Consider the following 137,500-nt stretch of genomic DNA (forward strand, 5'->3'; position numbering starts at 1 on the left):
TTTTAATTTTCGTACGACATAGTTTATAGTATGTCGTTTTTTTTCAATTTTTCGACGACATAGTAGAGTATGTCATTTTTTCAATATTTCGGACGACATACTATAGTATGTCGTTTTTTTAAATTTTTTCGGACGACATGTCGTTTTTTTCTATTTTTGACCACATACTATATATAGTATGTCGTTTTTTTTAAATTTTCGTACGACATAGTATATAGTATGTCGTTTTTTCAATTTTCGACCGACTAGTATAGTATGTCGTTTTTTTCAATATTCGGACGACATAGTATAGTATGGCGTTTTTTTCAATTTTTTGGACGACATGTCGTTTTTTCTCAATATTCGGACGACATAGTATAATATGTCGTTTTTTTTCCATTTTCGAACGACATAGTATAGTATGTCGTTTTTTCAATTTTTCGACGACATACTATATATGTCATTTTTTTCAATTTTTCGACCACATACTATAGTATGTCGTTTTTTTCAATTTTTCGGACGACAGTATAGTATGTCATTTTTTTCAATTTTTCGACCACATACTATAGTATGTCGTTTTTTTTCAATTTTTCGGACGACATACGTATATGTCGTTTTTTATCAATATTTCGCGACATACTTAGTATGTCGTTTTTTTCAATTTTTTGAACGACATAGTATAGTATGTTTTTTTTCAATTTTTCGGGACGACATACTTAGTATGTCGTTTTTTTCAATTTTTCGACGACATAGTATAGTATGTCGTTTTTTCAATATTTCGGACGACATAGTATAGTATGTCGTTTTTTTTCAATTTTTTTGGACGACATGTCGTTTTTTCTCAATATTTCGGACGACATAGTATAGTATGTCGTTTTTTTCAATTTTTCGGACGACATCGTTTTTTTCTATTTTTTTGACTACATACTATATATAGTATGTCGTTTTTTTAAATTTTTCGTATGACATAGTATATAGTATGTCGTTTTTTTCAATTTTTCGACGACATACTATAGTATGTCATTTTTTTTCAATTTTTCGACCACATACTATAGTATGTCGTTTTTTCAATTTTTCGGACGACATACTATGGTATGTCGTTTTTTCCATTTTTCAAACGACATAGTATAGTATGTCGTTTTTAAATTTTTTTTTCGGACGACATGTCGTTTTTTTCTATTTTTTGACCACATACTATATATAGTATGTCGTTTTTTCAATTTTTCTACGACATAGTTTATAGTATGTCGTTTTTTCAATTTTCGACAACATAGTATAGTATGTCGTTTTTTTCAATATTTCGGACGACATACTAGAGTATGTCGTTTTTTTAAATTTTTCGGACGACATGTCATTTTTTTCTATTTTGACCACATACTATATAGTATGTCGTTTTTTTAAATTTTTCGTACGACATAGTATATCGTATGTCGTTTTTTCAATTTTTTGACGACATTGTATAGTATGTCGTTTTTTTTCAATATTTCGGACGACATAGTATAGTATGTCGTTTTTTCAATTTTTTTGGACGACATGTCGTTTTTTCTCAATATTTCGAACGACATAGTATAGTATGTCATTTTTTTCAATATTTCGGACGGCATACTATAGTATGTCTTTTTTTTTAATTTTTCGGACGACATATCGTTTTTTTCTATTTTTTGACCACATACTATATATAGTATGTCGTTTTTTTAAATTTTTCGTACGACATAATATATAGTATGTCGTTTTTTTCAATTATTCGACGACATACTATAGTATGTCATTTTTTCAATTTTCGACACATACTATAGTATGTCGTTTTTTTCAATTTTTCGGACGTCATACTATAGTATTTCGCTTTTTCTCAATATTTCGGACGACATACTATAGTATGTCGTTTTTTTTCAATTTTTCGACATACTATAGTATGTCGTTTTTTTCAATTTTTCGACGACATGTTTTTTTCTATTTTTTGACCACATACTATATATAGTATGTCGTTTTTTTAAATGTTTCGTACGACATAGTATATAGTATGTCGTTTTTTTCAATTTTTCGACGACATACTATAGTATGTCATTTTTTTCAATTTTTCGACCACATACTATAGTATGTCGTTTTTTTCAATTTTTCGAACGACATACCATAGTATGTCGTTTTTTCAATTTTTCGTACGACATAGTATGTAGTATGTCGTTTTTTTCAATTTTTCGAACGACAGTATAGTATGTCATTTTTTTCAATTTTTCGACCACATACTATGTCGTTTTTTTCAATTTTTCGGACGACATACTATATAGTATGTCGTTTTTTTCAATATTTCGACGACATACAATAGTATGTCGTTTTTTTAAATTTTTCGGACGACATGTCGTATTTTTTTCTATTTTTTGACCACATACTATATATAGTATGTCGTTTTTTTCAATTTTTCGTACGACATAGTTTATAGTATGTCGTTTTTTCTCAATATTTCGACGACATACTATAGTATGTCGTTTTTTTTAAATTTTTCGACGACATAGTATAATATGTCGTTTTTTTCCATTTTTCGAACGACATACTATAGTATGTCGTTTTTTCAATTTTTTCGTACGACATAGTATATAGTATGTCGTTTTTTTTTCAAAAAATGACATACTTATGTCGCTTTTTCTCAATATTTCGGACGACATACAATAGTATGTCGTTTTTTTAAATTTTTCATACGACATACTATAGTATGTCGTTTTTTTCAAATTTTCGGACGACATATGTCGTTTTTTCAATTTTCGGACGACATACTATGGTATGTCGTTTTTTTCAATTTTTCGTACGACATAGTATGTAGTATGTTGTGTTTTTTCAATTTTTCGAACGACACTATAGTATGTCGTTTTTTTCAATTTTTCGTACGACATAGTATATAGTATGTCGTTTTTTTCAATTTTTCGAACGACATAGTATAGTATGTCGTTTTTTTCAATTTTTCGGACGACATAGTATAGTATGTCGTTTTTTCTCAATATTTCGACGACATACAATAGTATGTCGTTTTTTTCAATTTTTCGACCACATACTTAGAATGTCGTTTTTTCTCAATATTTCGGACGACATACTATAGTATGTCGTTTTTTTCAATTTTCGACGACAAACTATAGTGTCATTTTTTTCAATTTTTCGACCACAGACTATAGTATGTCGTTTTTTCTCAATATTTTGACGACATACTATAGTATGTCATTTTTTAAATTTTTTGACCACATACGTTTTTTTCAATACGACATACTATAGTATGTCGTTTTTTCAATTTTTCGGACGACATATGTCGTTTTTTTCCATTTTTCGACCACATACTATATATAGTATGTCGTTTTTTTCAATTTTTCGACGACATAGTATATAGTATGTCGTTTTTTTTCAATATTTCAGACGACATACTAGTATATCGTTTTTTCTCAATATTTTGCACGTCATAGTATATAGTATGTCGGTTTTTTAAATTTTTCGACGACATACTATAGTATGTCGTTTTTTTCAATATTTCGGACGACATAGTATAGTATGTCGTTTTTTTCAAATCATATATCCATAATACTTCAATGTTTCAATGTGACTGCTGCTTTACCATTTTAATACTCTTTTGAAAAATAAATCTAAAGTTCAGAAACACATGTTTCAGTTCAGAAATGGGGATAATCTCCCTTCAATTTCTGCTGGATTAAAAACATCTCCACCAAAAAATCTACAGCTAATTGTCTCTTTCCTCTCGTGTGTAAATATGTTTACAGAAACAGAATTCAAACCCCCAAAAACATTCAAAACATGAAAGGATGACTTTTATTAACACTTCCTCTTGGCTGTCATGTACTTTTAAAATATTGATAACTTTCCTTCCAAATCAGTGGATCCTGGACACGGAAGATGGAGCCGGTGCTGGGAAAGACGTACTCAGAAATGACTCACAAGTCGTGGGCGTCTTGGTGGAGCGTTTGAGGACCCAGGGATGGGAGACGACGCCTTCAATGGACAACCTGTGCATGGGAGTGGGCTGCAGCAGCTTGGCCAGCAAGTCTTTAGCTCCGGCACTAATGGAAGCATGTGGAGGGGAACTGTACTCCACCTACACCAATAATAAATATTAACAACATGTTAGCTGGTCCGTCTGCCTAAAAGATTTTTATTTTGGATCTCTGTGCTCCAAAAAGCTCAAATATTTGGATAAACTCCTGTGAAAATTAGGAATTGAATTATTGCATTCATCAGCATTCTTACCTTAGAAATCCTACGGTAGGTTCATCGTGACTTTTGTTTCAAATGGACGTTTTCCAACAAGACACTCATAGCAAAGGACCCCCAGACTCCACAGGTCCACCTTCTCATCCTGAGTTTGGTCGTCCAGCGATCCACACAGGGTGGACCTCCTGCATGGACAGAACAACACAATGTCAGAGCTGAATGACTACAGAGCATGCTAACATGTCAGCATGCACATACCTTAAAGATGGAATGTGAACAGAAGAACCAAAGTCAGCGATCTTCAGCTCCCCGTTTCCTCCCAGCAACAGGTTCTCTGGTTTGATGTCTCTGTAGTGGAGCGCATCTGCCAGCTCCATGATGCACTAAAACAAAAGCAAAACAGAAAGTAGCTCATCTGTGAGCTTTAACTAGACCAGAGGCAAGTTATGTTTAAAATGCTTTGTTATTTAATTTGCGTTTTACTTAGAATTACTAATCGGACTTTCTGAACCGTTTCAAATGTTTGTCGCCGTTTATCGACATGTTGAACTGAGTTGGTCAACTTGTTGCTTTCATCTGTTTTCTTTATTATTTATTAAACTACTGGGAGCTTCTGGTGGATTCAGCTGCACTGATGCTGCTTATCAGCTACATTTATAATCCACAACTTTTACACCAGTTTTCAAATCATAAAACCGTTTTAAATGATTCAGATGGTCAATACGAAACATCGGATCGCTGCATCCAGACGTTAAACTGTCTAAAATGGCCGTCGCTTCTACGTTACATATATAAATATTATATTCCTGTCTGTAAAGAGACTCTGTGTCTGTTACGAATTTCTCCTTTTGAGCTGAATGGTTGCAACATTTCTCCTGCATGTTTGCACGTCTGCATCGCATTTGATTGGATGCAGGAATGTTCTGCTGCGTTTCGGGTCCAGAGAGTCGTTTGGACCGGACCTTAGAACCGACCTGTTTCTGTAGATCTGGGTCGGAGTGGAACCGTCAGGAGCCAGGCTGATCTCCACGTCTCCTCTGCCGGAGAAAAACAAGAAAAGGCGACTCAGATTCACATTCAACCTCATGAACTGAAACTACTTTCCACAAATGTTCACACAAAGTGTCGCAGCTTTCAGCTCAGGAATATCTGAGGAATCTTAACTAAACTGAAATATTTCCTGGTTCAGGATTTCTCTTCTGCACGTCACAATTACACCCAGTGAAAACCTTTTCCAGTGAAAACCTTTTCCAGTGAAAACCTTTTCCAGTGAACTGACACATCAACACCAGCAGCAGGTTTTCGTTTCTCTCACTCTGCCAGTACTGATTTAGGACTTTTCTTCAACATCCTGGAAACAGAACTGCAGTGAAGAACAGAAACAAATGATTCATCAGAGCAGTAGATGGCTGTTCAAGAAGTCCAAATGGAAACCTGGACCTGGTCGTCCGCTTCCTGCTGGGTCTGTCGCTACAGACCAATCAGAGACTCGTACACACAGACAGGAAGCAGCTCAGACCAATGAGGAGACAGTTCAGTACATAAAGAAGAACATCAGCGACAATCTGCCTGTAGAGAAGATCATCAACCTTTTCCACTGTCTGAATGAACTGAACCATCGTTCTCTAGTGGAGGAGATCCAACAGTCTCTGAGTTCAGGACGTCTGTCCTCTGGTAAACTGTCTCCTGCTCGGTGGTCGGCTCTGGTCTTCATCTTACCGTCATCAGAAAAAGATCTGGATGAGTTTGATCTGGAAAAGGATTCTCCTTCAGAGGAGACTCTTCTCAGACTGAGAGGTCAAAGCTGCTAACAAAGTCATACAAGTACAAACAGAGCCAGATACATCTGGTTCATCAGGCTCAGCTTGCTTTATTTGTTCAATCATTTGTTTTTGGGGCGATTTCAGTTCTTAGATTCTTTATACTTTAGTTTTGAAGTCGTTCTTTAAACTTGAACATGAGTATTTGAGGCTGGAAGCTCTCAGCCCTGAACTCCATCACCTTACAGAGCTACAACCATCTGGGAGGCGGGAATGAAGACGCTCTCCTTTGGGAGAGACGGTGAAAATGGCAGACTGGAAACTGAAAATGATTTAAATATAGTTATTCCAAGAGAAACTCTGAGCTTTAAGTCCAACAGACCTAAAGCTGTTTGGCCTGAACAGCAAAGTGCCAAAGTTTGAACCGATTCTGTTTTTACTGGATGCTGCAGCAAGTATGAAGTCAATCGACATCCTGAGGAGTTGAGGACACATGAAATCACTTCCTGTCTCCTCCGGTGGGTTTCAGGTGAGGTACCGCTCACCTGAACAGCGCCCTCTGCTGCACTGGTGCTGCTTCTCTTCTGGCTGTTGCATCCAGTGGAGACCACAGCTCACCTGGAAAGAGATGAACAAGTCATTATTGATAATTATATATGGCAGATGAAATGCAGCAATACTGTGAAAAGTTTTACTAAATAACTAAAAACTCCAGAGTTTCTCCTCCTGCATCTTATGAATCGTAGCTTCAGAACCTTGAGCTGCTTTTAGCCTCTATTTAGCTCAGAGTTTTGAGCGAGGCTCCAGAAATCAGGTCATTGTCGTGTTACTTCATGTCTCTGTTAGGAAGGACTCAGTTTTTCTAAAACTTGTTGAATTCCAGCGTGTAAATGAGTCTTTGTCTGTGAAATGTTTGCTACCTTCAGGGTGAGTCCTTTGCAGCAGCCATCTTGGGATTCTGCTAAAGAAGAGGCCCGCCTCAAACACAGCTCTTTAATAGAACCGGCTGCACTTTGATTGGCCGGGCAAATTGAGAGGCGGGCTTCACTGGTTAATTGATGGACTGCTGGATGTAAGGGCCCATTTTGAAAGCTGCTTTGGTGCAAATGACTCAATAAATAAACTTTGTTGGCAGAACAGCAAAAGTTTGACTGGATTCTTCTTTCCACACCTTTTAGTGTAAAAGTCACATTCTTTAATAAATTATCACAAACTCTTGTCTCATAATTCAAACTGTTGACCTTTGTTATTCCAACTGTAATTTTGTTTTATCTCCAGAGAATCTCTAAAAGTTGAGACTTAGAGAGAATCTAAAATCTCTCTAATTTATATTAGAGAGATTTAATCTTTAATTTTTAGATTAAATCTAAAAACATCGACATGACGGCACCAGGTCCAGTTCTGGTTCTGCCTCTGACCTCTTGGCCTCCTCCGGCCTGTAGGTAGAGATAGGCCAGGTTCTGGAGCCACAGTGATGCTGATCGATGATACGAACTGGATTCTGATCCGAATCCTGAGACGGATTCAAGCTGCAGCTTCAACATCAGAACCAGATGAAGTTTCTTCTTCACTAAAGAACATTTCAGTTTGAGTCTCTGAATGAAGGAACTGATTTCATGAACGCAAGAGAGAGTCAGAGGAAACCGGGTCAGAGAGAACCGGGTCAGAGAGGGAACCGGGTCAGAGAGAGAACCGGGTCAGAGAGGGAACCGGGTCAGAGATGGAACCGGGTCAGAGAGGGAACCGGGTCAGAGATGGGGCTGCTCTTAATGTTATTAAAATACTTTTATGAATTGATAATCATTTCAGTTTGAGGTGAGTAAAATTTATTTGCTGCTTTTGAATAACAGTTTATTGTTTCAGAGAGAAAAACAACAGAAGTAAAAATGTCTTATTTCAAATGAAAGCTAACAAAGGAACTCGTTTCTATGGCTCTTAATGTGAAAGTACTCACCGGAAGTGAATGTAGTTCGTAAACATTCTAACTTTATCAAGTAGGTGTAATTATCATCTGTGTCCGCTAGAGGGCAGAAACCGCCCTGCTCTGATATTAATAGTTCAGTTCGCGGCTCGGCAGCTAAAATATCAACATTATTCTGACTGTTTGCAGGATAATTTAACTTTTCATAAATATTTTCCTACCTTCAGACCGGAAGCTCAGCATCTTATCGCCTAAACCAGAGTTTGTTTCAGCTCTGTTGGAGCTGAAGCTCCAGTTTTAAGAACCACAGCTCCTCTGAAGCCGCTGCTAGTCTGTTAGCATCGTTAGCTCCGCTCAGAGTCTCTGCGGGATGTTTTCGTCTCTGTGGAGATGCTTCTAGTTCACACTGACAGATAAAACACTGATTTCCAAACCAGCTGCAGCTCTTCAAACTCACCTCTATATTCAGAGCGGGGTATTTACGCCCTCTGGTGGCCTTAGTGGGAACTACAGCCCTGATAATGCCGCATTATTTATGTTTAATATCCATTAATGTGGAGTTTAGAGAAAAACTAAAAGACATCCTGAGTCATTATCACAGATTTCTGACTCGTATATTATTCAGACATATTTTGATTCACTGTTTGGAGTTAACTTTGATCTGACGTTATAAAATTTTACATTAAAACAAACATCCGGTTTAACAATTTATACGAATAATGTCTGTAGTTATGATAGTTCACCACCAGAGGAGTAAGAACTCAATCAACCATCATAAAATTAATACTTTAACCTTTTCACTAGTTTCTAATAACAGCTATATTAACTTAATCCTGTGAATGATAATTTATATATTTCATACATGTATGTTATTAGAGATGGAGATTAATTATTAGAATAATTTAGACACAAAGTGAACAACTACTTATAAAGTAATATTTTATTTTACAATAGATGGAAATTTAGTTTGAAAAAATCCTACATTTTATTGTGTAACAATCCCAGAAATATTAACTGTTGTTAATTTTGAGAATGAAAGTGTGAAAAAGCTTCAAATATCAAGAAAAAACAACCAGCTGACATAAGAACAACTGTTCTTTATTATTTTAAAAACTGTTTAAAATGATAAAATAAAGCTGCTGTATTAAACTCTTTACAAGACGTTTTATTTCTAATCAGACTGAATAAAATCCTGCAGTGACTCTTATTTAACAACAGTAATGTAAACTGACTTGATCTGACTTTATAACAGTGAAAATTAAAACAAAGAGAAACATCTGGTTGAACAATTTCTATTGATGATGTAAATAATGAATAAATCCAGAACGACGGCAGGATGACCCGATGGAGAATGTCCTGATATGTGAGGAAAATTAACTGTTTCATCTCATGAACATATAAACTTTTATCCAAGCATCATCAGAGGTGGAGTCGCTCGTCCCGTCTGTATCAGCGCTGAATTTTCCTGCGTACCTGAACACATCTTCAGTAAAACCAGCCTCACTGAAGCCAATAGACCAGAGCTACGTTGCAGGAAAACTCTGAAGCTTCTTGCTGGTTTGGCCTCTAAACTGAGACGCGCTCTCATAAGAAGTGAAATGTTGCACTAGGTGCAGGAGATGACCTTTAACCCCTGGTCCCAGGTTTTAGGCGGTGTTGAGGTGAAGAGCGAGGCTCCTGATCTGCTGTGAGTGACGTGACGCTCGGTGGAAGTTCTGCATCCTGTTGCAGCTTCATGTTGGAGACGTGAGGTTTTGCTTCTCCTGTCAGGGATTTGATGGGAAACGAGTCACAACATTCAGATGATTTCGTCACTTTGACGATGCAAACTCTGCTTCCTCAGGTTTGGTCTGTCAGAACGCTGGCTCAGGTTTCTCCTCTAGTTTTTCTTTAAACTTGTTCCACTTTAAATCCACAAATAAACCACAGAAAGTTATTTTCTCATCTTCTGATGCAAATTTGCATCCATCAACAAAAGCAGGAAAATAAAACTGTTCTCCTTGAACAACAGCTGTGCAAACTGATCCCATCACATCTGTGAGCAACATGGAGTCGATCTCTGGTTCACCTTGACCTTTTCTTCCTTCTTGTTGCATCAGAAACTTAAAGTGAATAAAGACGTTTGAGTGAAACCAGGTTTCAGGTGGACTGAAGTCGTCTTCACTGTGAACTTCATCAACTTTCTGCTTCACAACAAAACCTTTCAAATCCAAACACACATCCAAGCAGCCGAGTCCAAATGATCCACGTTCAAATATTGTTTCTTTTCTCTGCAGGATCTGGTCAGGACGTCTGGATCTCAAGTGGATTTAATGCCACAGATCCAGAGGAAGTTTTACTGTTTGGCTCTGAATCTATAGAGCTGCTATCATGTCTGATTTTAGATCAACTTTTTCACCTCAACAGAATAAAATGACATTTTGTCCCATAACAAACTCTTTAAAGCTTTTTAATGAAATTTATGCTTCATGTTTTTGCTCAATTCAACTTTTCTAACAAACTCAGAGTATTTTTCTCTCTTTTGTTTCTGCAGATCATCAAACAGATCAGATGAAAAATAAAACTGAAAAGCTTCAACAATCGACGTCTGGAAATATTTGAAATAGAAAATGTTCTGAGGTCAAAGGTCATCATCTTGATCCAGAGTCTCTTTAGACTCAAACTGCTGCAGCTTCAACCTGTGAGGATCAGCAGGACACAGAGACGTTCTCTACTTTACAGAGATCAGAACCTGCAGAGAGAAGAAGGAAGGAGAGCAGATCAGTGAGTGTTTCCAGTAGCAGTCAGTGACGCAGCACATCCAGTAGATGGTTTCCAGTCAGACTGATCTCAGAGCTGTGACCAAGATGAACCTGATCAGTTGTTTCCTGTTGAACTGAGAGAACAAGCAGGTCTGAGATCAGATCTGCTGCTGTTTGATGAATGAGGACCACTGTCTCTAGACATGTTGGACGCTGGAGTCCAGCTGGACGTCCTGGAGACATGGACACAGCAACAACACAGCAAGCTGCTACTCCTCTGATTGGCTGATTGCTGTGTCCAATCAGGAAGCCTGAACCATTCTCCTCCCACTGAGAAGCTGCAGCTTTACTGGGAACACTGGATCTTTGCTTTGATGCTGACTGACTCACTGCAAACATTTACTTACTCTAAAGTCTCTACAAGATCCTTCAGCTGCTGAACATCTGATTCCTTCAGGTTGTTTCCTGTCAGGTCCAGTTCTGTCAGCGGGTCGGGTTGGACTTCAGAGCTGAGACCAAATAATCACAGCTGATCTTTGACAAACTGCAGAGATTCAACCTGAATAAAGAATAAAAGATGTGAACTAACAGGATGCAGGTTAACCAGTCCAACAGAACCAGTTAAAGATTCTCATGAATATTAATGCCAACAAGCTGCTGCTCCAATAAAGACCTGCTGACTTCAGAACCAGAACCAGAACCAGAACCTGGTACTGGGTCATGATGTCTTGGAGGATTTTAGTCAGTAAAATCATTCCAGGTTCTGATCAAAGTGTTGAAGCATCAATCATTGATTATTGATTTGTTCCTGTCAGATTCCAGGAATTCACTTTTCTAGACTGGATGACCTTTGACCTGCTTGACCTGAGGGGATTTCTACACACTGGGGTCCGAATGCTGTCCTGTCTGACCTCAGATCAGCAGGTCCAACTCAGTTACACAGAGAAACTAAATTAAACTCTGGATCCAGGAACAAACTCAGAAAATATTGATTAGATCAGAAGAAATGAACTTTGATTGATGATCAATTATATAGAATTATTCACAGAAATATCAATAATTATATCATTAAAATACCCCAATGTCTCCAGTCTGCAGCCTTCAGTCTGTAGAAAACCACAGAGATCCTTCAGTCCAAATCTTCCAGGTTGGTTCTGATCAGGTCCAGTTCTGTCAGACGGGTCGGGTTGGACTTCAGAGCTGAGAACAGAGACGTCCAGCTGGTCTCTGATAAACTGCAGCCACCCAATCTGAATAAAGAATAAAAGATGTGAACCAACAGGATGCAGTTAAAACTGAAATATGAACAAATAAATAATAAAATGTATAAATTAATTTCCCTGAATGTAAAAGAAACATGATGAAGTGATTTCTAACATCTGATCCAGTCAAACTGGTTTAAAGAGTCCAAACCAGCAGAACCAGAACATTTGATCAACAAAGAAACTCAAAGTTTGTCTCAAAGTTTCTGAGGATCTTAAACTCAGTGGATGTTTTTCTCTCCATGTTTCCTTCCAGGCTCTGGATTCTCCGACTGCTCTGTCCATCATTGATCTGCTGATATTTTATGGCTCCAGTTTTTCTTCATTAATCTATTAATGATGTTTTTCTTGCTGCTTGTATTTGAACTGCAGCTCATTGCTCAGTATGACAGATGGAAACGGGTTGATTTCAATCCTTTTATAATATCATCACATTCTGAAAGTTGATCATTTTGTGCTGATTCAGTTTCTGAACCATCAACTAGAAAATATTGATCCTTTTCTCTGTGAGGTCATTGTGGGTCATTTGGTTCTGGTTCTGAATCGTTCATCAGAGTCGCTGCAGAAATGGGAACATTGATCAGGATATCAGCATCTTTAATCTGGTCTAGTTTAAAGCACTGCAACACCTGGACTCTGTAAACCTGGACTGGATCATCATCAACTAATAGCAGGAGATTTAAAGCTAATGTGGGATTTATGGATCTTCAATAAAGGGACATTTCATGTTGACCTTTGACCTGCTTGACCTGAGGGGGATTTCTACACACTGGGTCCGAATGCTGTCCTGTTCTGACCTCAGATCAGCAGGTCCAACTCAGTTACACAGAGAAACTAAATTAAACTCTGGATCCAGGAACAAACTCAGAAAATATTGATTAGATCAGAAGAAATGAACTTTGATTGATGATCAATTATATTGAATTATTCACAGAAATATCAATAATTATATCATTAAAATACATCAATGTCTCCAGTCTGCAGCCTTCAGTCTGTAGAAAACCACAGAGATCCTTCAGTCCAGAATCTTCCAGGTTGGTGCTGAACAGGTCCAGTTCTGTCAGATGGGTCGGGTTGGACTTCAGAGCTGAGAACAGAGACGTCCAGCTGGTCTCTGATAAGCTGCAGCCAATCAATCTGAATAAAGAATAAAAGATGTGAACCAACAGGATGCAGTTAAAACTGAAATATGAACAAATAAATAATAAAATGTATAAATTAATTTCCCTGAATGTAAAAGAAACAAGATGAACTGATTCTAACATCTGATCCAGTCAAACTGGTTTAAAGAGTCCAAACCAGCAGAACCAGAACATTTGATCAACAAAGAAACTCAAAGTTTTCTATCAGCCTGGATGAGTTGAGCTATTTCTGCTGGTTCCTGATCATCAGACCCGACTTGGTAACTGGATCAGAACCAGTCAGGTTCTTCATTAATGGCCTTTGGGTTCCTATTAAAGCTGCTGAAAGCCAATGGAGGCCATTATTTCCTCAGGAGACGGTTCCTCTCTGACCCGGCCCAACAGAACCACAGCCTCAGGACAAAGCTGAGGAACCTGCTGCTGCTGCAAACCTCACTTTCATTCATTGCATCTAGATTTGCTTTTCTACAATCAGTGGTTTCTTAGACGTTCATTAATGAGGATTTGAACTCGTCAGTGTTTGTGGCTCTGGAGGATCAACATTTCATTCTGATGTAAAGAATCAGAAATAAAAGCATCTGAATCTTTACCAAACTGAAACATCTCCATCATTCATTCACAGCATTTCAATTATTTTACTCATTTTGTTCATCAAAAACATTTTAAAGAGAAAAACTGAAAAACAAAGTTCAATAATCTCAAAGTCTGAAATAAGAAATAATTAATAAGGTCAAAAGTTTTAGAGATTTTATTCTCATGATTAAACAAGTTGTTTTAAAATAATATATATTAACATTAAATTGATTAACTATTGATTAAAGTATCAATAAATGATTTTATTGCATAAATAGAGAAAACAAACCTCAGTTTCTTCACTTTACTGACTGAATTCTCCAGGATCTCAACCAGATGATTCATATCAGATTCTCCAGCTTTTCTATGTCGATCTGATTTATTACCAGTTCAGTCAGATCTGGGTTGGACTTCAGAGCCGAGGCCAAAACTTCATTCAGCCTTTAGGAGCGAACCAAGTCTGTGATTAGAGAAATAAATTCAGTTCTGATGAAATCAATCTGGATCATAAACAGACTAATATGATAACAGTGATGTCATCATCTGATCATCATCTGATCAATATCTACTGAGTTTGACCCCACAGAGAATCTGTGCAGCAGTTCCTGGTTCTGGTCCAGGTTCTGGTTCTGGTCCAGGTTCTGGTCTGGTTCTGGTCCAGGTTCTGGTTCTGGTTCTGGTCCAGGTTCTGGTTCTGGTTCTGGTCCAGGTTCTGGTTCTGGTCCAGGTTCTGGTTCTGGTTCTGGTCCAGGTTCTGGTTCTGGTTCTGGTCCAGGCTTCATGTCCTCAGACCTTCAGCTGCAGTCAGATGTTGAAGATCTTCTATCATCAGTGAAGGAAAGTTCAGTTTCTCTGCAGCAGCTGATGAAGAGGCTGACTGAGCTGAATGAAGGAAACGACTGGAGATGATGGAGAGGAGGAACTGCTCACAGCTCTGACTTGGACTAGACCGTTTAGGTCTTCCACCAAGCAGGAAGTGAGTTATAAATGAAGTGAGCAGAACAGGAAGTCCAGCTGCTGTGGACCTCTGGCATCTCTGGGTTTGTTGAGCCACTATCTGCTGCATCATCATGAATAATAGTAATATATTGTATAGAAACATGTTTCCCAGCAGCAGGTTATTAAATGCTGCCACAGAGGAAACTGGGAGCAGAACAAACACATGATGCTCCAGTTCTGTCTCCGTTCATCTGCTGGATTTGATGCTTTAACAAAGTAGAAAGTGGACAGTCGTCAACCTGCTGCAGCTAAAAGCTTCACGTTGTTCTGGTCGTCCTGCAGAGCAGCAGCAGAACCGGTCCTGCTGCTCCTTCCGGTCTGAACCGTCTGGACTGGGTCAGAACCGGGTCCAGGTGACCCAGGATCTGCAGATGATCCTCATTAATATGTCTGCACACATTGAGATGAGACAGACTGATAAACTCTCAGTCCATCAGTCTGATCTACTATAGTGATGATATGGATCATGGTGGACAGAACCAGAACCAGAGTGTTTGGGTCCATTTTTCATGATGAAGCAGTGAATTTCTCCAGTAACTAGAAGATGTTGGGATCCATTTTCTGCTGCATGGATCATAGAGAATCTCCTGATTCAATGTGTTGACAGTAAGTAATGATTATTAGGAACATTTTGGACTCAAAGTATCAGATATTGATATGAAACTGGAACTTTCACTAAAATCATTTTCTGGTCTCCAGCAAAATTAAACGTCTCAGACAGCAGAGGCGGAGACAGAGGGGTGGCAGGGATTGCATTTGCCACCCCCAACAGAGGCCTTGCCACCCCTACTGCCACCCCACTGGAAATGGTCATTTTAAAATATACTTATGAGATCGGCAAAGACCAGGGCCGGACCCGGGCCGGACCAGCGCCGGACCAGCGCAAGACCAGGGACAGACCCGGGCCAGGAAAGGGCCGGATCCGGGCCAGACCAGGGCCTGGAAAGGGCCGGATCCAGGCCGGACCAGCGCCGGACCAGCGCCGGACCAGGGCCGGACCAGGGCCGGACCAGGGCCAGCCCAGGGCCAGATCCGGGCCGGACAAGCGCAAGACCAGGGATAGACCCTGGCCAGGAAAGGGCCAGACTCGGGCCGGACTCGGGCCGAACCTGGGCCGGATCCGGGCCGGACCAGGGCCGGGCCACGGCAAAACCAGGGCCAGGAAAGGGCCGGATCCGGCCGGACCCGGGCCAGACCAGCGCAAGACCAGGGACAGACCCGGGCCAGGAAAGGGCCGGATCCGGGCCAGACCAGGGCCTGGAAAGGGCCGGATCCGGGCCGGACCCGGGCCAGACCAGCGCAAGACCAGGGACAGACCCGGGCCAGGAAAGGGCCGGATCCGGGCCAGACCAGGGCCTGGAAAGGGCTGGATCCGGGCCGGACCCGGGCCAGACCAGGTCCGGACCCGGGCCAGACCAGGGCCAGATCCGGGCCGGACCAGCGCAAGACCAGGGATAGACCCGGGGCAGGAAAGGGCCGGACTCGGGCCGAACCTGGGCCGGATCCGGGCCGGACCAGGGCCGGGCCACGGCAAAACCAGGGCCAGGAAAGGGCCGGATCCGGGCCGGACCCGGGCCAGACCAGCGCAAGACCAGGGCCAGACCAGGGCCGGACCCGGGCCGGATCAGGGCCGGACCAGGGCCAGGCCACGGCCAGACCAGGACCGGACCCGGCCAGACCAGGGCCGGACCAGGGCCAGGCCAGGGCCAGATCCGGGCCGGACCAGCGCAAGACCAGGGATAGACCCGGGCCAGGAAAGGGCCGGACTCGGGCCGAACCTGGGCGGGATCCGGGCCGGACCAGGCCGGGCCACGGCAAAACCAGGGCCAGGAAAGGGCCGGATCCGGGCCGGACCCGAGTCAGACCAGCGCAAGACCAGGGACAGACCCGGGCCAGAAAAGGGCCGGATCCGGGCCAGACCAGGGCCTGGAAAGGGCTGGATCTGGGCCGGACCCGGGCCGGACCAGCGCCGGACCAGCGCCAGACCAGGACCGGACCCGGGCCAGACCAGGGCCGGACCAGGGCCAGCCCAGGGCCAGATCCGGGCCGGACCAGCGCAAGACCAGGGATAGACCCAGGCCAGGAAAGGGCCGGACTCGGGCCGAACCTGGGCCGGATCCGGGCCGGACCAGGGCCGGGCCACGGCAAAACCAGGGCCAGGAAAGGGCCGGATCCTGGCCGGACCCGAGCCAGACCAGCGCAAGACCAGGGACAGACCCGGGCCAGGAAAGGGCCGGATCCGGGCCAGACCAGCGCAAGACCAGGGCCAGCCCAGGGCCAGATCCGGGCCGGACCAGGGCCAGCCCAGGGCCAGATCCGGGCCGGACAAGCGCAAGACCAGGGATAGACCCAGGCCAGGAAAGGGCCGGATCCGGGCCAGACCAGCGCAAGACCAGGGCCACCCAGGGCCAGATCCGGGCCGGACAAGCGCAAGACCAGGGATAGACCCAGGCCAGGAAAGGGCCAGACCCTTTTGGGTCATGAACCAAAGAAACCCTGTGGAGAATCAACAATAATTATAGTTTATTAATGACACTAAATTTAACAGATTTCAGGAAAAACGACTCAAAGATGATTTGAACCAGAACAACACAGAGGATTTTTCTCCCTGGATTTTATGGGACGAAGCAAAAACTTTAATTATCTGGTTCTCTAACGAGAAAGAGAGAAATGTTTAAAAGATTAGAAAACTAAAATCTCTACAAATACAACGTATGGAAAATAATAATAATAACAAATCAGAGAAACAAGGAGAAACTGTTTCTATGAAACCAGATGGAGGAAAAGGATAAATTTATTCAACTCAACTATTATGGAAATAGATCAAAGCAAAGAAACTGATAGCAAACTAATAGATTTATCAATAAATGAAAATCCAACAGATAAAGACACCGATCTCTAAAACACATGAGAATCTGTTGAATGATCCTCCACTCAGTTCTGCTCTCAGCCTCATGCAGTTTTTGCTGCTGCTCTGGATTCACCATCGATAGGAACAGATCAAAATCATCCACTAACAACTAATCACTGATCAATAAAGTCATTAAAGACTGAAAGGGAATCAGACGGCAGGTGAGGAGGCGACCCGGCAGAGCGGCTGCTGAAGGATTGATTAGATCAGAACTTTGTGGAGGGGAAACACCGCCATCTTGGATCAGAGCAGAGATGTCAGTGATTCCTAAACCTGGTAAAGATGAAACTGGATGTGGTTCATAAACCAACATCAGTTTGAAACATTGATTACAGGATCACTGCAGCAACACTGGATAAATATTATAATCCCAGGAATTACAGACACAGATCAGATTTAATCTGGTTTTATCATCAACATTCAAACCCATGACAACGTGGGCTCCTGACCTCACAGGTCAAAGGTTAAACAGAATCAATAAAGTCATTTAGATGCTGAAAAGGCTTTTGATTCAATGTGTTGGAAATATCTTTATTGAGCTCTGGACAGATTTGGCTTTAATAATCAGATTATAGGTTGTTTCAGTCTGTATGAATCACATTCTGCCAGGATTAAGATTAATGTGGATTATCAGATTCAGGAAAGGGTCTGTGGCCGAGGCTGAACCCTCATCGCCACGTTGCTGCTTTTATTGATCCATCAGAGAACAACAACATTATGGGAGGAACTATTAAGGAACAAGACCAGACGATGAGCTGCTAACGCTAACTGCTAACGCTAACTGCTAACGCTAACTGACCCGGAGTTAGCCGACCTGATAGCACAGGATGCTACGTCAACGATGGATTATAGTCAGAATGATTGATTTCTGGTCCATAATCAATGATCAATCAGCAAACAATCATCCAATTCTAGTCAGAACCAAAGTTGAAAATGTGTCAACGAATCATTTGAGGTTGAAATTGATGAATCAAACGCCGATAACTGATCAATATCTGTTATCGGCAGATATTGATCGAGTCAATATCTGATCTATATTAAATCAATAAATGCTTTCCCAACTCCCTCTTCAGTACTTTGGTTCTTGGTTTGGTGAAACTGAACTGGATCTTTATCAGCATTTGGACATTTTTAATGAATTTAATCAACTTATTTTTCAGTGTTTGTGGTTAATGGAGGATTGAACCAGTTATTGATGAACTTTAACCCCTGTATATATTGTCAATAATTGTTCCAACTGCAGTTCAAATCACCTTTTGCTCTATTTTTCTGTCTCTGGTGTCAAATCAATCCTGATTTGATCTTTAGGTTTTCTGATAAACACTTTATTTTAAAAAATTGACTCATTTTTACCACGAGCTGCAGCATCATAAGTGCTGCAGCATAGTGCAGCATCATAAATGCTGCACTATGCTGCAGCATTTATGATGCTGCACTATGCTGCAGCATTTATGATGCTGCAGCATAGTGCAGCATCATAAATGCTGCAGCTTGATATCTAAATGTAACTGTATGTGTCGACTAGCATAAGATAAATATTCATGAATATTCCTCATTAACTTAGCAGTGAGTGTACATCAATCAATCAGATTGACTGATTGATTGATTGATTGATTGATTGATTGATTGATTGATTGATTGATTGATTGATTGACTGATTGATTGATTGATTGATTGATTGAGTGTACATGGGAACCGAACGCTTTGTGTTTGTTCTCAGACCTGTAACCAGTTCCCTACTTAATATTCTGCTTGTTACAAAACGTCTCTCTTGCTCTGCAGAACCTGGTTTCTTTAGCAGAATGCTCTCAGAGTCAAGATAAGCAACCAGCAGCTTCTGCATGCTGAGTTTTTAAATTAACACCACAAAGGAGCAGCAGACACGAACAGACAGTCAGTTTGACACAAACTTATTTTAATCTCATCAGAGAACATGTGAAATTTCCTCCCCAGAATGTTTTAATGTTTTCCTGGGCGAATAACATGCAACACTGATGATGATGATGATGATGATCATCAGAACATTCACATTAGACTGGAAGGAAATAATTAAGGAAATTCATCCAGTGGAGAGACTGACTGTCATGAAGACTTTCTGCTGATCAATAAAAATATTGGAAGAGAAGAAACCTGAACCTGGAACCAACTGGAGGATCAATGTAATCATCTAGTTTATTGTGAAAGTTCTCACTTTGGGTTTTATTGTTTTATTATTTAATTGTCTTTGTTCAACAAGATACTTTGCAGCTTTTGTTAGTGGAGGTTTGAATGTTCAAAGTATTTATATTTCTGAAACTGTAAAAAACAAAATATAAAGTTTATGAAAAATAATCCAGAGGATGAAGGAAGTAGATAAAGAGCAAAAACATCCAGAATCAACTTGAAGACAGAAGAAGAAACAGGAGGACAATAGAGCTGAATCAGCATCACACAATGAAAACATCTGGACTCACCGAGCCTTTCTGCAGTTCCTCACAGCTGGAAGCAGTCTCAGTCGTCCTGATTCTGATGTGTTGTACTTCTTCAGGTCCAACTCATCCAGAACCTCTGACATCTGCAGCATGAAGGCCAGAGCTGAACAGTCAGACTCTGAGAGCTCCTGCCCTGAATCCAGCAGCCGTTGGATCTCCTGATAAAATGAGACGTCGTTCATCTCCACCAGACAGTAGAAGATGTTGATGCTTCTGGCAGGAGAGATTCTATCAGCGTTCATCTCCTTCAGGTTGGTGATGATTCTCTGGATGGTTTCTGGACTGGTCTCTGTCTGACCCAGCAGATCTTCTAAGACTCTCTGGTTGGACTCCACAGTGAGACCATGAAGGAAGCGGACAAACAGGTCCAGGTGGCCATTTTTACTGCTGAGGGATTTCTCCATGACTTTCTTCATGAACTCATCTAGAGATGTTTCTCTGTATTCGTCTCCCAGGAACGTCTTGATCTCCTCTGACTTCCTGCTGGTGAAGCAGTGGAGCATGTAGACTGCAGCCAGAAACTCCTGGATGCTCAGATGAACAAAGGAGTAGACGGAGACGTCGCGTGTCCCTCTCTCTCTTTTAAACATCTCAGTGAAAACTCCTGAGAACAACGCAGCATCTTGGATGTTGATGCCGCACCGTTTGAGCTCTTTGTCATAGAAGATCAGGTTTCCCTTCAGCAGCTGATCAAAAGCCAGTTTTCCTAGAGACTCAATCAGCTTCCTGTTCTCTGGACTCCAGATAGATTTGCTCTTTTTTCCTCCATCAAACTTTTCCTCCTTGATGTTGAGTAGAACCAGCAGGAACTCTATGTACATCTCAGTCAGAGTGTTGGGTAGTTTCTCTCTCTCTCTGGTCTTCATCACATCCTCCAGAACTTTAGCAGTGATCCAGCAGAAGACGGGGATGTGACACATGATGTGGAGACTTTTGGATTTCTGGATGTGGGAGATGATCCTGCTGGGCCTTCTCTTCATCATCTCTGAATCTCTTCCTGAAGTATTCCTCCTTCTGGGTCAGTGAACCCTCTGACCTCTGTCACCATGTCAACACACTGAGCAGGGATCTGATTGGCTGCTGCAGGTCGTGTGGTTATCCAGAGGAGAGCAGAGGGAAGCAGTTCCTTCCTGATGAGGTTTGTCAGCAGAACATCCACTGAGCTGGACTCTGTAACATCAGTCAGGATCAGATTGTTCTTGAAATCCAGATTAAATCGACTTTCATCCAGACCATCAAAGATGAACAGAACCTGGAACGATTCAAAGTTTCTGATTCCTTTGGTTTTAGTGAATCGTTCATGAATCAGTTCTAATAAGCTGAACTTTTTCTCTCTCAGTAAATTCAGTTCTTTGAAGGTGAGTAGAAATATGAAATCAATGTTCTGGTTGGTTTTGCCTTCAGCCCAGTCCAGAGTGAACTTCTGTGTTAACAGTGTTTTCCCAATGCCAGCCACGCCCATGGTCATCACTGTTCTGATTGGTTGATCTCCTCCAGGTGGGACTTTAAAGATGTCTTCTCTTCTGACTGTTTCTTGTTTCCTGGATGCTGTTTCAATCTGTCTGACCTCATTCCTGGTTGACCTCTCTAGTGACCCCTCTGTGATGTAGAGCTCAGTGTAGATCTGGTTCAGACCGGTTTTATTTCCAAGTTCAGCGACGCCTTCAGAGAGACTCTGGATCTTCATCTTCAGATGGTTTTTAAGCTCCTGTTGACACCGAACATCAAAATCTAAAAAAATAAATAAACGAGAGCAGACACTTCAGCTAAACATAATGAAAATAGTTATTTTGATATTCTCAAAGGACATTAATATATTTAACTTTTTCTCTGTGGTGAAAAATTTTGAAATCAGGAACTATTAGAAGAGATCAGATTTATTTATCATTTATAGTTTAATCAAAACCAGTAGAGGTTGTAATAGCAGCTTTAATGAACTTTGTGTCTCACCTGGACCAAAGGAGGCAGAGGACAAACCCAGCTGGTTGGACAGAGTTGGATCCATGTGATGAAGATGTTTGATCATCAACCTGCAGGCTCTCTGTCCTTCTTTCTCACAGCATCTATGGTGTCGCGGGCCTTGTCTGCTCTGGTTTGGTTCATCTGCAGTATACCCTCATCCTCCAAATCACCAAACACCTCATCTGATAGAAGCTCATCAAGGAGCCTTTTCAGGATTTCCACAGAAACTCTCTTCACAAACTCAGAGCGAACCTTGAAAAGTTTTTCCTCTGCAGGCAGAAACAGAAACAGGATTAATTTACATCTGAGAGACAAACCTGATGAAGATCAACTCTTCCTGTTGCTCCATCCAGAGATTCTCCTCAGAGTCTGTTGATCAGCTCCTCAGGTCTGAACCTGCTGTTGTGTTTCTGCCTCATATCTGAGAGACGACCACTGATTCTGTCTACATGAGAACAAATGAAGCTTCTGTTCATCATTTGTTTCCTCACTGCAGGAAGAACAAAAAACAAACACCTTCTAAATACAGAGCTGAACTATTTCAGGAAAACAGGAAACTCTGATGTTATTGATGAAAATATCGACTGATTAACATTTTCATCATTTTTCTGTCTTTTACTTTCAACAAATTTTTAATCTCCATCTCTAAGCTTCAGCATCTCTGTCACCAAATGTTGGGATAAAAGACAGAGACAGTCTTTGATAATAAATTAGTAATAAATGATGTGATTATTGGATAAATTAATTAGTGAATATAGTAAATATTCCTGAAGATCTTTTTCACTTTGGTTCCTTTTAGTTCTGTTTCCATCTGAGTCCAGTTTTTATCTTCAGGTTTCACAGAAACTCAGTTTCCAGCAGAGCTTCACTGAACAGGAAGCATGAAAACAATAAATACTCTGAGGCTGAGGTTCATCACATGGCAGCAACACGGGCTGTGATTGGTCCGTTTGTTCCTTCATGAAGGTTCATTTCTGCTTCTGATCACTTACCAAAATCCACTTCCTGCTGGACTTCCTGCTGGACTTCCTGCTGCTGCGCCATCTTTTATCTGGAAAACATGAAGGATTTATTATGTTTCAGACTTTGTCTCATAAATAATTTACTGTGGTATAAATGATAAACTACATGGAAAAATACCAGATTAGAGATGAAAATACTCATTTAAATCACACAATAACACACCACTGAAAAACACAATTTCTTTAATCCTTAAAACTAAAATTTGTCTTTTGAAAACTGACTTGATTCTTCCAGAACATCTGAAATCAACACTATTGAACCAAATGTTTGTATTTAAGGATGGAAAGCGACTGTGAGTCATTCTAGGATCAGATTTCCTTCAGACTGAAATGAAAACATCTTTAAATCCTGTTTGTTGCCATTGAACAGTAATGTGTTGCTGCCATCACCAGCTGATTAAATGTCCTCCAGAAATGCGTCTGGCCTCCTGCTCAGGCGTTTAGTTTTCAGGTGACCAGTTGTCCTCACCGTCTCTGCCGTCTTCCTCTGAGTGATGATGAGAAGCAGCAGAAATAAAGACACAGAGGGATGAGAGGGACGAATCTGGACTGACAGAGTTTCATCCTGTTGAAACAACCAAGTTCTGACTGGTTCTGCTGAAGCTGCTGACTGGGACCAAACTGGAGAACTTAGTGGAATTAAAACCTCTACAACCCTAAAGGCGACCCAATCAAAACGACTCACTGTAGATATTTGAAACTTGCTACACAAAGCCTTCAACACAGGAAATAAACTATTGGAGGGAGGGTCAAAGGTCATTTTTGACATGTCACATGATGAATTTAGTCCAAGGAATTTAGATGTATTGGCTTCTTACAGCAGGTATTGTTGTTGCGCAACCTCTGCCCCCCTCCTTCACTCTCTCCTCTCTCAGTCACTACTTCCTCTTCAGAGAGGGGAGATGTGCTACCAGCTCTCTGTCTAACAGGTGAATTGAGTTTCCTAAATCTGTCCAGAACTGAAGTAAACTCTGTTTTAGCTGCATCCAGAAAGGATTCGCCTGGTTACTGACGGCCTCCATCCAGATGTCTCGTCCTTCTTCCCCCTGTGAATCAGCCAGACTGAGCAGCCAACTGGTTCCACAGAGCACATCTGTTAATGGTCGCTCCTTCTCTTTGTTACAACTTGCACTTGTTACTGAATCAGGTTGGTTTTAGTGACTCTGGCGAGTCCCAAGGATGTAGTTTTAGATTTGGGCTAAAGCAACCTATAAAACATGACCTAGTTTTTCTTCCCCAGAATCAAACATCACAGCTATTTTACTACCATCAAAGAACTTTGAGGTGACTCATTAATTGAATGTCCACAACATCTTTTACATTTTCTTATGCTAAATATTTTATTAGTAAAGCAATTTTGCAAGAGTCAGTACAGCTTAATGAAGTAGCAGAAATAATCAAATAAGTAAAATCAATCATCTAGTTTGTCTTTCCCTAACGCTGATACTAAGAACTAAAAAGGGAATCTGTTGTGGACAGGCGTAGAGGGGATCACGTGATGTCGTTAGTGATTATAGATCAGCTGTTGCTCACCTGGGTGAAGTAGTGAGTGGGTGATGGAGGAAGGTTTACTTTTTGCTGACCGCTTCAATTTAGCACATTTTGTCTTTATTCACTGTTTTTTCTACGGATCCGTTTTTTTATTTTTTTAAACTTTATTTTTATTTATTTTTAACAACACATGTCCACAGTTGCATTCGTCTGTCTCTTACTGACATATATCTTCTGCATTATAACTTGACAAAAGATGAGACATCAAATGATCTAACATAGGCAATAAGGAATACATACCAGTACAAACATCACACAAGAACAACAAAATAAAATAAAAATAATACAAACACAAAATACCACACAATCCCCTCTGACATAAGATGGTCCTCACATTCTTAAACACCATGGTATTCTAACTGACCCATGGGTACATACAGGTACCAACAAGCAATCCTGTAAGGGCGTCATTGAATTAGTAACGGTAAGACCGGGCTCCACCTTATATCAAAAACTGTTTTTTGAAGCCTTAAGGAATATGTGATTCCTTCCATCAGATAAATGTCCCAGATTTTTGTATCCATGTGTTATATGTAGGAGGCCCTGGTTTCAGCCACCTGATAGTTATACATTTCAAGGCTGCTGTGAGCAAGATACTTAGAAGATATCTATCACCCTTCCTGTCCATTCCATCGGGTATTACTCCCAGAACTGCCACCAAGGGAGTTTTTGGAACATTTCTCCTGAAAATAACACTGAGAGCTTCAAAAGTGTCCTTCCAGAAATCACTTAGTTTAGGACAAGACCAGAAGCTACGGATCCGTTTTTATGCTGTGTGGACACTGACGCTTTGGATATTGGCAAAATAAATCAACTTAAATGCAACTTGGATTGCGTTTTTGATCAGCTGGCGCGTCAACAAAGATTCCCCTATTCAGCCGCTCAGCGACCTGGTTTGACAGTCGCTAATAGAACCTCTGAGAGAGATGGACGATCACACAAGTGACCTCTCAGGTTCTGGTTCCCCAGAACCAGAACCAACAGAGGAGAAGCAGCTTTCAGCATCTATGCACCACAAATCTGGAACAAACTTCCAGAAAACTGTAAAATAGCTGAAACCCTGACATCCTTTAAATCTCAACTAAAAACTCACCTGTTTAGAATTGAATTTGAAATGTAATCAATACTCACTGATTATTGGCTGAAAGTGCTGCAAGTGTATCCAATACTGACTGCATTGTCTGCATAAAGTAGGTTCATGTTTATTAACAGAGATTTTGAAGGGCCCAATAGATCAAAGTCCATTGGCTGAGTTAAATATTATAAAATGTTTTATTTGCATTGTTATGGCATTGACTTAATGTAGTTTTTGATTATTGATTCTATGTTGCATCACTTTGTGTTTTTTGTGTTTATTATGTCAGGAAAATCTGAGATCATCCCACTTCCCCATGCTGGAGATTTCAGTTAATAGTAATGTTATGTTCTTTGGGCACTCTCTAATTATTTTTATTTTCTTAAATAATCTTGTATTGATTTAAGTTGAGTGGTTTTGTGTTTAATATATTTTTAGTGTAGTGATTCTTTTTGTAATTAGTTTGGCTTTAATTGGTGGGCGAGGACGGCCTATATATAGGCTGGGTTGTAATGGTTGGCCGCCCAGCCGCTCTCTCTCGCTCGCTCATCCACCTCCATCTCCTCCTCCAAGAGGGATGCGCCCAGAGGAGGCTCCTCCAACTTTGTCGGCCTTTGGACCCTTGTGATGCCTCCTGCCTGCCATGGGGATTTTTTGGGTTGTTTTTTGGTCTGTTTTGGCCTGGTGAGTCCGGTTGTCCTGTTTTCGGTCATTTTGTGTTAATAGCTTATATTATTTTTCCCTATTTTCTTTAGTCTGGTACTAGCAGGGGCTTCGACGGCCCTGTATAGGGTTGGCCCCCTGCTGTACCTTTTTGTTTCTTTGGACCGGCTCACCAGGTCCACCTTTCTGTTGAACTTTTTTCTCTTACTTTTTTGTTACGTTTTGGGACACGGGAAGAGGGGTTCTTTCCTTCCTTTACAGAAAAAAACAAGTAGAAAAGGACAAGGAAGTCTAAAAGAAAAGAAAAAAAATGAATAAAGGAATATTTTTCTTGGAATCCTTTTGTCTACGTGTCCTTTTAAATATGGCGTCCTGGCGGACGTAACAAGTAACAACAAATAAAGTTACCTTTAAAATCAGTCACACAAGCGACATCTGGACCCAACAGTAGAGCCAGACTGCAATAAAATAAATCTGGTTGTGTGTGTTGTTTTTGTCTCCTGCAAACTTTGCTTTAATTATAATTATCTTTTTTATCTAATCTTAAGAAATCATAGAGAGAGATGAGACAGGAAGAGCAGGTTTCCTGGAAACTGAGGAAGGAAGTTTCCAGCCTGCAGATTTATAAAAATATCTGAGATTATTCCTTATTAAAAAGCATAAAAGTTTGAAAGGATGAAATGTAAACATTTTGAGTAATTAGATAAGATTTAAAGTAAAGTACTTATATTAATATTGGTTTCCTTATAACAATACTTACTGACACTTGTGGAAAAACGTACAAGTAAGACAAGTAACTGTAACTTTGGTATTAAATAATTACAATAATAGATTATTCTTGGTTTCTTTTCAGAACATGTGTAATAACTCACATTATAATTATAATAAGAGTAATAAGCTGTGATTATCATAAAATTATAAATTAATGCTAAATTAAAGGAACTAAAAGGTTATGAAAGTGATTTTAACATTGAAATGGTGTAAAATGTGTAACTGCTATTAAAGATCACTGATGATGTGTTGGAGGTAGATAGAAGGTGAAAGGTCAAGGGTCAAAGAGGACTAACAGGAGAGCAGAGATGACCAACGCCTCATTTGAAGATAGATGATTGAACAACTTAAACGTCTCAGAGACATGGGAGCATCGTTGAGCAACCCTGAGACATTAGCCAAGACATCAGGACAAAATGTCTCCAAGACAGTGATGGATATGAGGTCATCTGTCCATCAGCCAATGAAACAAGCACAGCAACAGTGTTAGCCAATGCTAATGCACCAAAATGGTGAATAAACCCAATAAAGGGTGAGAGCAAAAGAGGAACCTTTGGTTGGATCAGGGTTGCTCAACTTATTACTCTTGTTATTATAATGTGAGTTATTACAGAAGTTACAGTTACTTGTCTTACTTGTACGTTTTTCCACAAGTGTCAGTAAGTATTGTTATAAGTAAACCAATATTAATATAAGTACTTTACTTTAAATCTTATCTAATTACTCAAAATGTTTACATTTCATCCTTTCAAACTTTTATGCTTTTTAATAAGGAATAATCTCAGATATTTTTATAAATCTGCAGGCTGGAAACTTCCTCAGTTTCCAGGAAACCTGCTCTTCCTGTCTCATCTCTCTCTATGATTTCTTAAGATTAGATAAAAAAGATAATTATAATTAAAACAACACACACAACCAGATTTATTTTATTGCAGTCTGGGTCTACTGTTGGGTCTAGATGTCGCTTGTGTGACTGATTTTAAAGGTAACTTTATTTATTGTTACTGTTAAATTAAACTCTCCAGCATGGGGAAGTGGGATGATCTCAGATTTTCTTGACAGTATTCTTGTAAACCTTGGAGAATTAAAAGTTATCAAAATGTTAAATGTTTTGATCCAGGCCTCAAACTTTGATGTTTCACCAATAAAATTATGTCAGAGTCAAACAGTTTGACTTTAACTTGATTGTGCAGGAGGAATTAAGACTTCAGGTTGTTTTTCCCCATAAACAGAGACGTAGACCAGAACTCATTTCTTCAGAGGAACCAACTTCACACGGATCTGAATGATTGGTAGAAGAAAGAGCAAACTGAAGCTCTGCATATCTGAATCCTGAGACAAGATCAGACATGCAGGTAATCAACGTCTTCAGTTTCTCACTCTGGAGAATCACAGATGGATTAAAGTGAGATGCTGAAACCTGCTGAGGCTTGAAATATTCCTCCACTCCTCAGTGGAACAAGAAGAGCTTCATAAAAACAGAAAACAAACCGTCTCTGGAGTCTGACAATAATGAGAGGATTAATATGTGAACATCTGCTGTACAGAGATGATAGATGATTGTAATAAGATCAATATTCATTCAACAAACACCATCATGTAATCTGAGATTATTTGGTTTGGTTGGGACAGATTGAGATTCCTGATAATTAGTTCATCTCTCAGGATGATTCATCTCAGAACACAAACATTCAAAGTCAATGATTCTCATGTTTAGGTTCTGATTATAATCACTTAAATAAGTTTCAACAAACTCTGCTTCTGTAAACTCTGAGTTAACTTAGCCTGAAACTGAGATCCTGGTTCTAAAACTTTTTACCTAAAGATCAACAAACTGCACTAATAAACAAACCACAGGAAGTGGATTTGTGATGTCACCAGGTTCAGATGTCATTAGACTGTTGTTCCTCTGGAGGGCGCTGTTGATTCTTTACAGCTTGATCAGCTTTCAACTGAACCACCTGCAGCCTGGACTGAAATGATTGATCAATAATTTGGTTGAAAATCTGAAAACCGTTCATCAGATTTTATCTAATTAAGCAACAACTTAAATAATATCATTAATATTAAACTTTGTTTTGGTTTCACATGAATATCAGGAAACTGGGAAATGAAAATATGATGATGTTTAAAGGGTGTAAAACTTTCAGATGGTTTTGGATTTAAAGTCAGACTTTAATCCCAGTTTCTGCTTTAAAAGTTTAGATAAATTATCCAATCTTATTAAAGCAACTATAAAACTTTAATTGTGATTGTTTCACTGATAAACAGTGAACGATCTCCTGATCTTATGATTCCTGACTCACCTCAGGCTCCGCCCCTTCTCACTACTGGACAATAAAAAACTGTGGAAAGATGTTGATCGTGTTGGAGTCACTCTAGGTGGCGCCGTTTTGTCTCTTTTCACAATCAAGTTTGCTACATTTTTACAGAGAAGGGAAACAACTGAACCACTAGGGTCAAAGGTCAAAATCCTGCCACCAGACTCAGTTCATTGATATGAAATAGAAAAATCCAAACATTTAACAATGAATCAAAAACAGAGTAAAATAAAACTCTAAAGATTCACAGATAGCCAAACTTCTGTAAATTTCTCTCATTCACCAAAATTTAAAACTATTTAAAACTTTGTTAAAAACAACAAAATTATTTAATATCACTGTCATTGAATGTATGAAGTGACTGAAATATAAAATACATTAACAGGTTTTCTTTTAAGTGTTTAACAGTGATATAGATTATTAGAAATCGCTGTGATTCAACCAATAGTTTAGCAGATTTGTGATTTAATATCAATCAATCATTTAAAAATGATTGATTGAGAGAAAATGAATGACGATCAGAGTGGAGGACAGTTTTCTTCTGCTTAAACCTCTGAGCTCTCCAGGACAAATCTGACATTTTTTATTTGTTTTACATTAAAAAACAACAAACAAGACATTTGATCCAAAATGGCCGACTTCCTGCTGGGTGTGTAAACGGGTCCAATAGTAATTTTTATTGGTTCTGATGGTTTGATGTTTTAACTCAGTTCAGGTCTAAATAACAGCAGTGGATGTTTTTAAATACTCTAGGGGCGCTGTGTTGATATTTCACCATAATCACTTCTTACTGATCAATAATTGATTGAAATGTGATCAGCTGTCCTCTGGCTCCTCTCTGATCAATAAATTATTGACTTCATATCGAAATATTTTCATCCACCAACCAGGAACCAGATATCTCAGCTGAACCAGAACCAGAACCAAACCAGCAGCTCAGAGAGAGAAACCAGTCAGGACTGGAAACCAGAAGAAAGTGGAGTTAAAACTCACCTGATCAGATCTTTGCTTCTCCTTCTGTTCACACAAACCCAGTGGAGCGAACTGGAGAACCGGACCGATTCTCCAGAACTTTAATGGACCCACCTGAGGCTCCGCCCCCTGACAGCAGAGGTGTGTTCACCTGTTGAATAACAAGAAACCAGGAAATAAATGTTAAACAACAAGTTCACGTTTAGGTTTAAAGCTTCTTTAAGTTTGAAACATATTCAGGATTTTAATCAATATTTGATTAAAATAATGGAGATTTTCAGTTTCATCTATAAAGAAATTTAACAAATAAAACTAATAATAGTTGCTGCTTGTTATGATCTGAGCCAACAGAACCAAGAACCTTGAAATGTTGATGTTTCTCCATCTGACATGTTCATATTAAATACAGATTTTATTCATTTATTTAATCTTGTTTAATGTTGATATGAAGGAAACTTTCCATGATGATTCTCACCCTGATCCTCCTTCATTCGTGAACATAAAGTTCTTTAACCTTTGTCTCTTTTAGCCTGGAGGCTTTAAGTTGTTCAACTAGTTTGTCTCAAACGTTTCCAACGAAAATTAAAAACCTGCAGAGTTACAAACAGGTTTTAACTTGCTGCAGCCGTTCACTGGAAGATCAGTTTCTGTCTCTGCTGTGCAGGAATGTTTCCTCCTTCCTCAGTTTGGGTCGAGGTTCATCTGTCACACAGACGGCCTCACTTTTAACTCTACAATATTTTAATTTTATGTCTTTCCTGCATTTTTAACAAATTGCTTCTGATAAAGCTTAAATATGACATTTTAGGGATTGATTTGCTCTCTATTGGTGCCTGGTTCTGGTTCTGATTTCTGATCAGAAGATCTGGACAGATTGATGGTTTTCCAGCCTGTCGGCTCTGCAGCCTCCAGTTCTTCATCCACCAGTTCAACCAGTTTGAACATTTATAACCTGAGCAGCAAAGACAGGAACCATTTTCATGACTGCAGATTAAAGGTAAAAATAATCGTGTGGCAACACGAGTATATGAATCGACTCCTCTGTCCCTTCAAACCAGGGTGACCAACAGGTGTCAACGCCACGTTGGGAGTTGCACCCAAGAACTTGGTCAGTAAGGCACTTAAGGTTCGTAAACAACGAGAACAAAACTTTATTCCACCATAATATAGTTAATATCATTGATCCATGTTTTAAAAACAAAAATTAAAGAACCACAATGGGAAGAGATTTGCATCGTACTGAGGTTTACCAGCCCAAATGTGGGGTCCTGGTTCCTAAAACAAAATAAATCACCGAGCTCTTGTGAACAGACACTTGATCGTGAAGAAATCCCAACACTGGTCACTTGCACATCACACAGGTCCAGGCCCCTGGATGCCCCCCCACCACCCTTACTGCCTTCAGCCTGGAGACAAGAGGATGGGGTCAAACAAAGCAAATTTAATCAAAAATGATAAACCCAGAAACCAAACCAATAGTTGAAAACAAAGCAGGATATAAAAAACAAACAAAGCAAAACAAAGCAGCAGGGCCTCCAGTGAGCTGCAGCAGCTTTATGTCTGAAATGAAGTTAGATTAATAGGAGAGATTTAGAAAAATGGCAGGAGGAAGAGGAAGCCATTGTCACCTAGCAGAGCTGGATGACTCCACCCCGACCAGAGCCTTCCAGCCAAATGGCAGGAGGATCCGATTACCAGTATGTTTTAATATAGAAATAATTGTCATTTCATGTTATTGAACTGCATGAGTACAATATAAAACTACTGAGCCGTTTTCTGTTGCCAAGCTGAACTGGGAGGGTAAATTACAGCCACACCCCCATCAAACAGGAGACTTCAGGCAGCTTCTAGATTTAAACTATTTGAATTATCCAGCTCAAGTTACAGGCCTTATACAGAAGGAGAAACATTACTTACTGATTTCAGAGTTTCGACCACTGCAAGTCAACCAGGTGACCTTCCCACTGAAGAGAGTCTCCTTTATGCTCACACTGATTATGAGGCAATAGGTGCCACATGTCCTCAATCCTGAGGGCAGGCTTCATTCTGCTACAATAATAATGAAAGACAACATCTAAAAATGAAACATTACTGTGTAAAAGTTTTAAAGTCGTCAGTTTGATTCAATCTTGGTGTAAAAACGTCTTTTGACTGTGATCAGCTTTACAGGAACATTATTATCTCCTCTGCATCTCCACTGTATTGATCCAGATATTAATCAATGATCTGGGCAGAAGAAAAAGACCCAGAAAGGAGAAAATAGTTTTTCATCCAGTAACTTGTGGATGTTTGTTGTTAAAGTTTCAGTCAGTCGGATCCATCCAGTCGTCTTTCACTACATGACCGACTTCAGTTCCTGATCCTGTTTAAAATAGTTTTTGTTTACTTTTCTAAATAAAAAAACAAACATTTCAGAATAATTCAAGAACCCTGGCAGGAAGGTCAAAGGTCACCATAGACATTAATTAGCATTAGCATTAGCTAACATCATTCAACTGCTACACATTTAATTATCTTTTTAGCTCTGATGCTAAATTTTGGCCAGAAAGTTCATTTAAAAGTCAAATAATAATAATAATAATAATAATAATAATAATAATAATAATAATAATAATAATAATAATAATAATAATATAAAGAATCTGAAACATAGTTCACAACATTTTTAAAGTTTAACATTTTCCTAAATGGCAAAAATTTCACAACTTTTCAGTTTCTAATCTTTTTTATTTTTCATTTTATCTTTGGTCTTTCCATGATGATTCTCACCTGATCCTCCTTCACTACTGAACATAAACTTCTTTAATCTTTGGCCTCTCTTAGATGGAGGCTTTAAGTTGTTCAACTAGTTTGTCTCAAACGTTTCCAACGAAAATTAAAAACCTGCAGAGTTACAAACAGGTTTTAAGTTGCTGCAGCCGTTCACTGGAAGATGTTTACCAGTTTTCTGTCTCTGCTGTGCAGGAATGTTTCCTCGTTGCCAACATGCCTGAAAAAAAAAGGTTCAACCTCCAAACATTAAGATCCGTCCAGCAGGAACCTTTTCTGATGTGTCATAAATGGAAGGTGAAGGTTTCAGATCAATGTTAATCAAACTAGTAAATATCATTTAACACAAAATTCCTGATGCAGGAATTTCCTGGGAACACTTCAGGGTGGGGTCATAAGGTCGTCCATCAGCGGCCCGCTGCGTTTTTGGGTTAAAAATATTACAAAGTTTTGAGTGTCATAATTCAGAGGAGGGTTGTGAAGCCCTCCTCTGATTGTTTTACTGATAAAAAGTGAATAATCTGTTTCTCCTGATCTTATTGTTCCTGACTCACCTCAGGCTCCGCCCCTTCTCACTACAGTACAACAGTATCAGCCCGGCAGGCTGATGAAGCAGAGGAAACCCTGACTTCTAGTTCTAGTTGGTCTCTTGCTGCTCTTGTTCTGGTCCCTCACTAGGAGCCAGTGACTAATAACTTTAGCAAAACACATGAGCTTTTCAGTCAATTATTTCTTAATATTGATGAATCATGCAGATTATTTCACTGATAACATTTATAACATTTACCCAAATTATGAGTGAAACAATCTTCCAATTAAATAAGTAACTAATTCTCCTGGCAAAATTGAATAAATTATAGGTAATCTTTATTATTGCAAACCTTCATTCTGTCCACCAGGAGGCAGAAATGAGTAACAGATGTTTATTTAAGACTCATTAATCATCAGATAAAAGCTTTACATTTAATAACATTCTAAAAACAGCAGAAATTCTCAGGAAAACATAAAAAACAACAAAAGTTAATAAAAATGAGTCATAGGAGACAAGAAATATGATTAAAAACAGCAGAATAACAATTAAATGATCATAATGTCCATCATATTAATGTTAACCTAAATATCTATTTTCATTTGATTTTATCTCTGATTTGACTAAATGTGTTTAAATTGTCCTTCTTGTGTTTCCATCCAGTTCAAACTGACTTCAGGTTCTTCAGACTTCACACAGTCAGACATTAGAAGCAGAAACTATTGAGCAGGTTTCCTGTTTCTCATCCTCATACAAAATTTACACAACAGTGAAACTTCTCGGCATCGAATGCTAATTAATGAGTGGAATTATTGATTTCCCTTTAAACTAATCAAAACTATTGATCACATTGATGAGCTCTAAATAAAAAACTGTCATATTTCAGAATTTTAAAGCTCCAAATCTGGTGGAAAAAGCCTTAAATTCCCAGATGTTGAGGAGCCGTCGGGTCCAATCAGAGTAAAACTTGGTGCTGATCTGCAGGATTCTTCAGAACCGACCCGGTTAGCGGGCCGGAAGCGGCTGCATCTGCAGGGAGTCGTAGGTGTCTCTGGTGACCGAGCTCAGACCCTGAAAGCAGCCCATCAGTTAATCAATCAGCTGATCAGAGCAGATGTTGGACGGGTCGGTCCGGTCCGGTCCGGTCCGGTCGGTACTCACCTGGTAAACCTGCTCGTTCTTCCGCTGACGCTGCAAAAACAAGAGTTTTAATGCAACCGGTTCCAGAACCTGACAGAACCTCATCGTGTTCAGACGCTCACCTCTCTCCTCACAGGAAGCTCTTTATACGTCGGTTCTGATCGTTTCTGCAGGCCCTGAAACCCAACCAGAACCAGTTAGATAAACATCCAGAGGTCACTGCGGTTCTGGTCTGGACGGTTCGTCTGGTACCGTGTAGGTGGAGTCATCCGGCGCTCGGCGGTTCTGAGAGACACAACGAGAAGAAACAAGATGAAGCATCTGAACAGAACCAGAACCTTCAGAACCGGACATCTGGACTCACCCGTCCTCGCTCCGGGTCGGTCATCAGCGGCTCGTAGGTGTCGCCCGTCGCTCTGCTGAGAGACTGAACACAAAAACACATGAAGACGAATTCAAGAAAAATCTGAGCTGCGACACGACGAGACGACGGGACTCACAGCGTAGGTTCCATCGTCTGAGCCCTTCGCTTTGGTTCTGAAGAACTGGAACACAGAAGGTCCAGAATAAGTTCTGAAAACTCACAAACCGTCTGAAAGAACGAATTTATAAAAATATGTTTGTGATGACAGTTTGTTATGAAGCTGATCGACTGTGAAAATATCGACCTGCAGCAAAAACCACCAATCAGAGCCAGGAGGAGGGGCTTAGTGCTGTCAATCATCCTCATGTATTCGCTGCTGAATGTGTTAAAGGCAGAAAAATGACTTTATGTTTCAGGAAAACTGTTTATTGTTTTCCTTTTTCTACCAAACAAACAAGATTTAATCTCAACCAGCTTTTTATTGAAGGATAGTTTTGATATTTTATTTCACTTGTTTTATTGATTTTAGATATTTAAAATGTTTTCCAGTTCTAGAGCTAAATGGTCATTAAAATGTAAAGTTTACTGATCTGTCTTCTTGATTATGATAATCTTGGTCTTAAATAATAATGTGTTCCTGGTTTGACCCGTCATGGAAACATGTTCTGCCTGGTTCTGTTGGGTTTGGACCCACCTTCTCCTTGATGAACATGCCGGTCATGATGAGGCCGTAGAGACCCAGAAACCCGTCCAGGTCTGGCTGCAGCTGCTAGAATATGTGTGTGTGTGTGTGTGTGTGTGTGTGTGTGTGTGTGTGTGTGTGTGTGTGTGTGTGTGTGTGTGTGTGTGTGTGTAGAGGGGATGTGATTTAATGCTTAGGAACATTTTCCATCAGCAACAAACTCAGCAAGATTTAAAGAACAATGGCTACAGAGGAGGAGGAGGAGTCTCTGTGGTTACTAACCAACAGCGGATGAGGAAGAGTGAGGATGGGGACACAATGCAGACTCAGCAGATTGTAACGTTTTCCACGTACCGTTCCTCCAGCGGTTCAGTTCAGCCTCCAGCCTCTGGATGGCGCTCTTCAGGCTCTTGTTCTTCTCCTTCTCGTATTTCTTCTTCCACTCCTCTGCGGTCAGCTCCAGGTTCACACACACCGTGTTCTTGATGGTCTTCGCCCTGAACCAGACAAGATGGCCACCATCAGTCCATCACAACATCTGCACATCAGGAGGGTTCAAATGTATTTGGGACAAAATAACTGCAAGCCAAAAAAATGACATTTTTAACAAATAAATCACAAAAATTGTTGTGATTCTTTTAATATTCTCAACAATAAACAAAGCATAAATATTAAAATTAAAAAGTAAAATTACTCAGAGAATTTTTTGTAAATTGAAAAAAACTGAAAAAGTATTTATCTACTCTTGCTAATAAAAATAAAATGTCCTGGAAGCTTGAATCCAGCAACTAAAAGCAGATTTTAGTTCATAGATGTGAAGTTTTGAGTAAAGACAATGAGTGCATGTTCTAGATACCATGACAATAGAAGGGAACCAAAAGCTAGAAACAGATGATCACTGTGTGATGCATCTAACATGATTTTCATTTAAAAGTTGTAGTTTTGTCCTGATTTATTTTCTTTTAGTGCTTTGAGTCCCGCACTAAATCAGTCCTCGGGCCGTAAATGGCCGCGTCCCTCACTTTGAACACCTGAGTTAGTTTGCAGAACTGACATCAACTTTCACCTGCACACGACCCAAAGATCTGAAACACTGCAGGCGAACATACATGACATCTGACACGCATGGTGGTGGCAGTATCATGATGTGGAGCTGATTACACTCTCAATTCATTGCAGAGAGAGGACACAATAAAAAAAGGGAGCATCACTTTTAAATTCCCCAACTTTACTTCAAATCAACATCTACAGATGGGGTGTCCAAACTGCGGCCTGAGGGCCATTTGAGGCCCCTGAAATGATATTTGTCGGCCTCCAGACAACAAGTCAAGAAGAGCCTCCAGCACAAGCAACAAGAATGCAGCGAATGGTTTCTGGATGGTAAGACAACCACAAAACACTTGTCTTTTCCAGCAGCCATTGTATCAAACATACTGAAGCTCAGCTTGGGTTGCTAGGTAACTGTTTGCTAATTTGTGACGTTACATTCTGGAGGTTTTTAGTAAACAAAGAAAACAACAACAAAATAACATTAACATTTAGTTTTTCGCAGCGTTTGGACTGTTCCTAGAAGCAGCCGAGATCCAAAACCTGAATGTGTTTCCTTTAGCTGTCGCTCCAGAGAAGAAGCCAGGAGTACCTCTGTCCAAACATGAGCGTGGACTTGGTCTCGGCCTCGTTGTAGACGGACGGCGAGCAGCAGATGATGATGGTGGTGCGGCAGTTTCCTCCCAGGGAGTCCTGCAGGATCCGGGTCATCTTGCTGTCTCTGTACGGCACGTGGGTTTTCTGGGGGAACCGGGATCAGATCAACCATCTCCAACTCGCTCCATCAGAACCTCAGGGAGAACCAACTCACCGTTCCCTCAGCCAGAGCCGAGATGACGTTCCCCAACGCCGACAGAGATTTGTTGATGCACCGCCCCCTCTGCTCCGGTCTTGCTGACCTGTCAAACAATCGGACTTTATGAATCTCACAGCTCAGCAGAGGAATGCGACCTCATTAATCTCAGACTGACCTTCTCGCTGCCGGCCAGATCCACCAGGTAAAGCTTCCCTGACAGTTTCTTCTCTCGTTTCCACGTTTTCCTGCTTGATGTTGATCAGAAAGATGCTGTGGCTGCGAGAGCTGTGCTCATTCATGTCTGCAGCAGAAAACAGAAAAATCATTCATTAAAAAAAATATATATCAGTCATAAATCATCTTCTGCTCATTGTATGTAAAGAAAGTCCCTTTTAAATAAGCCAACGCCACATAGGCAATGATGACAGAAGATAAAAAGTCAATTAAAAGATTGTTTTAATCGATTTTCTGCAGCAGTTGCACATATAATCATTTTACCAGATTGTGTTTTTTGGTGAGAAAAACTTGATTTCCCAAGAGATCGTCTGATTTTACTCCATCCAACAACATAATAAAGATATTTAGTAGGAAAAATAAACCCTAACAGGAAATATTTACCAGCAAAAATATGTTTTTGAACAAGATTTTTGATATCTTTATGGAAATATAATTTTTTAACCAAATATTTTTCTGCAAATGCATTTTAAATGCTCTCGGGCTTACTGCACCCTACTGGCCAAAAGTAGGTAGTTCAGGGTTATTTTTGTACTTTTTGATGTGAAATTTCATTTTGCCACAGAAAATCCACAGTATAGCAGCTGAAACTGAGAGAAAATGTGTTATTTGTCTAAATGATATCAATAAAGGCATGCAGCAACAAAACACAGATCAAAAATTTCATGATTGCAGAATTAACTTCAGTATAAAACAAAAAATGGTAAATCTGCAGCAGGCACAAAACATGTCTTAGACTTGTTCTACATATTTTCTGTTTTTGTGAAAAGTTATAATTGAATAAATGTGATAAATAAATATGTTTACGTACTTGTCACTGCCACGTGCCGATTGGCCTTTCCCTCGTCGATGACGTCCATCACTTCCTCAGGACTGGACACGAAGCGCTCAGTGCAGCCCTGAAACAGAGAGCAGGCCGTTACAGCTGGAACAACATCATTTACAGATAAAAACATCGAAAATATGTTTGTGTCAAACCAGATCTAACCCTCATTGAAGAAGTTGAAACTCGTCTTACTGACCTTCACATAGGGCACTCTGTTCTTGTCTTCATGCAGCGAGGTTCGTCTTCGACACTGAAAGCAAGACAAAGATCTCAAAACTCAGCTGGTGCTAGAATTGAGAAAGATCCTCAGTAAAATGTGGATTCCTGAAGGTCAGAACGTGGAAGTGGGAGAACAGACTCACCGTCCAGCAGGTCTCTGATTTTACCCAGGTAGATTTCAAAATAAGAAACCTGCAGAGAGAACACACAAATTTAGAGTCTGGTCACTGCTTACTGAGAATTTAAACATTTTGTATTTATTATTACTCTAATCATAAATGTAAGGTCTACTAACCTGGTAGTCACGTACGACAAGGGAATCAGTGACTATAAATCTTTATGATCAATTAGCGTATCAGAAACTAGGTTCATCTCAGGAGGAAAAAGTGAAACAAAGAGTTGAACAAAACACATATTTATTACACATTTTGGCAATAACACGAACAGAACAAAATAGTCAATGTTTTCCTCTAGGAGTCCTAAGTCAAGTCAGTCAAGTTCAGGGGTTTCTTTTCCTTTGATTCGGTTTCAGTTCAGTTTTCAGATCTGAATGTCATGTTGTAGCTAACCCTAACCCAATCCCACCCATCTAGTGGAACAGAAGGTTCTTCTTTGGCATCGTAGTGGACACAATGTGAATCTGATCTTGTGGATCCTGGCTCGCTGTTTTTCATCTGTTGTTCCTCAACACAAAAAAACCAACAACCTGCATGTAGCATAAATATCTTTCACTTTAGTGTTATTATGCAACTCTAAGTCACCTCAGTGAAATTTTATCTCCTCTCCGTGTAGATAAAATTATTTGTACTTGTGATAAATAACTTTTGTCTTTTAACTCAACAAACATCACAAAAATAATATTCACTGAATTTACATCAATATCTTATTTTTTAGCACTCTTAAATTCCTTACAGCGAAATAAATTAAATACCTCATCAGTATCACCATTTCAAAAGAAAAGGTGCAATATTAGCAGAATAGCCTTTGAGTTAGCTAGAAACATTTCTAATTCACTTACAAACATCATGTAGAAAACATGCATTCTGACCCATAAACAAGTATCGCCGATTGTTTTGTTTTTTCCTTTCAACTTTAAACTATAAAATTTCATGACAATCCAACCTTTAATACAAAACAGCAAAACATTTAGCTTGTGGCTAATCGATAGCTAACGAGCTAATTGTAGCACAGAACTCACCGGAGATTCGCAGCAAGAAAAAGAAATAAATTAAATCTCAAAATCTAATTCTACATTAGAGAGATTTAATCTAAAAAATTCTTTAATTTTTAGATTAAATCTAAAAAACATCGACATGACGGCACCAGGTCCAGTTGTGGTTCTGCCCTCTGACCTCTTGGCCTCCTCCGGCCTGTAGGTAGAGATAGGCCAGGTTCTGGAGCCACAGTGATGCTGATCGGTGATACGAACTGGATTCTGATCCGAATCCTGAGACGGATTCAAGCTGCAGCTTCAACATCAGAACCAGATGAAGTTTCTTCTAAAGAACATTTCAGTTTGAGTCTCTGAATGTAGGAACTGATTTCATAAACACAAGAGAGTCAAAGAGAACCGGGTCAGAGAGAACCGGGTCAGAGATAGAACAGGGTCAGAGATAGAACCGGGTCAGAGATGGAACCGGGTCAGAGATGGAACCGGGTCAGAGATTAGATGTTAATGTTATTTAAATACTTTTATGAATTGATAATCATTTCAGTTTGAGATGAGTAAAATTTAATTTGCTGCTTTTGAATAAACGTTTATTGTTCAAAGAGAAAAACAACAGAAGTAAAATGTATTATTTCAAATGAAAGCTAACAAAGGAACTCGTTTCTATGGCTCTTAATGTGAAAGTACTCACCGGAAAAGAATGTAGTTTGTAAACGCTCTAACTTTATCAAGTAGGTGTAGTTATCATCTGGGTCCGCTAGAGGGCAGAAACCGCCCTGCTCTGATATTAATAGTTCAGTTCGCGGCTCTGCAGCTAAAACATCAACATTATTCTGACTGTTTGCAGAATAATTTAACTTTTCATAAATATTTTCCTACCTTCAGACCGGAAGCTCAGCATCTTATCGCCTCAACCAGAGTTTGTTTCAGCTCTGTTGGAGCTGAAGCTCCAGTTTTAAGAACCACAGCTCCTCTGAAGCCGCTGCTGGTCTGTTAGCATCTTAGCTCCGCTCAGAGTCTCTGCGGGATGTTTTCAACTCTGTGGAGATGCTTCTAGTTCACACTGACAGATAAAACTCTGATTTCATGTTAAAATATGAAGAAGATTTAAGAAATAACAGAAACACCAAGAGAGCAACAAGGGCTTCATTAGCGGGAATCTAGCTAACTGCTAACTTAGCCTTCTGGCCCCCTAGTGGACACTAGGGGCCCAGACTGTCCAACGTCTTCAACTACAACAAGAGTAAAGCCAGAGAGCATTTATGTGAATAGCACTTCCTTTGGATTCTTTCAAAAATAAAACAATGACCTAAATTCTCCCGTAAGTACATTTTAGCTTGTTTGTTTATTATTCTATCAGAAAGCATAAGTGGGTAATTTACTTAGGAGATATAGATGAGTTATCAATATGTTAATAACACATCTATATATCAGTCAATTAGACCGACTATAATAATATTAATAATAATATTAATATTTATAATGAAAATGACATAAATGTGATCAACTTAACAAACGTCTGAAACCAGCTGCAGCTCTACAAACTCACCTCTATATTGAGAGCGGGGAATTTCCGCCCTCTCGTGTCCATAGTGGGAACTACAGTACTGATAATGCTGCATTTACTTTTAATATCAATTAATGTGGAATTTAGAGAGAAACTAACAGTTTTCCTGAGACATATCCGCAGTTTTCTGACTCATATATTATACTGACACATTTTACTTCACTGGTTGGAGTTATATATGAAATGAAAATAGATGTAAATCATAAAATAAAGCTGCTGTTTTAAACGTTTTTTCTAATAAGATTTTTTTTCTAATAAAATCTTGCAGTGACTTTTATTTAACAGTAATGTAAATCTGACTTGATCTGACTTCATAAACTAAAACTTAAAACAAAAATAAACATCAAAATGACTGTAGTTATGATAGTTCACCACCAGAGGCAGTAAGAACTCAATCAACCATCATAAAACTGATAAACTTTAAACTTTTCACTAAATTGTTTCTAATGACAACAGCTTTATTAACTCAATCCTATGAATAATAATCTATATATTTTATACTTGTATGTTATTAGAGATGGAGATAAATTGTTAAAATCATTTAGACACAAAGTGAACAACAACTACTCAGAAAGTAATCATTTTTATTACTCTTGATAAAAATGTAGCTGAAAAAACATTACATTTCATTCTGTAAAAAAATATATATATATTAACTGTGGCTAATTTTGAGAATCAAAGTGTCAAAAAGCTACAAATATTAACAAAAACATATTTATTAGTGATAAGCTTCAACCAGCTGAGATCAGAGCATCAAGCTGGATAAAATCATCGAAAGGACAATTAATAAAATGGAAAAGCCAATAAATGTTTTGATAAATAAATAAAAAATATCCGCGCACTGTAGCAGATTAACTTTTAATTTTATTTTCTGGAAGAGACTCGTTTTCTACCGCCCTCTTGTGGTCACACATTGTAACTACACACTAAAATCATTTACGCTACTTTAATAATAAATCTATGAGCGATTATTAATTTCCTTAATCCTTTATACAAGTTTAATAATACATTAGTGAGTGATTATCAGTGAACTGAAGTACACTCGCTGCTGTTCAGCATCAGAGTTTAAATCTGCAGCTGCTGATAATCAGTTTTTTGTGTAAAACAAGATGCTGCTAGTCAGTTAGCATCGTTAGCTCCGCTCAGAGTCTCTGCGGGATGTTTCATCTCTGTGGAGCTGCTTCTAGTTCACACTGACAGATAAAACACTGATTTCATGTTACAACAGGAAGAAGATTTGAGAAATAACAACAGAAACACCAAGAGAGCAACAAGGGCCTCATTAGCCGATCGGCAGCGGGAAACCAGCTAACTGCTAACTTAGCCTTCTGCCCCCTAGTGGACACAGTATGTAACGACAAACAGAGTAAAGTTAGAGAACTAATATGTGATTAGCACTTCCTTTGGATTCTTTCAAAGTAAAACACAAGGAACTAAATTCCCCCGTAAGTACATTTTAGCTTATTAGTTTATGAATGTATCAGAAAGCATAAGTATGTCATTTTCTTCCGATATGGTATAAATTACATTATTGGGCTTTGAAGCCAAATTATCGTAATTATTCTGTTTTCCAGAAAAAATAAATATTTCAAAAATATTCTCCTGACAAAACAGAAAACAAAGCATCTTGGCGAAAAAACCCGTGAATTATTTAATCAGGAAACATTAATATGTAATTTACTTGATATATAGATGAGTTATCAATATGTAAATAACACATCTATATGTCAAATCAACTATCAGTTCGTTAGACAGACCATAATATTAATATTTATAATGACAACTCGCCTCTATATTCAGGGCGGGTATTTCCGCCCTCTGGTGGCCATAGTGGGAACTACAGTCCTGATAATGCTGCAGTAGTTACGTTTAATATCCACTTAATGTGGAGTTTTGAGAAAAACTAACAGTATTCCTGAGTCCTATCCACAGTTTACTAACTCAAATATTATTCTGACATATTTAAATTCGGTGTTTGGAATCTCTGCGGGATGTTTTCATCTTTCTGCTTCTAGTTCACACTGAAAATCCAAACATTAAACATGAAAAAACCTTACGGGGAATAATTAAATGTGAAAAATTGATACAGTTTAAAATATTACGAGTGGTTGGATTCAATGAAAATTTGTTGCCGAGTCTGCAATTAATTTTTCGCAATCAATCAGAAAACCATGACTGAGTTAATCTGTGAATTGATGTATCACACACATTAATGTTATTTAAATACTTTATCTGTCTGAAGAAATAAGAAAATTACATGTGGAAAAAACCTCAGCGGAGTTTAATTTGCTGCTTTTGTGTATGGTTTTGTTGTTTAATAAAAGTTAAATATATTATTTCAAATAAAAGCAAACAGTAAAATGACCCGTTTCTATCGATCTTAATGTGAAAGAACACGCCGGAAGTGAATGTGCAACGTTAACTCTCTAACTTTATGACGTGGCTGTAGTTACTATCTAGATCCACTAGAGGGCAAATACCGCCCTAAAATGATATTAATAGTTTAGGAGCCACAGCTCCTCTGAAGCTCCTGCTGGTCTGGTAGCATCGTTAGCTCCTCTCAAAGTCTGCGATCTGGTTCATCTCTGTGAAGCTGCTTCTTCTTCACAAACAAAACATTGATTTTATTTAAAATATGAAACAGATTTAAGAAATAACAGTAGAAACACCAAGAGAGCAACAAGAGATTCATTAGCTGATCAGGAGCGGGAAAGTAGCTAACTACTAACTTAGCCTTTTGCCCCCTAGTGGACACAGTGTGTAACGACAGCAAGAGTAAAGCTAGAGAGCAGATATGTGAAAAGCACTTCCTCTGTGTTCTTTCAAAGTAAAACACAAGGAACTATATTCTCCTGAAAGTACATTTTAGCTTGGAAGTTTATTATATAAGAAAGCTTAATTGTGCAATTTTCTTACGATATTATTATTATATATAATTGGGCCAAATTATAGTAATTATTCTGTTTTCCAGAAATAATTATTTCTTAAAAATTCTCCTGACTAAACCAGAAACTCAGCATCTTGGCAAACAAACCTGTTATTGTATTAATATGTACCTTATTTGGTAGATATAGAGTTATTTGTATGTAAATAACACATCTACATATTAAAGTCCATTAGACAGACCACAATATCAATATTTATATGAGAAAGATAAACGTGATCAACTTAACAAAGTCAGAAACAGCTGCAGCTCTACAAACTCACCTCTATATTCAGAGCGGGTATTCCGACCTCTGGTGCCATCGTGGGAACTACAGTCTTGATAATGCTGCATTATTTACATTTAATGTGGAGTTTAGATAAAGACGAAGTTTTCCTCAGTCATATTGACAGTTTACTAACTCAAATATATTCTGATATATTATAATTCATTGTTTGGAGTTATATAATGAAGACAGATTTAAAAAGAACTAAAGCTGTGTTTTAAACTCTTTACCAGAGTTTAGGACAAAGAATTTGATCATTTCAGAAAACGGCCACATGACCATGATAGCGATTGAGTATGCAGATCAATCAAAACCCAAATTAACGAAAGGTTTTCATCACGGGAAAATTGGACAGATAAAGTTCTCTGAGCCACAAAGAAATCCCACAAAACAATGTGGCACATCCAGTTCACTTCAGAACAATACGCTTATTGCTTGTTGTGTTGAGCTTTCTTGCAGATTCGTGATTTTTCTGATCAGACTGAATAAAATCCTGCTCTTTAAAGCTTTTTAATGAAATTTATGATTCATGTTTTTGCTCAATTCAACTTTTCTAACAAACTCAGAGTATTTTTCTCTCTTTTGTTTCTGCAGATCATCAAACAGATCAGATGAAAAATAAAACTGAAAATCTTCAACAATCGACGTCTGGAGAATATTTGAATAGAAAATGTTCTGAGGTCGGTGAGCGCCTCGTCCGTCGGCCTGTTGCTGCACCTGCACATGTAACCAGCGGAAACGCTGTCACCATGGAAACGACACCTTGGTCCAGACCCGGAGGAGGCAGCATCATGCTGAGGGGAAGCTGGTCCCAGTGGATGCTTTTCAAGTTCATAGTGAATGTAAAAAGCTTCAGCATATAAAACATTATTTTATTAAGATAAATATAGCCTTCTCAAAAATAAAAAGACTTTTTACTCTGAAGAATTTTAAAGAAGCAATAAATGATAATTAGTTTCATTAGAATGAAAAACTATTTTGGATAAAAATCTAATTAAAACTAATATTTTTCATGATGACGACTAAAAAGAATCTGAATTTGTAATAAAAACTTTTCCTATCAAAATAAAACCCAATAAAAAGAGAAAAGTGTTTTGAAGCCATACAGTAGAAAGATAAATAAAGCGTACTTCTAGAGGAGGAGTCGGTCCATGGTGACCTTCAGCGTCTCCTTGACCTCTTTGAGCCGAGACGGCGAGGCGGTCGGCGTCTCCGTCTCTGGAGACTCACTGGGACGTCCTCCTGTCCCTCTGCCTGGTGGAGAACAGCAGATGCTCCAGGACAGCAGGACGCCGCCTTCCTTCTAATGCAGGAAACACAGAGAACCCGCAGCATGACGCTGCCACCGCCGGGCCCCCAGGGGCCGCTGGAGTCTGGCTGCTGCAGCAGCAGCACAACAAGCTGCGGCGATGAAGGCCTGGAGGCGTCTTCATCACTCTCTGTCAGCAGATCTCAGTCCGTTTTCTGCTGATGTGAAGAAAAACAACAATTGACTGAAGCAACGTTTCCATGAAATGAAAATCAGGTAAATAATTTAGATAAGTCATTAATATTCATGGCAGACACGATGAAAACAGTTTCTGAATAAACTTTATTCCCAATAAAGAAAATACAGCAGCAGGCAGTAATATGCTGGAGATGCTGAGGGAACAAATCCACAGTTTACAAATCAAATTCAGGTTAGAAGTTTCATAGCTTTAGAGTCGATGCACATCTTTAAAGAGTCCATAAAACATCTTAGAGAAACTGTAAAAACTCTGAAGTTGGTTTGTTTTCAGCTCATTTACAGCATGTAGAGAAACTTGGCCAACAGGATCACAACGTTTACAATATTTTCTTTCCAACCAGATTATTATTGGAAATACCAAAGCAAACATGTTGAACAGCAAAGGAATAAATATATTACATTTCCAACTAAAGACAATATTGAAGACACAGAAAAACGTTTTCGAAAATTCCCAAAAAAGGGTGAAAGTTTCTGGTTCCAAGTTCCTCTTTGGCCGAAAGGCAGCAAATATTCACCAGGATGATGATAATAATCATATTATTGATTCTCTGCTAGCTTTATCTTGTGGTTGTGTCCCACAGAGGGATCACAGCAAACATTAAGTGCCTCAAACAAAACCAACCAACAATGAAAAGTTGTTGGCCCCGCCCTCACAGCTATTACTAAAGACAAACAATCAGAACAAAGGAAAACAAAACTCTAAAAGACAGCAAGCGGCACTGCAACCACTGTAAAAACATAAAACGACTGATACTTATTCAATCATTTTAATCAAGTCAATCTAAACACACATTAAAACGCTGCCTGCCTGCATGGCACAAATCACCATCAGCTCAAATCTGGTGGATCCACCAAATAAGAACAAAACATAAAAACATGCAATTCATCTTTAATAAAACAACAGTATAAAACGTACCTACAGCGTCGAGCACCAACACCCAGGTAACGTGACTCCCGACCATCAACCAACAACGTGTGACCCAACCACACCTGAATCAACAGGAAATCAACACCTGACCTCCAGTTTCCCCTTGATGGAGCCTCAGGCTGCGGGGAGAGCGACACCTAGTGGCGCCACCTGTTAATGACAAAAGGAGCAAAGAGGATCGATATTTGGAAAATATTTTATTCAGTTCTGAATTTACAATATTTAAAACCTGCAGAAAACTTTGACGCCTCCCGTACTTTATTATAGACACAAAACACTTTCTTGGCAATAACCATGTTTGTTCCCAATCAATATCTGAATAAAGATTGTTCCAATAAAAGATTGAAGCAGCTTTGCTAATATTATTCATCTGAATTATTTCTCTAATATGTTGATTTCTGGTTTCATACTAAAGAACGGCTCTGAATGACCAATAAATGACTCTGGAAATCTGGAATATTGGATCTGGTCTCAACTTGAGGTTGATATGAGAAACTTGATAGAAAACAACAGAAAATTCTGCAGGGAAAATTATATTTCCTAATAATTAACCATCATTAAACAACTGTTTACAGATAGAACATCATTCCCACATAGTTCTAAAGAAATAGGGATTTATGCTTGAAGCTAATGTTTGGTTTTTCCCAATAAAACAGTTATGAGGGGAAAGTTATGCTTATGATAATGTCCAGGATAAAAGTTGTTGTTTATGGAAGCTGTATAAATGAACTGGGAGCTTTTCTATTTTCTTGATAAAAAGTCTTTAAACCAAAGATTTAAAGACTCTGTAGGAAGATTAGAGTCTAATGAACAAAACACAAAGTTTATAAAACCTGATGATCATTAAACTGTTTGAATCCAAATGTTTCCATCATCAACATCGATGCTCTGAGCTGCAGCTTCAAATACAAACATTATTTTCACATCATTTATGTGAAACTTTTGCTAAAATCATTCCGGCCTCAGAACCAACTCGGTACCGGTACTGTTATCGGTACCGGTCCATTCTCCGAGAGAAAGGATAATAATGGAACCATCAGTTTCTAGCAGGTGTGTATATTATCGCTCGGTACCAGAGTTACAGAGACAGAACCGGGTCCCGGACGGAACCGGGTCGGTCGGTACCAGAGAGCAGGCCGATGAGCAGCATTACCACCCATCCGGACCAGGCGTCCAGGAGGCTCTTGATCAGCTCCCAGATGGACTCTTTGCTCTTGCTGGTGATCTGCGGGACAAACACGCACACGGTGAGCGGGTCGGCATCGCCCCACGCTCCGAACCCAGCCCTCCAGAACCTTTCGGTGCCGGTCCGTGTCCCTGGACTTCTCCCTCAGCCAGTCGATGGTGTGAAAGTCCTCGTAGGTCCCACGTCGGGGAACGGCTCGTCCAGGAAGTCCATGAGCGACCCGGCCCGTTCATGTCCTCCGTGGGAGTGGGGAGGGGACACCTGTCCACGGAGGACATCAGCAAGCTGCGCTCGTACCGTGATGCCATGACAACGGGCCTTACCTTCTGCCGCCGCCGCCATGTTGTCCTCTTGGACGCGTGGACTAATCCCGGCAGAACATCACGCAGGACATTTACACAACAAACCCACGAAGAGACCAGCAGCGACACAGACTGAGGCACCAGCCCGCAGCTCTCGCGTTACCTACCAGATCTCGCGTTACTTCACAGCAAAGCTCGTTCAGCAGTGAAATGAGCGATAAATACCGGAAGCAGGTTTTAATAAATTGATGGGTCACAAATTAATATTTTATTCTCTACAATAAATATTACATCAGATTATTTATGTTTGACTTAAACATTAGAAACGAAAACAGCAAAATAAAACCAGGAGTTATTCTGACATCTAGTGGTCAAAATCTGAAACTACATCATCATTAATGGCCACAAATATTTTAGTTAAACTGAATTAAAATATCAAAATATGGAGATATAAATTATTCTTGGAGTATTTGTGATTAAAACTTGTTATAATTTCCATATTTGTATAGTATTTATATTCAGCCTGCATTAGAAATTCCTCCAAAGAGAATTATTACACTGATGATATTTTAATATATGTCTTTATTTTGAAAAGCAACAGCGCCGCTCAGCCACTGACGTTTTATTAGAGCAGCTGATTAAAGTTCACTGCTTAGAGGCGAATCAAACGGATGAACTGAACGTTCACTTGTTATTCTCATTTATTTCACACAAACATATTTTTCATAGAAATTATTTATAAAGTTTGATTAGTTCTTACTGCCATCTGGTGGAGATCTGTGGTAACTACAGATATCCTTTATCGATCATTTATTGATATGTTGTAATTTTCATTTTGATCAAGTCATAAAAATGAGCTTCTAATAATGTTGTTAAATAAGAGTCACTATAAGTGAAAAGAAAACTAAACTAAAAATCCTCCCTGAAAATTGAACTGGTTGAGAATTAAAGGCTGAAAAAATATAATCATTAAAAATATATTTACGTTCAAATCCAAACATTAAACATTTAGCAGGATGAAAACTACTGGAGAAAAATTAAATATGAAAAATTAATACAGTTTAAAATATTACGAGTGGTTGGATTTAATTAAATTTTGTTAATTGAAAATTTGTTAATCTCATAATTAATAAAAAAAAACATGACTGAGTTTAATCTCTGAATTAAGGTATCACACATTAATGTTATTTAATACTTTTATCTGAAGAAATAAAAAAATTACATGTGGGTGGAAAAAACCTCAGCAGCGTTTAATTTGCTGCTTTTGTGTATAATGTTTTTGTTTCATAAAAGTTAAATATATTATTTGAAACAAAAGCAAACAGTAAAACACCCCGTTTCTATCGGTCTTAATGTGAAAGTACTCACCGGAAGTGTATGTGTAATGTAAACTTTCTAACTTTATGAGCAGCTGTAGTTACCATCTGGGTCCACTAGAGGGCAAATGCCGCCCTAATATGAAATAGTTTAGGAGCCAAAGCTCCTCTGAAGCTGCTGCTAGTCTGTTAGCATATTCTAACAGACTAGCAGGACTCTGAGACTCCGCTAGCTCCGCTCAGAGTCTCTGCGGTCTGGTTCATCTCTGTGGAGCCGCTTCTAGTTCACATTGACAGATAAAACATTTATTTCATGTTAAGATAGGAAGAAGATTTAAGAAATAACACAGAAACACCAAGAGAGCAACAAGAAAGCCGATCAAGAGCTGGAAACTAGCTATCTGCTAACATAGCCGTCTGCCCCCTAGTGGACACAGTGTGTAAATACAAGAGTAAAGTTAGAGAGCTGATATATGAAAAGCACTTCCTTTGGATTCTTTCAAAATAACACAATGACCTAAATTCTCTGTGTTTTATTGAGAATTTAATAAAACACTTAAGTACATTTTAGCTTAATGTACTTAAGCTAAAAGTACATTAGCTTAAGTACATTAAGCTAACTTAATGTACAGTAAGTACATTAAGCTAACTTAATGTACAGTAAGTACATTAAGTTCATTAGCTTTATGTACTTAATGTAACTATCAGAAAGCATAACTATCAGAACTTATGCTTTCTGATAGTTTATTATCTTATCAGAAAGCAAAAGTATGTAATTTTCTTACGATTTGATGTAAATTATATTATTGGGCTCTGAAGCCAAATTATCGTAATTATTTTTGTTTTACAGAAAAAAGAATTATTTAAAACATATTCTAACTAAACAGGAAACTCAGCATCTTGGCGAACAAACCTGTTAAAGTATTTCATCAGGGAATATTAATATGTAATTTATTTAGGAAATATAGATGAGTTATCTGTATGTAAATAACATCTATATATTAAATCAACTGTCAGTCCTTTAGACAGACCATAATAATATGAATATTTATCATGAAAATGATATAAACATAATCAACTAAACAAACGTCTGAAATCAGCCGCAGCTCTGCAAACTCACCTCTATGTTGAGAGCGGGATATTTCCGCCCTCTGGTGCCATAGTGAGAACTACAGTCTTGATAATGCTGCATTATTTACATTTAATGTGGAGTTTAGAGAAAACTAACAGTCTTCCTGAGTCATATTCACAGTTTACTGACTCAATTATCCTGATATATTTTTATTCAATGTTTGGATTTATATGTCATAAAACTGTTTTAGATCATAAAATAAAGCTGCTGTAATAAACTCTTTACAAGACGTTTTATTTCTAATCAAACTGAATAAAATCCTGCAGTGACTCTTATTTAACAACAGTAATGTAAGCTGACTTGATCTGACTTTATAACAGTGAAAATTAAAACAGAGAGAAACATCTGGTTGAACAATTTCTATTGATGATGTAAATAATGAATAAATCCAGAACGACGGCAGGATGACCGATGGAGAATGTCCTGATTGTGAGGAAAATTAACTGTTTCATCTCATGAACATATAAACTTTTATCCAAGCATTAGAGGTGGAGTCGCTCGTCCATCTGTATCAGCGCTGAATTTTCCTGCGTACCTGAACACATCTTCAGTAAAACCAGCCTCACTGAAGCCAACAGACCAGAGCTACGTTGCAGGAAAACTCTGAAGCTTCTTGCTGGTTTTGGCCTCTAACTGAGACGCGCTCTCATAAGGATGAAATGTTGCACTAGGTGCAGGAGATGACCTTTAACCCCTGGTCCAGGTTTTAGGCGGGTGTTGAGGTGAAGAGCGAGGCTCCTGATCTGCTGTGAGTGACGTGACACTCGGTGGAAGTTCTGCATCCTGTTGCAGCTTCATGTTGGAGACGTGAGGTTTTGCTTCCTGTCAGGGATTTGATGGGAAACGAGTCACAACATTCAGATGATTTCGTCACTTTGACGATGCAAACTCTGGTTCCTCAGTGTTTGGTCTGTCAGAACGCTGGCTCAGGTTTCTCCTCTAGTTCTTTAAACTTGTTCCACTTTAAATCCACACAAATAAACCACAGAAAGTTATTTTCTCATCTTCTGATGCAAATTTGCATCCATCAACAAAAGCAGGAAATAAAAACTGTTCTCCTTGAACAACAGCTGTGCAAACTGATCCCATCACATCTGTGAGCAACATGGAGTCGATCTCTGGTTCACCTTTGACCTTTCTTCCTTCTTGTTGCATCAGAAACTTAAAGTGAATAAAGACGTTTGAGTGAAACCAGGTTTCAGGTGGACTGAAGTCGTCTTCACTGTGAACTTCATCAAACTTTCTGCTTCACAACAAAACTTTCAAATCCAAACACACATCCAAGCAGCCGAGTCCAAATGATCCACGTTCAAATATTGTTTCTTTCTCTGCAGGATCTGGTCAGGACGTCCTGGATCTCAAGTGGATTTAATGCCACAGATCCAGAGGAAGTTTTACTGTTTGGCTCTGAATCTATAGAGCTGCTATCATGTCTGATTTTAGATCAACTTTTTCACCTCAACAGAATAAAATGACATTTTGTCCATTAACAAACTCTTTAAAGCTTTTTAATGAAATTTATGCTTCATGTTTTTGCTCAATTCAACTTTCTAAAACTCAGAGTATTTTTCTCTCTTTTTGTTCCTGCAGATCATCAAACAGATCAGATGAAAAATTAAACTGAAAATCTTCAACAATCGACGTCTGGAAAATATTTGAAATAGAAAATGTTCTGAGGTCAAAGGTCATCATCTTGATCCAGAGTCTCTTTAGACTCAAACTGCTGCAGCTTCAACCTGTGAGGATCAGCAGGACACAGAGACGTTCTCTACTTTACAGAGATCATCAGATCTTCCACCTGCAGAGAGAAGAAGGAAGGAGAGCAGATCAGTGAGTGTTTCCAGTAGCAGTCAGTGACGCAGCACATCCAGTAGATGGTTTCCAGTCAGACTGATCTCAGAGCTGACCAAGATGAACCTGATCAGTTGTTCCTGTTGAACTGAGAGAACAAGCAGGTCTGAGATCAGATCTGCTGCTGTTTGATGAATGAGGACCACTGTCTCTAGACATGTTGGACGCTGGAGTCCAGCTGGACGTCCTGGAGACATGGACACAGCAACAACACAGCAAGCTGCTGCTCCTCTGATTGGCTGATTGCTGTGTCCAATCAGGAAGCCTGAACCATCTCCTCCCACTGAGAAGCTGCAGCTTTACTGGGACTGGATCTTTGCTTTGATGCTGACTGGGTTTAGTTCAATGCTGACAGCAGCTGGACTCACTGCAAACATTTACTTACTCTAAAGTCTCTACAAGATCCTTCAGCTGCTGAACATCTGATTTCTCCAGGTTGTTTCCTGTCAGGTCCAGTTCTGTCAGACGGGTCGGGTTGGACTTCAGAGCTGAGACCAAATAATCACAGCTGATCTTTGACAAACTGCAGCTCCTCAACCTGAATAAAGAATAAAAGATGTGAACCACAGGATGCAGGTTAACCAGTCCAACAGAACCAGTTAAAGATTCTCTGAATATTAATGCCAACAAGCTGCTGCTCCAATAAAGACCTGCTGACTTCAGAACCAGAACCAGAACCAGAACCTGGTACTGGGTCATGATGTGTTGGAGGATTTTAGTCAGTAAAATCATTCCAGGTTCTGATCAAAGTGTTGAAGCATCTATCATTGATTATTGATTTGTTCCTGTCAGATTCCAGGAATTCACTTTTCTAGACTGGATGACCTTTGACCTGCTTGACCTGAGGGGGATTTCTACACACTGGGGTCCGAATGCTGTCCTGTTCTGACCTCAGATCAGCAGGTCCAACTCAGTTACACAGAGAAACTAAATTAAACTCTGGATCCAGGAACAAACTCAGAAAATATTGATTAGATCAGAAGAAATGAACTTTGATTGATGATCAATTATATAGAATTATTCACAGAAATATCAATAATTATATCATTAAAATACATCAATGTCTCCAGTCTGCAGCCTTCAGTCTGTAGAAAACCACAGAGATCCTTCAGTCCAGAATCTTCCAGGTAGGTTCTGCTCAGGTCCAGTTCTGTCAGACGGGTCGGGTTGGACTTCAGAGCTGAGAACAGAGACGTCCAGCTGGTCTCTGATAAACTGCAGAACCTCAATCTGAATAAAGAATAAAAGATGTGAACCAACAGGATGCAGTTAAAACTGAAATATGAACAAATCAATAATAAAATGTATAAATTAATTTCCCTGAATGTAAAAGAAACATGATGAACTGATTCTAACATCTGATCCAGTCAAACTGGTTTAAAGAGTCCAAACCAGCAGAACCAGAACATTTGATCAACAAAGAAAGTCAAAGTTTGTCTCAAAGTTTCTGAGGATCTTAAACTCAGTGGATGTTTTTCTCTCCATGTTTCCTTCCAGGCTCTGGATTCTCCGACTGCTCTGTCCATCATTGATCTGCTGATATTTTATGGCTCCAGTTTTTCTTCATTAATCTATTAATGATGTTTTTCTTGCTGCTTGTATTTGAACTGCAGCTCATTGCTCAGTATGACAGATGGAAACGGGTTTGATTTCAATCCTTTTATAATATCATCACATTCTGAAAGTTGATCATTTTGTGCTGATTCAGTTTCTGAACCATCAACTAGAAAATATTGATCCTTTTCTCTGTGAGGTCATTGTGGTCATTTGGTTCTGGTTCTGAATCGTTCATCAGAGACGCTGCAGAAATGGGAATATTGATCAGGATATCAGCATCTTTAATCTGGTCTAGTTAAAGCACTGCAACACCTGGACTCTGTGAACCTGGACTGGATCATCATCAACTAATAGCAGGAGATTTAAAACTAATGTGGGATTTATGGATCTTAATAAAGGGACATTTCATGTTGACCTTTGACCTGCTTGACCTGAGGGGGATTTCTACACACTGGGGTCCGAATGCTGTCCTGTTCTGACCTCAGATCAGCAGGTCCAACTCAGTTACACAGAGAAACTAAATTAAACTCTGGATCCAGGAACAAACTCAGAAAATATTGATTAGATCAGAAGAAATGAACTTTGATTTATGATCAATTATATAGAATTATTCACAGAAGTATCAATAATTATATCATTAAAATACCTCAATGTCTCCAGTCTGCAGCCTTCAGTCTGTAGAAAACCACAGAGATCCTTCAGTCCAGAACCTTCCAGGTAGGTTCCGCTCAGGTCCAGTCCTGTCAGACGGGTCGGGTTGGACTTCAGAGCTGAGAACAGAGACGTCCAGCTGGTCTCTGATAACCTGCAGCCAAACAATCTGAATAAAGAATAAAAGATGTGAACCAACAGGATGCAGTTAAAACTGAAATATGAAGAAATCAATAATAAAATGTATAAATTAATTTCCCTGAATGTAAAAGAAACATGATGAACTGATTCTAACATCTGATCCAGTCAAACTGGTTTAAAGAGTCCAAACCAGCAGAACCAGAACATTTGATCAACAAAGAAAGTCAAAAGTTTGTCTCAAAGTTTCTGAGGATCTTAAACTCAGTGGATGTTTTTCTCTCCATGTTTCCTTCCAGGCTCTGGATTCTCCGACTGCTCTGTCCATCATTGATCTGCTGATATTTTATGGCTCCAGTTTTTCTTCATAATCTATTAATGATGTTTTTTGCTGCTTGTATTTGAACTGCAGCTCATGCTCAGTATGACAGATGGAAACGGGTTGATTTCAATCCTTTATCATATCATCACATTCTGAAAGTTGATCATTTTGTGCTGATTCAGTTTCTGAACCATCAACTAGAAAATATTGATCCTTTTCTCTGTGAGGTCATTGTGGGTCATTTGGTTCTGGTTCTGAATCGTTCATCAGAGACGCTGCAGAAATGGGAATATTGATCAGGATATCAGCTTCTTTAATCTGGTCTAGTTAAAGCACTGCAACACCTGGACTCTGTAAACCTGGACTGGATCATCATCAACTAATAGCAGGAGATTTAAAGCTAATGTGGGATTTATGGATCTTCAATAAAGGGACATTTCATGTTGACCTTGACCTGCTTGACCTGAGGGGGATTTCTACACACTGGGGTCCGAATGCTGTCCTGTTCTGACTCAGATCAGCAGGTCCAACTCAGTTACACAGAGAAACTAAATTAAACTCTGGATCCAGGAACAAACTGAGAAATATTGATTAGATCAGAAGAAATGAACTTTGATTGATGATCAATTATATAGAATTATTCACAGAAATATCAATAATTATATCATTAAAATACCCCAATATCTCCAGTCTGCAGCCTTCAGTCTGTAGAAAACCACAGAGATCCTTCAGTCCAGAACCTTCCAGGTTGGTTCTGCTCAGGTCCAGATATGTCAGATGGGTCGGGTTGGACTTCAGAGCTGAGAACAGAGACGTCCAGCTGGTCTCTGAGAAACTGCATCCACCCAATCTGAATAAAGAATAAAAGATGTGAACCAACAGGATGCAGTTAAAACTGAAATATGAAGAAATAAATAATAAAATGTATAAATTAATTTCCCTGAATGTAAAAGAAACATGATGAACTGATTCTAACATCTGATCCAGTCAAACTGGTTTAAAGAGTCAAACCAGCAGAACCAGAACATTGATCAACAAAGAAACTCAAAGTTTTCTATCAGTCTGGATGAGTTGAGCTATTTCTGCTGGTTCCTGATCATCAGACCCGACTTGGTAAATGGATCAGAACCAGTCAGGTTCTCATTAATGGCCTTTGGGTTCCTATTAAAGCTGCTGAAAGCCAATGGAGGCCATTATTTCCTCAGGAGACGGTTCCTCTCTGACCCGGCCCAACAGAACCACAGCCTCAGGACAAAGCTGAGGAACCTGCTGCTGCTGCAAACCTCACTTTCATTCATTGCATCTAGATTTGCTTTTCTACAATCAGTGGTTTCTTAGACGTATTAATGAGGATTTGAACTCGTCAGTGTTTGTGGCTCTGGAGGATCAACATTTCATTCTGATGTAAAGAATCAGAAATAAAAGCATCTGAATCTTTACCAAATGAAACATCTCCATCATTCATTCACAGCATTTCAATTATTTTACTCATTTGTGTTCATCAAAAACATTTTAAAGAGAAAAACTGAAAAACAAAGTTCAATAATCTCAAAGTCTGAAATAAGAAAATAATTAATAAGGTCAAAAGTTTTAGAGATTTTATTCTGATGATTAAACAGGTTGTTTTAAAATAATATATATTAACATTAAATTGATTAACTATTGATTAAAGAATCAATAAATGATTTTATTGAATAAATAGAGAAAACAAACCTCAGTTTCTTCACTTTACTGACTGAATTCTCCAGGATCTCAACCAGATGATTCATATCAGATTCTCCACATTTTTCTATGTAGATCTGATTTATTTCCAGTTCAGTCAGATCTGGGTTGGACTTCAGAGTCGAGGCCAAAACTTCACATTCAGCCTTTTGGATCCAACAGCCACCAAGTCTGTGATTAGAGAAGAAATAAATTCAGTTCTAATGAAATCAATCTGGATCATAAACAGACTAAAATATGATAACAGTGATGTCATCATCTGATCATCATCTGATCAATATCTGATCAATATCTACTGAGTTTAACCCCACAGAGAATCTGTGCAGTTCCTGGTTAAAGTCCAGGTTCTGGTTCTGGTTCTGGTTCAGGTCCAGGTTCTGGTCCAGGTTCTGGTTCTGGTACAGGTTCTGGTCCAGGTTCTGGTTCTGGTCCAGGTTCTGGTTCTGGTTCTGGTCCAGGTTCAGGTTCTGGTTCTGGTCCAAGTTCTGGTTCTGGTTCTGGTTCTGGTCCAGGTTCTGGTTCTGGTTTTGGTCCAGGTTCTGGTCCAGGTTCTGGTTCTGGTTCTGGTCCAGGTTCTGGTCCAGGTTCTGGTTCTGGTCCAGGTTCTGGTTCTGGTCCAGGTTCTGGTTCTGGTTCTGGTCCAGGTTCTGGTTCTGGTTCTGGTCCAGGTTCTGGTTCAGGTTCTGGTCCAGGTTCTGGTTCTGGTTCTGGTCCAGGTTCTGGTCCAGGTTCTGGTTCTGGTCCAGGTTCTGGTTCTGGTCCAAGTTCTGGTTCTGGTTCTGGTCCAGGTTTTGGTTCTGGTCCAGGTTCTGGTTCTGGTTCTGGTCCAGGTTCTGGTTCTGGTTCTGGTTCTGGTCCTGGTTCTGGTTCTGGTTCTGGTTCTGGTCCAGGTTCTGGTTCTGGTCCAGGTTCTGGTTCTGGTCCAGGTTCTGGTTCTGGTCCAGGTTCTGGTTCTGGTTCTGGTCCAGGTTCTGGTTCTGGTTCTGGTCCAGGTTCTGGTTCTGGTTCTGGTCCAGGTTCTGGTTCTGGTTCTGGTTCTGGTTCTGGTTCAGGTTCTGGTTCTGGTTCTGGTTCAGGTTCTGGTCCTGGTTCAGGTTCTGGTTCTGGTCCAGGTTCTGGTTCTGGTTCTGGTCCAGGTTCTGGTCCAGGTTCTGGTTCTGGTTCTGGTCCAGGTTCTGGTTCTGGTTCTGGTTCTGGTCCAGGTTCTGGTTCTGGTTCTGGTCCAGGTTCTGGTTCTGGTTCTGGTCCAGGCTTCATGTCCTCAGACCTTCAGCTGCAGTCAGATGTTGAAGATCTTCTATCATCAGTGAAGGAAAGTTCAGTTTCTCTGCAGCAGCTGATGAAGAGGCTGACTGAGCTGAATGAAGGAAACGACTGGAGATGATGGAGAGGAGGAGGAACTGCTCACAGCTCTGACTTGGACTAGACCGTTTAGATCAAGCAGGAAGTGAGTTATAAATGAAGTGAGCAGAACAGGAAGTCCAGCTGCTGTGGACCTCTGGCATCTCTGGGTTTGTTGAGCCACTATCTGCTGCATCATCATGAATAATAGTAATATATTGTATAGAAACATGTTTCCCAGCAGCAGGTTATTAAATGCTGCCACAGAGGAAACTGGGAGCAGAACAAACACATGATGCTCCAGTTCTGTCTTCGTTCATCTGCTGGATTTGATGCTTTAACAAAGTAGAAAGTGGACAGTCGTCAACCTGCTGCAGCTAAAAGCTTCACGTTGTTCTGGTCGTCCTGCAGAGCAGCAGCAGAACCGGTCCTGCTGCTCCTTCCGGTCTGAACCGTCTGGACTGGGTCAGAACCGGTCCAGGTGACCCAGGATCTGCAGATGATCCTCATTAATATGTCTGCACACATTGAGATGAGACAGACTGATAAACTCTCAGTCCATCAGTCTGATCTACTATAGTGATGATATGGATCATGGTGGACAGAACCAGAACCAGAGTGTTTGGGTCCATTTTTCATGATGAAGCAGTGAAATTTCTCCAGTAACTAGAAGATGTTGGGATCCATTTTCTGCTGCATGGTTCATAGAGAATCTCCTGATTCAATGTGTTGACAGTAAGTAATGATTATTAGGAACATTTTGGACTCAAAGTATCAGATATTGATATGAAACTGGAACTTTCACTAAAATCATTTTCTGGTCTCCAGCAAAATTAAAACGTCTCAGACAGCAGAGGCGGAGACAGAGGGGTGGCAGGGATTGCATTTGCCACCCCCAACAGAGGCCGTGCCACCCCTACTGCCACCCCACTGGAAATGGTCATTTTAAAATATACTTATGAGATCGGCAAAGACCCGGGCCGGACCCGGAACGGACCAGCGCCAGACCAGGACCGGACCCGGGCCAGACCAGGACCGGACCCGGGCCAGACCCGAGCCAGACCAGCGCAAGACCAGGGACAGACCCGGGCCAGGAAAGGGCCGGATCCGGGCCAGACCAGGGCCTGGAAAGGGCCGGATCCAGGCCGGACCAGCGCCGGACCAGCGCCGGACCAGCGCCGGACCAGCGCCGGACCAGCGCCAGACCAGGGCCAGACCAGGGCCAGCCCAGGGCCAGATCCGGGCCGGACAAGCGCAAGACCAGGGATAGACCCTGGCCAGGAAAGGGCCGGACTCGGGCCGAACCTGGGCCGGATCCGGGCCGGACCAGGGCCGGGCCACGGCAAAACCAGGGCCAGGAAAGGGCCGGATCCTGGCCGGACCCGAGCCAGACCAGCGCAAGACCAGGGACAGACCCGGGCCAGGAAAGGGCCGGATCCGGGCCAGACCAGGGCCGGATCCGGGCCAGACCAGGGCCTGGAAAAGGCCGGACCCGGGCCGGACCAGCACCGGACCAGCGCCAGACCAGGACCGGACCCGGGCCAGACCAGGGCCGGACCAGGGCCAGCCCAGGGCCAGATCCGGGCCGGACCAGCGCAAGACCAGGGATAGACCCAGGCCAGGAAAGGGCCGGACTCGGGCCGAACCTGGGCCGGATCCGGGCCGGACCAGGGCCGGGCCACGGCAAAACCAGGGCCAGGAAAGGGCCGGATCCTGGCCGGACCCGAGCCAGACCAGCGCAAGACCAGGGACAGACCCGGGCCAGGAAAGGGCCGGATCCGGGCCAGACCAGGGCCTGGAAAGGGCCGGACCCGGGCCGGACCAGCGCAATACCATCATTTGTATATGGACCCCTGTGATAAAGCCTTGCTCACCCTTTGGCCACCCCTTGAAAAAAAGTCGAGCTCCGCCACTGCAGACAGTAACAGTTTATATTAAAATCCTGTTTTATGAATCATGTTTGGTGGATGAATCATAAATGTGACAGATGAGAGACGTCTGATCATGCAGAGTGTTTCTGACTCCATTTGGGTCATGAACCAAAGAAACCCTGTGGAGAATCAACAATAATTATAGTTTATTAATGACACTAAATTTAACAGATTTCAGGAAAAACGACTCAAAGATGATTTGAACCAGAACAACACAGAGGATTTTTCTCCCTGGATTTTATGGGACGAAGCAAAAACTTTAATTATCTGGTTCTCTAACGAGAAAGAGAGAAATGTTTAAAAGATTAGAAAACTAAAATCTCTACAAATACAACATATGGAAAATAATAATAATAACAAATCAGAGAAACAAGGAGAAACTGTTTCTATGAAACCAGATGGAGGAAAAGGATAAATTTATTCAACTCAACTATTATGGAAATAGATCAAAGCAAAGAAACTGATAGCAAACTAATAGATTTATCAATAAATTAAAATCCAACAGATAAAGACACCGATCTCTAAAACACATGAGAATCTGTTGAATGATCCTCCACTCAGTTCTGCTCTCAGCCTCATGCAGTTTTTGCTGCTGCTCTGGATTCACCATCGATAGGAACAGATCAAAATCATCCACTAACAACTAATCACTGATCAATAAAGTCATTAAAGACTGAAAGGGAATCAGACGGCAGGTGAGGAGGCGACCCGGCAGAGCGGCTGCTGAAGGATTGATTTGATCAGAACTTTGTGGAGGGGAAACGCCGCCATCTTGGATCAGAGCAGAGATGTCAGTGATTCCTAAACCTGGTAAAGATGAAACTGGATGTGGTTCATAAACCAACATCAGTTTGAAACATTGATTACAGGATCACTGCAGCAACACTGGATAAATATTATAATCCCAGGAATTACAGACACAGATCAGATTTAATCTGGTTTTATCATCAACATTCAAACCCATGGGCTCCTGACCTCACAGGTCAAAGGTTAAACAGAATCAATAAAGTCATTTAGATGCTGAAAAGGCTTTTGATTCAATGTGTTGGAAATATCTTTATTGAGCTCTGGACAGATTTGGCTTTAATAATCAGATTATAGGTTGTTTCAGTCTGTATGAATCACATTCTGCCAGGATTAAGATTAATGTGGATTATCAGATTCAGGAAAGGGTCTGTGGCCGAGGCTGAACCCTCATCGCCACGTTGCTGCTTTTATTGATCCATCAGAGAACAACAACATTATGGGAGGAACTATTAAGGAACAAGACCAGACGATGAGCTGCTAACGCTAACTGCTAACGCTAACTGCTAACGCTAACTGCTAACGCTAACTGACCCGGAGTTAGCCGACCTGATAGCACAGGATGCTACGTCAACGATGGATTATAGTCAGAATGGTTGATTTCTGGTCCATAATCAATGATCAACCAGCAAACAATCATCAAATTCTAGTCAGAACCAAAGTTGAAAATGTGTCAACGAATCATTTGAGGTTGAAATTGATGAATCAAACGCCGATAACTGATCAATATCTGTTATCGGCAGATATTGATCGAGTCAATATCTGATCTATATTAAATCAATAAATGCTTTCCCAACTCCCTCTTCAGTACTTTGGTTCTTGGTTTGGTGAAACTGAACTGGATCTTTATCAGCATTTGGACATTTTTAATTAATTTAATCAACTTATTTTTCAGTGTTTGTGGTTAATGGAGGATTGAACCAGTTATTGATGAACTTTAACCCCTGTATATATTGTCAATAATTGTTCCAACTGCAGTTCAAATCACCTTTTGCTCTATTTTTCTGTCTCTGGTGTTAAATCAATCCTGATTTGATCTTTAGGTTTTCTGATAAACACTTTATTTTAAAAAATTGACTCATTTTTACCACGAGCTGCAGCATCATAAATGCTGCAGCATAGTGCAACATTTATGATGCTGCACTATGCTGCAGCATTTATGATGCTACAGCATAGTGCAGCATCATAAATGCTGCAGCTTGATAGCTAAATGTAACTGTATGTGTCGACTAGCATAAGATAAATATTCATGAATATTCCTCATTAACTTAGCAGTGAGTGTACATCAATCAATCAGATTGATTGATTGATTGATTGACTGATTGATTGATTGATTGATTGATTGATGAGTGTACATGGGGAACCGAACGCTTTGTGTTTGTTCTCAGACCTGTAACCAGTTCCCTACTTAATATTTCTGCTTGTTACAAAACGTCTCTCTTGCTCTGCAGAACCTGGTTCTTTAGCAGAATGCTCTCAGAGTCAAGATAAGCAACCAGCAGCTTCTGCATGCTGAGTTTTTAAATTAACACCACAAAGGAGCAGCAGACACGAACAGACAGTCAGTTTGACACAAACTTATTTTAATCTCATCAGAGAACATGTGAAATTTCCTCCCCAGAATGTTTTAATGTTTTCCTGGGCGAATAACATGCAACACTGATGATGATGATGATGATGATCATCAGAACATTCACATTAGACTGGAAGGAAATAATTAAGGAAATTCATCCAGTGGAGAGACTGACTGTCATGAAGACTTTCTGCTGATCAATAAAAATATGGAAGAGAAGAAACCTGAACCTGGAACCAACTGGAGGATCAATGTAATCATCTAGTTTTATTGTGAAAGTTCTCACTTTGAGTTTTATTGTTTTATTATTTAATTGTCTTTGTTCAACAAGATACTTTGCAGCTTTTGTTAGTAGAGGTTTGAATGTTCAAAGTATTTATATTTCTGAAACTGTAAAAACAACAAAATATAAAGTTTATGAAAAATAATCCAGAGGATGAAGGAAGTAGATAAAGAGCAAAAACATCCAGAATCAACTTGAAGACAGAAGAAGAAACAGGAGGACAATAGAGCTGAATCAGCATCACACAATGAAAACATCTGGACTCACCGAGCCTTTCTGCAGTTCCTCACAGCTGGAACCAGTCTCCGTCGTCCTTTATCTGAGGTTTTGTACTTCTCCAGGTCCAACTCATCCAGAACCTTCTCTGACATCTGCAGCATGAAGGCCAGAGCTGAACAGTCAGTCACTGAGAGCTTCTTCCCTGAATCCAGCAGCCGTTGGATCTCCTGATAAAATGAGACGTCGTTCATCTCCACCAGACAGTAGAAGATGTTGATGCTTCTGGCAGGAGAGATATAATCAGTGTTCATCTCCTTCAGGTTGGTGATGATTCTCTGGATGGTTTCTGGACTGGTCTCTGTCTGACCAGCAGATCTTCTAAGTCTCTCTGGTTGGACTCCACAGTGAGACCATGAAGGAAGCGGACAAACAGGTCCAGGTGGCCATTTTTACTCCAGAGGGATTTCTCCATGACTTCCTTCATGAACTCATCTAGAGATGTTTCTCTGTATTCGTCTCCCAGGAACGTCTTGATCTCCTCTGACTTCCTGCTGGTGAAGCAGTGGAGCATGTAGACTGCAGCCAGAAACTCCTGGATGCTCAGATGAACAAAGGAGTAGACGGAGACGTCGCCCGTTCCACTGTCCTTTTTAAACATCTCAGTGAAAACTCCTGAGAACAACGCAGCATCTTGGATGTTGATGCCGCACTGTGTGAGATCTTTGTCATAGAAGATCAGGTTTCCCTTCAGCAGCTGATCAAAAGCCAGTTTTCCTAGAGACTCAATCAGCTTCCTGTTCTGTGGACTCCAGATAGATTTGCTCTTTTTTCCTCCATCATACTTTTCCTCCTTGATGTTGAGTTGAACCAGCAGGAACTTTATGAACATCTCAGTCAGAGTGTTGGGTAGTTTCTCTCTCTCTCTGGTCTCCATCACATCCTCCAGAACTTTAGCAGTGATCCAGCAGAAGACGGGGATGTGACACATGATGTGGAGACTTTTGGATTTCTGGATGTGGGAGATGATCCTGCTGGCCTTCTCTTCATCATCTCTGAATCTCTTCCTGAAGTATTCCTCCTTCTGGGGGTCAGTGAACCCTCTGACCTCTGTCACCATGTCAACACACTGAGCAGGGATCTGATTGGCTGCTGCAGGTCGTGGTTATCCAGAGGAGAGCAGAGGGAAGCAGTTCCTTCCTGATGAGGTTTGTCAGCAGAACATCCACTGAGCTGGACTCTGTAACATCAGTCAGGATCAGATTGTTGTAGAAATCCAGATTAAGTCGACTTTCATCCAGACCATCAAAGATGAACAGAACCTGGAACGATTCAAAGTTTCTGATTCCTTTGGTTTTAGTGAATCGTTCATGAATCAGTTCTAATAAGCTGAACTTTTTCTCTCTCAGTAAATTCAGTTCTCTGAAGGTGAATGGAAATATGAAATCAATGTTCTGGTTGGTTTTGCCTTCAGCCCAGTCCAGAGTGAACTTCTGTGTTAACAGTGTTTTCCCAATGCCAGCCACGCCCATGGTCATCACTGTTCTGATTGGTTGATCTCCTCCAGGTGGGACTTTAAAGATGTCTTCTCTTCTGACTGTTTCTTGTTTCCTGGATGCTGTTTCAATCTGTCTGACCTCATGTTCCTGGTTGACCTCTCTAGTTGACCCCTCTGTGATGTAGAGCTCAGTGTAGATCTGGTTCAGATCAGTTTTATTTCCATGTTCAGCGACGCCTTCAGAGAGACTCTGGATCTTCATCTTCAGAGACTCTTTAAGTTCAGGCTGATACAGACCAACAATATCTGAAAAAAACAAACAAAATAAAAAACAATTTGCTGGACTAAAAAGTTACTGTTGTTTTTCCATTCGTGTTTCCATTTTCCCTCATTTTCCTTCTGCTCTGAAACTCATCCTGCAGCCAAACCCCTGAAAGTTATTGCAACTTTTATCTGTTATTCGGGTTCAGCACCAACACCACTCAGTTCCCCAGTGCATCACAGGCCTCCATGCTTTACATGCCCTGCTGCCAGGAGAAGCTGTGTGCGTTTCTGCTTTTATTAAAAAGAAAAACATATTTTTGTTTCAAAGATATATTCTTTAATAAGCTTGACTGCAAGCCTCTCTTCAGGGAGAATAATTCCTGACAGAAAGACGAGTTTCTAGTTTTAAAAGGTGGATGCATTGAACAAGGACCAATCAGGTTGCTGCAGATCGTTTACAGGCTCAGCTCATCTCGGCTCAGCTTTATGGACATTAATATCATGAGGATGAGAATCCATGTGTCTTTGGAGAACTGATCAAGGAAGAAGTCAAGTTTAAATCCACTGCTTTAGCTGTGGCTCAATGTGAAGCTCAATGTTCACAGTGAGCTGCACTCAGAGTTCACATTTAGAGGTTTGTGTTGAGGTGAGAATGTGCAGCTGTGTGTTTGAGTCTCAACCTGCTGACTCTGTGTTTCTGCTCTAAAGTCTCAGTTCCCGGTTAGCCGGTGCGTTATGGCCAGAACATTGATCGGTACTGATTTCCTTCATTTTGGGCGATCAATAATCGGCTGATTTTATCCACTGATGTCATCAACCTGAGCAAAGAGCTAAAAATCAACCAGTTTTCTTTTCTCTGTGATTTTTGACTGACAAATCAAACCTCCTGATCTGGTTCCTCCTCTTCCTCACTCATCACATCACATTGACCTTTGACCTTATAATCAGCCAATAATCGCTATTGATCACCACCAATCATCTGATTGGAAAAATCCAACATTTACGCCACTGACCTTTGACCTGCAGATGAACTCGTTTCATCATCAGGGTGACTCGTTTCCTGACTCTGCAGGTGTAGATCCCGCTGTCTGCCACTGAGGGGCGGTCCAGAGTCAGACTGAGGTCTTTAGTCTTCAGTGGGTCGTCATCCATCCTGGTTCGGCTGGTCAGGTTCTGTTCTTCAGAACCATTAGAACCGCTCGGATACACATGGACCGTCTTGTTCTCTCCGTCTCTCCACTCCACTCTGGCGCCACCTGGCAGGTAAATGTTGGTTCTGCAGGGCAGCAGGACAGATTTAACCCCTGAATCCACCTTAACCTGTGGAGCTGAGAGACACAGAGGACAAGATGAGAGAGAGACAGAGAGAGAGAGAAAGAGAGAGAGAGAGAGACCCTTCCTTCCTTCCTCCCTTGTAGTTTCTATCTTGGCCACTAGGGGCCGCAGCCATTTAGTGAGTGATGTTTAGTTCAGGAATCAGTGCAGATCAGTTGAAGTTGAGTTTGTTGGTCGTTTAAGTGTAATTATGACCATCAGTCTATTTGTGTTTCAGAGAATAATGTTTGTATTTTATAACTTTAGACCAGTCGGGCCCCAAGTGGGTCCTGGAGGGCCGGGATCCTGCAGGGTTTATTCTCTCTCTGGTACCAACAACCTTTTCAGCAGGTCAATGTTCGTCTAACAAGCCTCACTGAATCCAGTTGCGTTAAACCTGAGACTAAAACATGCAGGTGTCAGCTCTCCAGGAAAAACTTTGGGCTCCACTACTTTAGACATTCTCTGTTTGTTCATTTTGCCCAGAAGAAGCTAAGTTTTACTTAAAGTGGTGAATTCTGTTATGTTTAGTTTCTCTCTTTTACTTTATTTAACTTTATCAATAACTAATGAAACATCCAAACTCCGCCCACTTCCACAGTCCTTCACTGACAGGAAGAGACTTTAAACCTGCTGCTAGTTTATAAATCACTGAACGATTAAAGATCTGCAGCTGCTGCATCAACCTGCTGGTTCTGGTTCTGCTCTGCATCCAGAACCAGAACCATGGAGAAGCAGCTTTCAGCTTCTATGCACCATAAATCTGGAACAAACTTCCAGAAAAGTGAAAAACAGCAGAAACACTGGGATCCTCTAACACAACGGTTCTCAAATGGGGTACACGTACCCCCATGGGTACGCGAACCCCTGGGGGTATGTGGAGGTACTGCAGGGGGTACGTGAAGCTTTTCAAAATATCTTTAAAAAATCAGTCGGCTCCTCATAATAAGTCTTGGGAAAAATTATTTTGTAAAAACTTTGATAAAATATAAATGTGTGTTCATGCCCTGAATGCTATATTCAGTATTTAGTTTCAATATCATTTAAAATAAAAAGACCCAGCGCACTGTTACCATGACTACACTGTAACTATGGAGACGTGGCTAAAGCTAGCAGCAATGCTGCTGAAAGTTCAGATAAAGTGAAAAAGAAGGCAAAACCAGAGCGAAGAAGTACAGAACATACATGGAAAAGTATGTTTTAATGGGATTTACGTCCACAATCTCTGACCCCCCAGGCACTGTGGGTTTTTTTACGGGAGAAATTAGCCAACGCTAGCATGCAGCCGGCTAGCATGCAGCCGGCTAGCATGCAGCCGGCTAGCATGCAGCCGGCTAGCATGCAGCCGGCTAGCACCTTTCTGTACATATAAATCTGGAACAAACTTCCAGAAAAGTGAAAAACAGCAGAAACACTGAGATCCTCTAACAGACTGTAGAGAAGCAGCAGCTGCTGGTTCTGGTTCTGTTCATGTTTCTGATGCTGCATTTGATCTGAACATGAATGAACACAAGGATCTGAACTGATGACAGGAACAAACTGTTGACCTCTGACCCCTAGGACAGGTCACATGATCTCTCACATTCTGGGTCAGAAACATTCAGACTCACCTGGCAGGAAAAAATCTTTAAAATGATATAAAAATCCTGCAGAGACGATGAGAACCAGAACCAGCAGAACCAGCAGAGCTGTGGCCCAGGATGGAAAGGGTTCTGTGGAAAACAGAGAAAGATTGACCTCACTCTGACCTTTGACCTTTACCAGCAGCTCTGACCTGATGCTCTGACCTTTCTGTACATATTTCAGAACCAGCGTGTGTCTCAGGACGTCCTGGTCTCTGTAGACGGTGCAGACGTAGCGTCCAGCGTCTCTGTGTGTGGGATTCCTCAGGGTCAGGCCGACGTCTCCGGTCCTCAGGAAATCTTGGTCCATCTCTGTTCGGTCGCGGTAAAATCCGTCCTGGTTTCTCTGGTTGCTGCTTGAGTGAACCATCATAAGTTCTGGTTCTGAGCGGGTCCACTCCACTACTGTGTCCTCAGGAAGGCGGGACGATGTTGTGCAGGGCAGGACGACAGAATCTGACCCCTCAGTGACCTCGACCTCCTGCTGATCAGCTGAGAGGAAATAAAGAACAAAATGATCAGAAACAGTTTGGATCATTTTCTGCTTTCATGTCAGATTTAGTCTCATCACTGTCTCCATGGTTACAGACACTAGGATCAATTATTCATTTTCTCATTTCAACAAATTCATTCATTCATAGAACTTTAACATAGGTTGTGCTGCTTGTTTATCTGACCTTTGACCTTCAGGTGAATCTGTTTCAGGTTCCGTTCTTCTCTTCCATTAGAGATGCTGCAGGTGTAGTTTCCTCCATCAATCTGCTCAGGTTTCCTCAGAGTCAGGCTGAAGTCTCCAGTGTCCAGAGCGTCAGGATTCATGGAGGTCCGGTTCCTGAAACGCTGGTTCTGGTTCTGAAGATCGTCGCCGTTTTCTCTCCGCAGGTGGACGGAGTTCGGACTGAGGTCACTGCGAGTCCAGATGAGTGACGGTTCTTCAGGTATTTGACCAGAGTAGATGCAGGGCAGCAGGACAGACTCCGCCCCCTTATTGACCTCCACCACTCCTCCCAGTGCATGCTGGGAAACTGAGGACACAAGATGAGGGTTTAGTGTAGAAATAATGATCAGTTCTTCACTAGAGATGAAAGATTTCAGTCTGTCTGCTAAACGGCTCAGTGATCCTGAACTCTGATCTGTTATGTAACATTAACTCACATTGAGCAAAAAGTCAGAAAACTGATAAAAGTGCATTAAAATAAATACATTTAAACTGAAAGATGGAAACAGATGAAACTGAAAAAGCATGAATGTTTTCAGAGTTGCTGTTTATTAGCAGAAATCCTGCTGTCAGTTTTCAGCTTGTTTTATCTATTTGATAAGAAAGATTTTTGTTTTAGTATCTTGTGATTGTTGGGCAGATTTTATTTCTGTGACTTTATAAAAACTAAAATTCTTCTGACTTTATTTTTCTGGGTTTCTGGTTCTGATTCTTTCTAGTTACAGAGTTTAAACCTTCCAGTAACTTTCAGTCACTTTCTGCTGTGAAACTGAAGCGTTTTGTTGATCAAACAACAATTTGGACATTTCTAAAGAATCGCTGTTTGATCCAAAAACTCATCATTTCATTCTGAATATCATCCACAGATCAACCAGTAAACCAGAGAAGAACCGGACCCACCAGAACCTGGTTCTCCTTTAATGGTCAGACCAGCATCATGCATCAGCAGCAGAACATTATGACCACCAACCTGAGACTGAGGTGAATTCAGGAGAAATAAACTACAACAGGCGGCCATCTTGGATTCAAATGAACATGAATGTGAAAAACTGAAGGCAGGAAGGAAACGCAGAACCTTCAACATCTTCAAACATTCATCATGGTTTCTGGGAGCTAAAGTCCAGATTACTGGTCTGAATGGGTCTCAGTGGTTCTGAAGCTCACAGAACTACAACCTGATAGAAAACATCAGAACCAGATCAGCTGCTGAACCCAAACCAGAGAAATTGAATCCAGACAGGAAACGGCAAAGTGGAGCCACTGGTTGGATGGAAGAGACCAGAATCCAACCAGCAACAATAAACTAGTGAGATCTACTGGGAGGACTGGTGAGAGATGAGTCGCTGGAACCAGAACCTGAGGTTCTGATCCAGAACCATCAACCAGCTGAGGTCACCAGGGGTCATTTAGAGAGAAGAACGGACCAGAACCCAGAAGCTCTGAGTCTGATCAGCAGCTTGCAGAGACTGGAGAGGATGAGGAGCAGAGAGGAAGATGATCTTACCGAGCAGGAGGATCATCATCATCATCATCATCATCATCATCTTCCTCTCAGAACAGAGAGTCGTCCATTGGATCCCAGCAGCGGATCACCTCTGACTCCAGATCACCGTTTCTACTGGAACCAGCAGAGACACGCAGGAAGAAACTCCACTGCTGATTGGCTGATTCAGACGCTGCTGAACCGGTTCTGATCCAGTTCTGAGGAAAGGCGGGACCTTCAGTTTCCTCATTCAGCCATGGAGCTGTGAGGAGGTTAAAGGTCAGGAGCTTCAGTTTCCTCATAGTTTTGTTGGAGTTTCATCATTTCTGTCTCTGTGATCCTCCAGGTCCGTTTACCGGTTTCAGGACCGACCAGAACCCTGAGAAATAATGAGATTTGGTTTTATAAAAACAGATTTTAATGCTGAAAATGATCAGGTGTTACAAGCCATAATGATCCAAACGGATCAGAACCAACTTTATCCTGGTGTTTTTATGGTGTTACTAACTCACCTGATCCTCCTTCACTGCTGAACATAAACTTCTTTAACCTTTGTCTCTTTTAGCCTGGAGGTTTTAAGATGTTCAAATAGTTTGTCTCAAACGTTTCCAACGACAGTTAAAAACCTGCAGAGTTACAAACATGTTTTAACTTGCTGCAGCTGTTCAACGGAAGATGTTTATGAGTTTCTGTCTCTGCTGTGCAGGAATGTTTCCTCCTTCCTCAGTTTGCTCATTTAGTTTTTTGTAAACTAAATGATTTGCTCTCTATTGGTGCCTGGTTCTGGTTCTGGTTCTGATCAGAAGATCTGGACAGATTGATGGTTTTCCAGCCTGTCGGCTCTGCAGCCTCCAGTTCTTCATCCACCAGTTTGAACATTTATTTATAACCTGAGAAGAAAACAGAGGAAACGTTTTCATGACTGTAGATTAGTAAAAAGATTAAAGGTAAAAAATAATAATGAACAACATCTAAAACTTAAATATTACTGTGTAAAAGTTTTAAAGCCGTCAGTTTGATTCAATCTTGGTGTAAAAACGTCTTTTGACTGTGATCAGCTTTACAGGAACATTATTATCTCCTCTGCATCTCCACTGTATTGATCCAGATATTAATCAATGATCTGGGCAGAAGAAAAAGACCCAGAAAGGAGGAAATAGTTTTTATCATCCAGTAACTTGTGGATGTTTGTTGTTAAAGTTTCAGTCAGTCGGATCCATCCAGTCGTCTTTCACTACATGACCGACTTCAGTTCCTGATCCTGTTTAAAATAGTTTTTGTTTACTTTTCTAAATAAAAAAAAACATTTCAGAATAACTCAAGAACCCTGGCCTTCTTCTTCTTCTTTTCTATTATGGCGGATCGCAAGCAACTTTAAGGTGCATACCGCCACCTACTGTACACGAGTGTGTAGCAACAGTATTTTACATCAGTTACATATTTTGAAGATAAATAAATAGTGCTTTCTTTAATATGCAAATATCCATTATATTTCCATCATTCCCCAGTATTCCTTTCAAACTCCATTCTTGATCTGTCCTTCCAACTATTCTTCTCAATTTCTCCCTTTCACATTCATGTTTTACAGTTCATTAATACATGTTCTATGTTTCTCCACATTCTTCACACATATCATTGTTTTTCTTCCCTATTAAATATAAAGTATCATTTCAATATTATCATTTCTACATATATAGTATGTCGTCCGAAATATTGAAAAAAATGACATACCATATTGTCAAAAATAAAAAAAACCGACATACTATATTATGTTGTCGAAATATTGAAAAAAACGACATACTATATAGTATGTTGTCGAAAAAATGAAGAAAAAACGACATACCATTGCAGCAGCTTCCTCAAGTTGCTCATTTGACCTATTGCCACCTCCTCCACTTCATTAGCCAGTTGTGGCTCTTGCTTCATTAAGAAGCATGTTTATTTGAGCTTCAGCTCTGAATGCGTCCAACGGCTCGCCCAGAATGTGCGAGGCCGAGCACATGACCAGAGGTAAGGCTGTTCTTTGGTCTCCGGCTGTTTCCCCGTCTGAAAGTCCGTCTCTCTGGTTCCGTAGAGGACGTGAACATTGGTCTTTTTGTTTCCCGCGGCTGCGTCTCATCTAGAAGGACACAGAGGGAAGAAAATCTCAAACTGACAACGACTTACCAGTTAGTTTTCATGGAAAACCTGCAGAGATAATTGACTTTCCCTGCAAAATGTTGGGCCTTCCTGTTCTTATCGGCTCCATTTTGGCCACTGGACTCAAACAAAACCCCTCGGACGTTTCAGCTTGACAAATAAACACATTTTGTTCAGCATAAAGAAAAGGATCAAATCTTACAAGTCATGCAGAGTGACATAAAAATGGAGCAGGACGTCTTCCTGGAAGCAGACTAAAAGGAACACATAAAATCATATATCCATAATACTTCAATGTTTCAATGTGACTGCTGCTTTACCATTTTAATACTCTTTTGAAAAATAAATCTAAAAGTTCAGAACACATGTTTCAGTTCAGAAATGGGGATAATCTCCCTTCAATTTCTGCTGGATTAAAAACATCTCCACCAAAAAATCTACAGCAAATTTGTCTCTCTTTCCTCTCGTGTGTAAATATGTTTACAGAAACAGAATTCAAACCCCCCCAAAAATTCAAAACATGAAAGGATGACTTTTATTAACATGATTCCTCTTGGCTGTCATGTACTTTTAAAATATTGATAACTGTCCTTCCAAATCAGTGGATCCTGGACACGGAAGATGGAGCCGGTGCTGGGAAAGACGTACTCAGAAATGACTCACAAGTCGTGGCGTCTTGGTGGAGCGTTTGAGGACCCAGGGATGGGAGACGACGCCTTCAATGGGCAACCTGTGCATGGGGTTGGGCTGCAGCAGCTTGGCCAGCAAGTCTTTAGCTCCGGCACTAATGGAAGCATGTGGAGGGGAACTGTACTCCACCTACACCAATAATAAATATTAACAACATGTTAGCTGGTCCGTCTGCCTAAAAGATTTTTATTTTGGATCTCTGTGCTCCAAAAGCTCAAATATTTGGATAAAACTCCTGTGAAAATTAGGAATTGAATTATTGCATTCATCAGCATTCTTACCTTAGAAATCCTACGGTAGGTTCATCGTGACTTTTTGTTTCAAATGGACGTTTTCCAACAAGACACTCATAGCAAAGGACCCCCAGACTCCACAGGTCCACCTTCTCATCCTGAGTTTGGTCGTCCAGCGATCCACAGGGTGGACCTCCTGCATGGACAGAACAACACAATGTCAGAGCTGAAATGACTACAGAGCATGCTAACATGTCAGCATGCACATACCTTAAAGATGGAATGTGAACAGAAGAACCAAAGTCAGCGATCTTCAGCTCCCCGTTTCCTCCCAGCAACAGGTTCTCTGGTTTGATGTCTCTGTAGTGGAGCGCATCTGCCAGCTCCATGATGCACTAAAAACAAAAGCAAAACAGAAAGTAGCTCATCTGTGAGCTTTAACTAGACCAGAGGCCAGTTATGTTTAAAATGCTTCGTTATTTAATTTACGTTTTACTTAGAATTACTAATCGGACTTTCTGAACCGTTTCAAATGTTTGTCGCCGTTTATCGACATGTTGAACTGAGTTGGTCAACTTGTTGCTTTCATCTGTTTCTTTATTATTTATTAAACTACTGGAGCTTCTGGTGGATTCAGCTGCACTGATGCTGCTTATCAGCTACATTTATAATCCACAACTTTTACACCAGTTTTCAAATCATAAAAACCGTTTTAAATGAATTCAGATGGTCAATACGAAACATCGGATCGCTGCATCCAGACGTTAAACTGTCTAAAATGGCCGTCGCTTCTACGTTACATATATAAATATTATATTCCTGTCTGTAAAGAGACTCTGTGTCTGTTACGAATTTCTCCTTTTGAGCTGAATGGTTGCAACATTTCTCCTGCATGTTTGCACGTCTGCATCGCATTTGATTGGATGCAGGAATGTTCTGCTGCGTTTCGGGTCCAGAGAGTCGTTTGGACCGGACCTTAGAACCGACCTGTTTCTGTAGATCTGGGTCGGAGTGGAACCGTCAGGAGCCAGGCTGATCTCCACGTCTCCTCTGCCCGGAGAAAAACAAGAAAAGGCGACTCAGATTCACATTCAAACCTCATGAACTGAAACTACTTTCCACAAATGTTCACACAAAGTGTCGCAGCTTTCAGCTCAGGAATATCTGAGGAATCTTAACTAAACTGAAATATTTCCTGGTTCAGGATTTCTCTTCTGCACGTCACAATTACACCCAGTGAAAACCTTTTCCAGTGAAAACCTTTTCCAGTGAAAACCTTTTCCAGTGAAAACCTTTTCCAGTGAACTGACACATCAACACCAGCAGCAGGTTTTCGTTTCTCTCACTCTGCCAGTTACTGATTTAGGACTTTTCTTCAACATCCTGGAAACAGAACTGCAGTGAAGAACAGAAACAAATGATTCATCAGAGGGTAGATGGCTGTTCAAGAAGTCCAAATGGAAACCTGGACCTGGTCGTCCGCTTCCTGCTGGGTCTGTCGCTGCAGACCAATCAGAGACTCGTACACACAGACAGGAAGCAGCTCAGACCAATGAGGAGACAGTTCAGTACATAAAGAAGAACATCAGCGACAATCTGCCTGTAGAGAAGATCATCAACCTTTTCCACTGTCTGAATGAACTGAACCATCGTTCTCTAGTGGAGGAGATCCAACAGTCTCTGAGTTCAGGACGTCTGTCCTCTGGTAAACTGTCTCCTGCTCGGTGGTCGGCTCTGGTCTTCATCTTACCGTCATCAGAAAAAGATCTGGATGAGTTTGATCTGGAAAAGGATTCTCCTTCAGAGGAGACTCTTCTCAGACTGAGAGGTCAAAGCTGCTAACAAAGTCATACAAGTACAAACAGAGCCAGATACATCTGGTTCATCAGGCTCAGCTTGCTTTATTTGTTCAATCATTTGTTTTTGGGGCGATTTCAGTTCTTAGATTCTTTATACTTTAGTTTTGAAGTCGTTCTTTAAACTTGAACATGTGAGTATTTGAGGCTGGAAGCTCTCAGCCCTGAACTCCATCACCTTCCAGAGCTACAACCATCTGGGAGGCGGGAATGAAGACGCTCTCCTTTGGAGAGACGGTGAAAATGGCAGACTGGAAACTGAAAAATTATTTAAATATAGTTATTCAAAGAGAAACTCTGAGCTTTAAGTCCAACAGACCTAAAGCTGTTGGCCTGAACAGCAAAGTGCCAAAGTTTGAACCGATTCTGTTTTTACTGGATGCTGCAGCAAGTATGAAGTCAATCGACATCCTGAGGAGTTGAGGACACATGAAATCACTTCCTGTCTCCTCCGGTGGGTTTCAGGTGAGGTACCGCTCACCTGAACAGCGCCCTCTGCTGCACTGGTGCTGCTTCTCTTCTGGCTGTTGCATCCAGTGGAGACCACAGCCCACCTGGAAAGAGATGAACAAGTCATTATTGATAATTATATATGGCAGATGAAATGCAGCAATACTGTGAAAAGTTTATTACTAAATAACTAAAAACTCTCCAGAGTTTCTCCTCCTGCATCTTATGAATCGTAGCTTCAGAACCTTGAGCTGCTTTTAGCCTCTATTTAGCTCAGAGTTTTGAGCCGAGGCTCCAGAAATCAGGTCATTGTCGTGTTACTTCATGTCTCTGTTAGGAAGGACTCAGTTTTTCTAAAACTTGTTGAATTCCAGCGTGTAAATGAGTCTTTGTCTGTGAAATGTTTGCTACCTTCAGGGTGAGTCCTTTGCAGCAGCCATCTTGGGATTCTGCTAAAGAAGAGGCCCGCCTCAAACACAGCTCTTTTATAGAACCGGCTGCACTTTGATTGGCCGGGCAAATTGAGAGGCGGGGCTTCACTGGTTAATTGATGGACTGCTGGATGTAAGGGCGGCCATTTTGAAAGCTGCTTTGGTGCAAATGACTCCAATAAAAACTTTGTTGGCAGAACAGCAAACGTTTGACTGGATTCTTCTTTCCACACCTTTTAGTGTAAAAGTCACATTCTTTAATAAATTATCACAAACTCTTGTCTCATAATTCAAACTGTTGACCTTTGTTATTCCAACTGTAATTTTTCTGTTTTATCTCCAGAGAATCTCTAAAAATTGAGACTTTAGAGAGAATCTAAATCTCTCTAATTTATATTAGAGAGATTTAATCTTTAATTTTTAGATTAAATCTAAAAAACATCGACATGACGGCACCAGGTCCAGTTCTGGTTCTGCCCTCTGACCTCTTGGCCTCAACCGGCCTGCACAGGTAGAGATAGGCCAGGTTCTGGAGCCACAGTGATGCTGATCGGTGATACGAACTGGATTCTGATCCGAATCCTGAGACGGATTCAAGCTGCAGCTTCAACATCAGAACCAGATGAAGTTTCTTCTTCACTAAAGAAAATTTCAGTTTGAGTCTCTGAATGAAGGAACTGATTTCATGAACGCAAGAGAGTCAGAGGAAACTGGGTCAGAGAGAACCGGGTCAGAGAGGGAACCGGGTCAGAGAGGGAACCGGGTCAGAGATGGAACCGGGTCAGAGAGGGAACCGGTCAGAGATGGGGCTGCTCTTAATGTTATTAAAATACTTTTATGAATTGATAATCATTTCAGTTTGAGGTGAGTAAAAATTTAATTTGCTGCTTTTGAATAAACGTTTATTGTTTTCAGAGAGAAAAACAACAGAAGTAAAATGTATTATTTCAAATGAAAGCTAACAAAGGAACTCGTTTCTATGGCTCTTAATGTGAAAGTACTCACCGGAAGTGAATGTAGTTCGTAAACATTCTAACTTTATCAAGTAGGTGTAGTTATCATCTGGGTCCGCTAGAGGGCAGAAAACCGCCCTGCTCTGATATTAATAGTTCAGTTCGCGGCTCTGCAGCTAAAAATCAACATTATTCTGACTTTTTACAGGATAATTTAACTTTTCATAATATTTTCCTACCTTCAGACCGAAGCTCAGCATCTTATCGCCTAAACCAGAGTTTGTTTCAGCTCTGTTGGAGCTGAAGCTCCAGTTTTAAGAACCACAGCTCCTCTGAAGCCGCTGCTAGTCAGTTAGCATCTTTAGCTCCGCTCAGAGTCTCTGCGGGATGTTTTCGTCTCTGTGGAGATGCTTCTAGTTCACACTGACAGATAAAACACTGATTTCCAGAAACCAGCTGCAGCTCTTCAAACTCACCTCTATATTCAGAGCGGGGTATTTACGCCCTCTGGTGGCCTTAGTGGGAACTACAGCCTGATAATGCTGCATTATTTATGTTTAATATCCATTAATGTGGAGTTTAGAGAAAAACTAAAAGACATCCTGAGTCATTATCACAGATTTCTGACTCGTATATTATTCAGACATATTTTGATTCACTGTTTGGAGTTAACTTTGATCTGACGTTATAAAATTTTACATTAAAACAAACATCCGGTTTAACAATTTATACGAATAATGTCTGTAGTTATGATAGTTCACCACCAGAGGGCAGTAAGAACTCAATCAACCATCATAAAATTAATACTTTAAACTTTTCACTAGTTTCTAATGACAACAGCTATATTAACTTAATCCTGTGAATAATAATTTTATATTTCATACATGTATGTTATTAGAGATGGAGATTAATTATTAGAATAATTTAGACACAAAGTGAACAACTACTTATAAAGTAATATTTTATTTTACAATAGATGGAAATTTAGTTTGAAAAAATCCTACATTTTATTGTGTAACAATCCCAGAAATATTAACTGTGGCTAATTTTGAGAATGAAAGTATGAAAAAGCTTCAAATATCAAGAAAAAACAACCAGCTGACATAAGAACAACTGTTCTTTATTATTTTAAAAACTGTTTAAAATTATAAAATAAAGCTGCTGTAATAAACTCTTTACAAGACGTTTTATTTCTAATCAAACTGAATAAAATCCTGCAGTGACTCTATTTAACAACAGTAATGTAAGCTGACTTGATCTGACTTTATAACAGTGAAAATTAAATCAAAGAGAAACATCTGGTTGAACAATTTCTATTGATGATGTAAATAATGAATAAATCCAGAACGACGGCAGGATGACGATGGGAGAATGTCCTGATATGTGAGGAAAATTAACTTTTATCATCTCATGAACATATAAACTTTTGTCCAAGCATCATCAGAGGTGGAGTCGCTCGTCCCGTCTGTATCAGCACTGAATTTTCCTGCGTACCTGAACACATCTTCAGTGAAACCAGCCTCACTGAAGCCAATAGACCAGAGCTACGTTGCAGGAAAACTCTGAAGCTTCTTGCTGGTTTTGGCCTCTAAACTGAGACGCGCTCTCATAAGGAGTGAAATGTTGCACTAGGTGCAGGAGATGACCTTTAAACCCTGGTCCCAGGTTTTAGGCGGTGTTGAGGTGAAGAGCGAGGCTCCTGATCTGCTGTGAGTGACGTGACGCTCGGTGGAAGTTCTGCATCCTGTTGCAGCTTCATGTTGGAGACGTGAGGTTTTGCTTCTCCTGTCAGGGATTTGATGGGAAACGAGTCACAACATTCAGATGATTTCGTCACTTTGACGATGCAACTCTGGTTCCTCAGTGTTTGGTCTGTCAGAACGCTGGCTCAGGTTTCTCCTCTAGTTTTCTTTAAACTTGTTCCACTTTAAATCCACACAAATAAACCACAGAAAGTTATTTTCTCATCTTCTGATGCAAATTTGCATCCATCAACAAAAGCAGAAAAAATAAAACTTCTCCTTGAACTACAGCTGTGCAAACTGATCCCATCACATCTGTGAGCAACATGGAGTCGATCTCTGTTTCAACTTTGACCTTTTCTTCCTTCTTGTTGCATCAGAAACTTAAAGTGAATAAAGACGTTTGAGTGAAACCAGGTTTCAGGTGGACTGAAGTCGTCTTCACTGTGAACTTCATCAACTTTCTGCTTCACAACAAAACCTTTCAAATCCAAACACACATCCAAGCAGCCGAGTCCAAATGATCCACGTTCAAATATTGTTTCTTTTCTCTGCAGGATCTGGTCAGACGTCTGGATCTCAAGTGGATTTAATGCCACAGATCCAGAGGAAGTTTTACTGTTTGGCTCTGAATCTATAGAGCTGCTATCATGTCTGATTTTAGATCAACTTTTTCACCTCAACAGAATAAAATGACATTTTTTAACAAACTCTTTAAAGCTTTTTAATAAAATTTATGCTTCATGTTTTTGCTCAATTCAAACTTTTCTAACAAACTCAGAGTATTTTTCTCTCTTTTGTTCCTGCAGATCATCAAACAGATCAGATGAAAAATAAAACTGAAAATCTTCAACAATCGACGTCTGGAAAATATTGAAATAGAAATAGAAAATGTTCTGAGGTCAAAGGTCATCATCTTGATCCAGAGTCTCTTTAGACTCAAACTGCTGCAGCTTCAACCTGTGAGGATCAGCAGGACACAGAGACGTTTCTCTACTTTACAGAGACCATCAGATCTTCCACCTGCAGAGAGAAGAAGGAAGGAGAGCAGATCAGTGAGTGTTTCCAGTAGCAGTCAGTGACGCAGCACATCCAGTAGATGGTTTCCAGTCAGACTGATCTCAGAGCTGTGACCAAGATGAACCTGATCAGTTGTTTCCTGTTGAACTGAGAGAACAAGCAGGTCTGAGATCAGATCTGCTGCTGTTTGATGAATGAGGACCACTGTCTCTAGACATGTTGGACGGCTGGAGTCCAGCTGGACGTCCTGGAGACATGGACACAGCAACAACACAGCAAGCTGCTGCTCCTCTGATTGGCTGATTGCTGTGTCCAATCAGGAAGCCTGAACCATTCTCCTCCCACTGAGAAGCTGCAGCTTACTGGGAACACTGGATCTTTGCTTTGATGCTGACTGGGTTTAGTTCAATATGCTGACAGCAGCTGGACTCACTGCAAACATTTACTTACAATAAAGTCTTTACAAGATCCATCAGCTGCTGAACATCTGATTTCTTCAGGTTGTTTCCTCTCAGGTCCAGTCTTGTCAGACGGGTCGGGTTGGACTTCAGAGCTGAGACCAAATAATCACAGCTGATCTTTGACAAACTGCAGTCATTCAACCTGAATAAAGAATAAAAGATGTGAACCAACAGGTTGCAGGTTAACCAGTCCAACAGAACCAGTTAAAGATTCTCATGAATATTAATGCCAACAAGCTGCTGCTCCAATAAAGACCTGCTGACTTCAGAACCAGAACCAGAACCAGAACCTGGTACTGGGTCATGATGTGTTGGAGGATTTTAGTCAGTAAAATCATTCCAGGTTCTGATCAAAGTGTTGAAGCATCAATCATTGATTATTGATTTGTTCCTGTCAGATTCCAGAATTTACTTTTCTAGACTGGATGACCTTTGACCTGCTTGACCTGAGGGGGATTTCTACACACTGGGGTCCGAATGCTGTCCTGTTCTGACCTCAGATCAGCAGGTCCAACTCAGTTACACAGAGAAACTAAATTAAACTCTGGATCCAGGAACAAACTCAGAAAATATTGATTAGATCAGAAGAAATGAACTTTGATTTATGATCAATTATATAGAATTATTCACAGAAATATCAATAATTATATCATTAAAATACTTCAATGTCTCCAGTCTGCACCTTCAGTCTGTAGAAAACCACAGAGATCCTTCAGTTCAGAACCTTCCAGTTGGTTTCGCTCAGCTCCAGTTTTGTCAGACGGTCGGGTTGGACTTCAGAGCTGAGAACAGAGACGTCCAGCTGGTCTCTGATAACCTGCAGCCACTCAATCTGAATAAAGAATAAAAGATGTGAACCACAGGATGCAGTTAAAACTGAAATATGAAGAAATAAATAATAAAATGTATAAATTAATTTCCCTGAATGTAAAGAAACATGATGAAGTGATTCTAACATCTGATCCAGTCAAACTGGTTTAAAGAGTCCAAACCAGCAGAACCAGAACATTTGATCAACAAAGAAAGTCAAAGTTTGTCTCAAAGTTTCTGAGGATCTTAAACTCAGTGGATGTTTTTCTCTCCATGTTTCCTTCCAGGCTCTGGATTCTCCGACTGCTCTGTCCATCATTGATCTGCTGATATTTTATGGCTCCAGTTTTTTCTTCATTAATCTATTAATGATGTTTTTCTTGCTGCTTGTATTTGAACTGCAGCTCATTGCTCAGTATGACAGATGGAAACGGGTTGATTTCAATCCTTTTATCATATCATCACATTCTGAAAGTTGATCATTTGTGCTGATTCAGTTTCTGAACCATCAACTAGAAAATATTGATCCTTTTCTCTGTGAGGTCATTGTGGGTCATTTGGTTCTGGTTCTGAATCGTTCATCAGACGCTGCAGAAATGGGAATATTGATCAGGATATCAGCATCTTTAATCTGGTCTAGTTAAAGCACTGCAACACCTGGACTCTGTAAACCTGGACTGGATCATCATCAACTAATAGCAGAAGATTTAAAGCTAATGTGGGATTTATGGATCTTCAATAAAGGGACATTTCATGTTGACCTTTGACCTGCTTGACCTGAGGGGGATTTCTACACACTGGGGTCCGAATGCTGTCCTGTCTGACCTCAGATCAGCAGGTCCAACTCAGTTACACAGAGAAACTAAATTAAACTCTGGATCCAGGAACAAACTCAGAAAATATTGATTTTATGAACAAATAAATAATAAAATGTATAAATTAATTTCCCTGAATGTAAAAGAAACATGATGAACTGATTCTAACATCTGATCCAGTCAACTGGTTTAAAGATTCAATCAATTCAATCAATGAACTTTGATTGATGATCAATTATATAGAATTATTCACAGAAATATCAATAATTATATCATTAAAATACTTCAATGTCTCCAGTCTGCAGCCTTCAGTCTGTAGAAAACCACAGAGATCCTTCAGTCCAGAATCTCCCAGGTTGGTTCTGTACAGGTCCAGTTTGTCAGATGGGTCGGGTTGGACTTCAGAGCTGAGAACAGAGACGTCCAGCTGGTCTCTGAGAAACTGCAGCCAATCAATCTGAATCAAGAATAAAAGATGTGAACCAACAGGATGCAGTTAAAACTGAAATATGAACAAATAAATAATAAAATGTATAAATTAATTTCCCTGAATGTAAAAGAAACATGATGAACTGATTCTAACATCTGATCCAGTCAAACTGGTTTAAAGAGTCCAAACCAGCAGAACCAGAACATTTGATCAACAAAGAAAGTCAAAGTTTGTCTCAAAGTTTCTGAGGATCTTAAACTCAGTGGATGTTTTTCTCTCCATGTTTCCTTCCAGGCTCTGGATTCTCCGACTGCTCTGTCCATCATTGATCTGCTGATATTTTATGGCTCCAGTTTTTCTTCATTAATCTATTAATGATGTTTTTCTTGCTGCTTGTATTGAACTGCAGCTCATTGCTCAGTATGACAGATGGAAACGGGTTGATTTCAATCCTTTTATCATATCATCACATTCTGAAAGTTGATCATTTTGTGCTGATTCAGTTCTGAACCATCAACTAGAAAATATTGATCCTTTTCTCTGTGAGGTCATTGTGGGTCATTTGGTTCTGGTTCTGAATCGTTCATCAGAGACGCTGCAGAAATGGGAATATTGATCAGGATATCAGCATCTTATCTGGTCTAGTTAAAGCACTGCAACACCTGGACTCTGTAAACCTGGACTGGATCATCATCAACTAATAGCAGGAGATTTAAAGCTAATGTGGGATTTATGGATCTTCAATAAAGGGACATTTCATGTTGACCTTTGACCTGCTTGACCTGAGGGGGATTTCTACACACTGGGGTCCGAATGCTGTCCTGTTCTGACCTCAGATCAGCAGGTCCAACTCAGTTACACAGAGAAACTAAATTAAACTCTGGATCCAGGAACAAACTCAGAAAATATTGATTAGATCAGAAGAAATGAACTTTGATTTATGATCAATTATATAGAATTATTCACAGAAATATCAATAATTATATCATTAAAATACCCCAATCTCTCCAGTCTGCAGCCTTCAGTCTGTAGAAAACCACAGAGATCCTTCAGTCCAGAATCTTCCAGGTTGGTTCTGTACAGGTCCAGTTAGTCAGATGGGTCGGGTTGGACTTCAGAGCTGAGAACAGAGACGTCCAGCTGGTCTCTGAGAAACTGCAGTCACTCAATCTGAATAAAGAATAAAAGATGTGAACCAACAGGATGCAGTTAAAACTGAAATATGAAGAAATCAATAATAAAATGTATAAATTAATTTCCCTGAATGTAAAAGAAACATGATGAACTGATTCTAACATCTGATCCAGTCAAACTGGTTTAAAGAGTCCAAACAAGCAGAACCAGAACATTTGATCAACAAAGAAACTCAAAGTTTTCTATCAGTCTGGATGAGTTGAGCTATTTCTGCTGGTTCCTGATCATCAGACCCGACTTGGTAACTGGATCAGAACCAGTCAGGTTCTTCATTAATGGCCTTTGGGTTCCTATTAAAGCTGCTGAAAGCCAATGGAGGCCATTATTTCCTCAGGAGACGGTTCCTCTCTGACCCGGCCCAACAGAACCACAGCCTCAGGACAAAGCTGAGGACCTGCTGCTGCTGCAAACCTCACTTTCATTCATTGCATCTAGATTTGCTTTTCTACAATCAGTGGTTTCTTAGACGTTCATTAATGAGGATTTGAACTCGTCAGTGTTTGTGGCTCTGGAGGATCAACATTTCATTCTGATGTAAAGAATCAGAAATAAAAGCATCTGAATCTTTACCAAACTGAAACATCTCCATCATTCATTCACAGCATTTCAATTATTTTACTCATTTTGTTCATCAAAACATTTTAAAGAGAAAAACTGAAAAACAAAGTTCAATAATCTCAAAGTCTGAAATAAGAAAATAATTAATAAGGTCAAAAGTTTTAGAGATTTTATTCTGATGATTAAACAGGTTGTTTTAAAATAATATATATTAACATTAAATTGATTAACTATTGATTAAAGAATCAATAAATGATTTTATTGAATAAATAGAGAAAACAAACCCAGATTCTTCACTTTACTGACTGAATTCTCCAGGATCTCAACCAGATGCTTCATATCAGATTCTCCATCTTTATCTATGTTGATCTGATTTATTTCCAGTTCAGTCAGATCTGGGTTGGACTTCAGAGCCGAGGCCAAAACTTCACATTCAGCCTTTAGGAGCGAACAGTCACCAAGTCTGTGATTAGAGAAGAAAATAAATTCAGTTCTAATGAAATCAATCTGGATCATAAACAGACTAAAATATGATAACAGTGATGTCATCATCTGATCATCATCTGATCATCATCTGATCAATATCTACTGAGTTTAACCCCACAGAGAATCTGTGCAGTTCCTGGTTCTGGTCCAGGTTCTGGTTCTGGTCCAGGTTCTGGTTCTGGTTCTGGTCCAGGTTCTGGTTCTGGTTCTGGTCCTGGTTCTGGTTCAGGTTCTGGTTCTGGTCCAGGTTCTGGTTCAGGTTCTGGTTCTGGTTCTGGTTAAAGTCCAGGTTCTGGTTCTGGTTCTGGTCCAGGTTCTGGTTCTGGTCCAGGTTCTGGTTCTGGTTAAAGTCCAGGTTCTGGTTCTGGTTCTGGTTCTGCTGCAGCTAAAAGCTTCACGTTGTTCTGGTCGTCCTGCAGAGCAGCAGCAGAACCGGTCCTGCTGCTCCTTCGGGTCAGAACCGTCCTCTCAGACTGTGGATCTGAGAGGAACTGGGACAAACTGGTTGGAAGAGGGACACATGTCTCTGCAGTGGTCTGTCCATTGTCTCAGAGGAACAAAGGTTTGGATGTCAGGAGAAATTGTTGCTAAACTCCTAAAGAGCTGAAGAGCAAAACCCCTGGAGGAGACGGAGCGTTTGGGTCCAGCAGCATTTCATGGTGAAGCAGTGAAAGTTCTCCAGTAACTAGAAGAGGCTGGATGTCTCCAGAGTTGAAGCTCATGTCTCTGCAGGTCTTCATGGAGGACAGCTAACAGCTTCAACAAAGGCTGCAGATGAAGAGTTGATGAGGAAAATGGTTCCAGCTCTGGAAGCAGATTCTCAGAGCTTTGGGAGGATCTGACAGAAACTAGAACTTTTTCTGGAACCAGACGACAAAAACCACATTTTGGTCTCATTTACAAACTCAGAGGAAACTAGAGGGAGGAGGAAGAGGAGAGGATGATGAAGATCAACACTGTTCACAAAGTTTATAATTATTGCAAAGATTTATTTGAATGGTCAACATTTTTATTAAACTGAAACAATAATTTTATAAAACAGTCAAAGATCCTAAAATGTGAATGATGGAGCAGCGGCTCAATGAGTGAAGAGTTTAAAGTTTAAAAGTTTCTCTGGCTGATTGGATCTTAGAGAAAATAGATTTTCTAGAGTTCAGGGTTTTCTATTCATTTCATCCTGAAAACTGATAAAAGTGAATATTTTTAAAATGATCAAAATGTGTAAAACCAGAAGCTGCATCTGTCCTGGATGAGCTGAATGTTTAGATGTTGGATTGGCTGAAATAATCCAGAGGATGAAGGAAGTAGATAAAGAGCAAAAACATCCAGAATCAACTTGAAGACAGAAGAAGAAACAGGAGGACAATAGAGCTGAATCAGCATCACACAATGAAAACATCTGGACTCACCGAGCCTTTCTGCAGTTTCTCACAGCTGGAACCAGTCTCAGTTGTCCTGATTCTGATGTGTTGTACTTCTTCAGGTCCAACTCATCCAGAACCTTCTCTGACATCTGCAGCATGAAGGCCAGAGCTGAACAGTCAGTCACTGAGAGATACTGCCCTGAATCCAGCAGCCGTTGGATCTCCTGATAAAATGAGACGTCGTTCATCTCCACCAGACAGTAGAAGATGTTGATGCTTCTGTCAGGAGAGATTCTATCAGTGTTCATCTTCTTCAGGTTGGTGATGATTCTCTGGATGGTTTCTGGACTGGTCTCTGTCTAACCCAGCAGATCTTCTAAGTCTCTCTGGTTGGACTCCACAGTGAGACCATGAAGGAAGCGACAAACAGGTCCAGGTGGCCATTTGACTGCTGAGGGATTTCTCCATGACTTTCTTCATGAACTCATCTAGAGATGTTTCTCTGTATTCGTCTCCCAGGAACGTCTTGATCTCCTCTGACTTCCTGCTGGTGAAGCAGTGGAGCATGTAGACTGCAGCCAGAAACTCCTGGATGCTCAGATGAACAAAGGAGTAGACGGAGACGTCGCGTGTCCCTCTCTCTCTTTTAAACATCTCAGTGAAAAACTGAGAACAACGCAGCATCTTGGATGTTGATGCCGCACTGTGTGAGATCTTTGTCATAGAAGATCAGGTTTCCCTTCAGCAGCTGATCAAAAGCCAGTTTTCCTAGAGACTCAATCAGCTTCCTGTTCTCTGGACTCCAGATAGATTTGCTCTTTTTTCCTCCATCATACTTTTCCTCCTTGATTTTGAGTTGAACCTTCAGGAACTCTATGTACATCTCAGTCAGAGTCTTGGGTAGTTTCTCTCTCTCTCTGGTCTTCATCACATCCTCCAGAACTTTAGCAGTGATCCAGCAGAAGACGGGGATGTGACACATGATGTGGAGACTTTTGGATTTCTGGATGTGTGGGAGATGATCCTGCTGGCCTTCTCTTCATCATCTCTGAATCTCTTCCTGAAGTATTCCTCCTTCTGGGGGTCAGTGAACCCTCTGACCTCTGTCACCATGTCAACACACTGAGCAGGGATCTGATTGGCTGCTGCAGGTCGTGTGGTTATCCAGAGGAGAGCAGAGGGAAGCAGTTTCCTCCTGATGAGGTTTGTCAGCAGAACATCCACTGAGCTGGACTCTGTAACATCAGTCAGGATCAGATTGTTGTAGAAATCCAGATTAAATCGACTTTCATCCAGACCATCAAAGATGAACAGAACCTGGAACGATTCAAGTTTCTGATTCCTTTGGTTTTAGTGAATCGTTCATGAATCAGTTCTAATAAGCTGAACTTTTCTTCTCTCAGTAAATTCAGTTCTCTGAAGGTGAATGGAAATATGAACTCATGTTCTGGTTGGTTTTGCCTTCAGCCCAGTCCAGAGTGAACTTCTGTGTTAACAGTGTTTTCCAATGCCAGCCACGCCCATGGTCATCACTGTTCTGATTGGTTGATCTCCTCCAGGTGGGACTTTAAAGATGTCTTCTCTTCTGACTGTTTCTTGATTCCTGGATGCTGTTTCAATCTGTCTGACCTCATGTTCCTGGTTGACCTCTCTAGTTGACCCCTCTGTGATGTAGAGCTCAGTGTAGATCTGGTTCAGATTGGTTTTATTTCCAAGTTCAGCGACGCCTTCAGAGAGACTCTGGAACATCATCTTCAGAGATGCTTTAAGGTCAGGCTGATACAGATCAACAATATCTGATAAAACAGACAAAGACAGTAGACACTTCAGTTAATCACAATGAAACAATTACATTTGATTTTCTCTGAGGAGGTTTGAATAGAAACTTTAATGAAGAAATAATTACATTTTTATAGATAACAATAATATTTTCTCATGTAAACAAGAAAACATTCCAACTTTAGTGTTTGAGGAGAAATTTTGAGATTTAATTTGTAATTCTGTGAAAACTCAGGCTTGATCTCACTGAGGCGACAGATAAATGAAAAAAGTAAATAAATAAGTAAAAAGCTCAAACCTGATAAAATCTGCTAGGTAACAAAAAAATGTAAATATATTTCTACTGCACAGAGATGATTAAAATTAGTTTTGCTCTTAAATTTTTTTCATGTTTTCTCTAATTGAGGTTTCAGAAATGTTTAACGCAGAGTGACCTCTGACCTTTGAGTTTTATCAAACAGTTTTTTTATTGTAATCCTGATCAAAATAAATCTAGAAAAAAAAAGCACTAAGATCAAAGTTTTACAAATGTCTTATTGTACCTAAAGCAGAAGAGATTCTCAGCAGCTCAAACCATCGTCTGATGATCATGTAAATGTTTAGGCCTTGAATTTATTAATCATCTGTCCTGAAACAAAGCTGAGACCACTGACTAACTTTCTATGATTGTATACACAGTACACATGTCTATTGGGAAGATTTACATCAAAATATATTCCATGTTCCAGATTTTACTTTGTCGCTCTGAAGAACAAAACAATAAAGACGAGAGAAACGATGCAGCTGCTGTTTGCACAAAAGACCAAGGAAATAATATTAGCTTGCTGTTGTGTGAATTTGCACTTAAAATACATAAGTTCAGGCGTGGCTAATGGTTTACATCTTTTACTGCATAGAATACCGAATCTATTTATATTTCTAGTGAGTCTTTATTATTATGTTTAGATCCAGCAATGAATTTCTGCAAGAAAATATTAAATATTGGCTTCATTTGAGTCAATCAGAACCAGAACCTGGAGGTTCTCCATGCTGCAAACAGGAGAATTGGCCTCTGATGATTTATATATCTCTGCAGTATAGAAATAATTGAGTACATTTATTTTAAAATGTACTGAAATATTTGATTATTTAAAAAATGTACAGAAGCATTTATTTTATCTGCACTGGTTCACAAGTTGTGCTGAAGTTTTTTGTTGATCATCATTACCCTAACCCTAAACATGCAATGATGCTGCTGAACGCTGGGATAAACCTGCATTGCTTCCTCATTATATGCATTAATTAACATTGGGACGATAATAGCAGAGATAATTATACCTGCACTAAGCTTCCCCTAAACAGCTTCTCCAGTTCCAGTCCTCAGTGCTGCTCTGCTTGTTTTAGTGTCTCTATTTCAGAACAGCTGATCCAAATGACTGCATGACTTTTTCTGCAGTCATCAAGTCCTGCAGAAACCTGTTAATCACCACAGATTGAATCCAGGCAGAAGAGAACAACTAAAACATGCAGGGCAGGAGAAGCACTGCCCTAAACTAATGTTCCTTGAATAAAGTCTGTCTGTTGTTGCAGTTTTGGTTATTGCTCTTATTCTGAAGTGGCTAAAGAATGTGAAAGCAGTTCTGTTTCCTGTCTAGATGTTTAGGGTTCAGAGCCGACAGCAGCGAGCAGACGGCCAATGAAAGGCTCATCGCTGCTCCTATCAGATCAGGGAACCTGTTGTCTTTCCTTTCGTGTTTCCATTTTCTTTCTCCTCTGAAACTCATCCTGCAGCCGAACCTCCTGAAATTTATTGCAACTTTTATCTGTTTCAGGTTCAGTGCCCACAACCACTCAGGTTCCCCCAGTGCATCACAGGCCTGGCAGGCCACCATGCTTTACATGCCCTGCTGCCAGGCGAAGCTTTGTGTGTTTCTGCTTCTATTAAAAAGAAAAAACTATTTTTGTTTAAAAGATTATTCTTTAATAAGCTTGACTGCAAGCCTCTCTTCAGGGAGAATCATTCCTGACAGAAAGACGAGTTTCTAGTTTTAACAATGGATGCATTGAACAAGGACCAATCAGGTTGCTGCAGATCGTTTACAGGCTCAGCTCATCTCGGCTCAGCTTTATGGACATTAATATCATGAGGATGAGAATCCATGTGTCTTTGGAGAATTGATCAAGGAAGAAGTCAAGTTTAAGTCCACTGCTTTAGCTGTGGCTCAATGTGTAGCTCAATGTTCACAGTGAGCTGCACTCAGAGTTCACATTTAGAGGTTTGTGTTGAGGTGAGAATGTGCAGCTGTGTGTTTGTGTCTCAACATGCTGACTCTGTGTTTCTGCTCTAAAGTCTCAGTTCCCGGTTAGCCACTGCGTTATGGCCAGAACATTGATCGGTATTGATTTCCTTCATTTTGGGAAATCAATAATCGGCCGATTTTATCCACTGATGTCATCAACCTGAGCAAAGAGCTAAAAATCAACCAGTTTTCTTTTCTCTGTGATTTTTGACTGACAAATCAAACCTCCTGATCTGGTTCCTCCTCTTCCTCACTCATCACATTGACCTTTCACCTTATAATAATCGCTATTGATCACCACCAATCATCTGATTGGAAAAATCCAACATTTATGCCACTGACCTTTGACCTGGAGATGAACCCGTTTCATCATCAGGGTGACTCGTTTCCTGACTCTGCAGGTGTAGATCCGCTGTCTGCCACTGAGGGGCGGTCCAGAGTCAGACTGAGGTCTTTAGTCTTCAGTGGGTCGTCACCCATCCTGGTTCTGCTGGTCAGGTTCTGTTCTTCAGGATCATCAGAACCGCTCGGATACACATGGACCGTCTTCTTCTCTCCGTCTCTCCACTCCACTCTGGCGCCTCCTGGCAGGTAAATGTTGGTTCTGCAGGCAGCAGGACAGATTTAACCCCTGAATCCACCTTCACCTGTGGAGCTGAGAGACACAGAGGACAAGATGAGAGAGAGAGAGACCCTTCCTTCCTTCCTCCCTTGTAGTTTCTATCTTGGCCACTAGGGGCTGCAGCCATTTAGTGAGTGATGTTTAGTTCAGGAATCAGTGCAGATCAGTTGAAGTTGAGTTTGTTGGTAGTTTAAGTGTAATTATGACCATCAGTCTATTTGTGTTTCAGAGAATAATGTTTGTATTTTATAACTTTAGACCAGTCGGGCCCCAAGTGGGTCCTGGAGGGCCGGTTGCATCCTGCAGGTTTTATTCTCTCCTGGTACCAACAACCTGTTCAGCAGGTCAATGTTCTCCTAACGAGCCTCATTGGATCCAGTTGCATTAAACCTGAGACTGAAACATGCAGGTTTGGGCCCTCAGGGGCCACTTTGGGCCCACTGCTTTAGACATTTTCTGTTTGCTCATTTTGCCCAGAAGAAGCTGAGTTTAACTTTAAAGTGGTGAATTCTGTTGTGTTTAGTTTCTCTCTTTTACTTTATTTAAGTTTATTAGAAACTAATAAAACATCCAAACTCTGCCCACTTCCACAGTCCTTCACTGACAGGAAGAGACATTAAATCCTGCTGCTAGTTTATAAATCACTGAACAGATTAAAGATCTGCAGCTGCTGCATCAACCTGCTGGTTCTGGTTCTGCTCTGCATCCAGAACCAGAACCATGGAGAAGCAGCTTTCAGCTTCTATGCACCAAAAATCTGGAACAAACTTCCAGAAAAGTGAAAAACAGCAGAAACACTGACAGACTGTAGAGAAGCAGCAGCTGCTGGTTCTGTTCATGTTTCTGATGCTGCATTTGATCTGAACATGAATGAACACAACGATCTGAACTGATGACAATCGTTGACCTCTGACCCCGAGGACAGGTCACATGATCTCTCTCACATTCTGGGTCAGAAACATTCAGACTCACCTGGCAGGAAAAAATCTTTAAAATGATATAAAAAATCCTGCAGAGACGATGAGAACCAGAACCAGCAGAACCAGCAGAGCTGTGGCCCAGGATGGAAAGGGTTCTGTGGAAAACAGAGAAAGATTGACCTCACTCTGACCTTTGACCTTTACCAGCAGCTCTGACCTGATGCTCTGACCTTTCTGTACATATTTCAGAACCAGCGTGTGTCTCAGGACGTCCTGGTCTCTGTAGACGGTGCAGACGTAGCGTCCAGCGTCTCTGTGTGTGGGATTCCTCAGGGTCAGGCCGACGTCTCCGGTCCTCAGGAAATCTTGGTCCATCTCTGTTCGGTCGCGGTAAAATCCGTCCTGGTTTCTCTGGTTGCTGCTTGAGTGAACCATCATAAATTCTGGTTCTGAGCGGGTCCACTCCACTACTGTGTCCTCAGGAAGGCGGGACGATGTTGTGCAGGGCAGGACGACAGAATCTGACCCCTCAGTGACCTCGACCTCCTGCTGATCAGCTGAGAGGAAATAAAGAAGAAAATGATCAGAAACAGTTTGGATCATTTTCTGCTTTCATGTCAGATTTAGTCTCAGCACTGTCTCCATGGTTACAGACACTATGATCAATTATTCATTTTCTCATTTGAACAAATTCATTCATTCATAGAACTTTAACATAGGTTGTGCTGCTTGTTTATCTGACCTTTGACCTTCAGGTGAATCTGTTTCAGGTTCAGTTCTTCTCTTCCATTAGAGATGCTGCAGCTGTAGTTTCCTCCATCAATCTGCTCAGGTTTCCTCAGAGTCAGGCTGAAGTTTCCAGTGTCCAGAGCGTCAGGATTCATGGAGGTCCGGTTCCTGAAACGCTGGTTCTGGTTCTGAAGATCGTCGCCGTTTTCTCTCCGCAGGTGGACGGAGTTCGGACTGAGGTCACTGCGAGTCCAGATGAGTAACGGTTCTTCAGGTATTTGACCAGAGTAGATGCAGGGCAGCAGGACAGACTCCGCCCCCTCATTGACCTCCACCACTCCTCCCAGTGCATGCTGGGAAACTGAGGACACAAGATGAGGGTTTAGTGTAGAAATAATGATCAGTTCTTCACTAGAGATGAAAGATTTCAGTCTGTCTGCTAAACGGCTCAGTGATCCTGAACTCTGATCTGTTATGTAACATTAACTCACATTGAGCAAAAAGTCAGAAAACTGATAAAAGTGCATTAAAATAAATACATTTAAAACTGAAAGATGGAAACAGATGAAACTGAAAAAGCATGAATGTTTTCAGAGTTTCTGTTTATTAGCAGAAATCCTGCTGTCAGTTTTCAGCTTGTTTTATCTATTTGATGAGAAAGATTTTTGTTTTAGTATCTTGTGATTGTTGGGCAGATTTTATTTCTGTGACTTTATAAAAAACTAAAATTCTTCTGACTTTATTTTTCTGGGTTTCTGGTTCTGATTCTTTCTAGTTACAGAGTTTAAACCTTCCAGTAACTTTCAGTCACTTTCTGCTGTGAAACTGAAGCATTTTGTTGATCAAACAACAATTTGGACATTTCTAAAGAATCGCTGTTTGATCCAAAAACTCATCATTTCATTCTGAATATCATCCACAGATCAACCAGTAAACCAGAGAAGAACCGGACCCACCAGAACCTGGTTCTCCTTTAATGGTCAGACCAGCATCATGCATCAGCGGCAGAACATTATGACCACCAACCTGAGACTGAGGTGAATTCAGGAGAAATAAAGTACAACCAGCAGGCGGCCATCTTGGATTCAAATCAACATGAATGTGAAAAACTGAAGGCAGGAAGGAAACGCAGAACCTTCAACATCTTCAAACATTCATCACTGGTTTCTGAGGTCAATGTTTCTGGGAGCTAATGTCCAGATTACTGGTCTGAATGGGTCTCAGTGGTTCTGAAGCTCACAGAACTACAACCTGATAGAAAACATCAGAACCAGATCAGCTGCTGAACCCAAAACAGAGAAATTGGATCCAGACAGAAAACGGCAAAGTGGAGCCACTGGTTGGATGGAAGAGACCAGAATCCAACCAGCAACAATAAACCAGTGAGATCTACTGGGAGGACTGGTGAGAGACGAGTCACTGGAACCAGAACCTGAGGTTCTGATCCAGAACCATCAACCAGCTGAGGTCACCAGGGGTCATTTAGAGAGAAGAACGGACCAGAACCAAGAAGCTCTGAGTCTGATCAGCAGCTTGCAGAGACTGGAGAGGATGAGGAGCAGAGAGGAAGATGATCTTACCGAGCAGGAGGATCATCATCATCATCATCATCTTCATCTTCCTCTCAGAACAGAGAGTCGTCCATCGGATCCCAGCAGCGGATCACCTCTGACACCAGATCACCGTTTCTACTGGAACCAGCAGAGACACGCAGGAAGAAACTCCACTGCTGATTGGCTGATTCAGACGCTGCTGAACCGGTTCTGATCCAGTTCCGAGGAAAGGCGGGACCTTCAGTTTCCTCATTCAGCCATGGAGCTGTGAGGAGGTTAAAGGTCAGGAGCTTCAGTTTCCTCATAGTTTTGTTGGAGTTTCATCATTTCTGTCTCTGTGATCCTCCAGGTCCGTTTACCGGTTTCAGGACCGACCAGAACCCTGAGAAATAATGACATTTGGTTTTATAAAAACAGGTTTTAATGCTGAAAATGATTAGGTGTTACAAGCCATAATGTGATCCAAACGGATCAGAACCAACTTTATCCTGGTGTTTTTATGGTGTTACTAACTCACCTGATCCTCCTTCACTGCTGAACATAAACTTCTTTAATCTTTGTCTCTTTTAGCCTGGAGGCTTTAAGTTGTTCAAATAGTTTGTCTCAAACGTTTCCAACGACAGTTAAAAACCTGCAGAGTTACAAACAGGTTTTAACTTGCTGCAGCCGTTCACTGGAAGATGTTTATGAGTTTCTGTCTCTGCTGTGCAGGAATGTTTCCTCCTTCCTCAGTTTGCTCATTTAGTTTTTTGTAAATTAAATGATTTGCTCTCTATTGGTGCCTGGTTCTGGTTCTGGTTCTGATCAGAAGATCTGGACAGATTGATGGTTTTCCAGCCTGTCGGCTCTGCAGCCTCCAGTTCTTCATCAACCAGTTTGAACATTTATTTAAACCTGAGAAGAAAACAGAGGAAACGTTTTCATGACTGTAGATTAGTAAAAAGATTAAAGGTAAAAAATAATGAACAACATTTAAAAATGAAACATTACTGTGTAAAAGTTTTAGTCGTCAGTTTGATTCAATCTTGGTGTAAAAACGTCTTTTGACTGTGATCAGCTTTACAGGAACATTATTATCTCCTCTGCATCTCCACTGTATTGATCCAGATATTAATCAATGATCTGGGCAGAAGAAAAAGACCAGAAAGGAGGAAATAGTTTTTATCATCCAGTAACTTGTGGATGTTTGTTGTTAAAGTTTCAGTCAGTCGGATCCATCCAGTCGTCTTTCACTACATCAGGGGTTTTCAAAGTATGAAAGGATGAGCCCCCCTTCAAGGAGCACAATGCCTCCTGCGACCCCCCCAATAATCAACCTACACACAAACAAATGCCACTACAAAACACCTAATAGCTTAGAACCATCTCATCTTTTAAAATGACATTTTATATGAATAAAATTTAACATATGAACATTTTGAAACATTTTCTCCCATTTTAATTATTTTATCAGGGCCTTTGTATGGTAAATACGCCCTTTTTTCATTTTTCTAATGACAAGAACAACCCCAAACTGATTTTTCAACCGTTTTCTCAAACAAACATCTGAGCTTCTGAGTTTCATGTTAGAGATACCAACAGCGTTTTCACATCTTAACAAAAACATTTTGATCAGATCTTTGGAACACATCTGTAAATGTTGCACATTTCCTTAAAATTAAAAATAAATCAAAAACTTAAACAGTTACAAAATTGTGGAGCTCTTTTTGTGGCTCATCTAAACAATTTAAACAAACAATTCATCTCGAGCTAAAAGAGCGTGCAGTATGAAAGAGCAGAGGCTTACAAAAGAACAAACATTCAGCACGCTATGCGCACCCCTTTTTTTCTATCACGGTCCTGAATCATGTGTAACTCATTTTATGTATGATTTTAACTAAATTGGCAATATTACTGTTCAGCTCACCTTATTAATGCGGGGTTGCACTGTGGATCTCCAACCAGCAGCCTTGATCGGGATTTGTTTCTAATCACTGCGAGTGCGGAAAACCCACATTCGCAGATAGGTTGAAGTGAACGGGATGAGCACGTTTACTAAAAATTTGTCTGTTTTTTTCTCTCACACCAGTAGACAGCAAGCAGATAGCTTTGTCTTGGGTTTATTTTTCCCTCGCACCGCGCCCCCCAGGGGAGGCGCGCCTCACACTTTGAAAACCGCCGCACTACACATGACCGACTTCAGTTCCTGATCCTGTTTAAAATAGTTTTTGTTTACTTTCTAAATAAAAACAAATGATTAATAAATTCCAAACATTTCAGAATAACTCAAGAACCCTGGCAGGAAGGTCAAAGGTCACCATAGACGTTAATTAGCATTAGCATTAGCTAACAACATTCAATTGCTGCACATTTAATTATCCTTTTAGCTCTGATGCTAAATTTTGGCCAGAAAGTTCATTTAAAAGAAAAAAAAATAAAATAAAAATAATAATAAAAAATAAAGACTCTGAAAAGTAGTTCTGAACATTTTTAAAGTTTAACATTTCCTTAATGACCAAAATTTATTTTCAATTTCAAACTTTTTCAGTTTCTAATCTTTTTTATTTTTCATTTTTATTTTTGCTGTGGTTTGTTTTTAAGATTTTAGTATAAATATCTTGTTGTTGAAGATATTTATACAAATTTGTTATACTAAGAATATTTAAGATATATATGTAAAAATTATCTTTAAAGGTGAAATGGCCTTTTCCTTTTGTTTTGTATAGTTTTGTGTTTTATACAGCTTTTTTGTTAAATAATTTTATAAAAGTTGTTTTTGGTTTTGTTTAAACTGGACATAATTTAAAGGACAATGTTAGAATAAGACAGATGTGGCTTATTATGTCTCAAATATCTAAAATAATTATATCATGCCAGTTATTATTAGCGTTACTACTACTGTGTTACTTTGTTGAGAATATTTTACTTTCATTTTTGTTAAAAATGGTGCTGAAAATAGAATATAATCTGTGAAATAATCTGGTTCCCTCTTCTATGAAGAACATGTGTAGTTCTGATAATTCACCACCAGGGCAGTGAGCGCTCTGATCAACACTAAGTCAACCAATCAGCTTCTTCATGGGACAAAATAAAATCCATATTTAGGAAACCCAGTCAGCAGAACCAGGATGTCGAACAGTTTCTCTGTGACTGAAAACTCAGCCGAGTTTCAGCAAATTAGAAAATTATTTCAATCTTATTTCACTATTTCTATTCATTTTTCACAACATGGAGCTGAACAGAGCTGGATTTAACAGCCGCCCTGATCAGCTTTACCATCTGATCCATCTCAACTCCCAGAATGCACCAGGTTAACACTTCAACATGGCGGCACCGGGTCCAGTTGTGGTTCTGCCCTCTGACCTCTTGGCCTCCTCCGGCCTGCACAGGTAGAGATAGGCCAGGTTCTGGAGCCACAGTGATGCTGATCGGGTGATACAAACTGGATTCTGATCCGAATCCTGAGACGGATTCAAGCTGCAGCTTCAACATCAGAACCAGATGAAGTTTCTTCTTCACTAAAGAACATTTCAGTTTGAGTCTCTGAATGAAGGAACTGATTTCATGAACACAAGAGAGTCAGAGGGAACCGGGTCAGAGTCAGAACTGAAACCGGGTCAGAAATGAAACCGGGTCAGAGATCGGCTGTTAATGTTATTAAAATAATTTTATGAATTGACAGTCATTTCAGTTTGAGATGAGTAAAATTTTATTTGCTGATCTTGAATAACGGTTTACTGTTTCAGAGAGAAAAACAACAAAAGTAAAAATATTATTTCAAATGAAAGCTAACAGAGGAAGCCGTTTATGGCTCTAATTGTGAAAGTACTCACCGGAAGTGAATGGTGTTTGAAACCGCTCTAACTTTATCAAGAAGCTGTAATTACCATCTGGGTCCAAAGAGGGCAGAATCCTCCCTGCTCTGGTATTAATAGTAGTTCATCATCATTCTGACTGTTTCCAGGATAATTTAACTTTTCATAAATATTTTCCTACCTTCGGACCGGAAACTCAGCATCTTAGCGTCTCATCCAGAATTGTAGAACTATGTTTCAGCTCTGTTAGAGCTGAAGCTCGTTTAGGAGCCACATCTCTGAAGCCGCTACTGGAGTTTGTTAGCTTCATTAGCTTCGCTCAGCGTCTCTGTTGCTGTTTTCATCTCTGTGGAGCCGCTTCTAGTTCACACCGACAGATAAAACATTGATTTCATCTTAAAATAGGAAGAAGAATTAAGAAATAACACAACAGAAACACCAAGAGAGCAATAAAGGCTTAATCAGCCGAGAAGGAGCGGGAAACTAGCTAATCACCAACCCAGTCTTCTGCTTCCTAGTGGACACAGAGTGTAACTACAAGGGTAAAGATGGAACGCTGACATGTGAATAGCACTTCCTTTGGATTCTTTCAAAGTAAAAGAACAGAAACTAAATTCTCCTTGAAGTAAAATTTAGCTTGTTAGTTTATATCATCAGAAAGCATAACTGTGTAATTTCTATAGGATGTGAAATAAATTATATAATTGGGATCTGAAGCCACTTTTTCTGTTTTCCAGAAAAAAAATTATATTTCATGAATATTCCCATAATATTAACAAAAAGCATAAGTGTGGAATTTAGTTAAGAGATATAGATGAGTTATCACTATGTAAATAACACATCTATATATCAAATCAACTGTCAGTCCATTAGACAGACCATAAATAATATTAATATTTAATGAAAATAATAGAAAACATTATCAACTTAACAGAAAACAGAAACGGGGTATTTCCGCCCTCTGGTGGCCATAGTGGCAACTACAGTCCTGATAATGCAGCATTATTACATTTAAAATCCACTTAATGTGGAATTTGGAGAAAAACTAAAAGTCTACCTGAGTCATATCCACAGATTTCTGACTCGAATATTATTCTGACAATTTTTAATAATTTTTTTGGAGTTACATATGCAATAAAAATTATACTTATAGAATAAAGCTGCTGTGTTAAATTCTTACGGGGCGTTTTTTCTGGCCAGACTGAATAGAGTCCAGCAGTGAGTTTTTTGAGAATCAAAGACTCAAAAAGATAGAAAATATTATGAAAAACATATTTATTAGTGATAATCTTCAACCAGCTGAGATCAAAGCATCAAACTAGATAAAACCAATTAATAAAATTACAACGTCAATAATCTTTTGAAAAATATCCGAGCACTGTAGCAAACACATTTAACGTTTGCTTTTTTTAAGAGACTCGCTTTCTACCGCTCTCTTGTGGTCACACATTGTAACTATACACTGAAAGCCTTTATACTAGTTTAATAAGAAATTTATGAGCGATTAATTTCCTCTGATTTAAACTAGTTTAATAATAAAATGAGTGATGATCAGTGAACTGAAGGACAGTCGCTGCTGTTCAGCATCAGAGTTTAAATCTGCAGCTGCTGATGATCAGTTTGTGTGTAAAACAAGATGCTGCTAGTCTGTTAGCATCGTTAGCTCCGCTCAGAGTCTCTGCGGGATGTTTTCATCTCTGTGGAGCTGCTTCTAGTTCACACTGACAGATAAAACTGATTTCATGTCAAAATAGGAAGAAGATTTGAGAAATAACAACAGAAACACCAAGAGAGCAACAAGGGATTCATTAGCCGATCGGCAGCGGGAAACCAGCTAACTGCTAACTTAGCCTTCTGGCCCCCTATTGAACACAGTGCAACTACAACAAGAGTAAAGCCAGAGGGCATATTTGTGAATAGCACTTCCTTTGGATTCTTTCGAAATAAAACAATGACCTAAATTCTCCAGGAAGTACATTTTAGCTTGTTAGTTTATTATTCTATCAGAAAGCATAAGTGTGTAATTTACTTAGGAGATATAGACGAGTTATCAATATGTTATTAACACATCTATATATCATATCAACTGTTTTATTGATATTGATATTTATCATAAAAATGATATAAATGTGATCAACTTAAACGGCTGCAGCTCAACACTCACTTCTATATTCAGAACGGGGTATTTCCTCCCTCCGGTGGCCATAGTGGGAACTACAGTCCTGATAATGCTGCATTATTTACATTAATATCCACTTAATGTGGAATTCTGAGAAAAACTAAAAGTCATTCTGAATCATATTAACAGTTTACTAACTCAAATATTATTCTGACAGATTTTACTTCACTGTTTGGAGAGATATATCTAATGGAAATAGTTGCTGTTTTAAACGTTTTTTCTAATTTTTTTTCTAATAAGATCCTGCAGAGACTTTTATTTAAGAACAGTAATGTATCTGACTTCATAAAATAAAATTTAAAACAAATACAACATCAAAATGACTGTAGTCATGATAGTTCACCACCAGAGGGCAGTAAGAACTCAATCAACCATCATAAAACTGATAAACTTTAAACTTTTCACAAAATAGTTTCGAATGACAACTGTATTAACTTAATCCTGTGAATAATAATCTATTTGTTCATACTCACATGTTGATAGAGAAGGAGATTAATTGTTAAAATCATTTAGACACAAACTCAACAACAGCTTCTTAGAAAGTAATAACTTCTATTACTTTTCATGGAAATTTAGCTGAAAAAAAATTACATTTTATGCTGTAAACGTCCCAAAAAGATTAACTATGGTAAATTTGATAAAGTCTAAAAAAAGCTACAAATTTTAAGAAAAACATATTTATTAGTGATAAGCTTCAACAAGGAGAGATCAGAGCATCAAATTGGATAAAACCACCTAAAGGACAATTAATAAAATGGAAAAGTGGACAAACCTTTTAAGCAAACGGATTATATAACTTAATTTTTTGGAAGAGACTCGCTTTCTACCGCCCTCTTGTGGTCACACATTGTAACTACACACTAAAATCATTTATGCTACTTTAATAATAAATCTATGAGCGATTATTAATTTCCTTAATCCTTTATACAAGTTTAGTAATACATTAGTGAGTGATGATCAGTGAACTGAAGTACAGTCGCTGCTGTTCAGCATCAGAGTTTAAATCTGCAGCTGCTGATAATCAGTTTTTGTGTAAACAAGATGCTGCTAGTCAGTTAGCATCGTTAGCTCCGCTCAGTCTCTGCGGGATGTTTTCATCTCTGTGGAGCTGCTTCTAGTTCACATTGACAGATAAAACACTGATTTCATGTTACAATAGGAAGAAGATTTGAGAAATAACAACAGAAACACCAAGAGACCAACAAGGGCTTCATTAGCCGATCGGCAGTGGGAAACCAGCTAACTGCTAACTTAGGCTTCTGCCCCTAGTGGACACAGTATGTAACGACAAACAGAGTAAGTTAGAGAACTAATATGTGATTAGCACTTCCTTTGGATTCTTTCAAAGTAAAACACAAGGAACTAAATTCCCCCGTAAGTACATTTTAGCTTATTAGTTTATGAATGTATCAGAAAGCATAAGTATGTCATTTTCTTCCGGTATGGTATAAATTACATTATTGGGCTCTGAAGCCAAATTATCGTAATTATTCAGTTTTCCAGAAGAAATAAATATTTCAATATATTCTCCTGACAAAAACAGAAAACAAAGCATCTTGGCGAACAAACCTGTGAATTATTTAATCGGGAAACATTAATATGTAATTTACTTGATATATTGGATATATATGTGAATTATCAAATCACATCTATATGTCAAATCAACTATCAGTTAGACAGACACCATAATATTAATATTTATAATGACAACTCGCCTCTATATTCAGAGCGGGGTATTTCCGCCCTCTGGTGGCCATAGTGGGAACTACAGTCCTGATAATGCTGCAGTAGTTACGTTTAATATCCACTTAATGTGGAGTTTGAGAAAAACTAACAGTCTTCCTGAGTCCTATCCACAGTTTACTAACTCAAATATTATTCTGACATATTTTAATTCGGTGTTTGGAATTATATATGAAATGAAGACAGACTTAAAACGAAAATAAAGCTGCTGTATTAAACTCTTTTCAGGACGTTTTTCTGATCAGATTGTGTAAAATACTAAAGTGACTTTAAATTAAAAACAGTAATGTAAGCTGACTTGATCTGACTTTATAAAATGTAAAATTAAACTAAAGATTAACATCCAGTTGAACAATTTACATGAAGAATGTCTGTAGTTATGATAGTTCACCACCAGAGGGCAGTAAGAACTCAATCAACCCTCATAAAACTGATAAACTTTTCACTAAATTGTTTTTAATGACAACAGCTTTATTAACTCAATCCTATGAATAATAATCAATATATTTTATACTTGTATGTTATTAGAGATGGAGATAAATTGTTAAAATCATTTAGACACAAAGTGAACAACAACTACTCAGAAAGTAATCATTTCTATGACTCTTGATAAAATGTAGCTGAAAAAACATTACATTTCATTCTGTAAAAAAAAAATATATATATGTATATTAACTGTGGCTAATTTTGAGAATCAAAGTGTCAAAAAGCTACAAATATCAACAAAAACATATTTATTAGTGATAAGCTTCAACCAGCTGAGATCAGAGCATCAAGCTGGATAAAATCATCGAAAGGACAATTAATAAAATGGAAAAGCCAATAAATGTTTTGATAAATAAATAAAAAATAGACAGATTAACAGATTAACTTTTAATTTTATTTTCTGGAAGAGACTCGCTTTCTACCGCCCTCTTGTGGTCACACATTGTAACTACACACTAAAATCATTTACGCTACTTTAATAATAAATCTATGAGCGATTATTAATTTCCTTAATCCTTTATACAAGTTTAATAATACATTAGTGAGTGATGATCAGTGAACTGCAGGACAGTCGCTGCTGTTCAGCATCAGAGTTTAAATCTGCAGCTGCTGATAATCAGTTTGTGTGTAAAACAAGATGCTGCTAGTCAGTTAGCATCTTTAGCTCCGCTCAGAGTCTCTGCGGGATGTTTTCATCTCTGTGGAGCTGCTTCTAGTTCGCACTGACAGATAAAACACTGATTTCATGTTACAATAGGAAGAAGATTTGAGAAATAACAACAGAAACACCAAGAGACCAACAAGGGCTTCATTAGCCGATCGGCAGCGGGAAACCAGCTAACTGCTAACTTAGCCTTCTGCCCCCTAGTGGACACAGTATGTAACGACAAAAAGAGTAAAGTTAGAGAACTGATATGTGATTAGCACTTCCTTTGGATTCTTTCAAAGTAAAACACAAGGAACTAAATTCCCCCGTAAGTACGTTTTAGCTATTAGTTTAGAATGTATCAGAAAGCATAAGTATGTCATTTTCTTCCGGTATGGTATAAATTACATTATTGGGCTCTGAAGCCAAATTATCGTAATTATTCTGTTTTCCAGAAAAAATAAATATTTCAAAAATATTCTCCTGACAAAAACAAAAAAAGCATCTTGGCGAACAAACCCGTGAATTATTTAATCAGGAAACATTAATATGTAATTTACTTGATATAGATGAGTTATCAATATGTAAATAACACATCTATATATCAAATCAACTATCAGTTCGTTAGACAGACCATAATATTAATATTTATAATGACAACTCGCCTCTATATTCAGAGCGGGGTATTTCCGCCCTCTGGTGGCCATAGTGGGAACTACAGTCCTGATAATGCTGCAGTAGTTACTTTTAATATCCACTTAATGTGGAGTTTTGAGAAAAACTAACAGTCTTCCTGAGTCCTATCCACAGTTTACTAACTCAAATATTATTCTGACATATTTAAATTCGGTGTTTGGAATCTCTGCGGGATGTTTTCATCTCTGTGGAGCTGCTTCTAGTTCACACTGAAATCCAAACATTAAACATGAAAAAACCTTACGGGGAATAATTAAATGTGAAAAATTGATACAGTTTAAAATATTACGAGTGGTTGGATTCAATGAAAATTTGTTGCCGAGTCTGCAATTAATTTTTCGCAATTAATCAGAAAACCATGACTGAGTTAATCTGTGAATTGATGTATCACACACATTAATGTTATTTAAATACTTTTATCTGTCTGAAGAAATAAGAAAATTATATGTGGAAAAAACCTCAGCGGAGTTTAATTTGCTTCTTTTGTGTATGGTTTTGTTGTTTAATAAAAGTTAAATATATTATTTCAAATAAAAGCAAACAGTAAAATGACCCGTTTCTATCGATCTTAATGTGAAAGAACACGCCGGAAGTGAATGTGCACGTTAACTCTAACTTTATGACGTGGCTGTAGTTACTATCTAGGTCCACTAGAGGGCAAATACCGCCCTAAACTGATATTAATAGTTTAGGAGCCACAGCTCCTCTGAAGCTCCTGCTGGTCTGGTAGCATCGTTAGCTCCTCTCAAAGTCTGCGATCTGGTTCATCTCTGTGAAGCTGCTTCTTCTTCACAAACAAAACATTGATTTTATGTTAAAATATGAAACAGATTTAAGAAATAACAGTAGAAACACAAGAGAGCAACAATAGATTCATTAGCTGATCAGGAGCGGGAAAGTAGCTAACTACTAACTTAGCCTTTTGCCCCCTAGTGGACACAGTGTGTAACGACAGCAAGAGTAAAGCTAGAGAGCAGATATGTGAAAAGCACTTCCTCTGTGTTCTTTCAAAGTAAAACACAAGGAACTAAATTCTCCTGAAAGTACATTTTAGCTTGGAAGTTTATTATATTGTAAGAAAGCTTAATTGTGCAATTTTCTTACGATATTATTATTATTATATAATTGGGCCAAATTATAGTAATTATTCTGTTTTCCAGAAATAATTATTTCTTAAAAATTCTCCTGACTAAACCGGAAACTCAGCATCTTGGCAAACAAACCTGTTATTGTATTAATATGTACCTTATTTGGTAGATATAGAGTTATTTGTATGTAAATAACACATCTATATATTAAAGTCCATTAGACAGACCACAATATCAATATTTATAATGAGAAAGATATAAACGTGATCAACTTAACAGAAGTCAGAAACCAGCTGCAGCTCTACAAACTCACCTCTATATTCAGAGCGGGGTATTTCCGACCTCTGGTGGCCATCGTGGGAACTACAGTCTTGATAATGCTGCATTATTTACATTTAATGTGGAGTTTAGATAAAAACGAAGTTTTCCTCAGTCATATTGACAGTTTACTAACTCAAATATTATTCTGATATATTATAATTCATTGTTTGGATTTATATGTAATGAAGACAGATTTAAAAAGAAACTAAAGCTGCTGTGTTAAACTCTTTACAGAGTTTAGGACAAAGAATTTGATCATGTCAGAAAACGGCCACATGACCATGATAGCGATTGAGTATGCAGATCAATCAAAACCCAAATTAACGAAAGGTTTTCATCACGGGAAAATTGGACAGATAAAGTTCTCTGAGCCACAAAGAAATCCCACAAAACAATGTGGCACATCCAGTTCACTTCAGAACAATACGCTTATTGCTTGTTGTTGTTGAGCTTTCTTGCAGATTCGTGATTTTTCTGATCAGACTGAATAAAATCCTGCAGTGACTCTTATTTAATGACAGTAATGTAAGCTGACTTGATCTGACTTTAAAATTAAAACAAAGAGAAACATCTGGTTGAACAATTTCTATTGATGATGTAAATAATGAATAAATCCAGAACGACGGCAGGATGACCGATGGAGAATGTCCTGATATGTGAGGAAAATTAACTGTTTCATCTCATGAACATATAAACTTTTATCCAAGCATTAGAGGTGGAGTCGCTCGTCCCGTCTGTATCAGAACTGAATTTTCCTGCGTACCTGAACACATCTTCAGTAAAACCAGCCTCACTGAAGCCAATAGACCAGAGCTACGTTGCAGGAAAACTCTGAAGCTTCTTGCTGGTTTTGGCCTCTAAACTGAGACGCGCTCTCATGAGAAGTGAAATGTTGCACTAGGTGCAGGAGATGACCTTTAACCCCTGGTCCCAGGTTTTAGGCGGTGTTGAGGTGAAGAGCGAGGCTCCTGATCTGCTGTGAGTGACGTGACGCTCGGTGGAAGTTCTGCATCCTGTTGCAGCTTCATGTTGGAGACGTGAGGTTTTGCTTCTCCTGTCAGGGATTTGATGGGAAACGAGTCACAACATTCAGATGATTTCATCACTTTGACGATGCAAACTCTGCTTCCTCAGTGTTTGGTCTGTCAGAACGCTGGCTCAGGTTTCTCCTCTAGTTTTTCTTTAAACTTGTTCTACTTTAAATCCACACAAATAAACCACAGAAAGTTATTTTCTCATCTTCTGATGCAAATTTGCATCCATCAACAAAAGCAGGAAAATAAAACTGTTCTTGAACAACAGCTGTGCAAACTGATCCCATCACATCTGTGAGCAACATGGAGTCGATCTCTGGTTCACCTTTGACCTTTTCTTCCTTCTTGTTGCATCAGAAACTTAAAGTGAATAAAGACGTTTGAGTGAAACCAGGTTTCAGGTGGACTGAAGTCGTCTTCACTGTGAACTTCATCAACTTTCTGCTTCACAACAAAACCTTTCAAATCCAAACACACATCCAAGCAGCCGAGTCCAAATGATCCACGTTCAAATATTGTTTCTTTTCTCTGCAGGATCTGGTCAGGACGTCTGGATCTCAAGTGGATTTAATGCCACAGATCCAGAGGAAGTTTTACTGTTTGGCTCTGAATCTATAGAGCTGCTGTCATGTCTGATTTTAGATCAACTTTTTTCACCTCAACAGAATAAAATGACATTTTGTCCCATTAACAAACTCTTTAAAGCTTTTTAATAAAATTTATGCTTCATGTTTTTGCTCAATTCAACTTTTCTAACAAACTCAGAGTATTTTTCTCTCTTTTGTTCCTGCAGATCATCAAACAGATCAGATGAAAAATAAAACTGAAAATCTTCAACAATCGACGTCTGGAAAATATTTGAAATAGAAAATGTTCTGAGGTCGGTGAGCGCCTCGTCCGTCGGCCTGTTGCTGCACCTGCACATGTAACCAGCGGAAACGCTGTCACCATGGAAACGACACCTTGGTCCAGACCGGAGGAGGCAGCATCATGCTGAGGGGAAGCTGGTCCCAGTGGATGCTTTTCAAGTTCATAGTGAATGTAAAAAGCTTCAGCATATAAAACATTATTTTATTAAGATAAATATAGCCTTCTCAAAAATAAAAAGACTTTTTACTCTGAAGAATTTTAAAGAACCAATAAAGTTATAATTAGTTTTATTATAATGAAAACTGTTTTGGATAAAAACCAAATTAAAAACTAATACTTTTCATAATAACGACGAAAAAGAATCTGAATTTGTAATAAAACGTTTTCTATGAAAATAAAAGCCAATAAAAAGAGAAAAGTGTCTTAAAGCCATGAAGTAGAAAGAGAAAAAGCGTACTTCTAGAGCAGGAGTCGGTCCAGCGCTCCGGCAGAGGTCGTCTCCATGGTGACCTTCAGCGTCTCCTCGACCTCTTTGAGCCGAGACGGCGAGGCGGTCGGCGTCTCCGTCCTCTGGAGACTCACTGGGACGTCCTCCTGTCCCTCTGCCTGGTGGAGAACAGCAGGTCCTCCAGGACAGCAGGACGCCGCCTTCCTTCTAATGCAGGAAACACAGAGAAGCCGCAGCATGACGCTGCCACCGCCGGGCCCCGTGAGAGCTGCTGGTGTCTGAGTGCTGCAGCAGCAGGCAGGACAAGCTGCAGAGATGAAGGCCTGGAGGCGTCTTCATCACTCTCTGTCAGCAGATCTCAGTCCGTTTTCTGCTGATGTGAAGAAAAACAAACAATTTGACTGAAGCAACGTTTCCATGAAATGAAAATCAGGTAAATAATTTAGATAAGTCATTAATATTCATGGCAGACACCATGGAAACAGTTTCTGAATAAACTTTATTCCCAATAAAGAAAATACAGCAGCAGGCAGTAATATGCTGGAGATGCTGAGGGAACAAATCCACAGTTTACAAATCAAATTCAGGTTAGAAGTTTCATAGCTTTAGAGTCGATGCACATCTTTAAAGACTCCATAAAACATCTTAGAGAAACTGTAAAAACTCTGAAGTTGGTTTGTTATTTACAGCATGTAGAGAAACTTGGCCAACAGGATCACAACGTTTACAATATTTTCTTTCCAACCAGATTATTATTGGAAATACCAAAGCAAACATGTTGAACAGTCAAAGGAATAAATATATTACATTTCCAACTAAAGACAATATTGAAGACACAGAAAAACGTTTTTCGAAAATTCCCAAAAAAGGGTGAAAGTTTCTGGTTCCAAGTTCCTCTTTGGCCGAAAGGCAGCAAATATTCACCAGGATGATGATAATAATCATATTTATTGATTCTCTGCTAGCTTTATCTTGTGGTTGTGTCCCACAGAGGGGATCACAGCAAACATTAAGTGCCTCAAACAAAAACCAACCAACAATGAAAAGTTGTTGGCCCCGCCCTCACAGCTGCTACTAAAGACAAACAATCAGAACAAAAGGAAAACAAAACTCTAAAAGACAGCAGGCGGCACAGCAACCACTGTAAAAACATAAAACGACTAAATACTTATTCAATCATTTTCATCAAGTCAATCTAAACACACATTAAAAACGCTGCCTGCCTGCATGGCACAAATCACCATCAGCTCAAATCTGGTGGATCCACCAAATAAGAACAAAACATAAAAAACATGCAATTCATCTTTAATAAAACAACAGTATAAAACGTACCTACAGCGTCGAGCACCAACACCCAGGTAACGTGACTCCCGACCATCAACCAACAACGTGTGACCCAACCACACCTGAATCAACCAGGAAATCAACACCTGACCTCCAGTTTCCCCTTGATGGAGCCTCAGGCTGCGGGGAGAGCGACACCTAGTGGCGCCACCTGTTAATGACAAAAGGAGCAAAGGGGATCGATATTTGGAAAATATTTATTCAGTTCTGAATTTACAATATTTAAAACCTGCAGAAAACTTTGACGCCTCCCGTACTTTATTATAGACACAAAACACTTTCTTGGCAATAACCATGTTTGTTCCCAATCAATATCTGAATAAAGATTGTTCCAATAAAAGATTGAAGCAGCTTTGCTAATATTATTCATCTGAATTATTTCTCTAATATGTTGATTTCTGGTTTTCATACTAAAGAACGGCTCTGAATGACCAATAAATGACTCTGGAAATCTGGAATATTGGATCTGGTCTCAACTTGAGGTTGATATGAGAAACTTGATAGAAAACAACAGAAAATTCTGCAGGGAAAATTATATTTCCTAATAAATTAACCATCATTAAACAATTGTTTACAGATAGAACATCATTTCCCACATAGTTCTAAAGAAATAGGGATTTATGCTTGAAGCTAATGTTTGGTTTTTCCCAATAAAACAGTTATGAGGGGAAAGTTATGCTTATGATAATGTCCAGGATAAAAGTTGTTGTTTATGGAAGCTGTATAAATGAACTGGGAGCTTTTCTATTTTCTTGATAAAAAGTCTTTAAACCAAAGATTTAAAGACTCTGTAGGAAGATTAGAGTCTAATGAACAAAAACACAAAGTTTATAAAACCTGATGATCATTAAAACTGTTTGAATCCAAATGTTTCCATCATCAACACATCGATGCTCTGAGCTGCAGCTTCAAATACAAACATTATTTTCCATCATTTATGTGAAACTTTTGCTAAAATCATTCCGGCCTCAGAACCAACTCGGTACCGGTACTGTTATCGGTACCGGTCCACATTCTCCGAGAGAAAGGATAATAATGGAACCATCAGTTTCTAGCAGGTGTGTGAATTATCGCTCGGTACCAGAGTTACAGAGACAGAACCGGGTCCCGGACGGAACCGGGTCGGTCGGTACCAGAGAGCAGGCCGATGAGCAGCATCACCACCCATCCGGACCAGGCGTCCAGGAGGCTCTTGATCAGCTCCCAGATGGACTCTTTGCTCTTGCTGGTGATCTGCGGGACAAACACGCACACGGTGAGCGGGTGGGCATCGCCCCACAAGCCGAACCCAGCCCTCCAGAACCTTTCGGTGCCGGTCCGTGTCCCTGGACTTCTCCCTCAGCCAGTCGATGGTGTGGAAGTCCTCGTAGGTCCCCACGTCGGGGAACGGCTCGTCCAGGAAGTCCATGAGCGACCCGGCCCCGTTCATGTCCTCCGTGGGAGTGGGGAGGGGGACACCTGTCCACGGAGGACATCAGCAAGCTGCGCTCGGTACCGTGTTGCCATGACAACGGGCCTTACCTTCTGTCGCCGCCGCCATGTTGTCCTCTTGGACGCGTGGACTAATCCCGGCAGAACATCACGCAGGACATTTACACAACAAACCCACGAAGAGACCAGCAGCGACACAGACTGAGGCACCAGCCCGCAGCTCTCGCGTTACCTACCAGATCTCGCGTTACTTCACAGCAAAAGCTCGTTCAGCAGCGAAATGAGCGATAAATACCGGAAGCAGGTTTTTAATAAATTGATGGGTCACAAATTAATATCAAATTAATATTTTATTCTCTACAATAAATATTACATCTGATTATTTATGTTTGACTTAAACATTAGAAACGAAAACAGCAAAATAAAACCAGGAGTTATTCTGACATCTAGTGGTCAAAATCTGAAACTACATCATCATTAATGGCCACAAATATTTTAGTTAAACTGAATTAAAATATCAAAATATGGAGATTTATTCTTGGAGTATTTGTGATTAAAACTTGTTATAATTTCCATATTTGTATAGTATTTATATTCAGCCTGCATTAGAAATTCCTCCAAAGAGAATTATTACACTGATGATATTTTAATATATGTCTTTATTTTGAAAAGCAACAGCGCCGCTCAGCCACTGACGTTTTATTAGAGCAGCTGATTAAAGTTCACTGCTTAGAGGCGAATCAAACGGATGAACTGAACGTTCACTTGTTATTCTCATTTATTTCACACAAACATATTTTCATAGAAATTATTTATAAAGTTTGATTAGTTCTTACTGCCATGGTGGAGATCTGTGGTAACTACAGATATCCTTTATCGATCATTTATTGATATATGTTGTAATTTTCATTTTGATCAAGTCATAAAAATGAGCTTCTAATAATGTTGTTAAATAAGAGTCACTATAACTGAAAAGAAAACTAAACTAAAAATCCTCCCTGAAAGTTGAACTGGTTGAGAATTAAAGGCTGAAAAAATATAATCATTAAAAATATTTTTACGTTCAAATCCAAACATTAAACATTTAGCAGGATGAAAACTACTGGAGAAAAATTAAATATGAAAAATTAATACAGTTTAAAATATTACGAGTGGTTGGATTTAATTAATTTTTTTGTTCATTGAAAATTTGTTAATCTCATAATTAATAAAAAAAAAGCATGACTGAGTTTAATCTCTGAATTAAGGTATCACACATTAATGTTATTTAAATACTTTTATCTGAAGAAATAAAAAAATTACATGTGGGTGGAAAAAACCTCAGCAGCGTTTAATTTGCTGCTTTTGTGTATAATGTTTTTGTTTCATAAAAGTTAAATATATTATTTGAAACAAAAGCAAACAGTAAAACACCCCGTTTCTATAGGTCTTAATGTGAAAGTACTCACCGGAAGTGTATGTGTAATGTAAACTTTCTAACTTTATGAAGCAGCTGTAGTTACCATCTGGGTCCACTAGAGGGCAAATGCCGCCCTAATCTGAAATAGTTTAGGAGCCAAAGCTCCTCTGAAGCTGCTGCTAGTCTGTTAGCATATTCTAACAGACTAGCAGGACTCTGAGACTCCGCTAGCTCCGCTCAGAGTCTCTGCGGTCTGGTTCATCTCTGTGGAGCTGCTTCTAGTTCACATTGACAGATAAAACATTTATTTCATGTTAAGATAGGAAGAAGATTTAAGAAATAACAACAGAAACACCAAGAGAGCAACAAGAAAGCCGATCAAGAGCTGGAAACTAGCTATCTGCTAACATAGCCGTCTGCCCCCTAGTGGACACAGTGTGTAAATACAAGAGTAAAGTTAGAGAGCTGATATATGAAAAGCACTTCCTTTGGATTCTTTCAAAATAACACAATGACCTAAATTCTCTGTGTTTTATTGAGAATTTAATAAAACACTTAAGTACATTTTAGCTTAATGTACTTAAGCTAAAGTACATTAGCTTAAGTACATTAAGCTAATGTACTTAAGTACATTAAGCTAACTTAATGTAAGTACATTAAGTTCATTAGCTTTATGTACTTAATGTAACTATCAGAAAGCATAACTATCAGAACTTATGCTTTCTGATAGTTTATTATCTTATCAGAAAGCAAAAGTATGTAATTTTCTTACGATTTGATGTAAATTATATTATTGGGCTCTGAAGCCAAATTATCGTAATTATTTTTGTTTTACAGAAAAAAGAATTATTTAAAACATATTCTAACTAAACAGGAAACTCAGCATCTTGGCGAACAAACCTGTTAAGTATTTCATCAGGGAATATTAATATGTAATTTATTTAGGAAATATAGATGAGTTATCTGTATGTAAATAACATCTATATATTAAATCAACTGTCAGTCCTTTAGACAGACCATAATAATATGAATATTTATCATGAAAATGATATAAACATAATCAACTAAACAAACGTCTGAAATCAGCCGCAGCTCTGCAAACTCACCTCTATGTTGAGAGCGGGATATTTCCGCCCTCTGGTGGCCATAGTGAGAACTACAGTCTTGATAATGCTGCATTATTTACATTTAATGTGGAGTTTAGAGAAAAACTAACAGTCTTCCTGAGTCATATTCACAGTTTACTGACTCAATTATCCTGATATATTTTTATTCACTGTTTGGATTTATATATGTCATAAAACTGTTTTAGATCATAAAACAAAGCTGCTGTAATAAACTCTTTACAGGACGTTTTATTTCAGATCAAACTGAATAAAATCCTGCAGTGACTCTTATTTAATGACAGTAATGTAAGCTGACTTGATCTGACTTTATAACAGTGAAAATTAAAACAGAGAAACATCTGTTGAACAATTTCTATTGATGATGTAAATAATGAATAAATCCAGAACGACGGCAGGATGACCGATGGAGAATGTCCTGATATGTGAGGAAAATTAACTGTTTCATCTCATGAACATATAAACTTTTATCCAAGCATCATCAGAGGTGGAGTCGCTCGTCCCGTCTGTATCAGCGCTGAATTTTCCTGCGTACCTGAACACATCTTCAGTAAAACCAGCCTCACTGAAGCCAACAGACCAGAGCTACGTTGCAGGAAAACTCTGAAGCTTCTTGCTGGTTTTGGCCTCTAAACTGAGACGCGCTCTCATGAGAAGTGAAATGTTGCACTAGGTGCAGGAGATGACCTTTAACCCCTGGTCCCAGGTTTTAGGCGGTGTTGAGGTGAAGAGCGAGGCTCCTGATCTGCTGTGAGTGACGTGACGCTCGGTGGAAGTTCTGCATCCTGTTGCAGCTTCATGTTGGAGACGTGAGGTTTTGCTTCTCCTGTCAGGGATTTGATGGGAAACGAGTCACAACATTCAGATGATTTTGTCACTTTGACGATGCAAACTCTGCTTCCTCAGTGTTTGGTCTGTCAGAACGCTGGCTCAGGTTTCTCCTCTAGTTTTTCTTTAAACTTGTTCCACTTTAAATCCACACAAATAAACCACAGAAAGTTATTTTCTCATCTTCTGATGCAAATTTGCATCCATCAACAAAAGCAGGAAAATAAAACTGTTCTCCTTGAACAACAGCTGTGCAAACTGTTCCCATCACATCTGTGAGCAACATGGAGTCGATCTCTGGTTCACCTTTGACCTTTTCTTCCTTCTTGTTGCATCAGAAACTTAAAGTGAATAAAGACGTTTGAGTGAAACCAGGTTTCAGGTGGACTGAAGTCGTCTTCACTGTGAACTTCATCAACTTTCTGCTTCACAACAAAACCTTTCAAATCCAAACACACATCCAAGCAGCCGAGTCCAAATGATCCACGTTCAAATATTGTTTCTTTTCTCTGCAGGATCTGGTCAGGACGTCTGGATCTCAAGTGGATTTAATGCCACAGATCCAGAGGAAGTTTTACTGTTTGGCTCTGAATCTATAGAGCTGCTATCATGTCTGATTTTAGATCAACTTTTTCATCAAAACAGAATAAAATTACATTTTGTCCCAATAACAAGCTCTTTAAATCTTTTAAAATTAAATTTATGCTTCATTTTTCTGCTCAATTGAACTTTTCTAACAAACTCAGAGTATTTTTCTCTCTTTGTTCCTGCAGATCATCAAACAGATCAGATGAAAAATAAAACTGAAAATCTTCAACAATCGACGTCTGGAAAATATTTGAAATAGAAAATGTTCTGAGGTCAAAGGTCATCATCTTGATCCAGAGTCTCTTTAGACTCAAACTGCTGCAGCTTCAACCTGTGAGGATCAGCAGGACACAGAGACGTTCTCTACTTTACAGAGATCATCAGATCCTCCACCTGCAGAGAGAAGAAGGAAGGAGAGCAGATCAGTGAGTGTTTCCAGTAGCAGTCAGTGACGCAGCACATCCAGTAGATGGTTTCCAGTCAGACTGATCTCAGAGCTGTGACCAAGATGAACCTGATCAGTTGTTTCCTGTTGAACTGAGAGAACAAGCAGGTCTGAGATCAGATCTGCTGCTGTTTGATGAATGAGGACCACTGTCTCTAGACATGTTGGATGCTGGAGTCCGTCCTGGATGGAAGACATGGACACAGCAACAACACAGCAAGCTGCTGTTCCTCTGATTGGCTGATTGCTGTGTCCAATCAGGAAGCCTGAACCATTCTCCTCCCACTGAGAAGCTGCAGCTTTACTGGGAACACTGGATCTTTGCTTTGATGCTGACTGGGTTTAGTTCAATATGCTGACAGCAGCTGGACTCACTGCAAACATTTACTTACAATAAAGTCTCTACAAGATCCTTCAGCTGCTGAACATCTGATTCCTCCAGGTAGTTTCCTCTCAGGTCCAGTCTGTCAGACGGGTCGGGTTGGACTTCAGAGCTGAGACCAAATAATCACAGCTGATCTTTGACAAACTGCAGTCCTCCAACCTGAATAAAGAATAAAAGATGTGAACCAACAGGATGCAGGTTAACCAGTCCAACAGAACCAGTTAAAGATTCTCATGAATATTAATGCCAACAAGCTGCTGCTCCAATAAAGACCTGCTGACTTCAGAACCAGAACCAGAACCAGAACCTGGTACTGGGTCATGATGTCTTGGAGGATTTTAGTCAGTAAAATCATTCCAGGTTCTGATCAAAGTGTTGAAGCATCTATCATTGATTATTGATTTGTTCCTGTCAGATTCCAGGATTTCACTTTTCTAGACTGGATGACCTTTGACCTGCTTGACCTGAGGGGGATTTCTACACACTGGGGTCCGAATGCTGTCCTGTTCTGACCTCAGATCAGCAGGTCCAACTCAGTTACACAGAGAAACTAAATTAAACTCTGGATCCAGGAACAAACTCAGAAAATATTGATTAGATCAGAAGAAATGAACTTTGATTGATGATCAATTATATAGAATTATTCACAGAAATATCAATAATTATATCACTAAAATACCTCAATGTCTCCAGTCTGCAGCCTTCAGTCTGTAGAAAACCACAGAGATCCTTCAGTCCAGAACCTTCCAGGTTGGTTCCTCCCAGGTCCAGTACTGTCAGACGGGTCGGGTTGGACTTCAGAGCTGAGACAAATAATCACAGCTGATCTTTGACAAACTGCAGTCCTCCAACCTGAATAAAGAATAAAATGTGAACCAACAGGATGCAGGTTAACCAGTCCAACAGAACCAGTTAAAGATTCTCATGAATATTAATGCCAACAAGCTGCTGCTCCAATAAAGACCTGCTGACTTCAGAACCAGAACCAGAACCAGAACCTGGTACTGGGTCATGATGTCTTGGAGGATTTTAGTCAGTAAAATCATTCCAGGTTCTGATCAAAGTGTTGAAGCATCTATCATTGATTATTGATTTGTTCCTGTCAGATTCCAGGATTTCACTTTTCTAGACTGGATGACCTTTGACCTGCTTGACCTGAGGGGGATTTCTACACACTGGGGTCCGAATGCTGTCCTGTTCTGACCTCAGATCAGCAGGTCCAACTCAGTTACACAGAGAAACTAAATTAAACTCTGGATCCAGGAACAAACTCAGAAAATATTGATTAGATCAGAAGAAATGAACTTTGATTGATGATCAATTATATAGAATTATTCACAGAAATATCAATAATTATATCATTAAAATACCTCAATGTCTCCAGTCTGCAGCAGCCTTCAGTCTGTAGAAAACCACAGAGATCCTTCAGTCCAGAACCTTCCAGGTTGGTTCTGTTCAGGTCCAGTACTGTCAGACGGGTCGGGTTGGACTTCAGAGCTGAGAACAGAGACGTCCAGCTGGTCTCTGAGAAACTGCAGTAAGTCAATCTGAATAAGAATAAAAGATGTGAACCAACAGGATGCAGTTAAAACTGAAATATGAACAAATCAATAATAAAATGTATAAATTAATTTCCCTGAATGTAAAAGAAACATGATGAACTGATTCTAACATCTGATCCAGTCAAACTGGTTTAAAGAGTCCAAACCAGCAGAACCAGAACATTTGATCAACAAAGAAAGTCAAAGTTTGTCTCAAAGTTTCTGAGGATCTTAAACTCAGTGGATGTTTTTCTCTCCATGTTTCCTTCCAGGCTCTGGATTCTCCGACTGCTCTGTCCATCATTGATCTGCTGATATTTTATGGCTCCAGTTTTTTCTTCATTAATCTATTAATGATGTTTTTCTTGCTGCTTGTATTTGAACTGCAGCTCATTGCTCAGTATGACAGATGGAAACGGGTTGATTTCAATCCTTTTATCATATCATCACATTCTGAAAGTTGATCATTTTGTGCTGATTCAGTTTCTGAACCATCAACTAGAAAATTTGATCCTTTTCTCTGTGAGGTCATTGTGGGTCATTTGGTTCTGGTTCTGAATCGTTCATCAGAGACGCTGCAGAAATGGGAATATGATCAGGATATCAGCATCTTTAATCTGGTCTAGTTAAAGCACTGCAACACCTGGACTCTGTAAACCTGGACTGGATCATCATCAACTAATAGCAGGAGATTTAAAGCTAATGTGGGATTTATGGATCTTCAATAAAGGGACATTTCATGTTGACCTTTGACCTGCTTGACCTGAGGGGGATTTCTACACACTGGGGTCCGAATGCTGTCCTGTTCTGACCTCAGATCAGCAGGTTCAACTCAGTTACACAGAGAAACTAAATTAAACTCTGGATCCAGGAACAAACTCAGAAAATATTGATTAGATCAGAAGAAATGAACTTTGATTGATGATCAATTATATAGAAATATTCACAGAAATATCAATAATTATATCATTAAAATACCTCAATGTCTCCAGTCTGCAGCCTTCAGTCTGTAGAAAACCACAGAGATCCTTCAGTCCAGAACCTTCCAGGTTGGTTCTGATCAGGTCCAGTTCTGTCAGATGGGTCGGTTGGACTTCAGAGCTGAGAACAGAGACGTCCAGCTGGTCTCTGAGAAACTGCATCTCTCCAATCTGAATAAAGAATAAAAGATGTGAACCAACAGGATGCAGTTAAAACTGAAATATGAACAAATCAATAATAAAATGTATAAATTAATTTCCCTGAATGTAAAAGAAACATGATGAACTGATTCTAACATCTGATCCAGTCAAACTGGTTTAAAGAGTCCAAACCAGCAGAACCAGAACATTTGATCAACAAAGAAAGTCAAAGTTTGTCTCAAAGTTTCTGAGGATCTTAAACTCAGTGGATGTTTTTCTCTCCATGTTTCCTTCCAGGCTCTGGATTCTCCCGACTGCTCTGTCCATCATTGATCTGCTGATATTTTATGGCTCCAGTTTTTCTTCATTAATCTATTAATGATGTTTTTCTTGCTGCTTGTATTTGAACTGCAGCTCATTGCTCAGTATGACAGATGGAAACGGGTTGATTTCAATCCTTTTATCATATCATCACATTCTGAAAGTTGATCATTTTGTGCTGATTCAGTTTCTGAACCATCAACTAGAAAATATTGATCCTTTTCTCTGTGAGGTCATTGTGGTCATTTGGTTCTGGTTCTGAATCGTTCATCAGAGATGCTGCAGAATGGGAATATTGATCAGGATATCAGCATCTTTAATCTGGGTCTAGTTAAGCACTGCAACACCTGGACTCTGTAAACCTGGACTGGATCATCATCAACTAATAGCAGGAGATTTAAAGCTAATGTGGGATTTATGGATCTTCAATAAAGGGACATTTCATGTTGACCTTTGACCTGCTTGACCTGAGGGGGATTTCTACACACTGGGGTCCGAATGCTGTCCTGTTCTGACCTCAGATCAGCAGGTCCAACTCAGTTACACAGAGAAACTAAATTAAACTCTGGATCCAGGAACAAACTCAGAAAATATTGATTAGATCAGAAGAAATGAACTTTGATTTATGATCAATTATATAGAATTATTCACAGAAATATCAATAATTATATCATTAAAATACTTCAATGTCTCCAGTCTGCAGCCTTCAGTCTGTAGAAAACCACAGAGATCCTTCAGTCCAGAACCTTCCAGGCTGGTTCCTCTCAGGTTCAGTCCTTTCAGATGGGTCGGGTTGGACTTCAGAGCTGAGAACAGAGACGTCCAGCTGGTCTCTGATAAAACTGCAGCCACTCAATCTGAATAAAGAATAAAAGATGTGAACCAACAGGATGCAGTTAAAACTGAAATATGAACAAATCAATAATAAAATGTATAAATTAATTTCCCTGAATGTAAAAGAAACATGATGAACTGATTCTAACATCTGATCCAGTCAAACTGGTTTAAAGAGTCCAAACCAGCAGAACCAGAACATTTGATCAACAAAGAAAGTCAAAGTTTGTCTCAAAGTTTCTGAGGATCTTAAACTCAGTGGATGTTTTTCTCTCCATGTTTCCTTCCAGGCTCTGGATTCTCCGACTGCTCTGTCCATCATTGATCTGCTGATATTTTATGGCTCCAGTTTTTCTTCATTAATCTATTAATGATGTTTTTCTTGCTGCTTGTATTTGAACTGCAGCTCATTGCTCAGTATGACAGATGGAAACGGGTTGATTTCAATCCTTTTATAATATCATCACATTCTGAAAGTTGATCATTTTGTGCTGATTCAGTTTCTGAACCATCAACTAGAAAATATTGATCCTTTTCTCTGTGAGGTCATTGTGGGTCATTTGGTTCTGGTTCTGAATCGTTCATCAGAGACGCTGCAGAAATGGGAATATTGATCAGGATATCAGCTTCTTTAATCTGGTCTAGTTAAAGCACTGCAACACCTGGACTCTGTGAACCTGGACTGGATCATCATCAACTAATAGCAGGAGATTTAAGACTAATGTGGGATTTATGGATCTTCAATAAAGGGACATTTCATGTTGACCTTTGACCTGCTTGACCTGAGGGGGATTTCTACACACTGGGGTCCGAATGCTGTCCTGTTCTGACCTCAGATCAGCAGGTTCAACTCAGTTACACAGAGAAACTAATTAAACTCTGGATCCAGGAACAAACTCAGAAAATATTGATTAGATCAGAAGAAATGAACTTTGATTGATGATCAATTATATAGAATTATTCACAGAAATATCAATAATTATATCATTAAAATACCTCAATATCTCCAGTCTGCAGCCTTCAGTCTGTAGAAAACCACAGAGATCCTTCAGTCCAGAACCTTCCAGGTTGGTTCTGTTCACTCCAGTTCTGTCAGATGGGTCGGGTTGGACTTCAGAGCTGAGAACAGAGACGTCCAGCTGGTCTCTGATAAACTGCATTGATCCAATCTGAATAAAGAATAAAAGATGTAACCAACAGGATGCAGTTAAAACTGAAATATGAACAAATCAATAATAAAATGTATAAATTAATTTCCCTGAATGTAAAAGAAACATGATGAACTGATTCTAACATCTGATCCAGTCAAACTGGTTTAAAGAGTCCAAACCAGCAGAACCAGAACATTTGATCAACAAAGAAACTCAAAGTTTTCTATCAGCCTGGATGAGTTGAGCTATTTCTGCTGGTTCCTGATCATCAGACCCGACTTGGTAACTGGATCAGAACCAGTCAGGTTCTTCATTAATGGCCTTTGGGTTCCTATTAAAGCTGCTGAAAGCCAATGGAGGCCATTATTTCCTCAGGAGACGGTTCCTCTGACCCGGCCCAACAGAACCACAGCCTCAGGACAAAGCTGAGGAACCTGCTGCTGCTGCAAACCTCACTTTCATTCATTGCATCTAGATTTGCTTTCTACAATCAGTGGTTTCTTAGACGTTCATTAATGAGGATTTGAACTCGTCAGTGTTTGTGGCTCTGGAGGATCAACATTTCATTCTGATGTAAAGAATCAGAAATAAAAGCATCTGAATCTTTACCAAACTGAAACATCTCCATCATTCATTCACAGCATTTCAATTATTTTACTCATTTTGTTCATCAAAAAATTTTAAAGAGAAAAACTGAAAAACAAAGTTCAATAATCTCAAAGTCTGAAATAAGAAAATAATTAATAAGGTCAAAAGTTTTAGAGATTTTATTCTCATGATTAAACAGGTTGTTTTAAAATAATATATATTAACATTAAATTGATTAACTATTGATTAAAGAATCAATAAATGATTTTATTGAATAAATAGAGAAAACAAACCTCAGATTCTTCACTTTACTGACTGAATTCTCCAGGATCTCAACCAGATGATTCACGTCAGATTCTCTAGCAATATATATTTTCGATCTGATTTATTTCCAGTTCAGTCAGATCTGGGTTGGACTTCAGAGCCGAGGCCAAAACTTCACATTCAGCCTTTCGGAGCAAGCAGCCACCAAGTCTGTGATTAGAGAAGAAATAAATTCAGTTCTAATGAAATCAATCTGGATCATAAACAGACTAAAATATGATAACAGTGATGTCATCATCTGATCATCATCTGATCATCATCTGATCATCATCTGATCAATATCTGATCAATATCTGATCAATATCTACTGAGTTTGACCCCACAGAGAATCTGTGCAGTTCCTGGTTAAAGTCCAGGTTCTGGTTCTGGTCCAGGTTCTGGTTCTGGTTCTGGTCCAGGTTCTGGTTCTGGTCCAGGTTCTGGTTCTGGTTCTGGTTCTGGTCCAGGTTCTGGTCCAGGTTCTGGTTCTGGTCCAGGTCCAGGTTCTGGTTCTGGTTCTGGTCCAGGTTCTGGTTCTGGTCCTGGTCCTGGTTCTGGTTCTTGTTCTGGTCCCGGTTCTGGTTCTGGTTGTGGTTCTGGTCCAGGTTCTGGTTCTGGTTCTGGTCCAGGCTTCATGTCCTCAGACCTTCAGCTGCAGTCAGATGTTGAAGATCTTCTATCATCAGTGAAGGAAAGTTCAGTTTCTCTGCAGCAGCTGATGAAGAGGCTGACTGAGCTGAATGAAGGAAACGACTGGAGATGATGGAGAGGAGAGGAACTGCTCACAGCTCTGACTTGGACTAGACCGTTTAGACCAGTGCTTCTCAATTATTTTCCGTTACGCCCCCCCTAGCAAGAAGAAAACTATTCGCGCCCCCCACTCCCCACCGTGACTATCCATCTCTGCATCTTATTAACATTTTTTTCGCTGAAAAAACTCTAGCGGCTTATCGGCGTGATTGGGATGTAACGTATTTAAGTGACGCGCTAATTTATTTGGCTTCATGCTGTCCGCTGCGAGCATTTTTAGACACAGCAAACACACCGGTCTTTCCTCTTCTCCAACTGTATCAGTGAAGCCAAGCGCTAAATATGCTTCGTCGTATTTCCTTCTTAGCTTTCGGTTGACTTTCTGTTGTTCATTATCTTTGTCTCTCTCCGCTTTTCTTTTCATCCCTGTGAAAAACTTTTTCATGTTGGGGGTTGTTGAATAACGGAGGCCATAGACAGAACGCAGTCGGAGCTTTTTGTTGACTTAACACTGTTAACCAAGGCAAACCTGTTGTCTTGTAAGTCGTAAAATGTTGCACTGTCGCAAACGTGACAGAAGTAACAATGAGAGCGCCACTGCCGCCTACTGTGCGCAATTACACTTTATACTAGTAAGGCCAAAAAAAAGCCTGTTCCCCAGGTATCGCACCGCGCCCCCCAAAGGGGGCCCGCCCCACTATTTGAGAAGCACTGGTTTAGACCAAGCAGGAAGTGAGTTATAATGAAGTGAGCAGAACAGGAAGTCCAGCTGCTGTGGACCTCTGGCATCTCTGGTTTGTTGAGCCAATATCTGCTGCATCATCATGAATAATAGTAATATATTGTATAGAAACATGTTTCCCAGCAGCAGGTTATTAAATGCTGCCACAGAGGAAACTGGGAGCAGAACAAACATGATGCTCCAGTTCTGTCTCCGTTCATCTGCTGGATTTGATGCTTTAACAAAGTAGAAAGTGGACAGTCGTCAACCTGCTGCAGCTAAAAGCTTCACGTTGTTCTGGTCGTCCTGCAGAGCAGCAGCAGAACCGGTCCTGCTGCTCCTTCCGGTCTGAACCGTCTGGACTGGGTCAGAACCGGGTCCAGGTGACCCAGGATCTGCAGATGATCCTCATTAATGTCTGCACACATTGAGATGAGACAGACTGATAAACTCTCAGTCCATCAGTCTGATCTACTATAGTGATGATATGGATCATGGTGGACAGAACCAGAACCAGAGTGTTTGGGTCCATTTTTCATGATGAAGCAGTGAAATTTCTCCAGTAACTAGAAGATGTTGGGATCCATTTTCTGCTGCATGGATCATAGAGAATCTCCTGATTCAATGTGTTGACAGTAAGTAATGATTATTAGGAACATTTTGGACTCAAAGTATCAGATATTGATATGAAACTGGCACTTTCACTAAAATCATTTTCTGGTCTCCAGCAAAATTAAAACGTCTCAGACAGCAGAGGCGGAGACAGAGGGGTGGCAGGGATTGCATTTGCCACCCCCAACAGAGGCCTTGCCACCCTACTGCCACCCCACTGGAAATGGTCATTTTAAAATATACTTATGAGATCGGCAAAGACCCGGGCCGGACCCGGGACGGACCAGCGCCAGAACAGGACCGGACCCGGGCCAGACCAGGACCGGACCGGGCCAGACCCGAGCCAGACCAGCGCAAGACCAGGGACAGACCCGGGCCAGGAAAGGGCCGGATCCGGGCCAGACCAGGGCCTGGAAAGGGCCGGATCCAGGCCGGACCAGCGCCGGACCAGCGCCTGACCAGCGCCAGACCAGGGCCGGACCAGGGCCAGCCCAGGGCCAGATCCGGGCCGGACAAGGGCAAGACCAGGGATAGACCCTGGCCAGGAAAGGGCCGGACTCGGGCCGGACTCGGGCCGGATCCGGGCCGGACCAGGGCCGGGCCACGGCAAAACCAGGGCCAGGAAAGGGCCGGATCCGGGCCGGAGCCGGGCCAGACCAGCGCAAGACCAGGGACAGACCCGGGCCAGGAAAGGGCCGGATCCGGGCCAGACCAGGGCCTGGAAAGGGCCTGATCCGGGCCGGACCACGGCCGGACCCGGGCGGACCAGGGCCGGACCAGCGCCGGACCAGCGCCAGACCAGGACCGGACCCGGGGTCAGACCAGGTCCGGACCGGGCCAGACCAGGGCCGGACCAGGGCCAGCCCAGGGCCAGATCCGGGCCGGACCAGCGCAAGACCAGGGATAGACCCGGGCCAGGAAAGGGCCGGACTCGGGCCGAACCTGGGCCGGATCCGGGCCGGACCAGGGCCGTGCCACGGCAAAACCAGGGCCAGGAAAGGGCCGGATCCGGGCCGACCCGGGCCAGACCAGCGCAAGACCAGGGCCAGACCAGGGCCGGACCGAGCCGGATCAGGGCCGGACCAGGGCCAGGCCACGGCAAAACCAGGGACGGACCGGGCCAGACCAGGACCGGACCAGGGCCAGGCCAGGGCCAGATCCGGGCCGGACCAGCGCAAGACCAGGGATAGACCCGGGCCAGGAAGGGCCGGACTCGGGCCGAACCTGGGCGGGATCCGGGCCGGACCAGGGCCGGGCGACGGCAAAACCAGGGCCAGGAAAGGGCCAGACCCGAGTCAGACCAGCGCAAGACCAGGGACAGACCCGGGCCAGGAAAGGGCCGGACCCGGGCGGACCAGCGCCGGACCAGCGCCAGACCAGGACCGGACCGGGCCAGACCAGGGCCGGACCAGGGCCAGCCCAGGGCCAGATCCGGGCCGGACCAGCACAAGACCAGGGATAGACCCAGGCCAGGAAAGGGCCGGAATCGGGCCGAACCTGGGCCGGATCCGGGCCGGACCAGGGCCGGGCCACGGCAAAAACCAGGGCCAGGAAAGGGCCGGATCCTGGCCGGACCCGAGCCAGACCAGCGCAAGACCAGGGATAGACCCGGGCCAGGAAAGGGCCGGACTCGGGCCGAACTGGGCCGGATCCGGGCCAGACCAGGGCCGGATCTGGGCCAGACCAGGGCCTGGAAAGGGCCGGACCCGGGCCGGACCAGCGCAAGACCATCATTTGTATATGGACCCCTGTGATAAAGCCTTGCTCACCCTTTGGCCACCCTTGAAAAAAAGTCGAGCTCCGCCACTGCAGACAGAAACAGTTTATATTAAAAATCCTGTTTTATGAATCATGTTTGGTGGATGAATCATAAAAATGTGACAGATGAGAGACGTCTGATCATGCAGAGTGTTTCTGACTCCATTTGGCTCATGAACCAAAGAAACCCTGTGGAGAATCAACAATAATTATAGTTTATTAATGACACTAAATTTAACAGATTTCAGGAAAAACGACTCAAAGATGATTTGAACCAAAACAACACAGAGGATTTTTCTCCCTGGATTTTATGGGACGAAGCAAAAACTTTAATTATCTGGTTCTCTAACGAGAAAGAGAGAAATGTTTAAAAGATTAGAAAAACTAAATCTCTTCAAATACAACGTATGGAAAATAATAATAATAACAAATCAGAGAAACAGGAGAAAACTGTTTCTATGAAACCAGATGGAGGAAAAGGATAAATTTATTCAACTCAACTATTATGGAAATAGATCAAAGCAAAGAAACTGATAGCAAACTAATAGATTTATCAATAAATTAAAATCCAACAGATAAAGACACCGATCTCTAAAACACATGAAATCTGTTGAATGATCCTCCACTCAGTTCTGCTCTCAGCCTCATGCAGTTTTTGCTGCTGCTCTGGATTCACCATCGATAGGAACAGATCAAAATCATCCACTAACAACTAATCACTGATCAATAAAGTCATTAAAGACTGAAAGGGAATCAGACGGCAGGTGAGGAGGCGGCTGCTGAAGGATTGATTAGATCAGAACTTTGTGGAGGGGAAACGCCGCCATCTTGGATCAGAGCAGAGATGTCAGTGATTCCTAAAACCTGGTAAAGATGAAACTGGATGTGGTCATAAACCAACATCAGTTTGAAACATTGATTACAGGATCACTGCAGCAACACTGGATAAATATTATAATCCCAGGAATTACAGACACAGATCAGATTTAATCTGGTTTTATCATCAACATTCAAACCAATGACAACGTGGGCTCCTGACCTCACAGGTCAAAGGTTAAACAGAATCAATAAAGTCATTTAGATGCTGAAAAGGCTTTTGATTCAATGTGTTGGAAATATCTTTATTGAGCTCTGGACAGATTTGGCTTTAATAATCAGATTATAGGTTGTTTCAGTCTGTATGAATCACATTCTGCCAGGATTAAGATAATGTGGATTATCAGATTCAGAAAGGGTCTGTGGCCGAGGCTGAACCCTCATCGCCACGTTGCTGCTTTTATTGATCCATCAGAGAACAACAACATTATGGGAGGAACTATTAAGGAAACAAGACCAGACGATGAGCTGCTAACGCTAACTGCTAACGCTAACTGCTAACGCTAACTGCTAACGCTAACTGACCCGGAGTTAGCCGACCTGATAGCACAGGATGCTACGTCAACGATGGATTATAGTCAGAATGGTTGATTTCTGGTCCATAATCAATGATCAATCAGCAAAACAATCATCAAATTCTAGTCAGAACCAAAGTTGAAAATGTGTCAACGAATCATTTGAGGTTGAAATTGATGAATCAAACGCCGATAAACTGATCAATATCTGTTATCGGCAGATATTGATCGAGTCAATATCTGATCTATATTAAATCAATAAATGCTTTCCCAAACTCCCTCTCAGTACTTTGGTTCTTGGTTTGGTGAAACTGAACTGGATCTTTATCAGCATTTGGACATTTTTAATTAATTTAATCAACTTATTTTTCAGTGTTTGTGGTTAATGGAGGATTGAACCAGTTATTGATGACTTTAACCCCTGTATATATTGTCAATAATTGTTCCAACTGCAGTTCAAATCACCTTTTGCTCTATTTTTCTGTCTCTGGTGTTAAATCAATCCTGATTTGATCTTTAGGTTTTCTGATAAACACTTTATTTTAAAAAATTGACTCATTTTTACCACGAGCTGCAGCATCATAAATGCTGCAGCATAGGCAACATTTATGATGCTGCACTATGCTGCAGCATTTATGATGCTACAGCATAGTGCAGCATCATAAATGCTGCAGCTTGATAGCTAAATGTAACTGTATGTGTCGACTAGCATTAGATAAATATTCATGAATATTCATCATTAACTTAGCAGTGAGTGTACATCAATCAATCAGATTGACTGATTGACTGATTGATTGATTGATTGAGTGTACATGGGAACCGAACGCTTTGTGTTTGTTCTCAGACCTGTAACCAGTTTCCCTACTTAATATTTCTGCTTGTTACAAAACGTCTCTCTTGCTCGCAGAACCTGGTTTTTAGCAGAATGCTCTCAGAGTCAAGATAAGCAACCAGCAGCTTCTGCATGCTGAGTTTTAAATTAACACCACAAAGGAGCAGCAGACACGAACAGACAGTCAGTTTGACACAAACTTATTTTAATCTCATCAGAGAACATGTGAAATTTCCTCCCCAGAATGTTTTAATGTTTTCCTGGGCGAATAACATGCAACACTGATGCTGATGATGATGATGATGATCAGAACATTCACATTAGACTGGAAGGAAATAATTAAGGAAATTCATCCAGTGGAGAGACTGACTGTCATGAAGACTTTGCTGATCAATAAAAAATATTGGAAGAGAAGAAACCTGAACCTGAACCAACTGGAGGATCAATGTAATCATCTAGTTTTTATTGTGAAAGTTCTCACTTTGGGTTTTATTGTTTTATTATTTAATTGTCTTTGTTCAACAAGATACTTTGCAGCTTTTGTTAGTGGAGGTTTGAATGTTCAAAGTATTTATATTTCTGAAACTGTAAAACAACAAAATATAAGTTTATGAAAAATAATCCAGAGGATGAAGAAGTAGATAAAGAGCAAAAACATCCAGAATCAACTTGAAGACAGAAGAAGAAACAGGAGGACAATAGAGCTGAATCAGCATCACAATGAAAACATCTGGACTCACCGAGCCTTTCTGCAGTTCCTCACAGCTGGAACCAGTCTCCGTCGTCCCCATTCTGATGTGTTGTACTTCTCCAGGTCCAACTCATCCAGAACCTCTGACATCTGCAGCATGAAGGCCAGAGCTGAACAGTCACTCACTGAGAGCTCCTTCCCTGAATCCAGCAGCTGTTGGATCTCCTGATAAAATGAGACGTCGTTCATCTCCACCAGACAGTAGAAGATGTTGATGCTTCTGGCAGCAGAGATTCTATCAGTGTTCATCTCCTTCAGGTTGGTGATGATTCTCTGGATGGTTTCTGGACTGGGTCTCTGTCGACCCAGCAGATCTTCTAAGACTCTCTGGTTGGACTCCACAGTGAGACCATGAAGGAAGCGGACAAACAGGTCCAGGTGGCCATTTTTACTCCAGAGGGATTTCTCCATGACTTTCTTCATGAACTCATCTAGAGATGTTTCTCTGTATTCGTCTCCCAGGAACGTCTTGATCTCTCTCTGACTTCCTGCTGGTGAAGCAGTGGAGCATGTAGACTGCAGCCAGAAACTCCTGGATGCTCAGATGAACAAAGGAGTAGACGGAGACGTCGCCCGTTCCACTGTCCTTTTTAACATCTCAGTGAAAAACTCCTGAGAACAACGCAGCATCTTGGATGTTGATGCCGCACTGTGTGAGCTCTTTGTCATAGAAGATCAGGTTTCCCTTCAGCAGCTGATCAAAAGCCAGTTTTTCCTAGAGACTCAATCAGCTTCCTGTTCTCTGGACTCCAGATAGATTTGCTCTTTTTCCTCCATCATACTTTCCTCCTTGATTTGAGTTGAACCAGCAGGAACTTTATGTACATCTCAGTCAGAGTGTTGGGTAGTTTCTCTCTCTCTCGGTCTTCATCACATCCTCCAGAACTTTAGCAGTGATCCAGCAGAAGACGGGGATGTGACACATGATGTGGAGACTTTTTGGATTTATGGATGTGGGAGATGATCCTGCTGGCCTTCTCTTCATCATCTCTGAATCTCTTCCTGAAGTATTCCTCCTTCTGGGGGTCAGTGAACCCTCTGACCTCTGTCACCCATGTCAACACACTGAGCAGGGATCTGATTGGCTGCTGCAGGTCGTGTGGTTATCCAGAGGAGAGCAGAGGGAAGCAGTTCCTTCCTGATGAGGTTTGTCAGCAGAACATCCAGTGAGCTGGACTCTGTAACATCAGTCAGGATCAGATTGTTGTAGAAATCCAGACAAAGTCGACTTTCATCCAGACCATCAAAGATGAACAGAACCTGGAACGATTCAAAGTTTCTGATTCCTTTCGTTTTAGTGAATCGTTCATGAATCAGTTCTAATAAGCTGAACTTTTTCTCTTTCAGTAAATTCAGTTCTTTGAAGGTGAATGGAAATATGAACTCAATGTTCTGGTTGGTTTTGCCTTCAGCCCAGTCCAGAGTGAACTTCTGTGTTAACAGTTTTTCCCAATGCCAGCCACGCCCATGGTCATCACTGTTCTGATTGGTTGATCTCCTCCAGGTGGGACTTTAAAGATGTCTTCTCTTCTGACTGTTTCTTGTTTCCTGGATGCTGTTTCAATCTGTCTGACCTCATGTCCTGGTTGACCTCTCTAGTTGACCCCTCTGTGATGTAGAGCTCAGTGTAGATCTGGTTCAGATCGGTTTTATTCCATGTTCAGCGACGCCTTCAGAGAGACTCTGGATCTTCATCTTCAGAGACGCTTTAAGTTCAGGCTGATACAGACCAACAATATCTGAAAAAAAACAAACAAAATAAAAACAATTTGCTGGACTAAAAAAGTTACTGTTGTTTTTTCCATTCGTGTTTCCATTTTCCCTCATTTTCCTTCTGCTCTGAAACTCATCCTGCAGCCAAACCCCTGAAAGTTATTGCAACTTTTATCTGTTATTCGGGTTCAGCACCAACACCACTCAGTTCCCCAGTGCATCACAGGCCTCCATGCTTTACATGCCGTGCTGCCAGGAGAAGCTGTGTGCGTTTCTGCTTTTATTAAAAAGAAAAACATATTTTTGTTTCAAAGATATATTCTTTAATAAGCTTGACTGCAAGCCTCTCTTCAGGGAGAATAATTCCTGACAGAAAGACGAGTTTCTAGTTTTAACAGTGGATGCATTGAACAAGGACCAATCAGGTTGCTGCAGATCGTTTACAGGCTCAGCTCATCTCGGCTCAGCTTTATGGACATTAATATCATGAGGATGAGAATCCATGTGTCTTTGGAGAACTGATCAAGGAAGAAGTCAAGTTTAAATCCACTGCTTTAGCTGTGGCTCAATGTGAAGCTCAATGTTCACAGTGAGCTGCACTCAGAGTTCACATTTAGAGGTTTGTGTTGAGGTGAGAATGTGCAGCTGTGTGTTTGTGTCTCAACCTGCTGACTCTGTGTTTCTGCTCTAAAGTCTCAGTTCCCGGTTAGCCGCTGAGTTATTGCCAGAACATTGATCGGTACTGATTTCCTTCATTTTGGGAAATCAATAATCGGCCGATTTTATCCACTGATGTCATCAACCTGAGCAAAGAGCTAAAAAATCAACCAGTTTTCTTTTCTCTGTGATTTTTGACTGACAAATCAAACCTCCTGATCTGGTTCCTCCTCTTCCTCACTCATCACATTGACCTTTCACCTTATAATAATCGCTATTGATCACCACCAATCATCTGATTGGAAAAATCCAACATTTACACCACTGACCTTTGACCTGCAGATGAACCCGTTTCATCAGCAGGGTGACTCGTTTCCTGACTCTGCAGGTGTAGATCCCGCTGTCTGCCACTGAGGGGCGGTCCAGAGTCAGACTGAGGTCTTTAGTCTTCAGTGGGTCGTCACCCATCCTGGTTCTGCTGGTCAGGTTCTGTTCTTCAGGATCATCAGAACCGCTCGGATACACATGGACCGTCTTGTTCTCTCCGTCTCTCCACTCCACTCTGGCGCCACCTGGCAGGTAAATGTTGGTTCTGCAGGGCAGCAGGACAGATTTAACCCCTGAATCCACCTTAACCTGTGGAGCTGAGAGACACAGAGGACAAGATGAGAGAGAGACAGAGAGAGAGTGAGAGAGAGACCCTTCCTTCCTTCCTCCCTTGTAGTTTCTATCTTGGCCACTAGGGGCCGCAGCCATTTAGTGAGTGATGTTTAGTTCAGGAATCAGTGCAGATCAGTTGAAGTTGAGTTTGTTGGTAGTTTAAGTGTAATTATGACCATCAGTCTATTTGTGTTTCAGAGAATAATGTTTGTATTTTATAACTTTAGACCAGTCGGGCCCCAAGTGGGTCCTGGAGGGCCGGTTGCATCCTGCAGGTTTTATTCTCTCCTGGTACCAACAACCTGTTCAGCAGGTCAATGTTCTCCTAACGAGCCTCATTGGATCCAGTTGCATTAAATCTGAGACTGAAACATGCAGGTTTGGGCCCTCAGGGGCCACTTTGGGCCCCACTGCTTTAGACATTTTCTGTTTGCTCATTTTGCCCAGAAGAAGCTGAGTTTTACTTTAAAGTGGTGAATTCTGTTGTGTTTAGTTTCTCTCTTTTACTTTATTTAACTTTATCAATAACTAATGAAACATCCAAACTCCGCCCACTTCCACAGTCCTTCACTGACAGGAAGAGACTTTAAACCTGCTGCTAGTTTATAAATCACTGAACGATTAAAGATCTGCAGCTGCTGCATCAACCTGCTGGTTCTGGTTCTGCTCTGCATCCAGAACCAGAACCATGGAGAAGCAGCTTTCAGCTTCTATGCACCATAAATCTGGAACAAACTTCCAGAAAAGTGAAAAACAGCAGAAACACTGAGATCCTCTAACACAATGGTTCTGAAATGGGGGTACACGTACCCCCAGGGGTAAGCGAACCCCTGGGGGTATGTGGAGGTACTGCAGGGGGTACGTGAAGCTTTTCAAAATATCTTAAAAAAATCAGTTGGCTCCTCATAATAAGTCTTGGGAAAAATTATTTTGTAAAAAGTTTGATAAAATATAAATGTGTGTTCATGCACTGAATTTTATATTCAGTATTTAGTTTCAATATCCTTTAAAATAAAACGGACCCAGCGCACTGTTACCATTACTACACTGTAACTATGGAGACTGGCTAAAGCGTAGCAGCAATGCTGCTGAAAGTTCAGATAAAGAGAAAAAGAAGGCAAAACCAGAGCCGACAAAGTACAGAATGTACATGGAAAAGTATGTGTTAATGGGATTTATGTCCATGATCTCTGACCCCCCAGGCACTGTGTTTTTTTTGCGGGGAGAAATTAGCCAAGGCTAGCACGCAGCCGGCTAGCACGCAGCCGGCTAGCACGCAGCCGGCTAGCACGCAGCCGGCTAGCACGCAGCCGGCTAGCACGCAGCCGGCTAGCACGCAGCCGGCTAGCATGCAGCCGGCTAGCATGCAGCCGGCTAGCATGCAGCCGGCTAGCATGCAGCCGGCTAGCACCTTTCTGTACATATAAATCTGGAACAAACTTCCAGAAAAGTGAAAAACAGCAGAAACACTGAGATCCTCTAACAGACTGTAGAGAAGCAGCAGCTGCTGGTTCTGGTTCTGTTCATGTTTCTGATGCTGCATTTGATCTGAACATGAATGAACACAAGGATCTGAACTGATGACAGGAACAAACTGTTGACCTCTGACCCTAGGACAGGTCACATGATCTCTCTCACATTCTGGGTCAGAAACATTCAGACTCACCTGGCAGGAAATAACCTTTAAAATGATATAAAAATCCTGCAGAGACGATGAGAACCAGAACCAGCAGAACCAGCAGAGCTGTGGCCCAGGATGGAAAGGGTTCTGTGGAAAACAGAGAAAGATTGACCTCACTCTGACCTTTGACCTTTACCAGCAGCTCTGACCTGATGCTCTGACCTTTCTGTACATATTTCAGAACCAGCGTGTGTCTCAGGACGTCCTGGTCTCTGTAGACGGTGCAGACGTAGCGTCCAGCGTCTCTGTGTGTGGGATTCCTCAGGGTCAGGCCGACGTCTCCGGTCCTCAGGAAATCTTGGTCCATCTCTGTTCGGTCGCGGTAAAATCCGTCCTGGTTTCTCTGGTTGCTGCTTGAGTGAACCATCATAAATTCTGGTTCTGAGCGGGTCCACTCCACTACTGTGTCCTCAGGAAGGCGGGACGATGTTGTGCAGGGCAGGACGACAGAATCTGACCCCTCAGTGACCTCGACCTCCTGCTGATCAGCTGAGAGGAAATAAAGAAGAAAATGATCAGAAACAGTTTGGATCATTTTCTGCTTTCATGTCAGATTTAGTCTCATCACTGTCTCCATGGTTACAGACACTATGATCAATTATTCATTTTTCTCATTTGAAACAAATTCATTCATTCATAGAACTTTAACATAGGTTGTGCTGCTTGTTTATCTGACCTTGACCTTCAGGTGAATCTGTTTCACGTTCCGTTCTTCTCTTCCATTAGAGATGCTGCAGCTGTAGTTTCCTCCATCAATCTGCTCAGGTTTCCTCAGAGTCAGGCTGAAGTTTCCAGTGTCCAGAGCGTCAGGATTCATGGAGGTCCGGTTCCTGAAACGCTGGTTCTGGTTCTGAAGATCGTCGCCGTTTTCTCTCTGCAGGTGGACGGAGTTCGGACTGAGGTCACTGCGAGTCCAGATGAGTAACGGATTGTCTTCAGGTATTTGACCAGAGTAGATGCAGGGCCAGGACAGACTCCGCCCCCTCATTGACCTCCACCACTCCTCCCAGTGCATGCTGGGAAACTGAGGACACAAGATGAGGGTTTAGTGTAGAAATAATGATCAGTTCTTCACTAGAGATGAAAGATTTCAGTCTGTCTGCTAAACGGCTCAGTGATCCTGAACTCTGATCTGTTATGTAACATTAACTCACATTGAGCAAAAGTCAGAAAACTGATAAAAGTGCATTAAAATAAATACATTTAAAACTGAAAGATGGAAACAGATGAAACTGAAAAAGCATGAATGTTTTCAGAGTTGCTGTTTATTAGCAGAAATCCTGCTGTCAGTTTTCAGCTTGTTTTATCTATTTGATAAGAAAGATTTTTGTTTTAGTATCTTGTGATTGTTGGGCAGATTTTATTTCTGTGACTTTATAAAAAAAATAAAATTCTTCTGACTTTATTTTCTGGGTTTCTGGTTCTGATTCTTTCTAGTTACAGAGTTTAAACCTTCCAGTAACTTTCAGTCACTTTCTGCTGTGAAACTGAAGCGTTTTGTTGATCAAACAACAATCTGGACATTTCTAAAGAATCGCTGTTTGATCCAAAAAACTCATCATTTCATTCTGAATATCATCCACAGATCAACCAGTAAACCAGAGAAGAACCGGACCCACCAGAACCTGGTTCTCCTTTAATGGTCAGACCAGCATCATGCATCAGCAGCAGAACATTATGACCACCAACCTGAGACTGAGGTGAATTCAGGAGAAATAAACTACAACCAGCAGGCGGCCATCTTGGATTCAAATGAACATGAATGTGAAAAACTGAAGGCAGGAAGGAAACGCAGAACCTTCAACATCTGCAAACATTCATCACTGGTTTCTGGGAGCTAAAGTCCAGATTACTGGTCTGAATGGGTCTCAGTGGTTCTGAAGCTCACAGAACTACAACCTGATAGAAAACATCAGAACCAGATCAGCTGCTGAACCCAAAAACAGAGAAATTGAATCCAGACAGGAAACGGCAAAGTGGAGCCACTGGTTGGATGGAAGAGACCAGAATCCAACCAGCAACAATAAACCAGTGAGATCTACTGGGAGGACTGGTGAGAGACGAGTCGCTGGAACCAGAACCTGAGGTTCTGATCCAGAACCATCAACCAGCTGAGGTCACCAGGGTCATTTAGAGAGAAGAACGGACCAGAACCCAGAAGCTCTGAGTCTGATCAGCAGCTTGCAGAGACTGGAGAGGATGAGGAGCGAGAGGAAGGTGATCTTACCGAGCAGGAGGATCATCATCATCATCATCATCATCATCATCATCATCATCTTCCTCTCAGAACAGAGAGTCGTCCATCAGATCCCAGCAGCGGATCACCTCTGACTCCAGATCACCGTTTCTACTGGAACCAGCAGAGACACGCAGGAAGAAACTCCACTGCTGATTGGCTGATTCAGACGCTGCTGAACCGGTTCTGATCCAGTTCTGAGGAAAGGCGGGACCTTCAGTTTCCTCATTCAGCCATGGAGCTGTGAGGAGGTTAAAGGTCAGGACCTTCAGTTTCCTCATAGTTTTGTTGGAGTTTCATCATTTCTGTCTCTGTGATCCCCAGGTCCGTTTACCGGTTTCAGGACCGACCAGAACCCTGAGAATAATGAGATTTGGTTTTATAAAAACAGGTTTTAATGCTGAAAATGATCAGGTGTTACAAGCCATAATGTGATCCAAACGGATCAGAACCAACTTTATCCTGATGTTTTTATGGTGTTACTAACTCACCTGATCCTCCTTCACTGCTGAACATAAACTTCTTTAACCTTTGTCTCTTTTAGCCTGGAGGCTTTAAGTTGTTCAAATAGTTTCTCAAACGTTTCCAACGACAGTTAAAAACCTGCAGAGTTACAAACAGGTTTTAACTTGCTGCAGCCGTTCACTGGAAGATGTTTATCAGTTTCTGTCTCTGCTGTGCAGGAATGTTTCCTCCTTCCTCAGTTTGCTCATTTAGTTTTTTGTAAATTAAATGATTTGCTCTCTATTGGTGCCTGGTTCTGGTTCTGGTTCTGATCAGAAGATCTGGACAGATTGATGGTTTTCCAGCCTGTCGGCTCTGCAGCCTCCAGTTCTTCATCAACCAGTTTGAACATTTATTATAACCTGAGAAAAAACAGAGGAAACGTTTTCATGACTGTAGATTAGTAAAAAGATTAAAGGTAAAAAATAATGAACAACATCTAAAAATGAAACATTACTGTGTAAAAGTTTTAAAGCCGTCAGTTTGATTCAATCTTGGTGTAAAAAACGTCTTTTGACTGTGATCAGCTTTACAGGAACATTATTATCTCCTCTGCATCTCCACTGTATTGATCCAGATATTAATCAATAATCTGGGCAGAAGAAAAAGACCCAGAAAGGAGGAAATAGTTTTTATCATCCAGTAACTTGTGGATGTTTGTTGTTAAAGTTTCAGTCAGTCGGATCCATTCAGTCGTCTTTCACTACATGACCGACTTCAGTTCCTGATCCTGTTTAAAATAGTTTTTGTTTACTTTTAGAAATAAAAAACAAATGATTAATAAATTACAAACATTTCAGAATAATTCAAGAACCCTGGCAGGAAGGTCAAAGGTCACCATAGACATTAATTAGCATTAGCATTAGCTAACATAATTCAACTGCTACACATTTAATTATCTTTTTAGCTCTGATGCTAAATTTTGGCCAGAAAGTTCATTTAAAAATAAATAATTACAATAATAATAATAATAAATAAAGAATCTGAAACATAGTTCTGAACATTTTTAAAGTTTAACATTTTCCTAAATGACAAAAATTTATTTTCAATTCAAGCTTTTTCAGTTTATAATCTTTTTTATTTTTCATTTTATCTTTGGTCTTTCCATGATGATTCTCACCTGATCCTCCTTCACTACTGAACATAAACTTCTTTAATCTTTGGCCTCTCTTAGATGGAGGCTTTAAGTTTTTCAACTAGTTTGTCTCAAACGTTTCCAACGAAAATTAAAAACCTGCAGAGTTACAAACAGGTTTTAACTTGCTGCAGCCGTTCCCTGGAAGATGTTTACCAGTTTTCTGTCTCTGCTGTGCAGGAATGTTTCCTCGTTGCCAACATGTCTGAAAAAAAAAGGTTCAACCTCCAAACATTAAGATCCGTCCAGCAGGAACCTTTTCTGATGTGTCATAAATGGAAGGTGAAGTTTCAGATCAATGTTAATCAAACTAGTAAATATCATTTAACACAAAATTCCTGATGCAGGAATTACCTGGGAACACTTCAGGGTGGGGTCATAAGGTCGTCCATCAGCGGCCCGCTGCGTTTTTGGGTTAAAATATTACAAAGTTTTGAGTGTCATAATTCAGAGGAGGGTTGTGAAGCCCTCCTCTGATTGTTTTACTGATAAAAAGTGAATAATCTGTTTCTCCTGATCTTATTGTTCCTGACTCACCTCAGGCTCCGCCCCTTCTCACTACGGTACAACAGTATCAGCCCGGCAGGCTGATGAAGCAGAGGAAACCCTGACTTCTAGTTCTAGTTGGTCTCTTGCTGCTCTTGGTCTGGTCCCTCACTAGGAGCCAGTGACTAATAACTTCAGCAAAACACATGAGCTTCTTTTCAGTCAATTATTTCTTAATATTGATGAATCATGCAGATTATTTCACTGATAACATTTATAACATTTACCCAAATTATGAGTGAAACAATCTTCCAATTAAATAAGTAACTAATTCTACTGGCAAAATTGAATAAATTATAGGTAAATCTTTATTATTGCAAACCTTCATTCTGTCCACCAGGAGGCAGAAATGAGTAACAGATGTTTATTTAAGACTCATTTAATCATCAGATAAAAGCTTTACATTTAATAACATTCTAAAAACAGCAGAAATTCTCAGGAAAAACATAAAAAAACAACAAAGTTATAAAAATGAGTCATAGGAGACAAGAATATGATTAAAACCAGCAGAATAACAATTAAATGATCATAATGTCCATCATATTAATGTTAACCTAAATATCTATTTTCATTTGATTTTATCTCTGATTTGACTAAATGTGTTTAAATTGTCCTTCTGTGTTTCCATCCAGTTCAAACTGACTTCAGGTTCTTCAGACTTCACACAGTCAGACATTAGAAGCAGAAACTATTGAGCAGGTTTCCTCCTGTTTCTCATCCTCATACAAATATTTACACAACAGTGAAACTTCTCGGCATCGAATGCTAATTAATGAGTGGAATTATTGATTTCCCTTTAAACTAATCAAAACTATTGATCACA

General features: G+C 40.2%; 1 protein-coding gene, 3 long non-coding RNA genes and 5 pseudogenes across 6 annotated transcripts; all 9 read right to left on the reverse strand.

The window, feature by feature from the left end:
• Positions 1 to 3,909: 3,909 nt before the first annotated feature.
• LOC129356444 (aurora kinase A-B-like) lies at positions 3,910 to 8,233 on the reverse strand (annotated as a pseudogene).
• Positions 8,234 to 10,296: 2,063 nt separating this feature from the next.
• Positions 10,297 to 71,058, reverse strand: LOC129356435 (NACHT, LRR and PYD domains-containing protein 12-like; annotated as a pseudogene).
• On the reverse strand, positions 22,917 to 30,365 carry LOC129356437 (uncharacterized). Its single transcript, XR_008605403.1, has 3 exons — positions 30,321 to 30,365; positions 23,337 to 23,433; positions 22,917 to 22,975 (listed from the first exon to the last, which is right to left on the reverse strand). It is a non-coding gene; the product is annotated as an uncharacterized LOC129356437 (long non-coding RNA).
• On the reverse strand, positions 46,187 to 48,623 carry LOC129356440 (uncharacterized). Its single transcript, XR_008605406.1, has 3 exons — positions 48,410 to 48,623; positions 47,273 to 47,434; positions 46,187 to 46,313 (listed from the first exon to the last, which is right to left on the reverse strand). It is a non-coding gene; the product is annotated as an uncharacterized LOC129356440 (long non-coding RNA).
• A 1,350-nt stretch (positions 71,059 to 72,408) lies between the features above and the next one.
• LOC129356446 (aurora kinase A-B-like) lies at positions 72,409 to 74,899 on the reverse strand (annotated as a pseudogene).
• Positions 74,900 to 75,584: 685 nt separating this feature from the next.
• Positions 75,585 to 94,817, reverse strand: LOC129356447 (protein NLRC3-like; annotated as a pseudogene).
• An 11,879-nt stretch (positions 94,818 to 106,696) lies between these two features.
• Positions 106,697 to 107,478, reverse strand: LOC129356441 (uncharacterized). Its single transcript, XR_008605407.1, has 2 exons — positions 107,337 to 107,478; positions 106,697 to 107,029 (listed from the first exon to the last, which is right to left on the reverse strand). It is a non-coding gene; the product is annotated as an uncharacterized LOC129356441 (long non-coding RNA).
• A 172-nt stretch (positions 107,479 to 107,650) lies between these two features.
• On the reverse strand, positions 107,651 to 110,389 carry LOC129356434 (H(+)/Cl(-) exchange transporter 4-like). 3 transcript variants are annotated; one of them, XM_055026018.1, is made up of 5 exons: positions 110,193 to 110,348; positions 109,975 to 110,129; positions 109,805 to 109,904; positions 108,660 to 108,822; positions 107,651 to 107,700 (listed from the first exon to the last, which is right to left on the reverse strand). In XM_055026018.1, exons 1-5 carry the CDS (start codon positions 110,209 to 110,211, stop codon positions 107,676 to 107,678), a joined length of 462 nt encoding a protein of 153 aa, XP_054881993.1. In that variant the 5' UTR covers positions 110,212 to 110,348; the 3' UTR covers positions 107,651 to 107,675. The 3 variants fall into 3 exon arrangements, with proteins under 3 accessions (XP_054881993.1, XP_054881994.1, XP_054881995.1); XM_055026019.1 differs by having other exon boundaries at positions 107,664 to 107,697; XM_055026020.1 differs by lacking the exon at positions 107,651 to 107,700 and having other exon boundaries at positions 108,746 to 108,822; positions 109,753 to 110,129; positions 110,193 to 110,389.
• Positions 110,390 to 118,586: 8,197 nt separating this feature from the next.
• On the reverse strand, positions 118,587 to 134,800 carry LOC129356448 (NACHT, LRR and PYD domains-containing protein 3-like; annotated as a pseudogene).
• Between the last annotated feature and the right edge of the window lie 2,700 nt (positions 134,801 to 137,500).

The sequence above is a fragment of the Poeciliopsis prolifica genome, unplaced genomic scaffold (assembly GCF_027474105.1).
Source record: "Poeciliopsis prolifica strain line A6 unplaced genomic scaffold, Auburn_PproV2 SCAFFOLD171, whole genome shotgun sequence".
NCBI lineage: Eukaryota > Metazoa > Chordata > Actinopteri > Cyprinodontiformes > Poeciliidae > Poeciliopsis > Poeciliopsis prolifica.

Coding starts and splice junctions, on each gene's coding strand:
- LOC129356434 (XM_055026018.1), bottom strand. Junction 108,823..109,804: donor GCTCATCGGCCTGCTCTCTG/GTACCGACCGAC, acceptor TGTCATTAACAG/GTGGCGCCACTAGGTGTCGC. Junction 107,701..108,659: donor GTTGGTGCTCGACGCTGTAG/GTACGTTTTATA, acceptor TCTTCACATCAG/CAGAAAACGGACTGAGATCT.